The 132142-nt window shown below is 44.3% G+C and overlaps 1 protein-coding gene and 1 long non-coding RNA gene across 2 annotated transcripts; one reads left to right on the top strand and one right to left on the bottom strand.

The window, feature by feature from the left end:
* Positions 1 to 5484: 5484 nt before the first annotated feature.
* Positions 5485 to 104859, bottom strand: METTL24 (methyltransferase like 24). Its single transcript, XM_038395660.2, has 5 exons — positions 104118 to 104859; positions 58118 to 58216; positions 50431 to 50570; positions 44890 to 45118; positions 5485 to 6763 (listed from the first exon to the last, which is right to left on the bottom strand). Exons 1-5 carry the CDS (start codon positions 104421 to 104423, stop codon positions 6449 to 6451), a joined length of 1089 nt encoding a protein of 362 aa, XP_038251588.1. The 5' UTR covers positions 104424 to 104859; the 3' UTR covers positions 5485 to 6448.
* A 6488-nt stretch (positions 104860 to 111347) lies between these two features.
* LOC122459310 lies at positions 111348 to 114008 on the top strand. The gene is made up of 2 exons (XR_006279909.1): positions 111348 to 111502; positions 112847 to 114008. It is a non-coding gene; the product is annotated as an uncharacterized LOC122459310 (long non-coding RNA).
* The last annotated feature ends 18134 nt before the right edge of the window (positions 114009 to 132142 follow it).

Here is a 132142-nt window from a genome sequence, read left to right on the forward strand (position 1 = left end):
TTTGACTTAGGTACCTCAATCACTCAATCAATTACGTGCTTTGGAAATTTGACCATAAACCCTTTTATTACCTTGTTATAATATTAAAGGAACATTAAAGTGTTTGGTATTATTGCACATGTTCGAGGTGCACTGTTAACTTACTGTACAATAGGCCATTGAGAAAGTGCTAGATATATTTGACTTTAATGATCAGAATAAGAACTAGAACGTGAAGTTGTGATTCAAACCTAGTTGAGTATCTCTTAGTAAAAAGAGTGACAGCATTGATCAAGCTTGATTTTCCTCAGTGGCCTTATGGGAAAAAAAAACACCTAAAAAGAGAAGGGTAAAAGAACCATTCCCTGTAGTTCTCCAATGATGCAAAAATGGTGGTGAGCTTTTTTTCAAACCATTTTCTCCACAGCCAGGTCCTCTTCCCTCTCTCCTTTATCTCCTTGAAGAGGTAAGTGCTAGTGGTAAATCGTGCCCTTTTTCCTGAAGAATAAAATTCACAAGTGGTTCAGTTTTGATTGTGGATTAAGACTTTCTCAGAGCCACAAGTCTATTAGTCAGGCTTGGCTCACATGAAGCACTCATCATCATCTCCATAAAGAATGGTACATACCTATTCGTCTGAAGTCACAGCTTTCCTCCAAAGCGAACTTGGCTTTGGCTCCACTTCAAAAAGGTAAATAAGGTTGAAGTTAAAAGTATGGGTTGGGAGTGGGAAGTAAAATTGGGAATTGAAGAATTCCAGTTAATAGAGTTTATCTGTTTTTCTTTTTAAGAAAAAAGTAGTTTGGAGTTACCTGACTCCTAATGCTTTCCATTTCGCATTTCCATTTTTGCATATTGAGGCTCTTTAGAAGTGACTGTAGGGTCATCTCTCACTCGGAGGTGTCTCCTCTATTTTAGAAGGGTTTGTGGCTTTGCATCTGTTGTCCAGAAGGTAATTAATGGTCTGTTGGTTCTAATGTTCCAGATCTCACAGCAGACCCAAGGCACAACAGCCTCTCCTGTTAGCTCTGAAACAGCCTCTGGCAAGGTGGTAGAGAATGTGGAATACTAACCATTGCTGTTAGTTCACACTGTGCCCCTCAAAGGAGTTTATCTGTTAGTTTATTAGCAAGAGGTTGAGATTTATAGGGATGTCACGGCATTTTATCCTGTCATGCATTTTTTTCTACGTGATACGGTTTAGACTGTGGATTAAAGGGGATTTGATGTGAACACTTGGTCTCCTTATTATTCCCTTCAAAGACTGTATACTCTACCTCACTGAAATTACTCTTCCAAAGGAGGAGAATAATGAAGAAGGCCTACCCCTCCGGAAAAATATTCAAAAGAGAACTAACCCAGTTTGAGGCTTGTTAGATGCTATCATCATTTCCAGAGTGGTACAAAGCATAGCTATTCCAAACCCTATTTCTTAGACTGGGCTTTTGTCCCTTAAATGGACTTTCCATTAATATGCTATAGAAAAAGGCTTTAATCCTTTTGTTGTAGGGCTCTGAAAGCACCTTATGATCAAAAGATGGATACTCATGAGCTGAAACTTTTTTAAAGCTTTGCTATTGTATATGTAGCTTGTGCTTTCAGGCCTGTTGAAAATGGGGGTTTAATTTTAGAGCCTTTGGATTACATTGTCGTCCAGTTATTTTGATTCAAAAATGAATCTTAAATATACAAAGGAAGAGATCATCACTACAGGCACTTATTTTTTCCCCAACTGTTCCTGAAGGGTGAGTGTTCGTACATACTGACACACACCCTCCTTTCAGGAACAGTTGAAAATATAATTACTTAGGTTGGGTAATCTAGTCAAAATTGAAGAAACATTCCAGTTCTTATTCAGGCTTGAGAACTTATCTGTACATATAATGAAGTAGGCTTGTATTTTATCATTCTGTGGTTTGGCTATCAGATCAAGTGAAGTAGAGCAGATGATCTCTGCAAAGGCTATTCCAGAATCAGCTGAAATATCTTACAATGACATAACATAGTTATCTCTCAACAGGGACTTTCATTTAAGAAAATGCATTGTTCAAGTGGAAGTCTTATTTAGATATTGTCCATACAAGACTGTAGGTCCCAAGAGGAGAAAGAGATGCAAAAATGTGTCTGGACTTCAGTCAGTGTTTGTGACTTTATCCTTGGAAATTTCAGCAATAAAACTGCTCTAAATAAACTACAACTATTGTCATGTTATGTAACCAACGAGGAAGAGACCAGGAGTGATCTACTAAATAATTCCAGAAAGTTCTTTCTAGGGCAGAGACGCATCTAAAAATGCTAGCCAAAAAGCATGAGAAATAAAACCAACAATTTGGATAATAAAACAGCTCGGCTCAACTCTCAAATAATTCACCTGAGAGTATTTCCTTCCAGGTGCTTTATCCTTGGGATTCCTGCAACAGCCTTGTTTGCACCTGCCAAGAATCATTATTCTAAGGGATAGCACAAAGGATCGGCATGTTTTTCTTGCACGTCCTTTGATCCTTCAAGTACTGATGCCTGTCCTGCAAGCATAGACTCGTACATCATGATTCAGACTTGATCAAAGTCTGGCCCCAGAGGTGTAAACACAAATTACATTTGGAGGGGGCCAGGGCACCAGAGTTGCTACTGTCTTTCCTGATCAGGTTTAGAAACCTGTAAATAAAACAATTCTGTGTTCTAAAAATGGAACAGTTCAACATGCCTCAGCTGTTTGCTATAATGACCAGCTGTCCTGTGTCCAACATGCCCATAGCGAGGGAGCCTGAAAAGCGAGATTGTTTGGCATAGTGGTGACCAGTGTTATGCTCTACAGGGCACCAGCTGGATGTAGGATTGACCGCTTTTAAAACAACTGTAAATTAAAATATAGTCAGTCACTCAGGCTGGAATTAATCAATTATATCAGTACAGTTACTAATGCAAAGCAAATGTGCCGTTAAGTGGTATGATATTAATGATCTGACATTCTAGCTCTCCATTTCCAAAAGCAGCAAGCCTTGAATTACACTTTTGAATGAGTTCCTTTGCTATTGAAAGATTATCAGTGTGATCCACTTTATCTTTTTGTACATATAAAGCAGACAGATAATTCAGGTCCTCCTTTTTCAGTGAAGGAACAAGTAGGAAAGCAGGATGGATATTTTCTAGAAATAACAGGTTCTGCTCCATTGTACAGTCATCTTCTCAGATTCCAATGGCAGATTCAGGTGAAGAAGTGCCTTGTGCATCATATGTGGCATTACTTGTCCCATGTTACTGTTTGATATGTAATGGAGAAACATTTTTAAATTAAACTTTGTTAGCATTCATTAGCATACTGCAAAGATGGAAAGACAGTAAATTTCATCCCCTACTTCAACCTGAGATTTGGCCCTTTAAATGAGAAAAGACTAACAAACATGGGGGAACGGGACCAAAAGTAAGTCCCAAAATCGTGAGGACACCTACCTATTACAGCCAGACCCAAAGACTCTAAAGCTGAAGACCTGGATAGTGTGTAAGGAAAACTAGAATTGCTCCTTTTTTCCCAAAATAGTATAACGACCTGCACTACACTAAAGAGTGTCCTGTCTAATATAAGACAGCAACTTCTAAAGAACTCCTGTAGCTACTGCAATATTTTCCTGTAGGAGGTATAGAACCATAAACGTTTGTTCCCACCCTGCTCACTCCTGATTTTATTTGGGAATCTTGAGAAAAGTGATGAGCTCTGGATAATCTAAAGTTACAAGTCTGCTGTAACGTCAAGAGATGCATGATGGAACTTCAGTCCATTTCCATCATTACACTCCTACATTGTTTCAGAGCAATAAACTATAATAAATTTGTGTGTCTCCTTTAGAATCTTAATTTAATTTCTTGGGAAAAGTTTACATAATCCACGTTTGGAGCCTCTAACTTGTGCTTTCTTGCACTACTAATCTGTAGCTAGTTGTTATAGATTACCAGTTTAGTTATTATAAGACTGTCCCACGGGAAAAGATGATGTGGCACTATTTCTAAAACCAAGTTAATAATCACACCCAGATTTATACTATCCCAATCTGACTTCTGAAAAATGATGACTCAGACATTCTCGGGGTTGTTAGTGATCACTTTTAAGTCAGATCCATGTAACAGCTGAGGAAGTCTGACAACTTTAGGCATTTTTATACAAACTCTTGTGGCTCTGTGTCCCCTAAAGAATATTACTGTTCACTACATAAAAGTTTGCATCCAACGTGCTTGTAGTAAAGAAGGAATTCCCTCTCTACTTTCATTCAAAGATCATTCCATAGGATCATAGCTTCTTGAGCAGAACACTAATTTACTTCATTGGTGTAGATTGAAAAACCCCATGAAAAGCTCCCTCCAGGGAATCTCTAACTACAGGTAGATGTGAATCAGTCAGTGCAGTGCTTAGCTGCAGGGCTTCTTCAGTGTTGTAGTTCTTGGGAGCCAATCAATAATTACAGCGTTTATTCAGGGATTTGTTCAGCATGACATCAGAGTTCAGCAGCCTGGACCCAGGTTAGTACAGAAATGAAAATTGAATGCTTATCTATAAACTGGGTCCTCTGTACATTGATCTGTCTAGAAGCCCCAGACTCTTGTGGAGCTCTCTGCCACAGGATAACAATGAGGCCAAGAACTTACTAGGAGTCAAAAAAAAGAATTGGACATTAGCCACATAAATAGCAAGGACTTCTTTTACCTGTTTTAAATGTTTAGAAGTGAGAGGAAACCCACTGCATCAGGACATAAAGCAGCCTCTCACAGAAGGGAGTAGGAAGAAAATTTCTTGGTGGTGGAAGGGGCAGGTTATTCCATAATTGTCAATTTCAGGATACTTTGCCTCTTCCACTGAAGCATCTAGTACTGGCTTGTGCTAAAGAGTAGATGGATCACTAGTCTGCTCCACCATGGTAATTCCTATGTTCTACATGGATGGCTTGGAGGTTGCTGGGGGAGGAGCCAAGGGAGGCAGTACTAAGCAGCAGGGGAAGGAAAGAGCGAAGAGGAGGAGGAGGGCTGAGCAGGCTGCTGCTACCATCTTGCAGGGGGAAGACAGCTGACTGGAGAAGATGCTGCTTGTAGGAGGAGCTTGGAGGGATGGGGGAGGAGAAGAACTGACTGATGTATTTGTGTGGGACCAGTTAATGGATCTGGGGAAATTGTGTAGTGGGGCACCCATTTAGTATGGTACACAAGTGTTAGGAAAATGGTACATAACTTCCTCTGTTTGCCAGCCTCGGAAGGCAGGTCTATATAGCATGACAGTGTGTGCGGCGTAGCAGCGAGTTTGTGATGATAGGCGTGAACAAAGGAGTGAGGGGCTTAAAGGAGCAAAACAGGGAAAGAATGATTGAGGAAAGTCTTATTAAACATAGTAAAATGAATTGAGGATAAACTGAAAAATTGAGTGGGAGGGGAGAAACACCAAGGCTCAGAGCAGATGGGAAAGTAAAGGAAGTTAAAGAATGGAAAAGGAAAGGGAAGTACCAAAGCAAGGGAGACTGTGTTTCTTTTATTTAATACAAAGTTTAATGGCAATACATTACATAAAAATACTAAATTCTCTCTTAACCCCAGATGGGTAGTATTGGATGAGCTAGAGTTTTCATAATGTTCACATAAACCATGCCCTCCTTCACTATGTTTCTGGTAAAGTGAGAGGGAAATGACTTCTCTGGAAAGTTTAAAATATATTGCTTGGGCCTGCTGAGCTTGCCAGTTGTGCTTCTGAGGGAAACCTGGAGGGACGGGTTGAGTGATTTGAGCTTGTTATCCATTGGAAGTGGGACTGATTTGAGTGAAGAATGCATGTAGAGGAGGTGCTGGCATGCATATACATTCAGGGGCAGGTGTAGTATCTGAAAATTCATTACATCTTTTTAAAAATTGATTAGATTTCCCATTGACTGTCCCTTTTAAGTAATTGTTGGTTGGAAGAGAACAATCTGCCACAATTGTCATGGGAGTGTTTGTTTTTAAAGTAATAAAAGGTGCTAGTCTAAGCATAATCATTTAAGGAAAATGCATTACTTGGCCATCCCTGAGAAAGTAACTTATTTGGATCAGTGATTTTTTTCAGCAGCATCTCTTGGTGTTCACTGTACTAGAGCTGCTCCCAGTGAATTTTCAGGGCTCTGCTGACCTTTAGGAAGGCTGGGGTCAATCCACAGCCAAGTGTGGAGAACTGTTAGCCACTTCAGACAAACACTTAGAAAATGTCTCTCATTTGTTTCTAATAAAGTCTATCTACGTAACCTATGGAACATGCACTGTACAAAACAATTTCAATGCCAGATCTCTTTCTAGTACTCCGAAACAATGCATGATAACATTCAGCTTTTGTGATATTGCTTAAAAACATTTTGATAGCAGGGCCTCGGTTTGCAAGTTCAGTAACTTTCGTCAGCTGCTCCAATGTCCTTTTCTCTAATACTGTTGAGTGGGATGATTACATGTCATCAATTCCTTTATGCTATTTCCATCTTGTGTTCACCCAGCTTAGTGTGTAACAGCTACTTGCATTGAAGGCTTCCTTTTTCAGAAACATCTGTGGTTTCAATAAGTCTTTGTAAGTGTGAAAAAGCCTGAAATCCTTCAGTTCTAATTCTTTGAGAAGACTGTACCAGTATCGGACCACCGTGCTGTCATTGCCACTGACCTCAAATCCAGGCCAATGAATGTGGACTTCAAAGACCAATTGTCCTATCTGTTCAACAATGTCTTCCAGAATCAGGTTTTCCAAAATTTTCCACTCAGCACTTTCCATATCTGCCTTGAGAACATCAATCTGAAACAAAAAGCTAATTACTTTATGAAAAAGACGGACTTCGCAATTGCTGTTGATAACCATCTGAAGTGCCATGCTTTTCAATTTCATTCACTTTTACTTAATTACTCTTGAGTATGGCTGTTTTTGTTTAACAATCCCAGCACCTCCTGGGGATAATTGAACCAGTTTTTGAAGTTTCATAATTGCTTGTTCATAGCTTCCCCTCCCCACACTCTCAACTCCCTGTTTTAAATGCTTTGTAGTTTGAGGCTTCTAATGAGGGTGCTAATGTGGTCATTAAACTACTATATTTTATTATTCCTTTACAAATCCTCCAAGTGTCTCAAACTTAGAGGGGTGAGAAACACACATTGATATGCAAAGATACTTGGATCATACTTTTCTTTTAACTTTGGCTGTGCTTGGGTTGAAGGAAGTGCTATTTGTCCATTACTTTCTTTAGTATTACAAAATCCACTGAGCCCAACAAGTTATGTTTGTTTGTACAGCAATAACACTGAGGGTCCCAATCAGGACTATTAAGGTAGGAGACACACATTCTCTCTCTCTCTCTCTCTCTCTCTCTCTCTCTCTGCCTGCCCCAAAGACCTTCCAATCTAAGTATATGAGGACAAAACAACTACATACAACAGACAAGGGCAGCACAGAGTAACAGTGAAATTGTTGTTGGTCTTCCATCCGAGAGCATTCTGCACCAAAAAATTAAAAATTCTGTGCACAATATTTAAAGATTCTGCAAATTTTATTTGTCAAATAAATGTGTAGGCTCCAGCATGGCATTGGGGAGCACAGGCCGCTGGCTGAACAGAGGTGGGAGATCACACTGCAACTCCCTCCCCCAGGACACAAACTCAGCAGTGAGGCTGCACCCAACCCTGACACGGTGCAAGGTCTGGGCCTGCCCCAGAAACACGCAGGGCCCTGCCCCTCTGTGCCAGGTTCACCAGGTGTGGGCAGGCTGGCTCACCCTGGCAGGATCCAAGTGTGGACAGGCTTAGTGTGGGAGGATCCAGGTGTGGGTCGAGAGTGTTGTGTGTGGGGCAATCCAGATACATGGGGATTTGTTGGTGGGGTTCTGGGTGCAACGGTCACGGGACTCTGCAGGGGGATCCAGGTGAAGGTGGTTGGAACTCAGTAGGGTGGGTGTCTGGGTGTGGATAGAGCTCGGTGGGGGGGTCTGGGTGTTTTAGGGTATGGGGGTCCAGAGGCTGGGGGAGTGGGGCTCAGTGTCCTTTTACCTCCTGATATTGCAGCTTATGAGGCATGACAATGCTACTGCAATGCTTGTTATAGGGGAAAATGAGATGAGTGAAACATAGTGTTTCATATGCATATGCATTTTCTTGTTTGTGGGCCTAATGTCAGTCAGATATTGTCTCAATTTCTGTTACTTACACACACACACGGTTATGTCAGAACAGAAGTGTACAGACTGAAATGCACACAAGCTGACCATTTGGGGAATGCTTGTATGCAGCTCTTTGGCTGTGGTAGATGGAACCCTGTTTTGACTTGTGTTTTGCTGTGACCCATTCAGAACTCACAAGCCATGCCCAGTTGGTCAGAGTACTTGGAGGGGAGATCTCCCAGGAACACTGAAGTGCTGTAGAAAGCGGTGTTTGTATTCATTTGGTGGTGCTGTTTCCTTTTAATCAGTCCCAGCATGCTCTTGGAGGCGTGCCTTCTAGTGGATGAAGCTTAAAACCATGGCCTTGACCACTTGTGGCTATTAAGATCCCACAACCCGTTTTGTAAATGTAGGACTCCACATCAGCACTGAACTTAAATTGAGTAACAGGGCTTAATTTGTGCTGGGGCTTGCCAGGCCTGAGTCCCAGCACCTCTTTTGTTACAAATTAAGCACTTCCCCCACTCCCCTCTCTCTGAAATGGGCTGGGCTTGTTTTGAAAGGCAGTGCTGCTTTTTTCTACCTACCTGGGAATAGGACAGGGAGTTCAGAAAGGCATGACTAGAACTTGCTGGGTAAGCAAACTGGAGACAATTGAATGCTACTCTGAAGAACTGGATTCTACCCCTGCCTCTACCATGGAATTTCCTATGTGACTAGGCAGGCTACTTACACCAAATTTTCCACAGGTGGTCATTAATTGTATAATCCTCATTTTCAAGGTGCTTGAAAGGCACTGGCATCTGATTTGCAGCTGAAACTAAGGGGAGTGGGAACTGTACTTTGAATATAGGAAGTGCTATATAATGTTACTTATATATTAAAAAAAAAATAATCAGGTCCTAGGTGTACCAAATTCAGCACCCAAAATCAGTGGATACTTTTGACCTTTAATCGTTGTAGCTCAGTTTCCAATTTGCAAAATTGGGATATAATACTCCTTCACCTCACAGCGGTGTTGTGAAAATAAATTAATAAAACATTTGTGAAGCACTCAGATACTTTAATGCTAAGTACCGTAGAAAAGCCTATGAGGAAACTAATAATTATGTCTCCAGAGCAAGGTTTGAATAGTGTACAGTAAATAAAGCTTACAGCCACACACTGAACAATGAGGAGAAAATAAAATATTGAATAGCTGCTCATTGTCAGTATTGTCCATCCTGTGCTCTGAATGAAGCAGAGGGTCCTGTGGGAAAAAATAGTATGTAATCATGTAATTAAAGACTATATCATAAAGCATAAGAACAAGGGGGCCAAATTAAGGGTGCACAGGTATCCTCAACTCTGGCACTTTCTAACTTTCAGTGCTTGATTTTGCAACCTTTAATGTAGCTTTTTGTCTTTTAATAGTTTATGTATCAGTTTACTTGTGAAGCATTTTAGACTCCATTATGTTGACAAGCACTATAAATATAAATTGTATTTCCTTAACTCATTATGACATTTCAGTTGAAAAGTAGTTAAGGGATGAACACAGTAATTCCTCTTTATAAATTCAAATAGCTGCTGCTTTTCCAAAATACCTTTAAAAAATTGGATCTTGCTGTATTTTTGTAGCTAATTTACAGTCTAAACAAGTATGATCATTACAGGACTACATTGCAATGCCTTAGACACCCCTGGCTTTATCTTCATGGGACTGCTGTAATTTTCAAAAATGGAGACATTATCTATTTTTAAAACTTTTCAGCAAAATTGCTGCTTGGCTTCATTCTCTCATTTCCCCACTATTCTTGCCCCACAGTGCTATAGTTTGAGGTCATTCTGTCATAATCTATTTACAGTTGTTGTCTAAAAAATATGAATAGCCCTGTAGCTGCATTGGCTGAACAGCAGGCAGCCTGCACATTCTATTCCACTTTCATAAAACTGACTTGAAATGTGGCTATTAACTCATTTTATCCTGCAGAAAAGTTGGTTGCCAAGCCACAATAATGACTCCTATTAAACACATACTGGAAGGATCAGAAAAGAAATACGATGCTAACAGTAATGTGATATATACCCAAGCCAGATTTCTTAGTTTAACGTTCTACTAGCCAGTGCTCTTCATTGTTCAGGCAAAGACAGAAACATATACACGTATCTGTTCACTTACCACCTGCTCATGTGCCCTACTCCAATTGCCCTACTTGCTGTTATGTACCAAGGGCTAAATTCATGAAGGTACTTAGGCATTGTAACACTCAGCAATGCAACATCTAACCCCTAGGCATCCTGCCACCAAGTTTGGCATCCAGACTTCTCGTGCAATGCCTGGTGAGAGAGAGACAGCTAAGAAAGGGATTCTCGGAAGCCAGCAAGTTGAGCAGGGAGCTGCTTAAACTAGCCAGGAGTGAAATATAGAGGAAAGAGGCCACGTACCTTCTCCTGCAGTTTGGCACCTAAGCAGTCAGACTTGTGCTCTGGCAGACTAAATCTAGATGAGAAATCTCACCAAAAAACAAGCAAGCATGACCCCAGAATACCCAATAGTCTGGGGATTAGGGTATTCACGTAGAAGGGGGGGAGTCACAAATTCAAATCCCTGCTCTGCCTGATTTGGAGCAGGGACTCCCAGGTGGGAGGCTGAGCTTGGTAGACTCTTGGTCTAATTTTTTTTTTTGAAATTGTGTGAGCATGTGAGAGAGAGAGAGAGAGAGAGAGAGAGAAGTTTGAATGAAAGTACACAGATTACTAATGGAAATAAGCCTCTCTGTGGACCATCTCCTAGGATTAAGGATATATTTTGAAAAACCTACTGGAGGCCAAACACCTTCTGACAGATTTCTTCTCTGAAGATCTGGATGTCAATATACAATGATTCCAGCAGGGTGCCGCCTAGCAGAGAATTTCTGATTTTGAGATTTGAGTCCTTTGAGGGAGTTAACCCACAAAATAAGCTCTGAAAATGTTAGTATTTGCCCTGGGTGCCAGCTGTTAGAGCTCTGTTCATATGCCTTAGTTCTGTGTGGGAAATCTAGCCATCCACGCTATGGGAGATCATTTTGATCTGTATAACTGATAACTTCTGTGACTTTGTGGCTGGGTGGACTGTAGGGGCTTAGGGGCCAGATCTCTGTTTTCAAGCTATTTCCTTTCAGTACTGAATTATACAGACAATGTCAAAGCTGCCACATATTGACTTGCTGAAGAAAAACACTGACACTGGAAAAAATTATTCAATTTGTGCTGGATTACAAAAAAGCCACTTGAAAACAAAGTATGGGGAGCTGCAGAGGAAAGATTTTTAACTCCATCTCAGATTCTTAACGACATCAAAGAGTTGCCACTGTTGTTCACCGAGCACGCTATTTTACGCACAGAAGCCCCTGCTTAATGGTGGAAGTATAGCTCATTCACTTTCACGCTGTCAGGACTTGGCTATGTCAGTCTTTGGAGTTTCCCCCATACAATGTTGCTTTTGAGAGGGCGCTTTAGCTGCACTCAGGTTGTGATCTCTGACAAGATACTGTGTGGTCCCTGAAACCGCTAAGAGGCTTCCTTTTTTAAATGAAACCTGCCACAGCTGATTCAAGTATTAAAACATGATGCTAAGAAATTAAATAACAGGAAGTAAATAATAGCCTTGAACAAAATGGTCTCAGGGTTAGATTGTAAGCTTCTGTGGGCATGGAGTGCATCTCCTCTGTGCTCTAAAGCAGTTTTTCCTCAATATCCGGTCCATGGACCGGTGCCAGTCCCTGAGATCTCCCTGACACAGTTTAGGAAGGCAGCAAGCTAGTCCCTGGCATCAAAAAAGATGGAGAAACACTGCTCTAAACTACTGTGTTGTTTATAATACACCATAAATAATTAAAACCTTAAAGGGACACCAACTTAAACTTCATGCCACTGTCTAGATACAACTGTTTCAAGTAACACCAGAGATTAGACTGAGAAATTAAAGATGAATTGGATTCATCACATATGTAGATATTATAAATGCCAAGTTTGTATGTTTTCAAAATATTTTACCCTTCTGCAGATATACCACCCTCTTGTGTTCTCCTGCCCACAACCTTAAGAATATGTGGAAGTCGCACAGACACAGACAGTTGGGTTCCAAATAGCAGTGACTATTTAATGCTCAGCAGCTATGCTGCTCTGGCAAGATTCTGGTAGCTACAGCAAAAGGGGACAGGGAGTCCCACTAGAGGGCACCCAAAATATTTAAAGGGATACTACACAATTTCTATACAGTGCAAACAGTATTCTACCAGTCAGGGAAAAATGGGCCCTTTCCTCATACTCAATGCAGCATATGAACCAACTGAAGAAAGTATGTGAGGAGAGGATTTTAGGTGTCTAATGTTTCACACATGATACACTGGCTCAATTACTGTTTTAAAGCTAATGACTGGCTGTGACCTTGTGTCATTTCCCACTACACAAGCAAGAGTTCAGTTTGCCTTGATAATCTTAGAAATAGCAGAGTTATCGGGGATTGAGGATGTTTGGTACCCTCTGAGCACCATTTAGAGCTCCTTGGAGAGAAGAGTCAATTGAGAGTGGATTGCTGGGGGAAGCAATTACTCACCACGTGGGACCAGCAGCCCCAAAAGAAAGAAATGGCAAATTCATTGCAGGTTAGTCAGCCACCATCCCTTTGTTTCCAAAGGATCAGTTTTTCAATGTGGAATGAAGAGGGAAATAGGATATTTTATTGCTAGTTCAAAGCTATGTGGAAGTGCTCATGATCAAACGTCCCTGCAGCTTTACATTAAGAATTCATCCAGAAAGTAGATCATAAGACTGATCCGTGCCTGACCTCCAAAGCCATGATTAACAAATTGTAATTTTCATATCAACTGCATGATGAGACAAGCTCTGTTCTCTGTTGTATCTGTCTTTTGTTACCCCACCCTTAGTTTAAGATGTCCTCAGTAGATAAGAATTTAGATAGTGCTATATGAATGCAATCCACATTTTGGCAGTAGCTTTCTTGAGAAAAAGCTGTATTGTGTTTTTTAAATTCTTTCTTCACCATGCTTTTTTCTTTCTTCTATGACTTGCTGTCCTCTTTTCTACAGTCTTTCCATATGTTTTCCCTCTTTCCCCTTCCTTCTATTCCTCCCCTTTCAACTTGATTTCTGTCCTCTTCACCAACGGCCTATTGCTTAGCTCCCTATTATTTCCTTGCCCTGTGCCCTTCGCTCTCTCCTACCCTGGGTTGTAATTAATGGCAGATGGAAGAGTGGTCATCCTTGAGAGCAAAGTGCAGCTGCAGCGGTGCAGGATCTCCTTTCCTGCTCTCTCTTTAATTCAAAGAGAATGGATGTCATCTCTGAACAGTGAGAGGAGGAGGAGGCTCTGCTGTGCAGTTGCATGCATGCTCCTGGGGCTCTGACCAGGATGGTGAGGGCGCAGGGCTTGGGTGAAAAGATAGTGCCCCTACCCAGGCCTGTGTTTCTTACTCAACTTGGATCAGAACTAAAATTCCTTTTTGTCCTCCAGATGATGGCACTGTATAGATAGCTTCATGTCCAAATAATTAATTCTTGGTTCCCAGCTGCTGTTGGATAATCATACTGCTGCAGGGGCCAGAACAGTGTTTTTCCATCCACAGCTGAGCAGGAGGCTGTCACCCTTTCTGTCAATTGTAGGCTTCCCTACCATCAGCCATGCCTTTTTCGCCTCACAGTTAAAGTCCTGCAAAGTGTTCTGCATGGGATTACACCTTAAATCAACTTGGAAACTGCAGGTGGTGCAGAAAATGGCAGCTCGCTTGCTAAGCAGTGTATCGTCCTGTGAGCATAAAGTACCTGTGCTCTGGAATCAGTATTGGCTACTAGGGTGTGATCACTTCTCCCATGTGCCACATTACTACAGCTGGGATCAATGGAGGTGCTCCTGAGGGAGAACCTTTACTTACTGTCCTCTTGTTCTGTGTTTGTTCTAGCATGATGTGCTCCTGGTCCATGACAAGGCTCCTATGTGCTATGGTAATACAAATGATAAGTAATAATTATACAAAAGAAGTAGCTGCTGACACAGTGTTCTCCAGGAGACACCCCTGACTTTAGAATTCTCTCTTTCCTTTGGTCCAAAGTAGCCCAAATGTGGTGACATTTAGGGGATGTTGTAAAGCTGGTCTATCTGGGCAGGCATTTGGAAAAGGTGGAGAGGCAGAAGGTGCCTATTTATGTGGGGAAAGAGTATGGTTTTGTGGGGGCTGAGGTGGGAAATTACAGATTTATTGGCTTTATTTCTGCAGAGAAAGGCTGTGGGTTTGCTACTGCTGGCCGTGACTTGTACATTAGATGCTTTCTCAAGGGCCCAGGAGTAATGTTTTACGGTCAACATATTGGAATAAAAAAATACATAAAATGGCTTTGACTTAAAATTTTGAACATGATGTGTTGGGTCAAGACAGCTTCCAGAAAGCAGGGCTGAGACATAAAGATAAAACAAAGCCCTTGGGGTGTAATAAATCAGTCTGGTTAAATTGCATTAGTGTCTTTTCATTTGACAGGAAATGACTTGGTTAAAATTACTGGGATGTTCCCTACCCACCCAAAAATCTGCCCAAATCCTGCTAAACTGAATACGACCGATCCCATTGGCTTCTAAAGCTAAACTCAGTATACTCTTTTTTGGTTGGCAGGTAATGTATCACATCTCTTGCTCTGAGCACCTTCCTATTCACCATTGTTGATTCTATTAAACTCGCATTAAATCCTGTTCTCAGTTTAGCCTCTTTCTTTCAAGAAAAGTGTGGTAATTAAAGCTTTTGGCCCTGGTCACTGCTTTGGAGATTATTCTGAGCTAATGGACCATTCATTTATAACTAGAGTAATTCCTAAAATTAAGCTATTCCAGAGGAAGCAAGGTGTGAAAATGTTGGATTGGTTCAGTTGATGTTTTACATAATGTTCAACCAGTGACTTTTTTTACTTGCAGTCAGTGTCATTAACCAATACTAGCAAACCTCTGCTCTGAAACAGAAGACACCATTTGCACTGACTGCTGGTGTTGAGTGTTTTTTCCAACCTGCAAAGCTCGTCTATGTTAAATATGCTCGTCTATGTTAAAGAAAAGGATCAAAATATCATCACCTATTCGGGGCCTTGCTGGTCCTTCAAACTGTTGCTTAAGGGGGTAGAAGCATTCTCTTGAAAAAGAGTTTTAGAAGCCTAAATCCTACATTATGTACTGGAGAATGAAGGCAAGCCTCTGAGTAGCCTAGGGGTTAGGTATCTACCTAGACTATGGAAGAACCCTATGCAGCCAGATTTGAAGGGATTTGAACCTCTCTCTCCCACATCCCACCTGAGTGCCCTACCCAGCAGGCTATAGTATCAATCTCTTGGTTGGGCATGCTCTCTGGCCCAATGAATAGTTACCAAGTAGCACAGCTTCAACAAGAGAGGAGAAAGCCCCACCACACAGTACCCATTAGGCTGGTGGTTAGCACTCATCTGGAATGTGGGACACCTGGGTTAAAGTCCTTGCTTCAAATCAGGCAGGACCTGAAAACAGCTTTCCCGTATCCCAAGAGAGTATCCTAACCACTGGGCTATTGGCTATAATGGGGTCTCACACTGTATCTTCCTCCACTGAGAAAGCTTAGGTGCAAAAGGAGGGTTCACAGCTGAGAATCCCAAGCATGGGTGGCAGGTAAAGCAGCCCCAGGGGAGGCTAGCTCCTTCTCCTGCCCTTGGCCCTGCCCACACTCCATCCCTGCTTTCCCCCAGTCCCTGCCCCCTAGGCCACCCCGCTGCTGCTCTTCACGTCCCATCTCACCCCACCCCGCTTGCCTCCTCACCCCCTGCTCCCTGCAAGACACACACCCTGGCTCACCGCATCCCTCCGCACCCCTTGGCCCACTGCTTGTCTCCCCACCCCACCCTCTGGCCGGCCACCAGAACCCTGCTGGCACACCGCTCATCTCTTCACGCCCCCGCCAGAGCCCCCCCTCCCAATGCAAGACCCTCTCTGCCGGCCGCTGGCTTGCTGCTTGCCTCTTCACCCCTGGGGGGCAGCGCTGGAGCCAGGGATGAAGGATTTGAGGTAAGGAAGAGTGCTCTGGGGTGGGGCTGGGGATGAGGGGTTTGGGTGTAGGAAGGGGCTGAGGGGGTTGGGAGTGTGGACTCTGGGGTCGGGCTGGGGGCTTGGGGTGCACAAAGGAGCTCAGGGCTGGGGCAGAGGGTTGGGGTGTGGGTGGGGGGGTGCAGGCTCCGGGAGGGCATTTGGGTATGGGGGGGACACTGAGCTGGGACGGATGGGGGATTGGGTGCACAAGGGAGTTTGGGTGTAGGGTCCCGGTAGAACTTACCACAGCTCCCAGAAAGTGGCTGCCAGGTCCCTGCAGCCCCCTCCCCGCCAGCCACATGGGCAGCCAGGGAGACTGCGTGCTGCACTTGCGACTGCAGGCGCCATCCCCGCAGATCCCACTGATCATAGTTCCCAGCCAATAGGAGCTGCGAAGCTGGTACTCTGGGTGGGAGGGGCCATGCGCCTTGGTGGCCACTTCCAGGAGCCATGTGGAGCCAGGGCAAGCAGGGAGCCAGCCTTAGCCCTGGGCCCTGGCTGCACTGCTGCCACCTGGACTTTTAACAGCCCAGTCGGCAGTGCCGTCCAGAGCCTCCAGGGTCCCTTTTCAACTGGGCATTCTGGTCGAACACTGGGCGCCTGGCAACCCTATGCCCACTGCTCACCTCCTCACTTCCACACACACACACACACACCCCACTGCCTCGTCATGTCCCTCCTGACTCCTCCACCCCCGCAGGGGGTCGGGGAACAGGACGTGGCGAATGGCAGAGACCTTTGGGGAGGGGATTCAGTGGAGGAGAGGAAGAAGATGTATCAGGCAGTGGGGAGCCTTAGAGAAGGAGTAGAGCAGGAAGGGGAAGAGTCAGAGCCACCATGGCCCAGGGGTCTGGCAGGGTTTGCCAGCAGCTGCGCCAGGGGAGGCTTAGCCATCCCTAGGCTCTTATACCCATAGCTCATACTGAACAGAGAAAGGCAACTTCCTATGTCCTATCAGATCTGGACCCTCAACCCTGCCCCTTCCACAGCATTTTGCTCCTGGCTAGCTTCTGTGGGTTCTGTGAATTCCTTTCTCAGGCCCCTGACTCTTCCCATACCCTGCAACCTCAGGCCTGTGAATTCCAGTGGAGGGAGGGTACTAGGATTTAGGCATTGACTTTAGCCTTTACTCACTAACTTAATCTAATGAGAGAACATTCTATTGTCTGACCTCCGAGCAGGAAAAAAAACCCTCTCGTTTTTGCTCGTGATGTTATCTACCAGACACTGCTGGATGCATCTGGGAACGGATGTTTATTCAAGAAAATAAATGCTGTTCACTGGAGCTTCAGTTCTCTTCATTAAAGAGGAACAAACATTTGTATCTTGTTTATGCTGCTGCAGTATTATGCAAGGGTATAAAAGTGGGTTGTTAACAGAACTCACCTCACGCTCACAGACTGACCTCACACTTGGTAAGGCAACTCCCATCTTTTCATGTATTTATACCTGCTCCTGTATTTTCCACTCCATGCATCTGATGAAATGGGTTCTAGCCCATGAAAGCTTATGCCCAAATAAATTTGTTAGTCTCTAAAGTGCCACAAGGAATTCTCATTGTTTTTGCTGATACAGACTAACGTGGCTACCACTCTGAGAACTGAAGGGGATGAAGGTCATGTTCTCTCTTACTAGATATGGAAGTTAATGGCTGCCACTGCTTTAGAGAGACAAGGTGGTTGAGGTCTAACAAATGCTATTGCTTCACTGACCTTGTCCCTCTAATATCCTGAGACCAACACAGCTACAACACTTCAAAAAATCCATTAGAAAGTAATAAAACACCTTAGAGAAGAGCATTTGCGGTAGACTATTTTCAGAATAAAGCAAATGGTTTAAAAAAAAACAAAAAACATTTCACTGAAGAGTATTTAAAGTTCTTCTTGTGTTTGCTAAACCAACAGTAAACCATAGGAACCTGATGCTGAATGCAATGTAAATTATATTAAGGAAAATAGATCACTGCATACCTAGCGTCTCTCTATGCATCCTTTGGTATATTACCAAATTCAGTCAAATTCCCTCTCATCTTCAAAATGAGCTCTTTGCTAGTTGCTGAAATAGCCCCACGCCTTATATCTCCAGCACCTGGGAGGCTCCATCTCCCTGCAAGCCAGCTCTTCAAATGTTGTAATCTCTTTAAAAATGATTCAGTGAAAGTGAGAAGCTCCTAAAGGTATTAAATTAATCCAGTGAATGTGAAGTGTGTGTGGACATTAATGTAACAATTGCTATATATGCGAAAGAAAATCTGCAGCCTCTTGGACATCAGTTGTCATTCAATCATGCACCATACCAGGGCTGTGTGAACTTCACATTGCCTACAGAGAGAGAACTCTGATTCTCTTGTTCCTAAAACATAGGCCATCATCTCTTAAAGGGACTCTCCTTCAGTTATTAGCAGAATGGGGTCTATGATGTAGCTCAGCAGTTCTCATTTCATCCAATGGAGGATCTGGTGCACATACATGCTAGGCCACTCAATACAGTACTTTAAAAAAAAATTCCCTTTGTGAGACTGTTAATTTCATTCCACTTGCTATCTGACTTGCTTACGTACTTCCAGGTTGCCCATTCTACCTATGTGGTCCTAGTGTTCATTTGCAATGGCAGCAGAAGTATGGCAGCATGTACAATGCATATTTGAGGCACACAACAAAGACTCTCTTGAAGAATCTTTCCCTCTTCTGCTCTTCTCCCACGAAGACTGTAATATTGCATTGGGGGAGAGAAAGGCTGTTTGTGGGGCTGATCTGTACATTTTTAGACCCAGTTTTCCTTTGAGTAAAATGATTTGGATACTTTGAGGTGACATCAGAATCAAATGGTAACAGCAGAAAGAGCTCCAACTGCTATGATTTAAGTGTACAGACCAACAATAGTCAAACTCCAAATGGAAAGATTTCAAGCTATAGAAGGGGGATGTGCTGTAGACTCTTTGGCAACAATTTGGAAAACTTGGTAACGAAGAATTTTTTAAAAGGGGTACAGCCATGTTTGCAGAATCTCCCGTTCTTTCCCTCCCCATGCTGGATTCGGGAACCTTTATAAAGAATTTATCAGTCACTGGACAGAAGGAGAGCAACTGGGGTAGAGAGGTAGATTTATTTATTTGGAAATCTGTTTTAATTTTACTAATGTACTGAATAGAGAGATTCAACACCCTTTCCCCTTCAATTAAACTGGTGTTAAATGCCCACAACATACATCCCACTGGTTCTCCAGCAAAACTAGGGAAGACCAGACTTTATATTCCTGATATTTCTAAGATAAAAAACATGCACTAAAAACCATACAAAATAAGCATTATTTTAGTCCTTTTTTATACATCATACACTTTATATAACTACAGAAGCAAAAAAGGGCATAAACCAATTTAAAAAAAAATCTTCTACTAGTCACCTTTAAAACTGGTGCCCACATTTTCCCCATTGTAAAGACATTTCGCATTTTTGTGTTCTTGGGGAGAGCACAGGTTTTGGCTGCGAAACCTCTCACCTATATTACTATAGCTATTAACAAAGATGCTGACTGAATGCAAGATAGCTGCATACTAAACAATGCTTCCAGTTTGTTTCCTGGTAGGTGCACTATTGTTGATAGCACCATAAGCATCCAATCTGGCAAATAAACAGAATGGAGTTTAAAAAAAGCAGAGAAAGACAAAAGAGGCTGAGAGAAACTCCTTTAAAGAAACATTTGGAAGGGACAAGGGAGAGGGGTAAACATTGGTCAGTTCATGAGCCTTTCATTTCAAGGGCCATGAGCAGTAAAAGTGGGTTTGATGATATCACCTTAGAGCCAGGTATGCTCAAAACACTGTACAAAGCAGCACTCTCTGTTAAAGATGAGTTCAGGAGCAGGATTCTAGGGGTGCTGCCGGTCAGCATGGTGATGGCTTGGCAAAACTGTATTGGGGAAGCAGGGCTTGTACATCATCAATCTGACTCTAGCTGCTGCCTTGATTTCATGACTGCTAAATTCATTAATTCGTTAAAAAAAAGCATCAATACTTTGTAGTTTACTGATGGTAAAAGGCTGTATATGTTCAAACTGCAATTGGAAACATCTGCACCAATCTGATTTCCACTGAATTTGCAGTAACTGGAGTAATACCAGCTAGTTGATGCAAAAGCATATGGGAAGCTCACACATGGAAACAGTTAGTGATCAAAATACATCCTGGTGTAATTTACAAGAAGCCAGTGGAGTTACAGCAAGGATGAACTTGGCCCAATATGCACAAGAATAACCTCAGAGGAACTGAATGTGTGTCATGAGCAATAAGTCTTGCATGAATGCATAAATCAAATTATAGAGCTGGAGACAAATGCTTATTGTTGAACCACACACACTCTACTACTTTGGGATTATTGCTTTAATGTGATGACTTTAAAAAAACATTAGTTTTACATTTTCTAGTTGGCTTGCCATAATGTAGTTTTCACTGGTGATCTCCATTTCAGCAACAGCCAGCATGAAAATCAGACATGTGAGAAACAGGTCTGCAAGAACTGCAGTAGTTCACAATGCAGAATTTAGCTGGAGTACAGTTAGTGTCTCCAGAGAACATTCAGACAGGAACTGATAACTAAACATTCTTCTTTGAGTGATGGTCCCTATATGGATTCCAGATGTGGATGTGCATGCATACCATGCACCAGGAGGTTTTTAAAGCAGTGTCTGTTTACCTGCACGTGCATCCCCTCATGCTCACAGCCTAGGTATAGGTTTCAGAGTAGCAGCCGTGTTAGTCTGTATTCGCAAAAAGAAAAGGAGTACTTGTGGCACCTTAGAGACTATAAATTTGTTAGTCTCTAAGGTGCCACAAGCCTAGGTATAATAGACCATGTGGGTCAACACCTTTTGAGTTCCCTCTGACTGCCACATGGCTGGAATCGGAACCCCTGTTCCTTCATGCTCTTAATTCTGCTAAGAGAGTGATTTCCTGTCTGTTTTTTCTTGTTTATAGTTGTCATTCGTAGTGTTATATAGCTGTAGTTAACAGTAGATAGTTAGTGTCGTTTATTGCCACATTTGGGGGGACACCCCCCTCCTCCAGGGACTATGCCCTGCGTTCATGGCTTCGAGAACTGTGCCTCTTGCCCTGGCTCATTTTCGATGAGCGATGAGTATGAGCGCTGCCTGTATTGCCTCAGTGAGGCCCACATTGCCACCTGCTTCCCTATCTGTAAGTCATTCCCACCTCTGGAAGTTCTTGATGGAGGATGCCATGCATCCATGAAGGTATTCAGTGATAAGACTGACGAGTCCTAGCACTCTCTTAAAGACTCCCATGCCACGCTCAGGTCTCTCAGTTTCTATACCCCAACCCCATGATACAGACAGCAAAAGCAGTGATACTGGCCTTGACCGCAGGCCTCCATCTGGCTTACTATCAATGCCAGCAGGAGGCACCACGTCAACAGCAGCAATCCCAGAGACAACACTATCTCGCCTCTGCCATGACCACCTCCTTGCCCCCTCCCACCAACCATCAAAGCAACAGTTTTGGTATACATGTCGAGAACCCAGACCCCCCACCATCCCTCCCACAGTGCCACATACTGTCTTTGGGGGCCATCTTGCCTTATTTGCTTCCAAGATCACCACAGACAGTTGGGTACTGGAGATCTTCAACCAAGGATACTCCACAGAATTCCTGTTGTTTTTGCATCATTGCTTCCCCGCTCCCAACTGTCCCCCGGGGACTCCTCCCATCAGGGCCTCCTCCTCCAACAAGAAGCCGATGCTCTTCTCCTCAAGGGCACTATAGAGACAGTCCCATCTAGCTACAAGGGACTCCCCTTACTTCCTTATCCCAAAGAAGGGCAGAGGGCACTGCCCCATTTTAGACCTTTGATTGCTCACACCTTTAGCTGGAAATTCAAATTCCATAGGGTGACGCTCGCATTAATTATCCTCTCCCTCTCCCACAGAGCGGCTCTCAACATAAAAGATGCCTGTTTCCACATCTATATTCACCCAGCCCATTGAAAGTTTCTCTGATTGTGAGTGGGACACAACTACTACCAATTCCAAATCCTGCCTTTTGACGTAGCAACGTCTCCATGTGTATTTACCAGTCTTTGCCATCATAACAGTACAGATGCAAAGTCTCGGCTACTCTCTGTTCTCCTACCTGGATGACTGGCTCCTAGTTGTGCTCTCCTGCCAATGCCTCCTCTCCACCATCCTCACTGTCTGTGCTCTTCTCACCTCTCTTGGGGTCTGTATTAATGAGGACAAGTCAGTGCTCATACCTACCCAACAATCAACTTCACTGGGGCGTGACTGGACTCCCATGCAGCACGGACTTTCCTTCCAGCAGACCACTTCACCACCAGCACAAACCAAATTGCAAGTCTGTGCCGCAACCCTATATCACCATTCCGCTGCTGTCTCTCTCTTCGCAGACATATGACAGTGTGTACCTCAGTGACAGCTGCAGCGGCACAGGAGCTAGCAAACAGAGCTCTAAACAGGGGAGTTTGAGTGGGAGTTCTGTTGGAGGAGAAGGTAGTTGTACTTGGTTTTGTATTTTTAGTATTTGTATTTGTGTGTGTGTAGGGGTTTTGTGCTGGGAGAGCAGCTGAGCCTGATTAGGGGGTGGGGCTTTGTGCTGAGAGAGCAGCTGAGCCCTGCCTAGGGGGTGGGGCTTCTGACTAGGGGCCCTATAAAGGTAGCCAGCCAGTCAGGCAGTGGCACAGGAGCTAGCAAACAGAGCTCTAAACAGGGGAGTTTGTATTGTGCTTGTTTGGGGTTTGCTTTTGCTGGGGGGGTGGTCTTTTTGGTGTGGCTTGTGTTTCCCAGATTAACAGGACTTAGGTGGGAAGGAGATGACAGATACAGAGGCAGCTGTGGGAGTGACTCCTGCAGTGAAAGACACATTGAGGATGACTGGATGTGGAAGCTGTGGTATGTACATGATCCTGGAGGGGGGAACCGGTAAGAGTTTTGTCTGCATGAAATGCCGTCTGATAGAGCTGATGGAGGAAAAGATCCGAGGTTTGAAGATGCAGGTGGAAAGTCTGGTTGAGTTTAGGAAGGGGTTTGAGCAGATGATGGAGCAAAGATATGAGGTATCTGAAGGGAAAAGCTGAAGACTCACAGATGGAAGCAGGGCTGGGGAATTTTGAGGGGAGACTGGATGAGGAAAGTGGTCAGTGGAAACATGTGACTCAAAGAACCAGGCAGAGAAAAAGATGGGCTAGTGAAGGAGAAATAGAGCTTAGGAACAGGTTTGCAGAGTTGGAAAATGAAGAAGGGGCTCAGCAGGTAGTCGCTGAAGGTGGAAGGGTAAGGAAGAAGAGAAGAGAGGCTAGCCCTATAGAAAAAGGGGAAGAGTCAAGGGAGACTACACCAAATATGAGCCCCAGGAGGATACAGGATGGGTTGAAGAGGATTGGAAGGGAAAATAGGAATGGAAAGAACTTGCAGCCAGAGGGAACAGGGGAGAGACTGGAGAATAGCACTGTCACCAGGAAAAGGCAGGTCTATGTGATCGGGGACTCTTTATTGAGAAGAATAGACAGGCCTGTAACTAGAGCTGATCCTGAGAATAGAAGGGTGTGCTGTCTTCTGGGTGCTAAGATACGGGATGTAGACCTGAGGTTGAAAAGGATCCTCAAGGGAGCGGGAAAGAATCCCCTAATTATCCTTCATGTGGGAACAAATGATACAGCCAGATTCTCGCTGGAAAGTATCAAGGGAGACTATGCTAGGCTGGGGAACACGCTTAAGGAAATTGAGGCTCAGGTGATCTTTAGCGGGATCCTTCCTGTTCCTAGAGAAGGGCAACAGAGGTCTGACAAGATTATGACTGTCAACAGATGGCTTAGGCAGTGGTGCTATAAGGAGGGCTTTTGGATGTATGGCCACTGGGAGGCATTCACGGACAGAGGTCAGTTCTCTCGGGATGGACTTCATCTGAGAAGGGAAGGAAATCGACTTCTAGGATCGAGGCTGGCACAACTGATAAAGAGAGCTTTAAACTAGGAATTGGGGGGAGATGGATGGGAGATGTCCAGAAAATCTCCACGCCAGATTTTAGCATTGAGAGGGAAGAAGATGAAGTAAGAAAGGATACAGCCATGGGTAGGAGAATGTATATAAGGAGCGAGGGCGGTGTGGATACTAGTCTAATAGGTTATACTGGCTGTAGAATGACTGTGCCTAATAGGGTACAAAATGTGAGCGAGGCCAAACAGCAAAAATTAAGATGTTTGTACACCAATGCGAGGAGTCTAGGTAACAAAATGGAGGAACTAGAGCTACTGGTGCAGGAAGTGAAACCAGATATTATAGGGATAACAGAAACATGGTGGAATAGTAGTCATGACTGGACTACAGGTATTGAAGGGTATGTGCTGTATAGGAAAGACGGAAACAAAGGTAAAGGGGGTGGAGTAGCATTGTATATCAACGATGAGTTAGAATGTAAAGAAATAAGAAGCGATGCAATGGATAAGACCGAGTCCGTCTGGGCAAAAATTACATTGGGGAAGAAAACTAGTAAAGCCTCTCCTACGATAGTGCTTGGGGTGTGCTATAGACCTCCGGGATCTAATTTGGATATGGATAGAGCCCTTTTTAATGTCTTTAATCAAGTAAATACTAATGGAGACTGCGTGATCATGGGAGACTTTAACTTCCCAGATATAGACTGGAGGACTAGTGCTAGTAATAATAATAGGGCTCAGATTTTCCTAGATGCGATAGCTGATGGATTCCTTCATCAAGTAGTTGCTGAACCGACTAGAGGGGATGCCATTTTAGATTTAATTTTGGTGAGTAGCGAGGACCTCATAGAAGAAATGGTTGTAGGGGACAATCTTGGCTCAAGTGATCATGAGCTAATTCAGTTCAAACTAAATGGAAGGATTAACAAAAATAAATCTGCAACTAGGGTTTTTGATTTCAAAAGGGCTGACTTTCAAAAATTAAGGAAATTAGTTAGGGAAGTGGATTGGACTGAAGAACTTATGGATCTAAAGGTAGAGGAGGCCTGGGATTACTTTAAATCAAAACTGCAGAAGCTATCGGAAGCCTGTATCCCAAGAAAGGGGAAAAAATTCATAGGAAGGAGTTGTAGACCAAGCTGGATGAGCAAGCATCTTAGAGAGGTGATTTATGAAGAAGCAGAAAGCATACAGGGAGTGGAAGATGGGAGGGATCAGCAAGGAAAGCTACCTAATTGAAGTCAGAAGATGTAGGGATAAAGTGAGAGAGGCTAAAAGTCGAGTAGAGTTGGACCTTGCAAAGGGAATTAAAACCAATAGTAAAAGGTTCTATAGCCATATAAATAAGAAGAAAACTAAGAAGGAAGAAGTGGGGCCACTTAACACTGAGGATGGAGCGGAGGCTAAAGATAATCTAGGCATGGCCCAATATCTAAACAAATACTTTGCCTCAGTCTTTAATAAGGCTAAAGAGGATCTTGGGGATCATGGTAGCATGACAAATGGGAAGGAGGATAGAGGTAGATATTACCATATCTGAGGTAGAAGCGAAACTGAAACAGCTTAATGGGACTAAATCGGGGGGCCCAGATAATCTTCATCCAAGAATATTAAAGGAATTGGCACCTGAAATTGCAAGCCCATTAGCAAGAATTTTTAATGAATCTGTAAACTTAGGAATAGTACCGAATGATTGGAGAATTACTAATATAGTTCCTATTTTTAAGAAAGGAAAAAAAAGTGATCCGGGTAACTACAGGCCAGTTAGTTTGACATCTGTAATATGCAAGGTCCTGGAAAAAATTTTGAAGGAGAAATTAGTTAAGGACATTGAAGTCAATGGTAAATGGGACAAAATACAACATGGTTTTACAAAAGGTAGATCGTGCCAAACCAACCTAATCTCCTTTTTTGAAAAAGTAACACATTTTTTAGATAAAGGAAATGCAGTGGATCTAATTTACCTAGATTTCAGTAAGGCATTTGATACCGTGCCACATGGGGAATTATTAGTTAAATTGGAGAAGATGGGGATCAATATGAACATCAGAAGGTGGATAAGGAATTGGTTAAAGGGGAGACTGCAACGGGTCCTACTGAAAGGCGAACTGTCAGGTTGGAGGGAGGTTACCAGTGGAGTTCCTCAGGGATCGGTTTTGGGACCAATCTTATTTAATCTTTTTGTTACTGACCTTGGCACAAAAAGTGGGAGTGTGCTAATAAAGTTTGCAGATGATACAAAGCTGAGAGGTATTGCCAATTCGGAGAAGGATCGGGATATTATACAGGAGGATCTGGATGACCTTGTAAACTGGAGTAATAGTAATAGGATGAAATTTAATAGTGAGAAGTGTAAGGTTATGCATTTAGGGATTAATAACAAGAATTTTAGTTATAAGTTGGGGACGCATCATAGAATCATAGAATATCAGGGTTGGAAGGGACCCCAGAAGGTCATCTAGTCCAACCCCCTGCTCAAAGCAGGACCAAGTCCCAGTTAAATCATCCTAGCCAGGGCTTTGTCAAGCCTGACCTTAAAAACCTCTAAGGAAGGAGATTCTACCACCTCCCTAGGTAACGCATTCCAGTGTTTCACCACTGCATCAATTAGAAGTAACGGAAGAGGAAAAGGACCTTGGAGTACTGGTTGATCATAGGATGACTATGAGCTGCCAATGTGATATGGCTGTGAAAAAAGCTAATGCGGTTTTGGGATGCATCAGGAGAGGCATTTCCAGTAGGGATAAGGAGGTTTTAGTACCGTTATACAAGGCACTGGTGAGACCTCACCTAGAATACTGTGTGCAGTTCTGGTCTCCCATGTTTAAAAAGGATGAATTCAAACTGGAGCAGGTACAGAGAAGGGCTACTAGGATGATCCGAGGAATGGAAAACTTGTCTTATGTAAGGAGACTTAAGGAGCTTGGCTTGTTTAGCCTAACTAAAAGAAGGTTGAGGGGAGATATGATTGCTCTCTATAAATATATCAGAGGGATAAATATAGGAGAGGGAGAGGAATTATTTAAGCTCAGCACCAATGTGGACACAAGAACAAATGGGTATAAACTGGCCACCAGGAAGTTTAGACTTGAAATCAGACGAAGGCTTTTAACCATCAGAGGAGTGAAGTTTTGGAATAACCTTCCAAGGGAAGCAGTGGGGGCAAAAGATCTATCTGGTTTTAAGATTCTACTCGATAAGTTTATGGAGGAGATGGTATGATGGGATAATGGGATTTTGGTAAGTAATTGATCTTTAAATATTCAGGGTAAATAGGCCAAATCCCCTGAGATGGGATATTAGATGGATGGGATCTGATTTACTATAGAAAACTCTTTCCTGGGTATCTGGCTGGTGAATCTTGCCCATGTGCTCAGGGTTTGGCTGGTTGCCATGTTTGGGGTCAGGAGGGATTTTTCCTCCAGGGCAGATTGGAGAGGCCCTGGAGGTTTTTTTTGTCTACCTCTGTAGCATGGGGCATGGTTGACTGGAGGGAGGCTTCTCTGCTCCTTGAAGTTTTGAACCATGATTTGAGGACTTCAATAGCTCAGACATGGGTGAGGTTTTTCATAGGAGTGGTGGGTGACATTCTGTGGCCTGCGCTGTGCAGGAGGTCGGACTAGATGATCAGAGTGGTCCCTTCTGACCTTAGTATCTATGAATCTATGACACCACAGGCCTGTCTTCACAGGCATTGCCTCCAGCTCTGACTCCTCTCTGTCTACAGACCACATTGTGACTGCCTGCACAGCAAAGTCCTGATCCCCTGGCTAATACTGACATCCTTCACATCATCTTTCCCAGGTCCTGGTTGGTACTCCCTTCAAACCTCCTATGCCACAACCAATGCTGACAATGGATGCGTCCCTCGTGGCTTGGGGAGCTTACCTAGACTGCCATACTGCACAGGGCATCTGGATGCTTCAGGAAGCTAGGCTGCAAATAAATATCCTGGAACTGAGGGCAGTCCATTTCACCTGCCAGGCGTTTCTTCCCGTCAGACAGGCCAAGCAGATATAATTACTCTCCAACAACATTGCAGCAGTGCTTTACCTCAACAAACAGGGTGGTGCCAAGTCTCCCTACTTCTGTTCAGAGTCCATTCATCTTTGGAACTGGTGCATCAAACATCAAGTCACACTCCAGGCCATGTACCTCCCAGGCACCCAAAACTCCCTGGCAGACACACTCAGCAAGACACCGTACCTGAACTACAAATGGGAGCTGCACAACACCACACTTTGGTGCCTCTTCCACAAGTGGAGCACCCATGCAGGGACCTCTTCATCACTCACAAGAACCTCAAACTTCCATTTTATTGCTCCAGAGGAGCAGAGGGGGACGACTCTCGGGATGATACCCTTCTCCTCCACTATCCCTTGCTCCCCTTCCCCCTCCAATTTCAAGTACTGTGCAAGATTTGCCGGGATCAAGTGATGGTAATCCTCATACCCCCATTTTGGTCCTGTCAGTTTTGGTTCACGGATCTCCTAAACCTCTCCACCTGCACACCACTCCACCTCTGCACACTACCGGATTTCCTCAAGCAAGACCAAGGCCAACTTTGGCACACCAATCCCGGCCCTCTTCACCTCAGTTTCATTTTTGGATGGAGCTCAGGAATAGACAGAGCATGCTACACCCCGGTGTGACGTATCCATACCCAAAGCAGGGGAGCATCCACCAGAGCCTGCTACCAGATGAAATGGAGGCTCTTCACCTCCTGGACTCACTGCCACCAATACCCGCTGTCTATGATATCCATATCTATCATCCTCTATTCCCTTCTTGAACTTAAGACTTTGGGCCTATCCCTCAGATCCATATGGGTCCACCTAGCAGCACTCAGTGCCTTTCTCTCCCAGTGGATGGTCTTTTCATGTTCGCACACCCTACCACTGTACGCTTCCTAAAAGATTTGTTCAATATTTTCCTGCCTGTATGCAAACCCACATCCATGTGGGACCGTAATCTCATTCTCTCTGCTCTCACAAAACTGCCCTTCAAGCCCCTGGCCATGTCCTCACTTTCTCATCTTTCCATGAAAGTAATCTTCTTAGTAGCCATTAACTCAGCAATCATGATGGCTGACTCTCCCCTTACATCATCTTCCACAAAGATGAAGCTTCCTTATGTCTCCACCCTAAATTCCTTCTTAAGTTGGTTCTGGAGTTCCACCTAAATCAGTGTATCCACCTCCCAATTTTCTGCCCCAAACCCTACACCTCCCATGCAAACAGGGTCCTCCACTTTCTGGACATCCAACGTGCATTAGTGTTCTACCTCCACTAAACCCATGTTTTCCGTGCATCACCAAGACTCTTTGTATTGATTGCTAACTGTTGTAAGCACCAAGCCCTCTCCTCACAGTGCATTTCCAAATGGGTCTCCAGGTGCATTTGCGAATGCTACACACTCAACAACGTAACACCACCTGATGTCATCACGGCACACTCTACTTGAGCGCAAGTGCCCACATCGGGCTCCTTCACCGATGTCCCCATACACATCTTTACATCTCATTACGCCATCACCCACACGGCGACTGCGGATGAAGTTATGAACCATGCTGTACTACAGACAGCACTTCCGAGCACATCTTTACACCCACCTCCATTCTGGTCACTGCTCACTACTCACCTATGTTTGGAATCCATATAGGGACCATCACTTGAAGAAGAGGAGGTTACTTGCCTGTAACTGGCAGTTCTTTGAGATGTGCAGTTCTTATTTGGATTCCAACACCCACCCTTCATCCGCTCTGCTGCGGATTTGACTATTCAGTGGTAAAGGGGATGCTGAAGAGGCGTCAACCAACATGGCCAATTATACCCTAGGCTGCGAGCATGAAGGGACGCATGACGCACATGCGGGTCAACCTTCAGACTCTGCTGCCCGGCACACATGTGCACCCCACATTTGGAATCCAAATAGGGACCACACATCTCAAAGAATCCAAGTTACAGGCAAGTAACCTTCTTGTCTCTCTGTGATAAGACTGGTTGAGGGGAATCAGAGGCCCCACCAATGCTCTAGAGTTGGCTTGGAAGCATACAAAGGAAAAAGGCACTGAGTCAAATGATAGGCAGCCGGATGAACCATTAGTACTTTAGGTGCTATTTATCCATTAGTTTACTATTGGTTTAGTCTTGTAAAGGTATAAATATAGGCTCAAATACAGCCCAGATATAGTAACTCCATGGGGTTCAAGTTCCAGGGCCTCCTAGCTGATACTCTGGATCCCCAAACATCTTTCCCTCTGCAGTAACTTCAGCCCCTGTGGTTCTAAACACCCCAGAGACAGGTGCTCAAGCATACCTCCCAGCCACTATTACCCTTCCCCAACTCAAATCAGCCCCAGGTCCCCTTCCTATTCTCTCTGCATCAGCGCCAGCACTCTGACTGAATACTGCACCTAACCAGATTCTCCAGCACAAGTTACAATATTAAATATGCCCCGTTTCTTCACCCTTTTTTCATAGGTCAGGGTTTTTCTAAACGTTTTAGCATTTTGTTGCTCTTCTCTGGACTCTCTCCAATTTATCCACATCTTTCCTAAGTGTGGCACCCAGAACTGGACAGCGTACTTCAGCGAATGTCCCACTCTGCTTGGCACTGGTGAGGCAGTTACTGCTCATGTCTTATGTATAACACTCCTATTAATACACACCAGAATATTAGGCTTTTTTGCAACTGAATCACACTGTTGGCTCATATTCAATTTGTGATCCACTATAACCCTCTGATCCTTTTCAGCAATACTACCACTTAACCAGTTATTCCCCATTTTGTAATTGTGCATTTGATTTTTCCTTCCTAATGTAATACTTTACACTTGCCTTTATTGAATTTCATCTTGTGGATTCCAGACCATTTCTCTAATTTGTCAGAGTTGTTTTGAATTATAATCCTGTCCTCCAAAATGCTTGCAACCCCTCCCAATTTGGTGTTTGCAAATTGTATAAGCACACTTTCCACTATATTAGCCAAGTCATTAAATGAAAATATTGACTCAGGACTGACCCCCTGTGGAACCTCAGGGGATACACTCTCCCAGTGACAGCAAATCACTGAATACTCTTTGAGTATGGTGTTTCAACTAGTTGTGCACCACATTGTAGTAATTTAATGTAGACCACATTTCCCATGAGAATGTCATGTGGGACTGTGACAAAAGCTTTACTAAAATCAAGATTTATCACATGTACTGCTTCCTTCTATCCACTAGGCCAGTAACTTAGTCAATGAAGGAAATTAGGTTGGTTTGGCATGATTTGTTCTTGACAAATCTATGCTAGCTGTTCCCTGCAAGTCCTTACAAAGTGCTTATTTAGTAATTTATTCCGGTATCTTTCCAGGTGTTCATAGAATCATAGAATATCAGGGTTGGAAGGGACCCCAGAAGGTCATCTAGTTCAACCCCCTGCTCAAAGCAGGACCAAGTCCCAGTTAAATCATCCCAGCCAGGGCTTTGTCAAGCCTGACCTTAAAAACCTCTAAGGAAGGAGATTCTACCACCTCCCTAGGTAACGCATTCCAGTGTTTCACCACCCTCTTAGTGAAAAAGTTTTTCCTAATATCCAATCTAAACCTCCCCCATTGCAACTTGAGACCATTACTCCTCGTTCTGTCATCTGCTACCATTGAGAACAGTCTAGAGCCATCCTCTTTGAAACCCCCTTTCAGGTAGTTGAAAGCAGCTATCAAATCCCCCCTCATTTTTCTCTTCTGCAGACTAAACAATCCCAGCTCCCTCAGCCTCTCCTCATAAGTCATGTGCTCTAGACCCCTAATCATTTTCGTTGCCCTTCGTTGTACTCTTTCCAATTTATCCACATCCTTCCTGTAGTGTGGGGCCCAAAACTGGACACAGTACTCCAGATGAGGCCTCACCAGTGTCGAATAGAGGGGAACGATCACATCCCTCGATCTGCTCGCTATGCCCCTACTTATACATCCCAAAATGCCATTGGCCTTCTTGGCAACAAGGGCACACTGCTGACTCATATCCAGCTTCTCGTCCACTGTCACCCCTAGGTCCTTTTCCGCAGAACTGCTGCCGAGCCATTCGGTCCCTAGTCTGTAGCGGTGCATTGGATTCTTCCATCCTAAGTGCAGGACCCTGCACTTATCCTTATTGAACCTCATTAGATTTCTTTTGGCCCAATCCTCCAATTTGTCTAGGTCCTTCTGTATCCTATCCCTCCCCTCCAGCGTATCTACCACTCCTCCCAGTTTAGTATCATCCGCAAATTTGCTGAGAGTGCAATCCACACCATCCTCCAGATCATTTATGAAGATATTGAACAAAACGGGCCCCAGGACCGACCCCTGGGGCACTCCACTTGACACCGGCTGCCAACTACCTGTTGAAGGTAGACTGACTGGTTTAGTATTCCCAAGGTCCTCTTTGTTCACCTTTTTAAAGATAGGTACTATGTTTCCCTCTCTCCAGTCCTCTGGTACCTCACCTGTCCTCCACGAGTACTCAAACACAATTACTAATGGTTCCAAGATTGCTTCAGCTAGTTCCTTAAGTACCCTAGGATGAATCTAATCAGGCCCTGTTGACTTGAATACATCTAACTTGCCTAAATATTCTTTAATCTGTTCTTTCTCTATTTTGGCTTGTGTTCCTTTCTCCTTGTTGTTAATATTAATTGTGTTGCGTATCTAGTCACCATTAACCTTTTCAGTGATGACTGAAGTAAAATAGGCACTAAACACCTCAACCTTCTTGACGTCATCCATTGTTAGTTCTCCTTCCCTGCTAAGCAGCGGACCTACATTTTCCTTCATCTTTCTCTTGCTCCTAATGTATTTATAGTCCCTTTCTAGGTGTCATTTATTTTGTGCCTTAGTCTGTCTGATTTTGTCCCTACATGCTTGTGTTTTTCTTTTGTACTCCTGCTTAGCAATTCATCCATATTTCAACTTTTTTTAGGATTCATTTTTGACTTTCAGATCATTAAAGAGCTCCTGATAAAGCCATATTGGCCTCTTACTATTATTCCTATCTTTCCTTTGCATCAGGATAGTTTGCAGTTGTGCATTTAATACTGTCTCCTTCAGAAATTGCCAACTTTCCCACTTATCCCTTAGATTTTTCTCCTACCCATTCTCTGAGCTTGTTAATGTCTCTGATTTTAAAAAGTCCATTATCCTTATTCTGCTGCTCTCACTCTTTTCTTTCCTTTCCTTAGAACCATGAAATCTATCATTTCATGGTCACTTTTACCCAAATTGCCTTCCATCTTCAGATTCGCATGTGGTCAGAATAGAGTTTAAAATGGCCAGTTACTTCCTCCACTGTCTGAATCAAAAAGCTGTCCCCATTACATTCCAAGAAACTATTGGAAATAATATTAGAAAAGTAATATGGAAAAACACATTTGTCTGGATAAAGTCCCCCAAGTACAACCAAGTCTTATGTTTTGGATATTTCCGTTATTTGTTCTAGAAATGCCTCGTCCATCTCCTCTTTCTTATTTGGGGATCTATAATGGACTCCTACCATGACATCACCCCTTTTATCTTTACCCAGAGACTTTCAGTTGGTCTGCCTCTCACCTTCTGGACCTCAGAACAGGTGTATATATTCTTGATGTATAATGCAACACCTCCTCCCTTTTTTCCCTGCCTGTTCTTCCTGAACAAGCTTTAGCCTCTATACTAATATTCCAGTCATGAGTTATCCCACCAAGTCTCTGTAATGCCAAATAAGTCATAGTTTAGCTCATGTACTAACACTTCCAGTACTTCCTGTTTATATTCCCCACACTCCTTGCATCTGTGTACAGACATCTAAGATGTTGAGCAGATTCCCCCACTGATTTCACTCCTGTTGCTCCTATGAACCTATGGTAATTTTTCATGTCCTGGCCCCCAAAATTTAGCCCTCTGTTAAGGTCACCTTTTTTTACATTTATCTGTGGGCTTTTGTCACCTGCCCCCCATTGATCCTAGTTTAAAGCCCTCCTCACCAGGTTGGTGATTCGATGTGCAAAGATGTACTTCCCCTTCCTGGTCATGTGGACCCCATCTCTTCCCACCAGTCCTCCTTCCCAGAACAGTATCCAAGGGTCAAGAAAGCCAAAGCCCTCCAACTGACATCAACTGTGCAGCCATGCATTAATCTCCAGGAAACACTTGTCCCTATCCAGGCCCTTAACTTGAATTGAAAAAATGGACAAATACACAACCTGCCCCTCCAATTTCTTCACCTTTGCTCCCAGGGTATGTCAGCATTGCAATTAAACATCCATGGCTGGCCCATGACAGTTGACTTGGGCTTGTGGGGCTCAGACTGTGGGGCTGTTTAATTGCAGTGTAGAGTTCTGGGCTTGGACTGGAGTCCAGTGACTGGAACCCTCTTACCTCGTAGAGTCCTAGATCCTGGGCTCCAGCCTGAGCCCTGAAGTCTACACTGCAATTAAACAATCCCACAGTCCAAGTACCATGATCCTGCGTGAGCTGGCATGAGCCAGATGTGTTTTTTTTAATTCCACTGTAGACATACCCCCAGAGCCCTGTAGTCACTGCTGATCTATTCATGGTCATTAGTGACGATGTGGATTAGCAGCATGGGGTAGAGGTCAGAGGAATGGATGAGCCATGGCAACCTTTCTGTAATGTCTCAGATGTGGGTTTCAGGCAGGCAGGCAGCACACCTCCCGGGACATCAGGTCAAGTCAGCAGAGGGATGCCCACCATCCCTCTCAGAAGGGAGTCCCTGACTATCAGCACCCTATGCCTCCTCCTCTTGGGTCCAGTAGCCAGGAGCCTCCCAGTCTTGGGGGCAGGTGGCTTCTCCTCCTCAGCCATTTGGGTCTGCTCCTCACCTCCTGTTCCCACCACAAAGAGCCCCTGTGGTATCTATTAGTTCTATGAAGTACCTCACACATTTTTCAGTGTTGTTTAAACAGACGCAGTGTAAAGCTGAAATTATTGCTTTACCTCAAAGGGAAAAAGGAAAGTTACTTACCTTACATCAACTGGATATGCATGATGGGGCTTATTCCCCTCACACATTAAATCAGGGCTGGAACCCACAGTAGGGGAGGGACCCTGAGGAAGGAGCACTCAAGCCCAACAGAAGAAATATTGAGCCCAGTCGGGGCTGAGGACTGACCTCAAAGAACAGGTTGAGGAATAGCTCAAGAGGGGGTCTTTTGTGTTGGGACATTTTGTGAACTTTCACGTTGATCTTTTTTCTTACTCCAGAAAGGGACTAAACTTTATGTGACTTGACCAAAGGGCTGAGCCACGGAAGGTCTGTAGGAGGGACCAGAGACAAGGGGTCCTCGCAGCATCATCACCTGATACAAGGCGGTGGTGAATACACTACCTTAAAGTGTGGTCCCTATGATATTCATTGTGGGGTGTGCATGTGTTCTATGCACCCAGTGTGACATAGGCAGACTAAGTCAATCCACTGCCACAGGCCAATTTACTTGCTATTGGGACAGATCAAAGTAATTATTGAATTTAGAAGAGCATATTAGGTGTTTAAACTTCATGAAAACTAATGGGTCATTACTTGTATTGTTCTCACTTATCTGGTCCCGTATAATACAATAGCAAACATTTATGTTGTGTATACTCCTGTAAGTAAATAACTCATCAAACCTGAATGAAGCATTGGGGAATGCAAATGAAAGAGAGTGTTAGTTTCAAAGAAAGTGGTCATTGTGTATAATGATCGGAGGTCAAAGATTCAAAATGCATTCCTCGCTCTCTGACATCAAAGGAAAAGCCCACACGGTTAAAGACACTGTCATGTTGCTTTCTGTGTAAAGGAGCTATAAATATGGATTCAAGAAATGATCCATCCTCTGTTTGGACTCTTACAGAGAAGTGTACCAGATGCAAAGCTGAGATCCCTAGAGATCTCTGGGTACCCTGAAAAGACTTTTGGGAGACAGGCAGTTTATTACATCATTGCCACTGTTTGGAATTACAAACTATGACTCATCTGTACATATATTTTACTGGCTTTAATCTATCAGTAACTCTGGTTTTGAGGAATCACTGAATCACTGAACCAAGGGAAGCCTCCTCAGCTGAGGCTTGAATTGGGGCATAGCGCTTGGTAAATGTGTGAATGGAGCCTCAGGTTGCCACTCTACAGCTCTCCTAGAGTGAAATTCCTTGCAGGGAACCCACTGAGGTGCTTGATGTCTGGGAGAATGTGCCCTGACAGACTCAGGAGGAGGGGCTTCTGAAAGCTCTGGCAGAAGAGAATGCAGGTGATTTCAAGAGTCTCTGGAAAGATACTACCTCTCCTTCCATCCTCTTGGCAATTGAACCAAATAACCTCAGAGATCTCCTAAAGGAGTGTTTCTCAACCTTTTTGATACCAGAGTCCAGCTTGCTGCCTTCCTCAACTGTGTCAGGGAGATCTCAGGGACTGGCACCAGCCCATAGACTGGTTGTTGAGAAACACTGTTCCAAAGGGCTTTGTCCTGTCCAGGTAGACGGCCAGAGCTCTGTGCACGTAGGGAGTGGAGTTTCCTGTCCTCTATTACTGTGAAGTTTCAGGTAAAATACAGGCAGGTGAGCCGTCTGCATCAGGTGAAAGTCAGAAGGAACCTTGGGGATGAATTTGGGGTGCATTCTCAGGGATACTTTGTCTCTGTGAAAGATCATATAAGGCAGGTCTGCCCTAAGGGCCCTGAACTCACCCACCCACCTGGCTGAGGTGACTGCCGTGAGGAAGCCCACCTCCATCAATAAGTGTAATAGGAAGCAGGAGTCCAAGGGTACTAAGGATTCTGGGATACTGGGGTCATAAATGCCAATAGCACCATGTTCATATCCTGAGCAGGCGTAGATCTTGATACTGGCTGGAACATTCTGATAATGCCTGTTAAGAACTCTACTGCTGTGGGGTGAGTGAAAACTGATCAGTTTTCCACTGCAGGAAGAAAGGCATTAATAGCTGCTAAATAGCCACATCATGAACTGATGGATAGGCCTGGTGCCTTCAAGGACAGTAGATAATCCAGGATAAGAGGAATCCTGGACTCCTACAGAGGCAAAGGATGCTTGTGACACCACAGGGAGAACTGCTTCCATTTGGCAGCATAGCACTTTCTCGTAGAGGGTTTTCTGCTATTGTGAAGGATGGATCGAACTTCCTGTGAGCAAGATCTCTCTAAGTGCATTGCCCATCCAAAAAAAAAACAGGCTGCCAGATGGAGGGATGCCAGGTTGGGATGGTTGGTCATGCCTCCATTCCGTGACAGTAGATCTAGAAATGGCTGTAGGTGAATGCAAGGAGACATCTGCAGAGCTAAGATGAACCAGAACTGTTGCTGCCACCATGGTCCTATTAAGATCACTATTTCCTTGTCTAGCTTGATCTTCCAAAAGATACAAGGTAGCAGGGTGATGGGACAGAAGGTGTGCTTCAACAGGTTTGACCACTGGACTAGGAAGGCATCCCTTTGGAGTTGTATCCCTGAGCATCTTGTGAGCAATAGGACAGGCATTTCCTGTTTCCCTGGGTTGCAAAGAGGATCCAAGATGGGAATCCCCACAGATGAAAAATCTATTGGACCAGCACTCAAAGAAGAATGGTAGGAGAGCCACAAGCCAGGTATGAGGCCTATGTCTGTACAATGCACCAGCAAGTGAGAAGAACAACTCTGATACAGTTGCAGGCAAGAGCATCAGTTTGTGTGGTCTACATTTAAAAATGCTGGTTACCACTAATCTGGGCATGTGGCAAAAATTTACTGAGCTCCCACCCCTGGCAGCCAATGCTTGAATGAAATAATAATTCAATGGCTCTCATCACTCAGTGAGCATCTTTTCTCTATTTCCTTTTCCCAACATTGTTGATTAGAGGAGTAGTTGGGTTTAAACTGATGGTCTCATTGATGTTCAGTCTCCTACTGTTGCCAGAGTCTTTCCACAAAGCCAAAATCCACTGATGATCATCATACAAACATAGTAACATTCATAAATATTTGTAACAGCAGCTGGTAGCATCATGGCTAGAATCTGACAGAGCAATTCCTGGTAAACGAGAACATATGTTTACAGACTAATACCTCGATAATCAGCAGTGATGAGTGTATACAGAAAATTTACTTTACCAAAACCACATTTAAATGTTTTTTTAAATTCTGCCCAAGTGGTGGTGTGTCTCACTGCAAATTATCCTCACCCATTAAACATCCATAGTTTTGTGACCTTGTGGCTAACTCCTAACAGTAATACTTAACACTCGTATTATATTTTAAAAGCACTACAGACAGGGACCCAGATCCAAAAAGATACTTGGGTACTTAAACTCTGGAGTTTAGGGGCCTAAGTCTCTGGTTTTACGCTCCACAGCAATCCACAAAACCCCAGCTTGGCAGCCCCCTAACCCTCTAGCCACCTAAATTCACTTGCACCTAAATCTTCAGAGTAAAAGTTCCCTAGACACCTAAGTTTCTGCCTCTGGGCATGCACGCTGCCTCACTCTAGGTGTACTGGTGCGTAAGCCCTAGTGCAATCTACGAACTGGGGAAGAAAAACAGAAGAGCTCCTATCTTGCCTGTGGAGTCCATCCATGAGGTGTGTTCTAAGCCCATTTACTGGACTGAGCCCCATTCAAAATCAGCAGGAGGAGGCGGTGGAAGTAAAACCACCCACATTATAACTTTAGCCCAATGATTAGAGCACTCACCCAGGAGACCCAGGTTCAACTCCCCTCTCTGCCTCAGGGGAGAAAGGGAACAGGGCTTTCCCACATCTCTCAGGAGAATGTTCTAACCACTAGGCTATGGGATATTCTGATATGAGCTTCCTCACTCTTTCCTATTGATGCTATTCCACTTGGGCTAAATAATTAAACAGTCCTTGGAGCCAGGGGACGAGACCCTGGGTCTCCCATCTCCCAGGTGAGTGACCTAGCCTCACTAGACTATAGAATCATTCTCACTCTCTCGCTTTGCTCCAAAGACTAAGTATTTATACACAGTGGAACAACTTCTGCAGGACAGACTGAGGGAGCTCATATCAGAATATCCCACAGCTAGGGTGACCAGATTTTAGAGGGACAGTCCCGATATTTGGGGCTTTGTCTTATAGGTGCCTATTACCCCCTGCCCCCATCCTGATTTTTCATCCTTGCTATCTGGTCACCCTACCCACAGTCCAGTAGTTAGGGCACTCTCCCAAGACGTGGGTGACCCCGTTCACACCCTTTCAACCATCCTAGGAAGAGGGTGGGAAATGAACCACATCCTAGGTGAGTTCTCTAGCTACTGGACTAAAAGTTATAAGGTCATCACTGCTGCCACTTGCTACTCTAGTTGTTCTGTGAGCAGCAAGACATGCACCTAACTCATTCTCACAAGAAATGATTTAGGCACTTAAACTTCATGACTCCAGGGGAGGGGTTCCCAGCTGTGAATCACAAGCAGAGACAGGTGCCTCCCAGATGTAAGTGCCTAACTCGGTAAGACAGGTGGGACTTAGGACACATCCTTCTCCTCAGCATTTCCCATTAGGCTCCCTGCCTAGTGTACTGGCTTTTATAAATCCCATTCCTAGGTGCCTCTCTCTCCCCTCTCTCTTACAGGGAGCTTGGGTGCATAACTCAAGACTTTGTGGAGCTCATCGCTGTTCCAGTGGTTTCCTAGCTGACTAAAAGTTAGGCATTGCAATGCTCAGCATCACAATGCCTAAGGCCCTTTGGGGACCTGGAACACACTGACTAACTCCAAACATTTCTGTGCAGTAGATAAGTCAATCTTAATGGAGGATAATGAGATAGCAAGATTAAATGACTTGCCCAAGTCAGAGGCTATGCTAGAAATCCACAAGACCACATTGTCTCTCACTACATTAATAATAATAGCCCTCAGGAAGCAGGGAAATGTCATTTTATTGCTTTTAAAAATTGAAAGTAGTCTTTCACCAACATTTATGCATTATTTTTGAATTTCCTTAATCTGATCATCATATGCAACTAAGTCACTGTGCAATTTTTGCCTTGTATATTTGCTTTTATATTTATTTGTGCTGCTGCCAACACAAGTGGTACCAAAACAAAATGGGGAATTAATTTTCTGGCATCTTTGATCTTTCTTACCAGCTTTCTAAAAACTAGAAGTGCAGCATGAAACAGGCTTTACATTAATTGCTTTAGGAGATGAAGACAGGTGATAAATTACTTATCTAGGAGGCTATGAGGTTATTAATCAACATTACTGCAGGGTGTAATTTCTGAAGTTGTCAGGTATTAAATAATAAGTTAAGAGGACAATTTTGGGATTTCTATAAGCCTTAAATCTAAGCATGTTCTATAAAATGGAATTGACATCTGCTAGCCAGCTTGTCACACAAACAATTCCTAATGCAAAACCGAGCATAAATTAAAATATTAAAATTTTCATAATTTCTTTTAATAGTAAACTGTGGACCTGATGCAACTGAATATTACATAATTTCTTTTTTTTAAAAAAGCATTATTTTAATAGTAATACAGGTGAAAGCAACTCCTTATTGCGGTCTAAAAATTGTATTTGGAGGTGCTTTGCTGTTAAATGCATATTCAATTTGCTGTCTCAGTTTCTTATTTTTCTGACTTTCCGAGAGGTCATTGTTTACATGGTTCTGGGCTACTGACCTATCTTTCCTAGGAAGGCAACCCCTGGCTCATTGGACTGTACATAATAAGACACCCTGATAGATCAGAACTGCTGAGCTCCAGGGGAAGGAAAACTACTGCTGAATAAACAATTTGCATGTGTGAACATGCATGATTTTTCATGCATATACTTTCAAGCCAGGATGAATTAATTTGCTTCTGCTGCTAAGAGCCTTACTGTCAAAGATTCTTATTTTTGCTTTTTAGCACAATATAACACAAAAAATATGTAATGGTTTTGGGTTTGGGATTTCAGGAGTGGCATGGGAGCTTGGATTTCTCTTAAGATTTCCTCTGTTCCTTATATTGCATACTAAAGCCTGGGTTACAAGGAAAAAACATTTACCATTTGGAGAAGATGCAAAAGCTGTATATATGTGTGTATTAGCTTTGTATACTAGGACTGGATGAATGATTTGGTTGGAAATCTGAACCAGATATCTATTGAAATAAAGTCTGAATTTAGGATTAGTAGATAAGCCTTGAGTAACAGAATGAGCTGCTACTCTGTGACCAGTCTAAAAGAACACTGGAATTTACCAAGTTTGTGGTCAGTAACAGAAGTTCTGTGTTCATCTATCCCTAACACGCTGAGAGTCCCAGTCCTGCAATATTTGCGCTCAGATAACTCCTGCCAGAATCAGGTAAGAGTAGCATATACAAGAGAACTGCAGCACTGGAGTATATATGATTATTTCAAAAAGTTGAATTGGACTAATCAGAGATTTTTCTAATAACTTCCTTTCCTCTTGAAATGGGGGGAGTTGTCCAAGTAGCCACAAATTGTTGATACCTACTGTGGTAAATGAAGGAGGGGGGAGAACTACCGATTTTGGACACCCAGCCAACCAGTTAGCTTTACCTGTAAAGAGTTAAAAAATCCCATAGGTAAAAGAGAGTGGGCACCTGACCAAAAGAGCAAATAGGAAGGCTAGAACTTTTTAAATTTGGGAAAAAACTTTCCCTTTATCTGTCTGTCTGTTGTTCTCCGGAGACAGGAGACACAGAGCAGCAATGCTGTAAGAAGCTTAAAACCAGGTATGAAAAAAGTTAAATCATTAAATCAAACCTAGGAATTACTTATGTGAACCCCAGATATGTAAGTAGATCAGGGAATATCTAGGAAGACGCAATTAGGTTTCTCTCTCTTTATGGTTTGTGGACTCCTCTATGCTAACCCCCAAATGCTTTTGTTTTGCTTATAGCAATTAAGCTGGACCTCAAGAAAACCATTCTTGATGCTTTATTATATTTGCTCTTTTTAAGTCTAGCAATAGCCTAAGTTCAAAATGTATTTTCTTTTTTGTTTGTTTGTTTTTAATAAAATTTACTTTTTTTTTAAGAACAGGATTGGGTTTTTGTGTCCTAAGAGGTTTGTGCATATGTTGTTTAATTAGCTGGTGGCAATAGCTGACTTCCTTTGTCTTCTTTCTCAGCTCTTCCCCAGAGTGGAGGTGAAAGGGCTTGAGGGTACCCCAAAGGGAGGAATTCTCAAGTGCGACTTCCTGGGACTTCCGGATGTAGCCCGCAGGCCATAGTTTGCCCACCTCTGACACAGAGGAAATGAAACAATACACTAGGACACCAAAACTGCCCATGAAGGGACACACAGATGTTGTACACATTTCCTCTTATGTTTCCTAGTTTGTCCAATACTTACTCCAAAGTTTTTTCCCGTGGCCATGTCACATCTGTTCCTCATGTATAAATTGGTAAGACCTGATGGTCCAGCAGAGACCGAACATTACAGAGGAGGCACTCACATTATAATGGGAGGATTCCAGATGATTTTACAGCACCAGTGTGGTTAATGTGTGGACAAAACTTGACTTTAACTCAAATGGAGTTGCTTGAAATTCCTCACTAGAAGCAGGGGCAACAATAACTTCTAAGGAAAGAGGAGGGATTTTTAAAGTTAAAAGAATGGAAGGAGGAGAATATTTTAAATGGCTAATTGAAAAATGTTTTGGAAAGTATGTCATGAAAATGTTTTGCATAAGCTTATTTGTACAGTGAAGGAAAACATTCCACTCACATTCAGTAGGTAAATGAAAAACTGGAAGTCAGTATATTTACTTTGAGGTACTCTTAATGAACAGCAGCTTGTTTGAGTCTTTATGCAACATATATAATCCAGAGATGCAGGGCAGCATTAATTTTCTTAGACTGCCTTTCTAATACAGAGCTGTTGTAGCTGTGTTGGTCCAGGATGTTAGAGAGACAAGGCGAGTGAGATAATATCTTTTATTGGACCAACTTACTCATCTCTGTCACCAATAGAATTTGGTTCAATAAAAGATATTAACTCACACACCTTGTCTCTGTAATACAGAAAAAGTTATGTAAATTGAATTGGCTCATTCAAATATTCAGTAAATGGGAAATGGTAGAACACTGTAAAGCATATAATGGTTTTATTCTCACTGGACGAAATTCAATTCCCACCTTCAACAAACACAGTGGCTTTGTATGGGGAGTTACATAGAGGGCAGAGTGTGGAAAGTTGTACTTTGCTCACCATGTATGCAGAGACCCTCCACAACCAAATCCTATGTGATCTATATATGTGGCCAATGGATCCACATAACTACAGACTCAGTAGCCACGCTCCCATACTTCCTCTACATGCTGAGCTATGCTCCCTGGCTGCCCTCCACTGGCACAGAAGAACTGCTCTGGTTTTCCTGTGCTGGAGCCTTTTCAGGGACCCTCCATCCAAGGGTGACTTTCACCCAATATACACAGAAGTAACAGAGTCCAATCTACCGATTCATTCAGGGTCTTATTATACTAAATTACTACACTAACCAGATGATTATTCCCCAGTAGGTTTAGGGTCTAACAAGTTCCAAGGGCTTTTCTTTGATATATATATTTTAGAATGTATAATTCTTCACAGCACAAATATCAAAGAAAAGTCATCTCTCTGTTCAGATACTCTTTCACTAAAGCATAAGTCTAAAATAGGAACAATATAACTATGTGATAGAAAAAACAGTCCGCTTTTTATTTCAAAATGGTTCTGTCAGGATAGCTGAGCCAAAATAAAATACGAAAGGAAAAAAAAGTAATTAAAAGAGTGCCTCATACTTTACAATGACATGTTACGTTACTGCTTGCTCTGAAAGTCCTGCAGGAGACCACCTCCGCAGCTAGGTCTGTCCATTTCTTAAACAAAGACAAGCAGAACTAGCTGCGGGCATCAAAGCATATTAACATTTTAATTCATGCCAGTACATTCTTTGAGGGCAATATTCATTTGAAAGTATGCAGCGTCTGCACGTCAGGAACTTCGTGTAATATACTTTGGCAAAAGTCACTGAAGACCAGAAGAACTCTAGTATCTTTAAAATTCCCTATAAGGAGATCAGGCAAGCCCAAGAAAACAGATTACTGGCAATTTGAAACCAGGATGTTTTTGTTACTGATGTCTCTAATAAAAACAAATGGCCTTGTGAACATAAACAATCCTTTTAAAATTTCTTCTGTTCTAATTATAGTTGTAAATGTTTCTGTGATCTTATAGGTTTCAGAGTAGCAGCCGTGTTAGTCTGTATTCGCAAAAAAGAAAAGGAGTACTTGTGGCACCTTAGAGACTAACAAATTTATTTGAGCATAAGCTTTCGTGAACTGAGCTGTAGCTCATGAAAGCTTATGCTCAAATAAATTTGTTAGTCTCTAAGGTGCCACAAGTACTCCTTTTCTTTTTTGTGATCTTATAAACGGTGTTGTATTAAGGATTCATCATTCAAACTCAGATTATGGACAGGGCTGAGAAAACAAGTAGCCAAAGTCATCAGATAGCCTCTTTTAAGAGGGTCTAAAAGGAGAGAGAGGGACAGAATATTAAATGCCTGGCTAGTGATTTAAAATCAAGGTGTTTGTTGCCAGTGAACTGAAAAAGCACCATAGAAAAGCACCTTCACGACAGAATGTAACACAATTTTTTAGAAAGAGGAGATATCTACTGGAAGAGGATTTTGGAAATAAGAGAGAGTGCCTCAAGCCCCTCGGGCTAACAGGAAGGAAACTTTTGGAATTCTCTTGGCTCATTATCCTTGTGTTATAATTGCAGCACTTTAATTCTCACCTTCTGGTGTCCAAACTCATTCAAGATGGTGCCAAGCTTTTTCGTATGGCTGCGTAGTTTATGAGGAGCAATTGCTGGATTGGGATCTCTCCAGTCAATGGACAGGCGATGGTTCCAGAGGTGTTGTCCCGCCTGAATATGAGCTGATTTGATACTAGGATCAAATCGATGCACCTCACATCCACTGTTGGCCATGCTGATCTCAAACTGGTTATCATCACTGCTCAGTCTACAAAAACAAATGAGATATTATTATTACTGCAAAAAGAAATTGTACCCAACCGTAGAATTATCCCAGACTTTCATGGATACTCAAGAAGAGAGGATATTCCTACATATTGGCTTTTGAAGCAAAGCAGAGGAACTATTTTTTAGATTGTAAACTTGCTGTTACAGCGCAATGGGGACCTGATTCTGACTGGATCACTAAAAATAAAAAATAAAAAAAATAAACAAATGGAACACTATATCTCCTGTTGAAGATTAGAAATCAACACCAATAACTTAACAGCAAAAGGAAATTAAAAAAAAAACTAAGTGATCTTTAGGGTATTTTTAGAGATTTGTTTTCTTTTAATTGCTATAACCCTATTTACACATCAAAAATATTTCAGGAGGATTGCATGAACTAAATTAATCAGAATAACTGAGTATAAAACAACATGTTGCGCATGACTAGAGAAAAGAGCACCCTCGGAGTCAAGAAGCAAATGATTTTTTACCCAGGTGCACAACTTTAATAACATTCCCAGAGAGCTGATCTCCTTAGAACCTGCCTCCTTTTTTTCTTACGGAGCAATACAGAACATGACTTTGCATTTCAAGACAGTAAATTAAGTATTAAGACATCAGATCTGTCATCGATGAAAACATTTGTGAATATACACATATTCCTCCATTTTCAATCTGCCTTTTCCTGACAAGATCACAATACATTCATTTAGCCCCCAGTGCACACGCTCTTATAGTCCACTCTGATAACTACGGTGTTAATAGAATGACTAAGTTTTAAAATGTGTGTAAAATTATTTTGTAAATTAGGCACATTGCCCACTGTTTCTAGAGTCTGCTGTTAGCTTCATGGATCCTTAATGGTGTTAATTTAATTAATCCTTAAAGGGGCTGCAAACACTAGCCACCGTGGCCATCAGTAGGGATAGGACTCAAGGACCTTCAACTCCAACATAACCAAAAAAAACAAAACACAACCTCATTACTGGTGCTGTAGGGCTCTTGTTCCCTGTGGGCTAGTCACTAGAGGGTGACATATGCACACAACCTTAGAGACTGACTGTTGCTAGCACCGCGAGATGCAGAAGAAAGGGAAAGAGGTGTACCCCCAGTCCCTCTATCACACAGAGAGCAGCCACAGTCTCAGTCCTTGCCCATAAGGAGTAAGAGGTCGGAGGGATGAGGTGGGGTGGAGGATACCACAGTGCTGCCATGCCATTAAAGGAGCCTGAGCTATACCTCAACCACATTCCACATCCAGTCACCCCAGGGCCAGTACTAGGTATACCTCAGCCAAAATTATGCATGGCAGTGGAGCACTTCCATATCCCACGCCCTCCACTGCAGGCTGATGTAAAAGTCACATTAGGCGCCTTATGTCAAATACTTCTTATACCATCTTTTCCAAACTAGACAAAGCTTGTCCCAGCATTTGAGTTTCACAGCGGTTCAAATCCAGCAGAGTACAGTAAGACACCAATTTGTAATGAAACCATAAGGTGTAACCAGAACACCCCTGGAACTCGAACTAGAATCTGGGAGCTTTCGTTCCAGAAACTAGAGATTCTGACATTTGAACCAACAGAGAATTTCCATTAGCTGTTAGTAGTAGTAGGGCTTTTGTCCTTTGTGGATCAACTACTACATGACAACATGTTCACATATACATTTAGATACATACTCATTCATATAATGTAAATCTGGGATCATTCCCTTGACTTCAGTGACTATCCAATTGTAAAATGTTGGCTGTTACCAGTACATTATAATACAGTATTAAACCAATACTACATCAGGGATGCTACTATATTTGATAATGTGAAATGAGACCAATGTCTTCTGTCAATAGGTTTGGACGAAAGACCAACTATTATAATGGAATTCCTATAAAACACTCTTCTCCTTTCAGAAAGTGCAAAGGTCAAAGAGAAGAAACACGGGTTATAAAATTACTTCTGCTTATTTGTAAGGAGGATTCAGTTTTATGGGATTCCACTTCTGCATAATTGTGTGGGAAGATTAAAACAGAGGATTCCTTTCAAAATGTTTAATGCAGTATTCTGAGGTTAGCAGAGTCAATGGGAAATACCTAGCTAAGGTTCACGTATGGTGTTGTTTAGCGGGATCATGGATGAAGGAAGCCAATGCAGTCACTTAGGAATAAGAAGTTAGATAATAGATGTGAAGATGACAATAAGCAAAATTTAAATTATTCATAATTAGGGACTAATACTAGAGCCAATGAGCATGTAAGAGGCTCAGTGATTGAGGAAGACATTTACCTCTGACAGTCTTTCAGTACTTTCAAATTGTACGTTTCAGAGAGTAAGATGCACTACACCAGATGCAGGCAATACTTGCATCGCCTTCAAAAGGATTTTTGCCTGTATAAGGACTGCAGGATGAGACCGAGAGAGTGGAAAACAGAAAAAGTATATGTGGAAGACAGGAAGTTGAAATGTCTTAGGCCATTGGGACATCAACAACAAACACAAACTGAAAAAAATAAGGTGAGATTCAAAAAACAGATCTGCTTATCCTTCTGCAACATTCAAACGTGTCTGTGTTGAGGGTAAGGGTAAGTGATAATGCAGTAGGGGAAACAAAGTAAACAAAAGATGTTTCAGAAGACAGATCTTCTGTATAAGTAGCTTGAGTTAGAAAAGGAAAGGAGACCCCTTCATCCAACCATGGATAGAAAATAGTTTCTGTCTCTAGTGTCAGTAAAATGAAACATGCTATTGTCATTGAACTGTCTTTTATTTTACACTAAGTAAAGGTGAAGACACAATACTGCTGTAATCAATAGTAACACTGAAACTTCATGTACAGTGTACAGGCAGTGGAAGAGGCGGGTTTCAAAGTGGGGAGAAATCACACCTTGAGAATACCTTTTTGTAGGGGCCTCTACAGCTTTTGTAAAAGTGGAATAAAGGCTCAACATTGGCCCTGCTCCCAGCCCTCTCTGGAGGGGACAGACCAGGATGTACTGGAGCATATTTGGCATAGCGAGAGTGCAGTGCACTATAACTAGTCTCTACTTCTTGGAGTTCATAGAGGACCATGAGAAACAGAACAGAAATTACAGCTGATGGGTTGTTTCTGACTTGCACTGGGAGCCAGGCAGGCCCCTGCACAGCCACAGAATACACCTTTGCACACACCCCATTTCCAAGTGCACATTCCTGGCCTGCTCATGTATTACAGGTCTCAAGGGGACAATGACAGAGAGGAGCAGCTGTGAAAAACTTGCAGTTTTAAGGTCCTATCTTCCCCTTCTGTGGGATTTTCCATAGAAGGAGATAACCTAGGCCTACAGATGGGGGATGGGCAAGAGGGCAATTTCCAGGCCTGGCTTGTGTCTGAGACATATTTTGCATTGATTTTTAGTTAGTTTTTACATTATCTAATTCTTATACTATGTACGGTTTAACACAGTGTTTCAAAGAGATACTTAAAACCTCAACTGATAAGTTTTTGAAATCCCATATTATCCCAGTTTGAATGTCTGAGTATTGTGTTTGTAACAGAGTTAGTTTAATATAAACAGATTTAGCACTGATAATGCTTCAGCTCACTAATACATATTACAATTCCATATCATTCTGGGAAATCCTGTCCCCAAAGCAAAAAAAGGCAGCATGCATGCTAGTACTCGAAATAGTTAAAATTAATATCAAAGGGCCTCCAGAAGTTTTAGGCATGGCTCACTCACACTGACATATAACATTTCTCCCTTTTGGCATAGCCCACACATATGCAGAATATTTTCTTCAATTATTAAAGATTACAGTTTTAAAGCAGGGTTGTCCCTTTTACATTCAAATTGAACTTCTGCATTTGTGTGACATTCTCCCCCACTGTGGAAGATGCTGTTAATTCGAAGCAGCTGTTTTTCATTTGCTCTTTATAAAATGAATTAGAGGAGAGGAACATTTAAAGAAGATTTTTGTCTTACTCAGAACAAAATTACTTTTCTGCCAGTCATAAACCAAAGAACCAAAGAACAGAAGAATTAAGTGGCAATGAGTCTGAAAGACTATAAATAGAGTGTGAGGGAATTAAAGACTGCTTTTTCGTAACACAAAGTACTTTCTTTTTTTAAAAAAACTGCTTTATGGGATGTATTTTGCTTGGATGTATGAATATATATACATACATACATACAAACACACACACACACACATGCATCTTATGAGGCTAGCCTAGCAAAAAATCTTCATGGTGAAGGTAAAAAACTTGTGAAAAACTCAGACATACCTAAATTTTGTTTTGGTATTAAAATTACATATTTGTTTGAAATATGCTGTGTAAATACTTCAGAAAAGAAGAAGAAAACAGTAGGGAGGAGGAGCTCTCTCTAGGTGAGAACTCGGAACTCACCTGTAATTTTCCCCAATGAGAAAACTTTCTCACCCAACTGTTTTTGGTCACATACTCTTACTTCCTCAGATCCAAAGCCTACTTAAGTCAATAGAAAGACTCCCTTGACTTTGATAGCCCTTTTACTCTCGACCCTGTCATAATCACTGATAAACACATTTCTCAGTTATTCCAATCTTGAAGGGAATGGATTCATTTCTTTTTGCTCATTATTAAATCCACACTATCAAAATCATAGAAATAAATTGTGCTGGCTCAGGGCAATGGGAGATGGATTCTCTCACTACGTTACTGTTTTGAAACTGGTCTAGGACAGTGTAAACAAAGTTTAATTAAATGACAGTTTGGTGAACTACGTGAATTTCAATCTCAACATTTTGTGAACACTAAACTGGCTAAAACATTTTACACGAAGGCCACAATCTGTTTATTATTTATCACCTCAGCACAAGTGCTCTGTCACTCCTGACCACATAGCGTGCTTTCTCACCCTGGAAAATCTGATTCTTGGCTGGGGAGTGGAGAAAGATGTTTTACAAATAATTCCTTTGAAGTAACTGGTAATTATACAAGAAATTCCTGCTTAGAGAAGGAAGTGTTTGCTTCTCAGTTCATCTCATTAACTTCCATCTTCCTTTAATGGAACCATCACTCTTAAATTATCAGTTCTTTACTTTCCATCATGTGCATCATTGTCATGTTGAATATGAGAAAGAAAAGGGAAGGACTTCACAGAAAGAAAGGTTTTTTCTTAAATCACATTCCACAACAGGGACCAACACTTGTCAACAAGTACTAAAGGCAACTGAATAAAACCCAAATATTTGTTAGATAATACTGTTACACTTTGCTTTAAGAAAGGGCCTTTTCATGCTAAAATGCATTCATGTTAAAATGCTTTTCTGTTCCTCCAAAAGGAGTACTTACCCAAGTGAATAGAGACGGCATTGCTTGCTTTTGATTCGATGAACTAAACTGAACCTGTCATCAAGACAGACTGACCATGGCTTCTTTATGGTTTCAGAGTTATCTGTCAGGCTGTTCATATTCATATGTTCACATGAAATCTGTTGAAATCAGAAGAGGTTTTGTTTTAACGTGCAGAACACCAATCTTTTAAATTTACTCTTGGTTTACTTTGTGGGGGAAAGGCGGAGGGTAGGAAAATTAAAAATTGTTTAATTATAATCTGAGTTACAATCAGGTCCATGGCTATAAAGACTGGTTGTTTTTCCCTTGTTTGTTTCTTTTGTTGGGTGAAGAATGTCATGGATCAGAAAAATCCCTCCTAAGACCAATATAAATATTAAAGGCAAATAACTGAGCTTCAGTATTATATACTGAATCCATTTCCCTAAAAACAATTCACTTGAGCATAAAAGTCCATTTATTTTTCCTTTCAAACATTGGACTGAATTCTGCATTTTGTATCATTTTGGAAAAAAATCTCGTAACACTTGATTATCTGGACCAGAGGTTCTCAACCTTTTTCTTTCTGAGCCCCCCCTCCCCAACATGCTATAAAAGCTCCATGGTCCATCTGTGCCACAAACAACTGGTTTTCTGCATATAAAAGCCAGGGTCGGCATTAGGAGGTAGCACGCCTGGCAATTGCCTGGAGCCCCATGCCACAGGGGCCCCTGCAAAGCTACATTGCTCAGGCTTCAGCTTCAGCCCGGGGTGGTGGGGCTCAGAGCCCTGGGCTTCAGCCCCATGCAGTGGGGCTTCAGCTTTCTAACCGGGCCCCAGCAAGTCTAATGCTGGCCCTGTTTGGAGGCCCCCCTGAAACTTGCTCAGAGCCTCACAGTGGGCCCCGGACCCCTGGCTGAGAACCACTGATCTACAGGCCTGTGATTCACTATTATTATTTATATAGTGCCATAGGTTTGCTATGCAATTTACAGGCAAACAAAAAGTTGATGTCTTCTGTTTTGTCAGGTAGAGCCTCAGACAGCTAGCTCTCATCCAATTCCCAATCTCAACCAACACTAGGAAAGCACAGACACTGACCTCTCTGGAACTGATGAGACAGAACAACTATATAACAGAGCTAGAATGGAAGTTACAATTCAGGCTGAGCTCTAGCAGTCACTATCCATATCCTCTGTTTACAAATAAACAAAACACTCACTTTTAATGAGGCTTCATCTTTAAAATAAGAGGATCTGAGCATCATCATTGCCAGGAGGCGTTGGAGATGGATCGGTGATGTGCTTCGGATGGAAACTGATTCCATCACAAGAGTAGCAACAAGATGGACACCTGAAGGCAAGCGAAAACTAGGCCACCCGAAAACATGTCAAAGAGCTGTGGAAGCCGAGCTGAAAAACCTGGGGCACAGCTGGGAAGCTACTGAAAGACTTGCCAGAAACAGACAGGAGCGGAGGAGCTTTGTCACTGCCCTAAACACCAGAGACCTAATAGGAACATGATGATGATGATGCTGATGATGAATCTTTAAAATACCATTATCTTGAAAATTACCATTTGGAGGGCTGCATGCTGCATTTTTTCCCTCTTTAGCTCATAATACCTATGGTAAATTCATGAAAACTTAAACAGTTTTTCTTCATGCTGTCCCCAAGATTCACTAAGCCGTAAACAAGAATGTAGGCTTCTCTTCTCTCCCCGGCCCCTTCCATTCAGCCCTGGTATACACTAGGAGTTGAGGTCGAATTTAGCACTGTTGAATCAATTTAACCCTGCACCCATCCACAGGGTGAAGCCCTTTCTTTTGACTTAAAGGGCTCTTAAAATCGATTTCCTTACTCCACCCCCAACAAGGGGATTAGCGCTGAAATCGACACAATTAGATGGTATTGGCCTCCGGGAGCTATCCCAGAGTGCTCCATTGTGACCGCTCTGGACAGCACTCTCAACTCAGATGCACTGGCCAGGTAGTCAGGAAAAGGACCGCAAACTTTTGAATTTCAATTTCCTGTTTGGCCAGTGTGGCAAGCTGCAAGTGACCATGCAGAGCTCATCAGCAGAGGTGGCCATGATGGAGTCCCAGAATTGCAAAAGAGCTCCAGCATGGACCGAACGGGAGGTACGGGATCTGATCGCTGTATGGGGAGAGGAATCCGTGCTATCAGAACTACGTTCCAGTTTTCGAAATGCCAAAACATTTGTCAAAATCTCCCAGGGCATGAAGGACAGAGGCCATAACAGAGACCTGAAGCAGTGCCACGTGAAACTTAAGGAGCTGAGGCAAGCCTTCTAGAAAACCAGAGAGGCAAACGGCCGCTCTGGGTCAGAGCCCAAAACATGCTGCTTCTATGATGAGCTGCATGCCATTTTAGGCGGTTCAGCCACCACTACCCCAGCCGTGTTGTCTGACTCCTTCAATGGAGGCAACACGGAAGCAGGTTTTGGGGATGAGGAAGATAGCTCACAGCAAGCAAGTGGAGAAACCGGTTTTACCAGCAGCCAGGAACTGTTTCTCACCCTAGACCTGGAGCCAGTACCCCCTGAACCCACCCAAGGCTACCTCCCGGACCCGCCAGGTGGAGAAGGGACCTCTGGTTCTTTATCTCTCTGTGTTATCCTCAGGAGAGTGATATCATTCATGGTCACCTGGTTGAAATAGGGTGCTTTTTTTAAGGGGACATTCAGAGGTACCTGTTCCTGGTGGGCTGTTTGCCTGTGGCTGAACAGAAATGTTCCCCGCTGTTAGTCACAGGGAGGGGTGAGGGGCTAGCCATGTGCTGGGGGGAGGCAAAATGCGACCTTGGAACGAAAGCACATGTGCTATGTATGTAATGTTAACAGCAAGGTTTACCGTGAAAGAGTGTACCCATTGTTCTATAAAATGTGTCTTTTTAAATACCACTGTCCCTTTTTTTTCTCCACCAGCTGCATGTGTTTCAAGGATCACTGGATCTTCTCCTTCCCAGTGGCTAGCGAAGATCAGAAGGCGAAAAAAACGTACTCACGATGAAATGTTCTCTGAGCTCATGCTGTCCTCCCACACTGACAGAGCACAGACAAATGCGTGGAGGCAGACAATGTCAGAATGCAGGAAAGCACAAAATGACCGGGAGGAGAGGTGGCGGGCTGAAGAGAGGGCTGAAGCTGAAAGGTGGCGGCAGTATGATGAGAGGAGGCAGGACTCAATGCTGAGGCTGCTGGAGGATCAAACTAATATGCTCCAGCGTATGGTTGAGCTGCAGGAAAGGCAACAGGAGCACAGACTGCTGCTACAGCCCCTGTGTAACCAACCGCCCTCCTCCCCAAGTTCCATAGCCTCCCCCACAGATGCCCAAGAACGTGGTGGTGGTGCCTCTGGCCACCCAGCTACTCCACCCCAGAGGATTGCCCAAGCAACAGAAGGCTGGCATTCAATAAGTTTTAAAGTTTTAAACTTTTAAAGTGATGTGTGGCCTTGTCCTTCCCTCCTCCACCACCCCTCCTGGTGCTTCTCTCCTCCACCACCCCTCCTGGGCTACCTTTGTAGTTATCCCCCTTTTTGTGTGATGAATTAATAAAGAATGCATCAATGTGAAGCAACAATGACTTTATTGCCCATGCAAGCGGTGATCAAAGGGAGGAGAGGTGGGTGGTTAGCTTACAAGGAAGTAGAGTGAACCAAGGGGCCGGGAGTTTCATCAAGGAGAAACAAACAGAACTTTCACACCGTAGCCTGGCCAGTCATGAAACTGGTTTTCTCTGATGCGCATCGCGCCCTCCTGTGCTCTTCTAACCGCCGTGGTGTCTGGCTGTGTGTAACCAGCAGCCAGGCGATTTGCCTCAACCTCCCACCCCGCCATAAACATCTCCCCATTGCTCTCACAGATATTGTGGAGCACACAGCAAGCAGTAATAACAATGGGAATATTGGTTTTGCTGAAGTCTAACCGAGTAAGTAAATTGCGCCAGCACGCTTTTAAACGTCCAAATGCACATTCTACCACCATTCTGCACTTGCTCAGCCTGTAGTTGAACAGCTCCTGACTACTGTCCAGGCTGCCTGTGTATGGCTTCATGAGCCATGGCATTAAGGGGTAAGCTGGGTCCCCAAGAATAACTATAGGCATTTCAACATCCCCAACAGTTATTTTCTGGTCTGGGAATAAACTCCCTTTCTGCAGCTTTTGAAACAGACCTGAGTTCCTGAAGATGCGAGCGTCATGTACCTTTGTTCATGTATCTTTGTAGCCGGCCATCCCATGTTGATGTTGGTGAAACGTCCCTTGTGATCCACCAGTGCTTGCAGCACTATTGAAAAGTACCCCTTGCGGTTTATGTACTCGCTGGCTTGGCGCTCTGGTGCCAAGATAGGGATATGGGTTCCATCTATGGCCCCACCACAGTTAGGGAATCCCATTGCAGCAAAGCCATCCACTATGACCTGCACATTTCCCAGGGTCACTACCCTTGATATCGGCAGATCTTTGATTGCATTGGCTACTTCCGTCACAGCAGCCCCCACAGCAGATTTGCCCACTCCAAATTGATTCCTGTCTGCACAGAAAAAAGGTGCAGAATGATTGTCTGCTGTTGCCCTGACGGAGGGAGGGGCGACTGACGACATGGCTTACAGGGTTGGCTTACAGGGAATTAAAATCAACAAAGGGGGTGGCTTTGCAAGAAACTGAATGGCTCCCTCAAGAATAGAACTCAAAACCTCAAGGATAGAACTCAAAACTGGGTTTAGCAGGCCGTTGATTACATGGAGGGAGGGAGGAGAAAATGAATACAAAACAAAACTGGTCTATTTCTTGTTTTGAGCCACTTCATCTATCTTTATACATCTTGCTGGCAGCAGACTGTGCAGTATGACTACTGGCCATCGTCTTCTGCTGGCTGCTGATTAAAAGACAGTGCACTGCCGGTAGGACTCAATCGCCATGAGATGAAACTTAAAAGGGAAATGACCTGGCTGAATCACTCCCATGTTTGCCCAGGCGCCCCGACCTCATCGAAGTCGGTTAAAAGAGCACCCAGGACTACGCTGACGATGGCTACCAGTCATACTGCACTGTCTACTGCCAAAAGCAATAAACTGCTGCTGTGTAGCAATGCAGTACCACGTCTGCCAGCACCCAGGAGACATATGGTGACGGTTAGCTGAGGGGGCTCCATGCTAGCCGTGGTATGGCGTCTGCACAGGTAACACAAGAAAAAAGTTGAAAAATTATTATCTGCCCTTACTTTCACGGAAGGAGGGAGGGAAGGGGGGCCCAATGATATGTACCCAGAACCATCCGCGACAATGTTTTAGCCCCATCAAGCACTGGGATTTCTACCCAGAATTCAAATGGGCGGCGGAGACTGTGGGAACTGTGGGATAGATACCCACAGTGCAACACTCCGGAAGTCAACGGTTGCCTCAGTACTGTGGACACACTCCGCCGACTACATGCACTTAGAGCATTTGTGTGGGGGGACACACAATCGACTGTATAAAAACGCTTTCTACAAAACCGACTTCTATACATTCGACCTAATTTCATAGTGTAGACATACCCTCAGTCATATAAAAATCAGCAAATAAATGGCATTGCAATAACAAGCACATAATATATTGGTGCTCATTTTAAAATGCAAAAATATCTGTACTCCACGGGAAATCGATTCTCAGCAAAATAAATAAACTTCAGAATGCTATGAGTTAATTGATTCATGATATTCAAGCAATTACAATGCTCAGAATTTGGAAAGCTTTTAATAGCTCTTGGCAGCATGGGCAAGAGGAGAGGACACCAGACAGGGAGCCAGGAGCCCTGGGTTGCATTCCCAGTTCAGCCACTGGCCTGTTGTATAACCTTGAGCAACTCACTTCACCTCTCTGGGCCTGTTTCCCCTCTCCTCCACCACCTTTGTCTGTATTATCTAATTAGATTGTAAGCTCTTCAGGTAGGGACTGTCTCTTACTATGTGTTTATACAGAGCCTAGCACAATGAGCTCCAATCTTGGTTGAGGCCTGTAGGTGTTACTTTAATACAAATAATAATGAATGAAACATATTAAGATTTTCATGATAATCTAATCTTAGTATTTAAAGTGCCTTTCCAGGTCCACACCTTGCTCAGGCAAGGGATTATGATATCTTCTCAATTTGGCGGCACTGGTCTTTCATTTCATTGAAACTTGCTCAGTCCACGAGAAAAACAAGACCTGATGCCCAATTCTGTAAATATTTTTCATTTCTTGTGGCATTCACTCCTTTTATGGGGCTATCACTGTCAGTTATTAATTCAGTAGCATCTGTTAGATCAGCAGTGAGGTTTCTTTCATTTCTTTATTTCACTTATGCCTGCCCCAGAGGTCAGTCATCATTCTGGGAACTGAACCTCTTGATTGCTATGTCAAAAACTATAAACTCTTTACTAATTGATGCTCTTGTAGGTTTTGACCCAACTAGCAGAGTCTGCCACAATGTATTAAGTCACTGAATATGGACTGTTTTCTATGCTCTAAGCCTGCTTCAGGCTAAGCATCTCTACTTGACAACAAGAAGTATAATTAATTTGGTTCCATTTATATCTTACTGTCTTCATTTGAATCATCTTCATTCCTGCTTTCTCAGTATACTTCATTCTAGTGAGTGTTTGGGGCACAGATGTCATTGTAAAAATGATTCAGGTACTTCTAATCATACAGCTACGGCACCCATAGGTCTGCAGATAAGCAGGGATAGTGTTACCCTCACAATTACCAACAGACAGGGACTGTGGTATATTTCTAGGTATCATCCTCAGAAACACTGTATAAAGAAAGAATTTATTATGGGAGTGACACAAACACCAATCTTATAAAGTTCTTTGTTATTCCTAGGTGCAAGACACAGAATAGACAAGTTGCAAGTCAGATGTTCAGGGACTACCTGTTGGTAGATAAGGATAATAAAATACCCACCCTGTTCTAAACTATGGGCATCTAGCGGCCCTTCCCGTTCTTTCTTGGGTGAAATACACATATAAATGTCATTGTACAAAGTTACATCTTTAGCAAGACATCCAGGCCCGATTTTCAGATGTGCTGAGCACCTGCAGCTCCCTTTGACTGCAACTGGAGGTCTAAGTGTTCAGCATCTCAGAAATTAACCTCTCTCCCTCTACTCCCGGCATATTTTTGGGTGAATAAAAGAATATTTTGCTACAGAGAGATTGTATCGCTATTGACATTACTGGGGAAACCTGTTTAATATATAGGGGGACCTGCCACTTTTCCTAAACTGGTTGAGTACCTAGAATGCATATTTTTCAAGAAAATGTGCCTGGCTACCAAATGATTATTTAAAGGTCCTCCAGTGCCTGCCACAATACTTTTGGGACCCCCCCCACCCCCAGCCCTTGTGTGTCTATTTCTGAAATTTCAGATGTACTGTACTCGAGAAGAGGCACAAGTAGCAATGATGGATTTTATAAATAAATGTTCAAAGGAAAGGAGTCTCTTTCTAGCCTCTCTTTTAACAATCATATTTAAATTGATCATCATTGTTAAGTTGCACAGCTTCAGAAACAATATATATAATCTAAACAAGATGCAACCTTCAGCTCCATGGGAAGTGGAAATCATTGTAACTCTTGTTGAAGAATCTTTTTTGGGGGAATAATTGATTGTGTTTTGCAAATTATTTTCAAACTGGATATCAAAATGGAAACCAACCTGAGGTGTGGTGATATATTTCAGGAACCTCAAGGCCTCATAATTCAGGGAAGGAGTTGGACTTGCCCAAGGCTGCAGGTCTACGTGCCATCGTATAGTCTGTAAATACAGAAAAAACATTTAAAGGAATGGCATCTCTCAGTAAAAGCATAAAATGCAGGGGCACAATATATTAAATGAGATATAAGTTTAAATATAAAAAAGTTTTCTAAAATTTGTTACTGACATGTAGAAAATCAGAATGTGAATGGCTAAAATCCTACAATAGTTCACTATAAAATTTAATGTAGTTGAACATACCATTCTGCTTCAGTTTCTGGTAATATATGGGGATCTTACACTGCAAACAGTGATTATAAGCAATAAACCTAGACAATCAGTAGCTTTTCTTTTTTTAAAGTCTAGCTTTATAATTCAATATGGTAATCTGCATTTTTAAAAGAAAAGGTCCTTTATTCTTTCATGTTCGCCTAAAAAGAGTTATCAGAATTCTTTATTTTCCTGAAAAATGGCAGCATTGTTGCCCATAGTATTATAACTCTTCATTTTCATCTCCACAGGGAACTAGTTTCAGTGGATGCTTTTCATACTCTGTGAGGGGCCCATCAGCTCAAAACCTTGGAGATCCTGTCAGCTTTTCAAACAACACTTCCCACAGAAAGTAGGACAGGAAAGGTCTTTCTTAAATGTGTTTCCATACCAACAGGGTATTGTACTCCCAGCAGCAATACCTTCCCTAAATGCAACATGCTTTTGTCATTTTAGAAATTGCTCTTTCCCTCAAACGCACACACAAAAGTATATGGAGAAATCTTATATTAAAATTAAGACAAATTCCCTATCACCGAGCCCCACCAAAAAGATTCTTCTTTGGATTGTGACAGTCCATTAGTCTTACAATAAGTTAGGTGGTGTCTAGCTTCCCTTGGTCATTTGTGATTAACTGAAAATTCCAGGAAGACAACCATGGTTTTTTCATAACACTGTTTTGCATCAAGTAAACAAACAAAACAAAAACAAAAGCAAAAGCTGTCTGTGATCCCAGCAGGGTCTCATTTCAATAAGAAAATCTCAAAACAATAAAGTTAAAGGAAGTAAAACTAATTGGACTAGACTGAACACTGTCAGAGCTGAAATCATAGGAGGAAGAAAGAGCTTTCCATCAAGCTGACTGACACAGCAACATTGACAGGCTATAGAGGAAGTTGCCGCCATCTCTCCTCAGGTACAGGAACCATTGTAGTGATATGGGGGACATAGCAGATGGGCAAGAACTAGGGTTGCCTACGCTCCTGGTTTCGTTGGGAGTCTCCTGGAATCAGGCCCTATCTTCCAGAGGCTACTGAAGACAACCCAGGAGCTTTTAGGCAGCTAGAAGTCTGGCGACACAGCGGGACTAAGGTAGGCTCCCTGCCTACCCTGGCCCCACGCTGCTCCCAGAAGCAGCCAGCACATCCCTGTGGCTGCTAAGGGCGGGGGTCTCAGCATGCTGCCCCTGCCCCCAGCACCAACTCCGCAGCTCCCATTGGCTGGGAATTGTGGCCAATGGGAGCTGTGGGGGCGGCACCTGCGGGCAGCACGTGGCGCCCCCTGCACCTCCACAGGGGCCGCAGGGATGTGCAGGCCATTTCCAGAATGGCGCACCAAGGGGGCAGCACATGGAGCCCCTTGGTCCCACTTACCTCAGACAGCAGCGCAGCGGGGCTCAGGCAGGCTCCGCCCCCCACAGCTCCTATTGACCACAGTTCCTGGCCAATGGGAGCTGCAGCATCGGGAGACCCCTGCCCACCCCCCATGGGGCCACAGCGACGTGTCAGCCCCTTCTGGGAGCGACATGAGACCCGGGCAAACAGGGAGCCTGCCTTATCCCCGCTGCGCTGCTGACTAAGAGCCACCTAAGGTAAACGCCTCCCCGCCGAAGCCCACACCCCTCACCCTTACTGCACCCCTGCTCCAGCCCTGAGTCCCCACCTGCACCCAAACTCCCTCTCAGAGCCTGCACCCCCTCCTGTGCCCCTGCCGCAGCCCTCAGCCCCTCCCACTCTCTCCCAGAGCCTGCACTGCACACCCCCTCCTGCACCCAAACTCCCAGAGTCCATACCCCTAAATCCCTCCAGCATCCCAAGCCCCAGACCTGAGCCCCCTCCTGCACCCAAACTCCCTCCCAGAGCCCTGCACCCGAGCTCCATCCAGCACCCCAAGCCCCTGAGCCAGGCTCAGCCCAGAGCCCCCTCTCACCTCCGAACCCCTTCACCCCAGCCCATAGCCCGCACTTCCTCCCACATCCCAACCCCAACCCCCTGCCACAGTCCGGTGAAAGTGAGTAAAGGGGAATAGAGGGGATGGAGTGAGCAGGGTGTGGCCCCAGGGAAGGGAAGGGAAGGGGCGGGGCCTTGGGGCAGGGCAAGGGAGTTTGGGTTTGTGAGATTAGACAGTTGGCAACCCTAGCAAGAATAGACGGAAAGAAAGATGAAGCTCAAAACACAAAGATTATTAAACAGGAACTCCAGACCAGATGGAATTTTTGCCTTGAACTCCTATCACAAGTTCATATTTTTGCTTTCTAAGTAAACACAGTCTGTGAGTGAATATGAGCCAAGTAATCTGTAGGAGAGTTTTGGTCTTGGTTTTTCATTTTGTTTTTTTTATTGTAACAGTGAAAAGATGCTGAACATTTTAGAAACTTTTGCAGCAACAGCCAAACAGTAACCTTACATTTCCCCCCCTCTATGTTTTTTTGGCTTTCTTTCACTTTTTGCTATTAAACAAGAATTCGTATCCCACACTGCACATCACAGAAGCCAGAATATCAAGAAACCCACTTGTGGCACAGACCATTGATACTCTGATTTCAAAGTGTGATGTTGAAACTGCTGATGTCAGAAAGTTAAGTGGACACTTTGGGAGGGAAAAGTGTAGAATCTTTCAAAATGATTCAAACATTTCATGTGGCTACACAACATTTGTGATGACAGGAAAGCTGTAGATCTGACACGTTTGAAAGCTGAAATGAGAATGAAGTCTGGCAATAGTTTTCAGGCAAAACCAGGGGCACCCAAACAGCTGAGTCAGTTATTCTGAAATGTAGAACACTGCAGGTACTCCACAGAGTAGTAGAATTACAGGGCACCCATTGTTCCATTAACCCCAAAAATTATCTTTACTGCTAGTTGACCGAGAAAATAAAACTCTGGCATTAACTGTCTGAAATGAGATTCTCTTTCATATGGTGGGATGTTAAAGAATCTCTGTGGCATTCTCTCTTGAGGTTTTCTGATTTTTTTTCCTCATAGTGGACTAGATTGCAACATTACATTCTGCTCTGAGTAAGCTGCATTGCATCAGGAGCTGATAAAAATTGATCCAATAGGTCTATACCAATAGCAGACTACTTTCCCCTCCAACTCAGCTTGGCTGTGCTGGCTGGCACCCTGGGATGGAAGATGGTGAAGCAAAGGCCCAGTCTGTACTCCTGCAAGGGAGGGAGTAACAGCCCCGGTGGGTATGTCTACACTGAAATGTAAGCCCAGGGTTAGTGGGACTTGAGTCAGCTGACCAGTGTTAGGGAACCCTGGGCTTGAGCATCTACATTGTATTTTAACCCTACATTAAGACTTTCCTAACACGTGCTCGAACCTAGAGTTCTGGCATCCACACTGCAGTGTGTAGATCCAAGTCAAAGTAATCATATCCCAGAGTCCCAAAAGCCTCCCTCCCCACAAAATGTGGCCACTCAAGCCCTAGGACTGTGGTACAATGTGGGAAAATTTTCCTGCCAGCCCCGCATGTTATAGGAAGTCTGAACAGCCTGCCAAGCAGTCATTTTGGTCTGGGCACTCCCAGCTCTCAGAGCCAGCAACCTGGACGAGGTGCCTTTTGATGAACTTCTTTTGCTTGCGCTTTCACTACTGTGTCAGAAAACTGGCACAGCATCTGAGGCGCTTGTGGACATATTGGCGGTGTTTTCTGTCCCCCCCCCAAAGGTACCTGATGGATTTCCCGATGGAGCTGCAAGGAGAGGAGGCAGCAGAGAAGGAGGAGTACCCTGGAATACCATTTCAGACTCGCACTGGCAGATGCTGCTCAATATAACTGCATAGCCGCTGATGCCCCCTACATAGCACCACTTCTGGAGCAATGCCACAAGCACAGACTAGTGGAATCACATCGTCATGCAGACCTGAGATGACCAGGAGTAGGTCCAGAACTTTCACATGAAGAAAGCTACATTTCTGGAGCGTTGTGAGCAGCTTGTCCCCAGCATAAAGAGACACATCTGAGGTCATCCTTGCCAGTCCAGAAGTAGGTTGCTATAATGGTCTGGAAGCTGGCTACCCTTGGCTGCTACAAGTTTGTTGCCAGCCAGTTTGGGGTTGGAAAGTTGACTGTGGGTAAAGTGGTAGTTAACTGAGGCAATCAGGAGTGTGGGTTACCCCAAGGTGGGAGGCATTAAAGATATTCTGGAGGCAATTACTGGCTTTGAAAGAATGGGGTTTCCTAACTGTGCCAGCAGCCACCGATGGGAGTCATATGCCCATAGTTTGCCCTCCTCAAGGAGCACATGAGTACACAAACCACAAAGGGTACTACTCCATGGTTATGCAAGCCCTTGTGGACCACAGAGGCAGATTTATGAATGTTTACAAGGGCTGTACTTGAAAAGTTCACAATGCTAGAGTTTTTTGCTGCTCATGAGTCTACATTCATAGATAGGCTGGGACACTATTCCCACCAAATGACATTTACTTAAACAGCGTTACTGTCCCCACTGTTATCGTGGGGGAGCCCATGCATCCCTTTTGCTTTGACTTACAAAACCGCACCCTAATTTCAGAGGACCTGGCAAAAGAAAGATTAATTACATTCTTAGCAGGTATAGAATGGTGGCTAAATGTGCTTTTGGCAGATTAAAATCCCATTGGAGGTATCTGTTTGGATTCCAGTGTCATCAGTGCTGATTGCAGTACTGTGGCTTGCTGTGCTCTTCACAAGCTTTGTGAAGCCAGAGTTGAGCCATTTCCCCCTGAATAGACCTATGACAATGAGGGGTCACTGGATTGGTACCCCCAGCCAGAAACTGCAGTTCCATTGTGGGAGCTGGTTGCACCCGGGCAACAGAAGTCAGTGTTGTTTGGTGTTCTCACATTATGGACTTGCATGGCCCAATGGAAGAGGGGGAATAGTACCCATAGGAATGTGCTTGTGGGGGGAAAGTGGCTTATTAATTTTTTGACGGGGGTCAGTGCTTGGGAGAGATGTAGGCTTGACTGACATGCAAAGTAAGTCTGAATGACATGATAAATAATGAATTTGGTTATGTGTTGGGGGAGAAGGTAGAATGGGTGTACAGATGTAATGTATTTAAAATGTGAATTGCTGTATGTAGCTAAATAGAGGAATATGGTTTTCTTACTGGTGCTTAATTGCTCCTAAACATATTTTTAGCTCTATCATCTCAAATCATGATTGTATGATGTGATGCAGAGATAGCAACATACTTTCGTGAAAATATAACATCCTTTATTTGTAAACATGTCCTAAAATAGTAAAACATACACAGCATTTGGCAGGCCAGCTATCATTACAAACCCCACCACCCCACACACAAAAAAAGAACAGGAAATAGTTAATACACGATACAATCCCCCTACTGCTACATCACCGCTGACCTACATTCTTCTTTCCCTTCTTTACACATTTTCCCCTCACGTAGCAGCGGAAGAGGGGAGGGGAGGTTTCCACCGGACAGGGGTTGATGAAGGAAGGCTACACAGGGTTTAGTTGCCCTGCCCAGCCACTCATGAGTCCTGAATGCATGGGCCATCCTGACACAGAGTTGTGCAAGCTACAGATGGATTGAGGGTACATTGCACGTACTCATACCATGGAGTTGGGGAGGCAGCAAGAGATGTGTCTCTTGCAGCCATTACGGAGATGAGTTGCTGAAACAATTCTGTCTGTTGAGCACTGTCCTCCTCCCTTAGCCTCCATTCCTGTTCCAGAAACTGCTTTGGAAGTCTCTGCTCCCTTGCTGAAACCCTGTCCTCCACCTGTGCGGCGAGCCTCAACCTTTCTTCCTGCCTATAAACATGCTGTCCCTCTTCTTCTGGTACTGGACCTGCTGGTCTGCCTTTGCAAGAACTTCGACCATCATTTCATCACAGAAATGCTTCCTTTTGGAACAGTCTGTGGAGGTATGCCGAGCCACAGATTGAGTTCCTGAAGAAGAAGTAGGCAGTATAGTTTGAGGGTCCTGAAATAGGACAAGAAACAGAGAGTTATTGTCTACATCAGCTCAGTGGAGGAGCACTGAATTAATTTTGGTGGCATCTCAAGGACATAAAATGTAACATTTCTAAAGTGAACTAAAACATATTGTAAAGGAGATGCCTCAGTCCTCATACTGTCTCTGGACAGCCTTGTTAATTGCAGTTACAGAAGTGCAGAAACAATGGTAAGTATAAAATTATAACCTTTTAGTGTTTCATAAAAATTTCTTAACTAATTGCCATATGGAGCGGGGGGCAGGTTGTTTCATGCCCTTATTGCAAAAGGCTTTTTCTGTCTTGTCTGGCCTTTCATATTTTGGAAGACATAACTGTTCGTGTGGTGCCTAATGGCAAAGGGAGATGTTATTCCTAGCTGCTGGAGGGAAACCTGCAGTGTATGCAGCTGAAGTATTGAAAGGTACAGCACATTTGCGAGTGGAGTGGACTAGTCAGCTCTATGGGGGACCTGGAAAATACACCCTTCCCCGCAATGTGACTAACTGTCTAGAGGTCCTGCTTCAGGAATAGTTTGCAGCTATCAACAGCCAGGATTGAGTCAGAATCCATGAGAGAATTAACATGATGCTGCACTAGCTCACACATGGCTTACCTTGTTATTGCTGCACGCAAACGCTTTGAAATCTGCACCAGTGGGGACAAAACTGACACTCCACCTGTACTTGGGAGAAATGATCTGGTGGCCTGCAAACTGCATGGATTACCTCTAACTGAAATGGACTAGATTTGGGAATAGAATACCGAGTCATCAACTCAGCTCACTGTTTACAGGTGGCTCCATAGACCCTGGAGGAGTGATTACAGAGTGGCAAGTTTCTTATTACTGAAAGGAAAACATGACTGACCCTGACAAACATCTGTGACTTAACAGTTAAAATAACCTTTACAGCTGTTTATGAATGTTTGAAATTCCAAGTCGCCATTTTGAATGCCACATGGGAGGTGGGTGGGGGAGGGAAAGAGGGGACACCCAAGTGCTGTGATACAATCTTGTCATTAGTGGCCACACGCTGGTAGCCAGGGCTTATCAATGCTTCTTACAGCAGAAATCCCCTCACCACCCCCATTATTGTAATAATAAACTGTACATTTGAGTCATACACTTACTGGGCTCTGGGACACCTTCTATCTCCACCGGGTTTTCTACAAGCTCGGCAGTGGGCTGTTCCTCAGGGTGGGGATCAAACAATTCTTCTGAGTAGGGACCAAAAAGTTGCTGTTGTTCCTGATTCACAGCCAACTCTGGGACTGGTTTCATTAAAAGAGTCACTTCATACTCCTCACTGGGAGCCTGCTGCTGACTTCCATCAGTCCCCAGGCTGGGTTTAACAGCCAGCAGGGCACCATCCCAGCTGACCAGGTCGTCATAAAGCACGGTTGGCTCTGTGCGAGGTGCAGTGCCCAGAATCCAGTCAAAGTCATTATAAAATGAGCATGTTGCTGGTAAATTGGCCGAAGTGCAGTTCTTGTCCCTGGTCTTCCAGTACTCGCTCTTCAGCCTCTTAATATGGTCCCTGCACTGATCACGCATCTGGAAAATCTGCAGAGCTGCCATTTTTGTAGCTATCTGCTGGTACATGTGGTCATTCCTGGTGCTTTTGCTGAAGTCCCCGGTTTTACTTGCCTCTCACCAGAGAGTCACCAAAATTTGGCTGTGTTTCCCTGACCAGGAAACAGCTTGCTTTGCAAAAAGCTTGATTGGTTCACTCTCCATTCTTCAAAAATGAAGAAGGCTCTCTGATACCATGCTTGGAGATGGGTTAATGCTGACCTGAGCTGCTGCCGTTCGCCAAGGGCAATGGCTTCCATTTTCAGTAAAGTCGATTGCAGATTATTGAGATAGCGAGGACTAAGGAAGTTATTTCATGGGATTGTGGGATACTTCTGGCTGATTCCTGGGACCCACATCAAGAAGGGATGCATCTACACTGCAAAGCAATAGGGCTCAAACCCAGGGTCCCGGCTTGACTGGAGCTCAGACCTTCCAGCCCTGCAGGATCGTGGAACCCTGGGTTCAAGACCTGTTTCAGCGCAATTGAAGTGTAGACATGATCTTAAGCTCAAGCATGGGCTTACGCTGCATTACATATCCAGAGGCTATATTCCATGCACTATGATTTGCAATGCATGAGATGTGACCTACCATCTGTTGTAAGGGCAGGCAACAACCCTGTTGTCTAGAACAGGTGATCTGTAAACATTAACATTGTCCCAATATTTCCCTTTCCACTCTTTAAACAGGATTTTGCTTCCCTTCCAAATGTTCAAACATCTTTACTTTTCTTATTAAAGCTGATCAATATTTTACTCATGTTTGAGGAAAAGCACGTGGGAGGGAGGAGTCCTTCCAAATTGTGCAACACCTCTCCACAGAGGCTCCCTGCATACCACTGTGCAGCGGGAATTGGGAGCTGAGGATTCACTGCTCTGTGGATGCACTGGTCATTCCTCCTGTGGTGGGAGAGGGATGGGCAAAGGCAACACAGAGAAAATTCCATCCCTGAGGCTGGAGTTGCATCTGTAGAGCAGTTTCATGGGCTGGTAAGGAGGATTCATGCCCTTCTGGTCCCAAGAACATCTCCAATACAGTCTAGTTGCTTCAGTTGTCCGCCAAGAAGAGTAATTGATGTCATTATTGTAATAATTGTTTGTGGTAGCCTTACAAGGCACCAACTGAAACTGGTGTCCCATTGTGCTAGTCCAGGGGTTGGCAACCTTTTAGAAATGGTGTGCTGAGTCTTCATTTATTCACTTTAATTTAAGGTTTCACGTGCCAATACTACATTTTAACGTTTTTTAGAAGGTCTCTCGCTGTAAGTCTATATATTATATAACTAAACTATTGTTGTATGTAAACAAGGTTTCCAAAATGTTTAAGAAGCTTCATTTAAAATTAAATTAAAATGCTGATCTTACACCGCCGGCTGCTCAGCCCGCTGCCAGCCTGGGGTTCTGTTCACCTAGGCCAGCGGTGGGCTGAGAGGGGCTATGGCCGGGACCCCAGCTGGCAAGGGGTTGGCAGCCAGAACCCCAGACCGGCAGCAGGCTGAGCAGGGCCAGTGGCCAAGACCCCAGACCAGCAGTGGGCGGAGCGGCTCAGCCCACTGCCAGTCTGGGGTTCCGTCTGCCAGCTCCTGCCAGCCAGGGTCCTGGCTGCCGGCCCCACTCAGCCCACTGCGGGTCTAGGGTCCCAGCCCTGTCCACATAGAGTAGGTACCTACTTTCTCCCTGGTTCTGGCCCATTCTCTTCCTCTCTCTGCACTGAGATGAGGGTGGGAGTGCACTGAGAACAGGGCTGGGGGTGAAGGAGCAGGCTGGAGGTTGGGGTGCAGGGTCTGGCCAGGAGCTAGAATGAGGGAGGGGGCTCAGGATTGGGGCAGGAGGTTTGGGTGTGGAGCGCTTACCTGGGCAGCTTCCATTTGGTGCGAGGGGTGCAGGTGGGAATGTGTGTGTGTGTGTGTGTGCGCAGGAGTGGGGGGTGGGGATGGGGATGTGGGGGTGCAAGAGTCCCGGCATGGTGTGTGGGGGGGCTGGGTATGTGTGGGGGGTGCAGGAGTCAGGGCTGGGGTTGTGGTGGGGGGTGCAGGGGTCAGGGCACAGGGCTGGGGTGTGTGCAGGTGCAGGGGTGAGGGCAGAGGGCTGGGTGTGTGTGAAGGAGGTGCAGGGGTCAGGGCAGAGGGCTGGGGGCGTGTGAGGGGGGTGCAGGGGTCAGGGCAGAGGGCTGGGGGGTGTGGGCTGGGGTCTTGGGGGTGCTCCCAGCCCCCTGCCCTGAGCGGCTCATGGCAGGGGGCTGGAGGGGATATGCCGATTCCATTCCCTTCCCCAACGTCCTGGCTGAGCGCTGCGGCTCTGCTTTTCCCTCTCCTGCTCTGGAGATGGGCCGTCAGCTGATCGGCCACAAGGCGGGAGAGAAGGAGGGGCAGGAACCCAGCACGCTGGGGGAAGAGGCGGGGAGAGGGGGAAGCTTGCCTGCCCTGCAAGAAGAGAACAGTGGGCGGGGGTGGAGAAGAGTGGGCCGGGCCGGGCAGGATTTTTAATTGCGTGCTGCTGTCCCCGGCAGACAGCAGTGTGCCATTAAAAATTGGCACGCATGCCATAGGTTGCCAACCCCTGTGCTAGTCACTGCACAAACACATACTGAGAGACAGTCCCTGCCCCACAGAGGATACAAACCAAATAGACAAGACAGACAAAGGAAGTATTATTATCTACATTATACAGATAATGAACCGAAGCAAACAAAAAGGCTTCCCCAATGTAATCTAGGAAGTTTGCAGAGCCAGGAAATGAATCCAGATCTCCTGAGTTCCAGTCCAACTCCTTAACCACAAGACCATCCTCTCTCTTCATATTAAGGATAGATCCATGGAGGTGCCATGTTTATGTTTCTATAGCATAGGTATTATCTGCACAAAGAGATATTCTACAGGTGATAGCACGTGAAAAATTTAAATGGCATCCTGAGATGTCTATGCTTTTACATTTACCCCCTTCACTTACATCCACAAGACAACTACTGCCTTGAAATTACCATAATAAAAATAACCCTTTGGATACATTTTACTATGGTCCCTTTACAAGTTGACTCTTGAAACCCAGAATTGTAATGGACAGCAAGAAAAATGTTATCCTGAAGATATTTTCTAAATAAGACTCACTGCAATAGGACCCAGGATACACTGTAGAGATTCAATAAATAGAGTAACCTTAAAACAAAGAAAGTCTTATAACATCGGTCACGGTTACTTGAAATAACATGACAGTTCATTTGAAGGTCTGGGGGTGAAGTGGGCTTTCACACATTTCAGACATATGGCCAACTTCTCTTTGGTACTAATCTGACCTATGATGATTTTCCCCTGGAGACCATTTACTTCCACATTTTCTCCATCAACGGCCATCTGTGACAATCATCTGATAATCTATTAATAAGCTGCAGCGTACACATGGTGTCATTTTTCCTGCTAAAATTCTGAAGCTATAATATAAAGTTTAACTCAGTATATGCAAAGACCAGGTTAAAGGGCAGGTGCAGGTTTTCCTAGCCTATGCTTAAAAACACAAATTGTAAATCATGGACCTCTTCGTGGAGCAACAAATTCAGGTTGTAGTGAGGTAATTCAAACTGCCAGGCAGCCAAAATCACCAAGGAACCATCTTTTCCCATGCTAGAATAAGAGGGCAAAACTTGAATCAGGTATACAATGTTTAATGAAGCATAAACGTGTGTATATTCCTTCAGACCTGAACTTTCTTTTTAGCAATTTTCTCAATTACAGAGTAAAGGACTGCCCGAAGCCCAGGAACTTTCAATAAAATTTTAGTCTAAAGTATGAGACATACTCATGATCTGTTTCCTGGCTACATTTCAAAAAATGTTTGGTTTTGCTATTTGAATTTTAAAAGGGAGTTAGTTAGGAAGTTTTCCATGATCCCATGTGTTTGATCTTTGTAAGTGCTTTTTTCCCCGCTTTTAAATAATTTTTTTGTTTGACAGTCTCATGATGTAATGCTTAATTACGATTTTAAATAATTTTTTTGTTTAGCAGTCTCATGACGTAATGCTTAATTATCAGCAATGTTTATGAGCAAAACCTTTCAAAAATCACAATTTGCTGCCAAAATGTCTACTGCTTCCAAGAAAGAAATGGAAGACTCCATCAGTTTATGCACAGGCATCTTAATTGAGAGAAAATATATAATCCTCTCACTATGTAATAAGAATTTTTTACATTTGAGCCAGGAGCAAAGAATGCAACACTTGTGTGTTAAGAAATACCATCAATATCTATAAATATTTGAAAGCCATGGAAACAAATGATTCCCCTATCCTCACCCTGCCACTCTGATTTATTCAGAATATTTCTAGTTTCATCCTGTCTGATATGAAAGACCCTTGCTTGTAATCAGCTGTCATTCAGGTGCAGTTTTAATGAGTTCTATCAGTTTAATGATACTGTATCTACCACATACATACACCATGCTGCTACTAAAATTGCTGTGCTCACTTGACATGATTATGAGATGCAATTAACGTTTAATTGGATTTTATAGAAGGAAGGTGGTACAAAAGATTAAAAAAATCTTCAACAGGGATAAATAATACTTAACGCTTTAGATCCAGGAGGGGAATACCTGGATTAAGCAACACAAATCCCTCCCCTCTCCCCCCGCCCCAAATGGAGCTGTCTATAGAAGACATAAGAGAATACAATAGAAGAATAAACATATCTCAGTCTTGACAAAGTATTCCTGGAGTTGATTCATAGATTCCAAGGCCAGAAGGGACCACTGTGACCATCTCATATGATCTCCTGTATAACACAGGCCATAGAACTTCCCCAAAATAATTCCTACAGCAGATCTTTTAGAAAAACATCTAATCTTGATTTAAAAATTTTCAGTGACCTCTGGTAAATTGTCCCAATGGTTAATTACTTTCACTGTTAAAACTTACACCTTATTTCCAGGCTGAATTTGTCTAGCTTCGACTTCCAGCCATTGGATTCTATTATACCTTTCTCTACTAGATTTAAGAGCCCATTGTTAAATATTTGTTCCCTACGTAGATACTTACAGACTGTAATCAGGTCACGACTTAACTTTCTCTTGATTAAACTACATAGAGCTCCTTGAGTAAATCACTATAAGGCATGTTTTCTAATTCTTTAATCATTCTCATGGCTCTTCTCTGAACCCTCTCCAATTTATCAGCATCCTTCTTGAATTGTGGGCACCGGAACTGGACATAGTATTCCAGCTGCAGTCGCACCAGGGCTATGTTAGTAACAAGAAAAAGGTCGAGGAAAGTATGGGACACTTACTGAATGAGGGAGGCAACCTAGTGACAGATGATGTGGAAAAAGCTGGAGTACTCAATGCTTTTTTTGCCTCGGTCTTCACAGACATAGTCAGTTCCCAGACTGCTGCACTGGGCAGCACAGTATGAGGAGGAGGTGAGCAGCCCTCAGTGGCGAAAGAACAGGTTAAGGACTATTTAGAAAAGCTGGACACGCATAAGTCCATGGGGCTGGATGCAATGCATCCAAGGGTGCTGAGAGAGTTGGCTAATGTGATTGAAGAGCCATTGGCCATTATCTTTGAAAACTTGTGGTGATTGGGGGAGGCCCAGGATGATTGGAAAAAGGCAAAGAGTGCCCATCTTTAAAAAAGGGAAGAAGGAGAATCCAGGGAACTACAGATAGGTCAGCCTCACCTCAGTCCCCAGAAAAATCTTGAATCAGGTCCTCAAGTAATCTATTTTGAAGCACTTCGAGGACAGGAAGGTGACCAGGAACAGTCAACATGGATTCACCAAGGGCAAGTCATGCCTGACCAATCTGATTGCCTTCTATGATGAGATAACTGGCTCTGTGGATACGGGGAAAGCAGTGGATGTGATATACTTTGACTTTAGCAAAGCTTCTTTTGATATGGTCTCCCACAGTATTATTTCCAGCAAGTTAAAGAAGTATTGATTGTATGAATGAACTATAAGGTGGATAGAAAGCTGGCTAGATCATGGGGCTCAATGGGTATAAACTGATAAATGGGCTAGATGTCTAGTTAGCAGCTGGTAGCAAGCGTAGTGCCCCAGGGGTTGGTCCTAGGGCAGGTTTTGTACAACATCTTCATTAATGATCTGGATGATGGGATGGATTGCACCCTCAGCAAGTTCACGGATGACACAAAGATCGGGGGAGAGGTAGATATGCTGGAGGGTAGGGATAGGGTCCACAGTGACCTAGACAAATTGGAGGATTGGGCCAAAAGAAATCTGATGAGGTTCAACAAGGACAAGTGCAGAGTCCTGTCTTAGGACAGAAGAATCCCAGGCACTGCTACAGGCTGGGGACCAACTGGCTAAGCGGCAGTTCTGCAGAAAAGGACCTGGGGATTACAGTGGACAAGAAGGTAGGTATGAGCTAACGGCGTGCCCTTGTTGCCAAGAAGGCTAATGACATATTGGGCTGCATTAGTAGGAGCATTGCCAGCAGATTGAGGGAAGTGATTATTCCCCTCTATTCGGCACTGGTGAGGCCACAACAGGAGGAGTACTCGGTCCAGTTTTGGGCCCCCCACTACAGAAAGAATGTGGACAAATTGGAGAGAGTCCAGAGGAGGCCAATGAAAATGATTAGGGGGCTGGGGAACATGTCTTTTGAGGAGAGGCTGAAGGAACTGGATTTATTTAGTCTGCAGCGGAGAAGAGTGAGGGGGGATTTGACAGCAGCCTTCAACTACCTGAAGGGGGGTTCCAAAGGGGATGGAGCTCGGCTGTTCTCAGTGGTGGTAGATGATAGAACAAGGAGCAATGGTCTCAAGTTGCAGTGGGGGAGGTCTAGGTTGGATATTAGGAAATAGTATTTCACTAGGAGGGTGGTGAAGCACTGGAATGGGTTACCTAGGGAGGTGATGGAATCTCCATCCTTAGAGGTTTTTAAGGCCTGGTTTGACAAAGCCCTGGCTGGGATGATTTAGTTGGGGTTGGCCCTGCTTTGAGCAGAGGGTTGGACTAGAGGACCTCCTGAGGTCTCTTCCAACCCTGATATTCTATGATTCTATGATAAATGCAGAGGTAAAATAAACCTCCCTATTCCTACTCAAGATCCCACTGTTTATTTATCCAAGGATCACATTAGCCCTCTCAACCACAGTGTCACACTGGGAACTCATATTCAGCTGATTATCAACCACGACCTCCAAAAAATTTTTCAGAGTCATAGCTTCCCAGGATACTGTCCCCCATCTTGTAAGTATGGCCTACATTGTTTGTTCCTAGATGTAACATTTCCATTTACCACAGTAAAACACGTAAAGTTTGCTTCCAGTCAATCCAGATCTCTCTGTATCAGTGACCTGTCCTCGTCATTATTTACCACTCCCCCAATTTTTGGGTCATCTGCAAACTTTAACAGTGATGATTTTGTGTCTTCTCCCAGATCAATAATAAAAATGTTAAATAGCATCAGGCCAAGAACCAATCCCTCTAGAAACACACCCATTTGATGATGATTCCCCGTTTACATTTTGAGATCTGTCAGATAGGCAGCTTTTAATCCATTTAAGGTGCACCCAGTTAGTTCTCCCCATACTAAGCATCATCAGTATTACAAGTTTGCATTAGGTATATCCATAAAGACTTACCCACTACTTGCGTAGAAGTAGCATCATTATAGAGCTGGGACATCTACATCTTCAGTGAGCTTTCATTTAAACAGATCCTTCAAAAGCAAATAGCATTGATTTTTACAGCTCCATATATGTTTTGAGTAAACTACTAAAATAGCGAAGTCTTTCTAAAGTGCCTGGTTTTACACATATCACATCTTTATATGGCTGAACTGTTTGCTCTTTAGGCTTGACTTCTTTACATATAAAGTATTTTATCCATGTAGAGCATTGCACAATTGGTTAGGGGCATCATCAGAAGATGGGGAAGGAAGGGGTTACCATGGTCTGAAACATCAGGCATTGGTTAAGATAAGATTTAGATTTACAGACTTTCAGAGACCTCCGTGACCTTTTCTTCAGCTTCAATCCTGAGATTGCAGGACCGGTGCGATCAGCCCCCAGGGGCAGGGGCCTGGGAGCTCTCAACCACTGCGGGCGGCAGGGTCCCTGGAGCCCTGAGTGGGCTCCGAGCTGCTGCAGGCAGTGGGGGCTCTGAGCCGCTGGCCCTGGGGCTCTGAGCCACCGGCCCCAGGACTCTGAGCCATCCTGGGCAGCAGGGGCCTCAGGGCTCCAAGTTGCAGCGGGGGCCCCAGAGCTGTCAGCCACTGGCCTCAGAGCTCTGAGCTGCCGCAGGCGGTGGGGGCCCTGGGACTCTGAGCCACCGGCCCCAGGGCTCCGAGCCATCCGGGGCAGAGGGGGCCCCAGGGCTCCGAGCCATGGGGGGGGAGGGCCTGGAGCTGTCAGCTGCCGCTGTCAGCCGCCACTGTGATTGGCGGGGGCTGGAGCTGTCATTTCCCCTACCCACCCACCCCAGTCAGCCCCCCTGTTATTTTTAGTAAAAGTCACAGACAGGTCACCAACTTCTGTGAATTTCTGTTTATTGCCCGTGACCTGTTTGTGACTCTTACTAAAATAACCGTGGCAAAATCTTATCCTTAGGCATTGGCCACTGTAAGACCCAGGATAACACACTTGGGGCCCAATTCTACAAGGCCTCTGAGCACAGCATTCCTATTGATTGCTTGCCGCATCAGGCCCATAATGAATCATTTTACCTAATAATGAAAATCCTGTTTCACCATTTTTAGCCTTCTAAGAGTTAATCTGAGACAGGATGTTTCTAAAGCCTTTGATGGCAGTGTGCACACGCACACTGTCTTCTTTGTATCAAAACCTTGAATAATAGCTTCATTCTCTAGAGGTATTAGTTTCATGCAGTAGAGAGTGGAAAGACCACGTACAGAATCCATCCCACAGGAGGTCTACAGTCTTACAAAAACTAGTATGTTAGCATAAAACTTTATCATGAAACTTCAGGCTGAAGAACAAAGCCTTGTGCCAAAGTCAGCTAGTGATAAAATATGTACACAATCAAGTTCTCTTGTGTAATATGTCTATTTGCCATATTCAAGATTGCATACTGAAAGAGGTGCAGGGATTAAAGTTCCCCTGGCATTAATAATTTGTTGTATATTTAAATAAAATTTTTTGACATGTGTTGTGTAAGAGAAAAAATTTAATAACCAAAGTAGTTTACATATCTGTGTGTCTTGATTTGTTTGAGAGCGAACTTCATCAAACTCCCTCCTATTAATACTCCTTGTTCTCCAGACAGCCACCTCCTCCAAAGTTCTGCATTGCCTCAAACCTCCTTCTGGCTGGAGAGGGCAGGATGTGACTGCTTCCAGAGCCAATTAATATAGCTCTGAGCATCACCCAGAGCCAGAGGGGCTTTCTTGACAGCCCTTAAGAGGCACTTTCTCCCCCAGACAGTCTTGTACTCTAAGTGAACTGATTTTGTTTAAAAAAAAAAAAGTAACACTTTCTGAAAATGGAGGCATACATCAAATTGAAAAAAATAATTTGTGGTTTAATTCTAATTAGAAGCGCTGCAGGCTACAACATAGCAACTGAAATTGAAAGAGATTGTATCTTGATCAATATACACAACAAAATGGTGAGTCTGTACATACACAATAATTGCTGAAAGATTACAAATGATGAGAGTTCCACTTCCACTCTCTTTTTGTTAATGGCTTATTTTCTGCCCCTCCTTCATTTCTGACTACCCCAGCTGAGTGTCCAGAAGACAACATGTAATGAAATGCATCTGCATGCAAACAGGCTACTGCAGTCATCAAATCTGGAACTTTCAACATCCAAAGCCTCTACCATATGAGAAAGAAAGTAATGTGTTGATACTGAATTAATGGCACCAGAATTTCATACATAATCACAGAAACCAGTCACTAGAAGGAGACATGATCAAACACACTAAGCTGGTGTATCATACATAGGTGAAATTCAAGTCTGGTCTCTCTAAATTTTTCAGTTTTTTCTACCAGTCAAGCACTTAACATAAAGAGCATGCTGGAAGTCAGAGATGCTTAAAATCAAATAGTCTATATTTCAATGACAAACTTAAAAGAGTTTTGAGAGCCTCCAAGAAAGCCTTCCCAAAACGAAGAAGACAGCTGTTAACGAATAAAAATCCAGGGTTTGCGTTTATGCCTCCAGATCACAAAGCATGTATTCCATGTACAGTTGCCAGATTTTTAATTTTATTTTGTAGTCTTTGATGAGTTTGGAGAGCACTGCAACTAATTTATTATTATTTACACAGTGCCACAAATGTATATCACTGAGTATGAAGAGTTTGAAAATAAAATCACCACAATTAAAAACCCCGAGAATCAACTGGGATGCTAGAAAAGCTAAAGTGTGGCAATATGGAAACTTCTGCAGACTTCTGAAATTGAAGACCTTTCTAAGTATATCCAGCTGTCTCTGGAAGACAGTGGTTTGGGGTTTTTTTTAAATCAAGTAAATAAGTTTTAGTTGTATTATTTAAATTATAATAAGCTTTCGGTTTTAAAAATAAATCTGTTTAAAATGAAATCTGAATTTAATACAAAATATATTAAAGCCTAAACTTATTATGATCTCTTAAAATATTTAAATAAAAAATAAATATGCTGAACCCTTGAGCCTCTATCAAAAACTTTTAATTAAAGGCAGCTTGTTTATATAAAGAAAGAATCAGGGGAAAACATCTAACTTTTGAGGTCAAGCTTTATAAATATGGAACAAAAGGTCTTGTATTAAGGGTTTAGTCCTGTAGATAGCTGTGCTACTGAGCACATAGTGACTTGGCCTCTTACTCCAAGAGACACCATCATGTATCTCATCAGGATCATCCACTGAGCCCACATACATGGTCTCATTCTATTTTATAGATTTCACTCTACCTGATCTCTGATAGGCTCAGTTCTCAAATTATGAATATTGATGACTCTAGACACCATAGAAACAATGGTTATATCAACCAATGAGAATGCACCTTTCTTTAGAAAATAATTGAAGTTATCTGTTAGCAGAATAAAAACAATCTCCCCCATTAAATAGATATGTTTTCATGAGATTTGTAACTCTGCTTCAAGAAATCCCAACAATCAGGGTGGATTGATTAAAATCAACAATTTAAATTGAGGTTTTCCACCTGGTGATTTAAATCCACCCTGCTGGAAGATTGTTGGGGTCATGAAAACATATATAGCTAATGAGAGAGATTGTTTGTACTCTAAAAGGGCATAAAGGTACAGGGAAGGTGGGTTAGGTTTTCTTTGCTATTGTAAAAGATTGAGGAGCAGGTATTTCAGAAGCATAAGTTTGAAAAAACAAACTATAATTAATGTTTCAGTGGACTTTAAACAGGAATGGAAGGGAAAAATAAGCAATGACCAAGATTTTCAAAAAGTGCTTAAAGCAGGAGTAAAACTACATTAGGTTAGTTATTCCAAACCTCTGCATGTCTTTGTCTAGATGTAGGAGTCAGCATCAAAACAGCTGCACTGATGGCTAGCCACTGTTTGCCAAATCTGAGCTGTATCTGTGCAGAAACGAGATCAATCTGCAACCTTAATTGTTGATTTGTTTATTTTTAAATGAAGTTATTTGGTTGGGAATATATATGTGATATTATATTAATCTGTTTAACCACCATTTGATAGAAAAACATTGGAGATTTCCTTAGGTGGACTTCATTGTGCTATTCAAACCATACTGCACACCAAATACTGTTAATCAACAAATAGTTAGATTTTGCATAAAAACCAGACACTCTACTAATGAAAAACAAATATAGTGCCTGATCGAAAGCCCACTGAAATCAGTGGGAGTCGTTTCACTGACTTCTATGGGGTTTGGATCAAGCTTACAGTGTACAGAACGTTAAGAATACTTGAAAACAAATCTTAAAATATTATTTGTATTTGAACAACAGTATTTAACACCTCTATTGAGCTTTAGGTCTTCAAAGCAATGTACAAATGTTATGGAGCAAATCCTCTCATCAGCAAACCCTGACTAACTGGGTGGTATGCAATGGAAGCCCACAAGAGTCAGGACTAAACCCTTCCCTTTAGCTCATACAATTGTGTTAACCCACACAGCTGCTACTCATATGCCCCTTCGCAGTGGAGGAATGGTTAGTAGATACATGTAGTTGTGGACCAATGAGCCCACCCCTAAATTTCTTGCAGTCAGTATAGAAGGAACCCTCATGAAGTAATGTCCAGTGGCACACAGAAAATTCTGGCCCTCTGTGCAGACTCCCTGCAGCCTTGCCCTCCTCCTCGACAAACAAAATGTAACTGCATGGCAGTATTGCCAAGCCCAAGCATTAAAAAAAAAAATCATGAGTCACATCCTCTCTCACCCCTCCCAAAGCATGAGATTTAAAAAAAAAAAATACATTTTGGGTGCTTTTAATTTGCCTTCTGTTTTTGAACCTTTAGAGTGTATTTTAGTCATATGTTCAAGCTTCTCTCCATAGCCATGAGGTCTAGAAACTTATTTTTAAAAAATGAAATAAATACAGGATCTTTGGCTTCAATAAAAACACCAAACATAGTAAGACTCCTGATAAAAATCAGAAGAGTGGACAACATTGACACTGGCACTGCTCCATTAAGAGTCTGCACACCTGGAAGAGGGGGAAGTATTTCCCCCAATTATATAAGCCTCACAATACCTTTGTGAGATAGGTAAGTAAATATTATCTACATTACAGATGGGGAAACAGGGATTGAGTGATTTACTCAGACGCCATAGTGATGAGCACAGTATAAAAACCTAGAAAAATCAGATAAAGGGAGGCTCACAATGCATCACAATTTGAACCCATGAGGCCCTGCTGTCTCTCAGAACCATAGTCAGTTCACTTGATCAGCACATACCAAGCTGAGTCTCAACTTTTCTTAAGCTCACTGCTATTTTGAATAGGTAAAAGTTAGCTAATAAAGAAATCAATGGGGAACCTAACTTGGCAGGATGAAACCTGTGCCATCTCTATCTCAAAACAAACATACTTTCCTCTTTTGTTTTTTACTAAAGAATGGAATAGCATTCCTTGGGCAAGAGCAGAAAGCTCAGTCTTTCAAAATAAAGAAATTAGCCGTGCCAGGCAATGATAAACTCTTCAGAGACTCTAAGGCCGGGGGGACCATTGTGACCAACTTCTCTGACCTCTTGTGTAACACAGGCCACAGGACTTTCCAAAATAAATTCCTGTTTGAACTAGAACATATCTTTTAGAAAAACTATGTTTTTTTCAAAAAGTTTCTTCAGTGTGCTGAAAAATAGTTACAGGAAGGTTAAAAGTTATTAGTTTTTGGGGGGTTTTCAAGTATGAGATTTTTTACAAATTAGTAAAGAATGAACTCAAGCTTGCTCCAAAGCATGCAATTTGGTATTGATATAAACAACACAACTGCATGTTAGTAACATCCTCTTTGACTAAAGGCAATTACCAGTGTTTTATTGTTAATTATACAAGACATAGCACCCAAAATTCCCATGGATTTCAGAATGAATAAAAACTGCACAATCAGGTCATTAGTCATTACATCTAATTAAAATGAAGAGCATAAACTCTGGCAGCATCCAATCAAAACCTAATTGTTTCTTGTTTAATTTTCCACAAAGATGTAGGAAAAAGGAGGAGGATGACATTGCTATTAAAGATGAAACAAAGTTTACTTGCTTTGAAAATGTAAGAGACACAAGGAAATGATGAGGGAAAGGTAAAAAGTTACAACACACTATCACTTAGATTAACAAATTTTACTGTGTTCACTATCAGTTTATTCATTCATTACCCATTACTTTCTATGCTGTATTGTATGTCTCAGGAGTACATCCCATAGCTTCATCAACTCTGTAGGGGGAAGCCAAGATGTCAAACTAATTCTTAGGATATGTCTTAGGATATGTAATTTCCAGCTCAGATAGACATATCTGCACTAGCTGTGATAAGACTAGCCATGTGGAGGGAAACCCATTGTTTCAAACAAAACCCTCAACACAGCTAGTGGAAAATCACAGGTGACAAGATAGTGCTTGGAGTCATATGGACGAGTCACATGTCCATGCATGACTCCACTTAGACATAGTAGGAAATCATTACCTATACCCCAGACAGAACATTCACAGGACAGTCCATTCAGTGTAGATGGGCATCTTCCATTGTGTGCCAGGTGTTCTTTTGATGGGCCACTTAACTTGAATAGTCCATTCAAGATGTGCAGGCTAAATACCTTGTGGGTGTTACCCCACAAGCAAACATTTGATATCCAGATATAGAGCCAATAGTCATAACTTTAAATACAAAAATGATGCATGCATACAAATAGCATTATTATATTCAGCAAATCATAACCTCTCCATAGACACCTTACTTGACAACCTTTGTACAAGATTTCTTTCAAGTATATAACAGTGGTTGCAACAATGATCTATATAGTCATATTTTAATTAGATAATGTCACGGCTTGTAAGTGGCAAGTAATTTTTTTAATTACATATAGGCTATTCCCATTTCTTCCCCCAACATTTCAAACCCTACATCTCATGGTATAGTAGAGAAGATGCCAGGTAACCAGGAAGGAGAGCACTGAATTTAAATTCCTAGTTAACTTATCAACTTTGCCAGGTTATTAGGAAAAGGAAGGTTATGGCACTACTGCGTATCTTTAATAGTTTCAATCTCCATTGGTTCTAATACCAAAGATTTTTCTAAATAACATGTATTTCCCTAACAATTTTATCCCTTTCTGTTTAGTCAATCTTTGTTTTTCATCCCATTTCTACCCACTTTCTTTTTTTCTGGAGCAACAGGTATCATGATTTTCCCCTTGTTGACTTCTTTGTCATAAAAATAACTGATAATCTTTCCAAAACTGACAACAAAGCACAGAGCATCTGCTACTGTAGAAATAACTGTGGAAAGGAGCCTAAAGAGTGGAAAATTACATCAGTGACTCCTTTCAGAGTGTGATGGGGTTCCTGGAGTGCAACCTGGACTGTAGGACTGCTGAGCTCTCTGTTCCACCAACCTGGGGTATCCCTTTCACCCTGTAATGCTGCTGGCAAGATACAAATCTCTGGCAGATACTGCACTTACACAGACATCCAAAGGCAGGGACACACCCAACTGAGTGCTTTGCCAACCACTGATGAACCAACAATAGAGAGGCTCCAGCCAATTCCCCCCCAGCTGCCCAGCCTTGCGCCCCAGAACTTTACAGTCTTGCCCTGGTCAAAAGCCTGCCCAGTGTAAGTTCATTACCCAGTCCTGCTCTCCCTCAATGTGGAGAGGAGACACACTAGCCTTTGTTACTCCTGAGGGAATTCTGCACCACTGTGCATGCACAGAATTGATGTTCCCCACAGATTTCTTTGCTTCCCCGCAGAAAATGACTCTCTGATGGGGAAGCAAAGGGAGTCACAAGAGCGGTCATGTAAACTTCCCCAGCAGTATGTTTCAGGTGCCCAGGGAGCCGGCAGAGAGGTCTATCACTGTGGGGCAGGAGGTGGGACTGGGGGAAGACCTGGCTGGTGGCTCCTACCCTGCACCAAGCTCAGCTGCTAGTCCCAGCTGAGCTAGTGAGGATGGGACCTCCTCTTCCCCTGCATGGCATCCGGGTCTGGGTCAGACCCACCCTCAGATTTCTCCCCCAGCTGCAGGAAACTGCAAATTATTCCCCCCACCCGCTTCCTGTGCCCACAGCTCCTTAGCTGCAGGAGGACAGATCCCTGTTTAGGAGCTGCTCTCCCATCTGCCCAGCTCCCATACATCCAGACCCCCTCATACCCAGACTTTTCTGCCAAGCCTCACCCCCCTGGACTCAGAACCCACCCTGATGAGTCCCACTCCCCCTGCACCTGGACCACCCTGACAAGCCACCTGCACCCGAATCCCCACCCCACCAACCCCCAACCAGTTGCACCTGGATCCCCACCCCACTGAGCCCCATTCTCCCAGCATCTGGATCCCGCACTGAGTCTCCCACACCCAGACCCCCCCACCCCGAGCCCAAACCACCTTCACCTGGACCCTCTGCAGAGTCCCATTACCATTGCACTGAGAACCCCACAACAACCCCTGTGCATCCAGATCCTCCCCACATCTGAATCCCCCACTGAGCTACTCACACGGATTGCCCCACCCAGAACCCTCTCAAACCACACCTGGATCTCCCCACACTAAGCCCCTCCACACATGAATCCTGCCTTGTTGAGCCTACCTGCCCACATGGAGGGGCAGGGCCCTGGGGTGTTTCTGGGGCAGGCTAGTCCTTGCACTGTGTTAGGATTGGGTGCAGCTTCATTGCTGAGTCCATGTCCCGGGGGTGGAGCTGCACAGTGATCTCCCACCTCTGTGCAGCCAGTGGCCTGAGCTCCCCAGTGCCATGCTGGAGCCTCCATATTTATTTGACAAATAAAATTTGCAGAATTTTTAAATACTGTGCAAAGAATTTTAAAATATTGTGTGCATATTTTTTTTATTTTTTTGGTGCATAATTTTTAATTTTTCGGTGCAGAATGTCCTCAGCAGTAAAACTTTGTAAACTGAGGTGAGATTTCCCAAGCACTTCAACCAAAACATACTGTCTTAAGTAAAACACTGTCTTCTGTTATTAATTACAGAAAGATAGATTTTAAGTGATTATAGGTGGTAGGCACAAAAGGTCAGAGATAGTTACCAAAGAAAATAAAAGGTAAGCACGTAGTCTAAGGGCCATCCATACCTTTGTTATCTCCAGAAGAACTACAGCAATTTCCTTTTCATGAGGCTACATCTTAAATCTATCAGTAAATGAAAACCGGTGCATATCATTTGTTATGGGGCCAATCTTTCCAGGAATACATGACACCAGTGCTTTTGGATCTGAAGTACAAGCTAGAATTTAAGATGTTGGATTTGACCTAAAAGTCCTAAATGGCCCAAGACCTAGTTATCTGGAAGATCACCTCTCTCCCCATGCCCTACTGTTACAGTTAAGATCAGCACAACTCATATTAGAAAGAGGGTTCACCCGGCAGGGCATTGTCAATTTGGAACTCAGATTTTGAACTCACTGCACCCCAGTCCAAAACAGTTCTATTCTATCAACCTTCAAAGCATGCTGCAAGAAGGAGCAGCACTAGCCATTTTGCCAGCCAGAGCAGAAAGTGTTTTTGGTGCTGCCGCCCATACTCCCCACTTGCGATGCAAAGGGGGAAGGGGGAAAGGCGGCCAACCAATCATCAGTGGAGCATAAATGGCCAACCAATCAATCAGAGCAGAGAAGAAGAAAAAAAAAAGACAAGTGGCACAGTAGTCTGGCACCACCTGGCTGTCAGCACCCAGGTCAAGACCTGCTCACTCACCCTAGAACTGGCCCTGGCAGCAATGACAATTTCCCCTGGCCATGAGGAACTGCGGGGACTCCAGTGGAACACAGTAAATTTGCATATAGGTTAACAGCTGCTCGGTTATGTGTTAATTATTTAACAGATTCTAAGACGATCTATAACACTGTCTCAAAATTATAAATCAAACCTTGTTCTTTTTCAATTGTTCAACTAAACTTCATTATCTGTTTTACTTCAGATTTTAACTCATTGGGAGGATTCTAGATGATGTTTTTATAATAAGTGGATGCAACATGATGCATATCTACTCAAGTATTTTACTGCTAGTTGATTATATGATTCACTGTCACCATCACTGGTGTGGAAAATTGAATGACTATCCAGTATGAATGGAATTCCAAGTAGCATGTAGTCTAAGTTATAAGTAAGAGACCATAGTATGTGGCCTGAAAAATAGGTAATGGGACATAGAGACTCTCACCCATATGTCAACACCTGAAATCCAAACAAAGCCATTACAGACAGGTAGTCATTACCACGTGATAGGTGTTGGACAGTGTTTGTGAAAAGGAGTTGTTGTCCGATGTCCACGTCACAACTTCAACTTTTTGCGGCAGACTCAACAGACAGAGGATTTGGGGGCTGATTCAACTTCCAAGGAGGATGTTGGATTTCAGTGGGTGTTGGAACGTGCCCTGAATAAGCATGAGGCCTGGACTATCCCAACTCATAAAGGTGACCACTCTGTAAGCAAGGTTGAGGTGAAGTGGCGTAGGGAAGCTTGGCCTGCCATTGACAAAGCTATATCCATTTTGTGGAAATCTCTCACTTCTCAAACTCGGCATTCATTTTATGTTAAATGTTCATAATTTCTTCAGGACAAATCCTGCCCCCTCCGCCACCTGTATGCATACAATGTCCATGGAACAGAGCCAGTGTGGTTCCATTGTGCAGGGAGGTTAGAATGCAAAGAGACCACATGCCCCACATGCCACAGGGCACAGCTCCATGTAGCAGAAAAGGGCATTTTGGAGCTAAGATGCAGTTGGTGGATTAGTAACTACAACAGATCCATTAGCCAGACCCTGCTGAATTCAGGGGAAGTTTTGCATGCTGAGGCTAAATAACCTTAGCTGCAGTAACTTCTGTGGAGATGCCTGTGAAGATTCTGTCCACCACCACCACCACCAGATCCCAGTAGAGCACTCCTGTGCACAGGTCACTTAATCTGGCTTTCCAGCTTTCAAGATTTGAACATAACCTCTGGAAAATGACATTTGTCAGACTCCATCGATTGCCAAGGGTTTCATAAAAAAGAAAAGGAGTACTTGTGGCACCTTAGAGACTAACAAATTTAAATTTATTAAGTGCCACAAGTACTCCTTTTCTTTTTTGTGAATAAAGACTAACACGGCTGCTACTCTGAAACATGGGTTTCATGTTATTTTAAATATATACATAAATGCTGACAAGTAAATGGTTGGGGTGAGTAAATGTTAATGGTGAAAAACTGATCAAGCTTCAATGAAAGCCTTAGCAGCTGGAAAGTTAAATCCTGCTCTGCATGTGACAAGATGCTAAGAAAGAGCAAGCACTCCAGAGCGCTGCAGAGGTAAAGGATGAGACCAAAAACTCTCCAAGAGAGCTTTAAGCCCCTGGAGTGTCATGCAGGCTATGTCCACACTAAGGATATGTCTACACTGCGCATGTTACAGCACGGCAATGGCAACGCTGTAACATGGGCAGTGTAAACACGCTTTATCGCTGGGGGAGAGCTCTCCCCCTAACGAGGGATGGTAGCCCACCCCTGAACGAGGGGTGGTAGCTTTATCGCTGGGAGTGCGGCTCCCGGAGATAAAGCGCTGTCTATACTGGCACTTTTCAGCGCTAAAACTTTTGTCACTCGGGGTGGGGTGTTTCCACACCCTTGAACGAATAAAATTTTAGCGCTGAAAGTGGCAGTGTAAACACAGCCTTATAAGATGCTTTGCCAGTACAGCTATACTGGTATACTACCCCAGTAAAGCACTTCTAGTATGGACACAGCTTATACTGGCAAAATTGGGCTTTTGCTGGTGATGGTTATTCCAGCCCCTCTGAGTGAAATAAGCTATACAGACAAAAGCACAGTTTTGCAGGTATAATTGCCTTTATGCTTAGGGCTTTTAGTGGCACAGTTCTGTCAGTCAGGGATGACACCTCTGACCAACAGAGCTATGCTGGCACAAGCCTGCAGTGTCAGCATGGCCAAAATCTGCTTTTCCTCCTACTCCCCTCTAGCAAGTTATACAAAGGGTGTTTTTGAGTAGGACTGTAAAATTCAGGAGAGGTGGGATTCTGATCTCAGTGAAGTTGTTTGCAAGCTACTAATGCAGTCTGCTGGTGGTGTGCGGTCACTAGAGACAGTGGATGCTGACTTCTGCAATCTGTCAGAAGTATAACTTGTAAATATGGGCCATGTGACTGGGCCCAAAAAATAAAGACCAGTCTTTTACCACATTCGTGTGTCACTTTTATTACAGAGTAGGTCAGTGGCAATTGAAAACTAATACAGGTCACTATTCATAAGAGGAAAATCCTGCCTCTGTGGCCACAGAGGATCCCGAAGTGGTGCAGGTCTGCTGTGCAGGGAATCCACCTGTAGAGCCCTGCTCTCCATAGAGCCCTTGCATAGAGACCTACTCTACAGGGGCTTTTGGAACAGCAAAAAAGAGGTGAGAGCAAAGAATCCACTGCAGCAGGAATCCTCTGGTCCTCCCCAAAGTGTGAATGCCTAGAGGGCACACAGGACTAGTTCAGCTACTGGCTGTGCAACCATTCTGCAGATGGGAGAAAGGGAGCATTGTTCTCTCCCCACCCCCATGGATCTGCCCAGCTCAGCTTCTTGGGTTATGTGCTGAAAAGAGAAATGGGTTGTTCCGTATTTCTCTCCTAACACAGACATATTAGAACTGCATTTTGGATCAAACTAGTGATCCATTTAGCCCACTTTCCTGTCTCTGACAGTGCCCAGAACTAGACACTTCATTAGGAAGGTGAAACAATCCCCATAATGAAAGATTATGAAATAACTAAACTTACCCATCTATAATTCAATGTTTGGCTTATGCCTTTAAGCATGATGGCTTATATCCTTTATAAAAATATTTTCATCATCATGGCTATCTAGGACAGTTTATTCCACAACCTGTGCATGTTGAAAAGAAATCTGGAGTATGTATTTGGAATAAATCTATATATTATATTGTTGGATATAATTAAATCACATAAAGCCTTAGTGACTTTCTGAAAGATAATACTCCCCAAATTATAATTTGGGATAATATTCTTCCCAAAAATGTACAAAGGAAGAATCTTTTTCAGTAATAAAAAACATGTAAGAATCAAGGTTACTGGGAGATCATTTACCTCGTAATTTAACAAGTGACATCACTGTCAGAAACAATGTTACATTCATTCTTTATGGTCTATTAAACAAATGTTATTTGCCATTAAAATACAGAGAAAGGCCAGTATTTTTTTTGCCTAGTTACTCTGAAAAGAATTCATGTGCTTCTGTATATTTTACTGACACAGCTGCATCAATTTTGTACCAGATTTGGCTGGTGCTCTTGGGATTTGATTGTTTGCTGTTGAAACAACTATTAATAAAAGTACCTTCTTTTATTCCAAACACAATAATCTCCCTCAGCCTGCTCTTTTAGTTTGATAATATCTGAACAAAAACCAAGGCACTCATAGTTACCTCCCACATACCAATGGCCTGAAACCATACTAGCTTGCTATGTAATCCTTGTGCATATCTTATATACTAAGCAAGTTTGGGTTAGATCAGTACTTGGATGGGAGACCTGTTGTGACTATTAAACCTATAAAATTTACCCTAACTGTAAACTCAAAAGTGAAAGTTAATAAAATGTTACAATAACCTGTACTTTGAGTACTTAAAAATTAACCATAAAAAATAAGTTGAGTTGTTTTCAACAAATCAATATTATAAACAAGTGCAAAAGAACCATACAAAGAAGCTGGATTAGTCCAAATAATTAATTAACCAAAATTGGTGTGACAAATCTCAGGCCTAATTGGTAGACAAAATAATGAGGGGAAAAACTATGTCACCTATTTTTCCCCTTTTGGGGTTTCTTAAAAAGAGACTTTAAAAATAAATTAATCTAGCTCTCTTTCTCTCATCTCACTTTCCATCCCAGCTCATCTCATCTTGTCTCATAGACTTGAAGGTCAGAAGGGACTATCACGATCATTTAGTCTAACCTGCACATTGCAGGTCACAGAATCTTGCCCACCCCCTCCTGTAATAGGCCCATAACCTCTGGCTGTGGATATGTCTACACAGCAGACGTTAAAGCGGTGCCACGGCAGCACTTTAACGTGGCTGTGTAGTTGCAGTTCCAGCACTGGGAGAGAGCTCTCCCAGCGCTGTAATAAAACCACCTCCACAAGGGGAATAGCTCCCAGTGCTGTAGCTCTATCTACGCTGCCACTTTACAATGGTGAAAGTTGCAGCACTGTAAGTGGCAGTGTAGACAAGGCCTGAGTTACTGAAGTGTTCAAACCATGGTTTAAAGACTTCAAGTTACAGAGAATCCACTAATTACACTAGTTTAAATCTGCAAGTGATCATTGCCCCATGCTCCAGAAGAAGGTGAAAAACCCCCAGGGTCTCTGCCAATCTAGGGGAAGAGTCCCTCCTGAAAGCAAGATAAAAGGAAAAGACCAAACAGAAAGACTTTCTTCCAGGAAGAAGGCCAGCTGGCTTTGCTCTTGTTCAAAGAGCTTTGTTTTTCAATCGTAAGTTCTGAAAATCATCATGACATCTTGTCCTCAGCCCATCAGAAAACTAATTGCCTGTACCACAGAGACACATAACATTCAGTTTTGCCTCTCCTTCTTTATTGTGTTCCTTTCTGCCCCACTATTTGCTTCCTCCTATATTCTCTCTCTCAGCTTTTCATCAAACCCTGAAATCAAATGCACTGCATTAGCACATTGATATGAGATGGCCACAACCCTGCCCTGTCTAAGGAGTAGAAGACCCAACCAGATGATGTTCTGACCAGAAAGCGAACCAGGGTCCAAGCAACAGTTGACCAACCAGCCAAAGAATCCATTTGTGGCTAACCAGCCATCCACTGTCCCAAAGATATCAACAAAAGCCATATTTTTCCCACCCTGTCTATCTTCTCTTTCCTCCACCTTGTGTCTATTTGTTAGAAACAGGAGACATGAATACCCTTTACACATCAAGACTGAAAGTAAAATTAATCCTTTCCTTTTAATCAAAGAAAGGTTGTTCAAAAGCTGCAGGAAGGGACTTTCTTCCCAGACCAGAAAATAACCGTTGGGGATGTTGAAATGCCTATAGTTATCCTTGGGGACCCAGCCTACCCCTTAATGCCATGGCTCATGAAGCCATACATAGGCAGCCTGGACAGTAGTCAGGAGCTGTTCAACTACAGGCTGAGCAAGTGCAGAATGGTGGTAGAATGTGCATTTGGACATTTGAAAGCACGCTGGCGCAGTTTACTGACTCAGTTAGACCTCAACGAAACCAATATTCCCACTGTTATTATTGATTGCTGTGCGCTCCACAATATCTGTGAGAGTAAGGGGGAGACGTTTATGGCAGGGTGGGAGGTTGAGGCAAATCGCCTGGCTGCTGGTTATGCACAGCCAGACACCAGGGCAGATAGAAGAGCACAGGAGGGTGCGGTGCGCATCAGAGAAGCTTTGAAAACCAGTTTCATGACTGGCCAGGCTACGGTGTGAAAGTTCTGTTTGTTTCTCCTTGATGAAATCCCCCGCCCCTTGGTTCACTCTACCTCCCTGTAAGCTATCCACCCTCCCCACCTCCCTTAGATCACCGCTTGCAGAGGCAATAAAGTCATTGTTGCTTCACATTCATGCATTCTTTATTAATTCATCACACAAATAGGGGGATAATTACCAAGGTAGCCCAGGAGGGGTGGTGGAGGAGGGAAAGACAAGGCTGCACAGCACTTTATAACTTATTGAATGCCAGCCTTCTGTTACTTGGGTAATCCTCTGGGGTGGAGTGGCTGGGTGGCCGGAGGCCCTCCCACCGCGTTCTTGGATGTCTGGGTGAGGAGGCTATGGAACTTGGGGAGGAGGGCGGTTGGTTACACAGGGGCTGTAGCGGTCTGCGCTCCTGCTGCCTTTCCTGAAGCTCAACCATATGCTGGAACTTATTAGTTTGATCCTCCAGCAGCCTCAGCATCGAATCCTGCCTCCTCTCATCACGCTGCCGCCACCTTTCAGCTTCAACCCTCTCTTCAGCCCACCACTTACTCTCTTCAGCCCGCCACCTCTCCTCCTGGTCATTTTGTGCTTTCCTGCACTCTAACATTGTCTGCCTCCATGCATTCGTCTGTACTCCGTCAGTGTGGGAGGACAGCATGAGCTCAGAGCACTTTCTTCGCGAGTGCATTTTTTTCGCCTTCTAATCTTCGCTAGCCTCGGGGAAGGAGAAGATCCTGTGATCCTTGAAACACATGCAGCTGGTGGAGAAAAAAAAAAGGGACAGTGGTATTTGAAAAGACACATTTTATAGAACAATGGGTACACTCTTTCACAGTAAACCTTGCTGTTAACATGACATACATGGCACATGTGCTTTCGTTACAAGGTTGCATTTTGCCTCCCCGCACCGCATGGCTAACAGCAGGGAACATTTCTGTTCAGCCATAGGCAAACAGCCCAGCAGGAACAGGCACCTCTGAATGTCCCCTTAAGAAAAGCACCCTATTTCAACCAGGTGACCATGAATGGTATCACTCTCCTGAGGATAACACAGAGAGATAAAGAACGGATATTGTTTGAATGCCAGCAAACATACACTGCAATGCTTTGTTCTACAATGAATCCCAAGTACGTGCTACTGGCCTGGAGTGGTAAAATGTCCTACCATGGTGGACGGAATAAGGCTGCCCTCCCCAGAAACCTTTTGCAAAGGCTTTGGGAGTATATCCAGGAGAGCCACGAATGCCAGGGCAAATTAATCATTAAACATGCTGGCTTTTAAACCTTTTATAATATTTTAAAAGGTACACTCACCAGAAGTCCCTTCTCCGCCTGGCGGGTCCGGGAGGCAGCCTTGCGTGGGTTCAGGGGGTACTGGGTCCAGGTCCAGGGTGAGAAACAGTTCCTGGCTGTCGGGAAAACCGGTTTCTCCGCTTGTTTGCTGTGAGCTATCTTCCTCGTCCCCAAAACCTGCGTGTTGCCTCCATCTTCACTGAAGGAGTCAAACAACACGGCTGGGGTAGTGGTGGCTGAACGCCCTAAAATGGCATGCAGCTCATCATAGAAGCGGCATGTTTGGGGCTCTGACCCGGAGCAGCCGTTCACCTCTCTGGTTTTCTGGTAAGCTTGCCTCAGCTCCTTAAGTTTCACGCGGCACTGCTTCGGGTCCCTGTTATGGCCTCTGTCCTACATGCCCTGGGAGATTTTCACAAATGTTTTGGCATTTCAAAAACTGGAACGTAGTTCTGATAGCACAGATTCCTCTCCCCATACAGCGATCAGATCCCGTACCTCCCGTTCGGTCCATGCTGGAGCTCTTTTGCGATTTTGGGACTCCATCATGGTCATCTCTGCTGATGAGCTCTGCATGGTCACCTGCAGCTTGCCACACTGGCCGAACAGGAAATTGAAATTCAAAAGTTCGCGGGCCTTTTCCTGTCTACGTGGTCAGTACATCTAAGTTGAGAGTGCTATCCAGAGCGGTCACAATGGAGCACTCTGGGATAGCTCCCGGAGGCCAATACCGTCTAATTGCATCCACAATACCCAAAATTCGACCCAGCAAAACCAATTTCTGCGCTAATCCCCTTGTCAGGGGTGGAGAAAGGAAATTGATTTTAAGAGCCCTTTAAGTCAAAAAAAAGGGCTTCGTCATGTGGACGGGTGCAGGGTTACATCGATTTAACGCTGCTAAATTTGACCTCAACACCTAGTGTAGACTAGGGCTGAGAGACTAATATTTTGCCTCCAAAAGGAGAGAGATTTAAACATTTTAATTGTCTGTTTTGCATAATTACTCAATTTCAGTTTCTTTCTTGTGTTTAATCAATAATCTTTCAAGTTTAAAATCGCTTACAAGTGTTTGCCAAAAAATCAAGTAAACTAATGCCTCTGTTACAAAACAACAACACAATTGACCTCTTTGTATCACTGTTTTTATGTTGGACAGTGAAAGTGTCTAATATTAACTCTTTTGACCCTTGTAATTAATACAACAGACCCCCAAGTGATGAAGGAAATGGTGTCAGTGATGTTCTTCCCACTGACGTGTTAAACTGAAGTCATGACCATTTGTGGTTGTGACGTTTCACTCCATATTCTTTATGAAAATATGATTATGTTATGAATATGACATAACTGAGATGTACTTTATGCAAGATGGGTCTTGTACGATATCATTGGAAAGGTTATAATTTATTGAATGTGATTATCCAATTTGTATGCTGTATCATTTCTATATCTGAAGTTAGGAATATTGACTATGTATCTGTATTTCAGCTATGCTACTTTGGGTGACACCCAGTGCTAACACTTCAGTACAACAATGGAAAAGCCAGACAGGGCGGATGGTCCATCAGCGAGGACAATGGACTGTGAAAAGGCTTGGCCTTCCTGTGGACACTCCATACTGCCACTGACTCATGGATGCTGTGATACTACAGTCAGGTGGTTTTGTCACCAGATACTAAACGTTACCTGAGACTTCTTCTAACTTTCCACTGTAAGGGAACGGGTGGGGGGAGTGTCAAATGTGGGAAACAAAGGATTCCCGCCTTATGTTAATCTTATTTAAGGGTGGGGAGGAAGGCAAACGGGATTACTCCCCTCCATGGCCTGTCTGCCCAAGAAGAAAGACTATAGCTACCTGAAGGGAGGGCAAGTGGGGAGTCCAGACTAAGATAAGAGTCCAGTCTGAAAAAAAATATAACTGGAACTCTAAACCAAAGAAACTTTACAACCTGCCTAAAATAACATTTAGGGTAAAAAAGTACATTTTGTAACCTGTTTCTTAAGTATATTGAGCTTAGCTGGCGTACTTTGTTTATTTGCTCAATAATCTGCTTTGTTCTGTCTGTTATCTCTTATATTCACTTAAAATCCACCTTAGGTAGTTAATAAACTTAAATCTTTTTTATAATATAATCCAGTTTATGTAATTTCTAACTGGGGGGGGGGAAGAAGTGTGCACACCTCTCTTCACATTGAGGGAGGGGGAGAATTTCATAAAACCTTTGGGTTTGTACCTCTTAAAGGGAGTGGGCATCAGAGTGTTGGAGCAAGCCCCTAAGGCTGAATCTTTCCTGAGCGGATCTCTGTCTCTCTGTGTGCTTGGCTGGAAGAGGCTTATGAGCCTAACCCAGCAAGGCCAGGTAGAATAGACTGACTCAGTGGCATCCCAGCACATGAGGTGACACCCCAAAGGGCCTCAAACCCATCACAGTGGTAATTAAAAGACACCATAGCACTTTTCACAACAGTATGGATTTTAACTCAGTGTCCTAGCCAAATTCCAATTTGGGTAATTATATTCTAACTTTACCAAGACTGTGCCTCTACTTTTAAGGTTAAGGTATATTCTACACTTCCTCTCCTAGGCCAGGTCTACACTAAGAAGTTAGGTCTACCCTGCTAAGCTGACCTAAACACTGGGGTTGCCAGCATTAGCTTGACAGAAGGAGAATCCTTCCGGTCTCTGTAGCAATCGGCTATACTGAAGCACAGCAGCAGCATTTCTCGTGAAACATAGCCCCAAATAGTTGTGTAACAATTCTGAGAACTGTTGAACTTTGATGTCTGATACCCATAAAGTAGTTGGAATAAACTCTGTGTCTGACTTGTGTTTCAGTTTATAAAGTGTTTGGGGATTCTTCCAAACTTAAAAAAAAACAAAAAATCTATAGAACTGTAAACTCTTCAGATCATCCTTTTCAACTCTCAAATCTCAACAGCTTTCACATTACAATGTATGGAACTGGGAGAAAACAATAATAAATCAGTATAAAAAGTTAGGGCCCAATCCTAAAGTGTTCAGCTATTACAGTATTGAGTGTAGTATAAATGGCTAGACAGAGAGATTAGGCTGATTTCAAGAGGACCAAGATTCCTATGAGAGTGTTAGCACTGGCTTGAACAGAAGGAGGAGCAGCCCAATAATATGTAATAAATAATAATACCACCCAGCACTTGTATAGTGCTTTTCCAGCAGTAGATCCAAAGTGTTTTACAAAGGAGGTCAGTACAGTAACTCCTTGCTTAACATTGTAGTTATGTTCCTGAAAAATGCAACATTAAGCGAAATGATGTTAAGCAAATCCAATTTCCCCATAAGAATTAATGTAAATAGAGGGGGTTAGGTTCCAGGGAAATTTTTTTCACCAGACAAAAGACTATATTATATATATGTATTCACAGTATAAGTTTTAAACAAACAATTTAATACTGTACACAGCAATGATGATTGTGAAGCTTGGTTGTGGTGGTGAAGTCAAAGGGTGGAAGAGGGAGGGATATTTCCCAGGGAATGCCTTACTGCTAAATGATGAACTAGAACTCAGCTGAGCCCCCAAGGGTTAAACATTGTTGTTAATGTAGCCTCATACTCTACAAGGCAGCATGAATGGAGGGAGGGGGGACAGCATGGCAGACAGAGACAGAGAAACACACCCTGTGTGTGTGTGTGAGTGAGAGAGAGAGAGATGTGTATTTTCCCTTTAAGTACGCTGACCCAACTCTAAGTACACTGCCTTTTTAGATCAGGAAGTTGAGACAGCAGTTGCTACCTGCAAGCTCCCTCCATCCTGAGCCCTGTCGTGTCCCCCCACTGCTCTTTGGAGATAGGGTAAGCGGGTGGCAGGAGTAGGGTGGAGGGGACACCGTGATATTAGCCCCCCTCTTTGCCACCCACCCCTCACAGCAAGCAGGAGGCTCCCAGGAGCAGCTCCAAGGCAGAGAGCAGGAGCAGCACATGGCAGTGGCGGGAGGGACAACTGAACTGTCGGCAATTGATAGGCTGCTGGGCGGCTGCCCCACAGGGAACTTAGGGGAGCAGGGAGTTGATAGGGTGGCTGCCAGTGCACTCTGGTTCCAAGCCCCCACCAGCTAGCTGCAAAGGGCTGCTCTTTCTGCAAGCAGTGGACAAAACAGGCAGCTGACAAACGACATTATAAGGTAGGATTGCACAACTTTAAACGAGCATGTTCCCTAATTGATCAGCAACATAACAAAACAACATTAATCGGGATGACTTTAAGTGAGGAGTTACTGTATCATTATCCCCAGTTTGGAGATGGGGAGACTGAGGCACAGAAAGAAGTGACTTGTACAACTAATATCAGAGATTTAAAAAACTGAAAGCAATTTAAAAACAATATACACATAAATCAACTATGAAAAATTTTAACATCAAAAACTTATGTTTAGCAGATTTACAGAATACTAAAAACGATGCCTACCCATATACTTTAAACCAGGGGTGGGCAAACTACAGCCCGAGGGCCGCATCTGGCCTTCAGATGTTTTAATCCGACCCTTGAGCTTCTGCCGGGTAGCGGGATCAGGGGCTTGCCCCACTCTGTGCACGCCATGGCTCTGCGCAGCTCCCGGAAGCAGCAGCATGTCCCCCCCTCCGGCTCCTACATGTAGGGGCAGCCAGGGGGCTCCATGTGCTGCCCCTGCCCCAAGCACCGCCCCCGCTGCTCACACTGACTGGGAACTAAGGCCAACGGGAGCTGTGGGGGCGGCGCCTATGGATGGGGCAGCGCGCAGAGCCACCTGGCCGTGCCTCCGTGTAGAAGCCAGACGGGGGACATGCCGCTGCTTCCAGGAGCTGCTTGAGGTAAGCACCGCCTGGAGCCTGGACTCCTGACCCCCTCCCATACCCCAACCCTCTGCCCCAGCCCTAATCCCCTCCGAACCTGTCGGTCCCAACCGGGAGAACCCTCCTACACCCCCAACCCCTCATACCCAGCCACACCTCAGAGCCCGCACCCCCAGCCGGAGCCCTCACCCCCTCCCACACCCCAACCCCCAATTTTGTGAGCATTCATGGCCTGCCACACAATTTCCATACCCAGATGTGGCCCTTGGGTCAAAAAGTTTGCCCACCTCTGCTCTAGACACCCTGGACATAAAGTCTATAAAAACAAATCCAAAGGCTGGGAACATCTTTTTTAAACAGAAACTTTTAGTTGTGTAATACAATTAAAAAGAATGAGGAAAGTCGTTTTAAACTTAGTCTGGCACATCATTGCCAGCCCTCATAGTTGAGAAGCGAGTAGCAATAGCCCTGTGGAAGCTTGCAACACCAGACAGCTACCTGTCAGTCAGGAATCAATTTGGAGTGGGCAAATCTACTGTGGGGGCTGCTGTGACGGAAGTAGCCAATGCAATCAAAGATCTGCTGATATCAAGGGTAGTGACCCTGGGAAATGTGCAGGTCATTGTGGATGGCTTTGCTGCAATGGGATTCCTTAACTGTGGTGGGGCCATAGACGGAACCCATATCCCTATCTTGGCACCAGAGCACCAAGCCAGCGAGTACATAAACTGCAAGGGGTACTTTTCAATAGTGCTGCAAGCACTGGTGGATCACAAGGGATGTTTCACCAACATCAGGTACATGACGCTCGCATCTTCAGGAACTCTGGTCTATTTCAAAAGCTGCAGGAAGGAAGTTTATTCCCAGACCAGAAAATAACCGTTGGGGATGTTGAAATGCCTATAGTTATCCTTGGGGACCCAGCCTACCCCTTAATGCCATGGCTCATGAAGCCATACACAGGCAGCCTGGACAGTAGTCAGGAGCTGTTCAACTACAGGCTGAGCAAGTGCAGAATGGTAGTAGAATGTGCATTTGGACATTTAAAAGCACGCTGGCGCAGTTTACTGACTCGGTTAGATCTCAGCTAAACCAATATTCCCACTGTTATTATTGCTTGCTGTGCACTCCACAATACCTGTGAGAGTAAGGGGGAGACGTTTATGGTGGGGTGGGAGGTTGAGGCAAATCGCCTGGCTGCTTGTTACGCGCAGCCAGACACCAGGGTGGTTAGAAGAGCACAGGAGGGCGCGGTGCACATCAGAGAAGCTTTGAAAAACAGTTTCATGACTGGCCAGGCTACGGTGTGAAAGTTCTGTTTGTTTCTCCTTGATGAACCCCCCCGCCCTTTGGTTCACTCTACTTCCCTGTAAGCTAACCACCATCCCCTCCTCCCTTCGATCACCGCTTGCAGAGGCAATAAAGTCATTGTTGCTTCACATTCCTGCATTCTTTATTAATTCATTATTCATCACACAAATAGGGGTATAACTGCCAATGTAGCCCGGGAGGGGTGGTGGAGGAGAGAAGCACCGGGAGAGGTGGTGGAGGAGGGAAGGACAAGGCCACACATCACTTTAAAAGTTTAAAACTTTAAAACTTATTGAATGCCAGCCTTCTGTTGCTTGGGCAATCCTCTGGGGTGGAGTGGCTGGGTGGCCAGAGGCCCACCTACCGCTTTCTTGGGCGTCTGGGTAAGGAGGCTATGGAACTTGGGGAGGAGGGCGGTTGGTTACACAGGGTTTGTAGCAGCAGTCTTTGCTCCAACTGCCCTTCCTGCAGCTCAACCATATGCTGGAACATATTAGTTTGATCCTCCAGCAGCCTCAGCGTTGAATCCTGCCTCCTCTCATCACGCTGCCGCCACTTTTCAGCTTCAGCCCTCTCTTCAGCCCACCACTTACTCTCTTCAGCCCGCCACCTCTCCTCCCGGTCATTTTGTGCTTTCCTGCACTCTAACATTGTCTGCCTCCATGCATTCGTCTGTGCTCTGTCAGTGTGGGAGGACAGCATCAGCTCAGAGAACATTTCATCGCGAGTTCGTTTTTTTCGCCTTCTAATCTTTGCTTGCCTCTGGGAAGGAGAAGATCCTGTGATCCTTGAAACACATGCAGCTGGTGGAGGGGAAAAAAAAGGGACAGTGGTATTTAAAAATACACATTTTATAGAACACTGTGTACACTCTTCCACAGTAAACCTTGCTGTTAACATTACATATATAGCACATGTGCTTTCATTCCAAGGTCGCATTTTGCCTCCCCCCAGCGCGTGGCTAGGCCCTCACCCCTTCCCGTGACTAACAGCGGGGAACATTTCTGTTCAGCCACAGGCAAACAGCCCACCAAGATCAGGCACCTTTGAATGTCCCCTTAAGAAAAGCACCCTATTTCAACCAGGTGACCATGAATGATATCACTCTCCTGAGGATAACACAGAGAGATAAAGAACAGATGTTGTTTGAACGGCAGCAAACATACACTGCAATGCTTTGTTCTACAATGAATCCCGAGTACGTGCTACTGGCCTGGAGTGGTAAAGTGTCCTACCATGGTGGACGGAATAAGGCTGCCCTCCCCAGAAACCTTTTGCAAAGGCTTTGGGAGTATATCCAGGAGATCTGCGAATGCCAGGGCAAATTAATCATTAAACATGCTTGCTTTTAAACCATGTACACTATTTTAAAAGGTAGAGGTCCCTTCTCCCTCACCAGAGGTCCCTTCTCACCTGGCAGGTCCGGGAGGCAGCCTTGGGTGGGTTCAGGGGGTACTGGCTCCAGGTCCAGGGTGAGAAACAGTTCCTGGCTGTTGGTAAAACCGGTTTCTCCACTTGCTTGCTGTGAGCTATCTTCCTCATCCCCAAAACCTGCTTCCATGTTGCCTCCATCTCCATTGAAGGAGTCAAACAACACTGCTGGGGCAGTGGTGGCTGAACTGCCTAAAATGGCATGCAGCTCATCATAGAAGCAGCATGTTCTGCGCTCTGACCCGGAGAGACCGTTTGCCTCTCTGGTTTTCTGGTAGGCTTGCCTCAGTTCCTTAAGTTTCACGCGGCACTGCTTCGGGTCCCTGTTATGGCCTCTGTCCTTCATGCCCTGGGAGATTTTCACTAATGTTTTGGCATTTCGAAAACTGAAACGTAGTTCTGATAGCACGGATTCCTCTCCCCATACAGCGATCAGATCCCGTACCTCCCGTTCGGTCCATGCTGGAGCTCTTTTGCAATTCTGGGACTCCATCATGGTCACCTCTGCTGATGAGCTCTGCATGGTCACCTGCACCTTGCCACGCTGGCCAAACAGGAAATTGAAATTCAAAAGTTCGCGGATCTTTTCTTTTCTACCTGGCCAGTGCATCTGAGTTGAGAGAGCTGTCCAGAGCGGTCACAATGGAGCACTCTGGGATAGCTCCCGGAGGCCAATACCATCTAATTGCGTCCACAGTACCCCAAATTCAACCCGGCAAGGCCGATTTCAGCGCTAATCCCCTTCTTGGGGGTGGAGTAAGGAAATTGATTTTAAGAGCCCTTTAAGTCAAAAGAAAGGGCTTTGTTATATGGACGGGCGCAGGGTTAAATCAATTTAACACTGCTAAATTCGACCTCAACTCCTAGTGTAGACCAGGGCTGAGGAATGTACTTACACTTGTCCTCTTTTATGATTAGACTTGGCAGAATTTAGTTTTAATTTTTGTATCATTTTGATGTTAAGCTTTTTTATTTTTATCTATTTACATTTCTACATTTGCAGGATATTATGGAGGGGTCAGACAATAATTAGTTAATGATAGTAGACATTAAGATTCAAAAAGTTAAAGCTTTATAACTGCTAAAACACAAACTATCAAAATACACAAAGTAAATATTCTTTATTTAAACTCTAATAAGTTCTCAAACAGCATTTTTCTTCTTTAGCCTATCTGTACATTTCAATTATCATAGATGGAAATATTTTTTCATTGGTTTGCATATGTACAGTGAAACTAATATTTACAGATGAAAATCTAATTCTTCCAAATTTATTTAGGGTATAAACTTTCACGCTGTCTTTAGTAAAAAGAAAAGCAGTACTTGTGGCACCTTAGAGACTAACAAATTTATTAGAGCATAAGCTTTCGTGAGCTACAGCTCACTTCATCGGATGCATTGAAGTGAGCTGTAGCTCACGAAAGCTTATGCTCTAATAAATTTGTTAGTCTCTAAGGTGCCACAAGTACTGCTTTTCTTTTTGCGAATACAGACTAACACGGCTGCTACTCTGAAAGCTGTCTTTAGTGTCATTCTCCCCAATCTTACGTTGTGCCATTGATAACAAAAAGTGTGCAATCACACAATCAATTTCCTGGAATTGAAAGGATAGGTGTCATGGATGGATGAATGGATCTTAGACCGTCTCATCTTCTTTTGGAATTTTTGTTAATTTGTTTCTAGGTAAAATCCCAGACAAATGAGTTTGTTCACAAACAAAACTACATTATCATCAAGCACAAAAATATGAAGACAACTGTTTGTGAACATGACCGTTAAAAGTACTGATCATGTAAATTATTCTGCAGTGCTTTATTCTGTAGTGTTTCTGCCTACGGCAACAAAAATGATAAGGGGGCTATGGCACATGGCTTATGATGAGAGGCTGAGGGAACTGGACTTATTAAGTCTACAAAAGAGAAGAGAGAAGGAGGATCTAATAGCAGCTTTTTACTACCTGAAGGGGGGGTTCCAAAGAGGATGGAGCTCGGCTGTTCTCAGTGGTGGCAGATGACAGAACAAGAAGCAATGGTCTCAAGTTGCAGTGGGAGAGGTCTAGGCTGGATATTAGGAAAAACTATTTCACTAGGAGGGTGATGAATCACTGGAATGGGTTACCTAGGGAAATGGTGGAATCTCCATCCTTAGAGGTTTTTAAGGCCTGGCTTGACAAAGCCCTGGCTCGGATGATTTAGTTGGGGTTGGTCCTGCTTTAAGGAGTGGGTTGGACTAGATGACTTCCTGAGGTCTCTTCCAACCCTTATCTTCTATGATTCTGTATAATTTGTTTAATAGGCAGCAGAGTAGACTATCCCCCAACATCTATGGAAAAATTATATTCAGTAATCTTTCGTTGCACTGCTTGTAGATCATATATTGTAATCCCCTCCAAAAGAAATATCTGTGCAGTACACTATACAGTTAAAGGTCTTAACCTTGCCATGGATAAGAAGGGGGTTGTAGACATGCAGAGGACACATGGCATGATGGCTTTCAAGATCCACAGTGAAATACATTCATCCTGATGGATCCTTGGAGATCTGTATTGAGATCCAGTCCCTCTGCACTGTTCCCTTGCCCTGCCCTGCCCTCCCCTCACCTCCCCAGAGCACTATGGATGCTCATGAGCCTGCCTGCCAGTGCTAGTCTAGCTACTTTCTTTCTCCAAAGGAGCAGATAGAAGCATAAAGTATGAATTAAGAAACCATTTCTTCTCTTAAAACAGTCTGAAAAGTCTTTAAATGAAATAAAATGTAACATGGTGAAAAATGAAAAGGAGTACTTGTGGCACCTTAGAGACTAACAAATTTATTTCAGCATAAGCTTTCATGAGCTACAGCTCACTTCATCGGATGCAATTCGTGGAAAATACAGAGGGGAGATTTATATACACACACAGAGAACATGAAACAATGGGTTTTATCATACACCCTGTAAGGAGAGTGATCACTTAAGATGAGCCATCACCAGCAGCGGGGGGGGGGGGGGGGGGGCAGGAAAACCTTTCATGGTGACAAGCAAGATAGGCTATTTCCAGCAGTTAACAAGAACATCTGAGGAACAGTGGGGGGTGGGGGGGAGAAATAACATGGGGAAATAGTTTTACTTTGTGTAATGACTCGTCCATTCCCAGTCTCTATTCAAGCCTAAGTTAATTGTATCCAGTTTGCAAATGGAAATAGCCTACCTTGCTTGTCACCATGAAAGGTTTTCCTCCCTCCCCCCCTGCTGCTGGTGATGGCTCATCTTAAGTGATCACTCTCCTTACAGGGTGTATGATAAAACCCATTGTTTCATGTTCTCTGTGTGTGTGTGTATATAAATCTCCCCTCTGTATTTTCCACCAAATGCATCCGATGAAGTGAGCTGTAGCTCACGAAAGCGTATGCTCAAATAAATTTGTTAGTCTCTAAGGTGCCACAAGTACTCCTTTTCTTTTTGCGAATACAGACTAACATGGCTGCTACTGTGAAACCTGTCATGGTGAAAAATAAAAATGATTCACTCCATTTCTACTTTATTTTTTCTTATTAAAATGACTAGCATTTCAGAGCTATTTAACATCTGTCTAAGTACTCCTTAATCAATAGGCAATGGCTACGTGTCCCATTAAGGCCTAGTTTACATATAAATTTCGTACATGTAACTATAATATGTATAATTATTTCTGTTAACCAAAATAGTTATACCTATACATATCCCTAGGCCTTGCCTTCACTAGGTACTAAAGATGTGTTCTTTATTTGAACTAACTATCTGAAGTTAACTAACTCAATGTAAAATCCTAATGAATACAATGTAATTTCAACATATGTTAGCAGATCAAGTTAAAGACTAAGCTCCCCTATAGTCTTTAAATCAACCTATAACTCATGTAAAGACTACAAATTGCCTTGTCTTCACTAGGATTTTACATTCCTAGTGAAGACATAGCTTATGTATTATACCAATACAAAGATGCCTTATCCCAATCGTGCTTATTCCCCTTCCCATATCGGAATAAACTATGCCAGTATGTGAGAAACAAGGTGAGTGAAGTAATATCTTTTATTGGATCACTTCACTTGGTGGAAGGGACAAGCGTTTGAGATTCACAGAGCTCTTTCTTAGGTCACCAGCACAGGACCAACACAGCTACAACACCACTCCAAAAATGCTTATAATGGAATATCTGTATCCACACAGCGGTGATTGTACCATCCCAATTTTGACAGCATAGATAAAGTAGTACAAATTGTGTGTATGTGGACCAACCCTATGTGATTTTTTGGTTACTATTTTCCCTGACAGAGCCTCAGTCTTTACCATTCTCTTTCATTAGGTTAACTTGATTTCCTGGGATAGTCTCAGTAGAGGGAGTAGCATGATGAAGAGCATCCCAATAAATGAAGCATACTGTACTTTAGGTAAAAAGAAAAGGAGTACTTGTGGCACCTTAGAGACTAACAAATTTATTAGAGCATAAGCTTTCGTGAGCTACAGCTCACTTCATCGGATGAGGTGCCACAAGTACTCCTTTTCTTTTTGCGAATACAGACTAACACGGCTGCTACTCTGAAACCTGTACTTTAGGTAGATGATCATGAGGTCATTTCAGTGGCTCAGTGACAGTGTGGACAAGTACCACAAACGTAACAGCACAAACAGTTCAAATAGTCCTCACACTACTATGCCACAATGAACCAGAAACCTTTAAAAAACTTCCAGAATATACTACATCAAGGAGACATGCCAGAAATTGTTAGCTCAGAGAGCAGTGCAATTGTAATGGTTTAGAACAGCACTAGTGTTGATACATGGGGAAACTGCTAAATTTTAAAGTATGCATCCATATTCCTCAAGTGAACATATAAAACTATTTATGCTTAAACCAATTCTATTGCACCAATTCAACTGGAAACAGTTCAGTTCCTTAATGCAGACATGGACCATGAATTTCAGTCACTTTACTTTCAAATGAATTTACAGCAACACAAAATAACAGCACTGTATCCCAAAATGCTTGTGGTATGAAGTGTCATCGCAACTCAACGCCAACACATACAGTGCCAACCCCAAGTACTCAAAAGTCATGAGTCAGGCCTCCCAAAAATAATTAGACTGACTTAAAAATTCTAATTGGAGCTCTTTTTATTTGTCTACTAACTTTTGAGCCTTTAAAGGTACACTTAGGATTTAAAGTTTTTACCTGCAACTACTAAGGCTAAAAATATAAAAGTTTCTTTTTGAAAAAAAGAGAAAAAAAGCTATGGATCTCCCCTAATCAGGAGCTGGGGATTTAAGACAACACACCAAATATTACAACACTTGACAACAAAATTGCAAGAGCTGGCAACATTGCAAACTGATGTAACATGATTCCATCACCACACCACATGAGAAAATCTCAAAGTCACTATGTTGTGGCAAAATGTGCTTCTTTTACTTCCTTCATTCCTGGATGTGGGTGGGCACAAGGGAAGAGGGAATTATCCAATTTCTCCATCCTCTTCCCTGGCCTGCTGGACTATCAAGAAAAGATCCTGCTAGTTCTACACTTCCCTCAAAGGGTACCTCTGTCTATACAGCAAACAACAAACAAAACCCCAAAGCAAGTCTCAGAGCCCAGGTGTAAAGATTCGAGCTCACTACTGCATTAAAAGTTGCTGTGTAGATGCATTCAGGCTCAGGCTCTGAAACCCACTCCACTCGGAGCCTGGGCCGGAAGGTCTGCACGGCTCTTTTAGCATCATAGCCACAGAGGTCAGATATGGAGCCAAACTTATCATAGGCTAGCAGGGTTGGAAGGGAGCTACTCAAAGCAGGACCAATCCCCAATTTTTGCCCCGACCCCTAAATGGCCCCCTCAAGGATTGAACTCGCAACCCTGGGTTTAGCAGGCCAACGTGCAAACCACTGAGCTATCCCTCCCCCAACTTCCCCTCCAAAGCCCAGGACGGGCGGCTGGGGCCAGCTCCATATGGTGTCCCCTTTTCCCTTCGGGAACTACGGTCATCCTACTTAGCGCCCCCTGGGCTCAGCACCAGCAGCGAGATGGGGAAGTGGTCAGAGGTAGGAGCCAAGCCCCGCGGGTCCCGACCTCCCGTGCGGGCAGAGCCATTTGCAGGCGCCGGCCTTAGAGTAGCTAGATTTTACAGCCCTTCGGCATGGGGAGGGGGTGTCACGTCGTGATACGGCGATGCCCGTGTCATGTCCCCCCCCCCCCCGCCTCCCAGGGCCCTACCTTCCTGCGGCTGCTGCCCAGGGACTGCAGGGGGCAGCAGGTGGGCTCCGAGCTCCTCCTGCGGCTGCTTCTCAGGTAGGTCACCCGCCTCCTGCTGGCGCTCGCCGCCTCCGGCCGCCCCGCCCCCGGCCCCAGGCGCTGCTCGGTGCCCCGGACCGGCAGAGCCCTGGCCGCAGCGGCTCCCGCCTTCTCGGCCGGAGCCCAGGAGCGCCTCAGCCCCAGCTGCAGGCAGAGGAGGAGCCCGGCCGAGAGCAGGCAGAGGCGGAAGGCGAAGCCCTTCCACAGCGGCTTCTCCTTGAGCATCATCGTCCCGCTGCCGCCGCCGCCGCCGCCGCGCCGGGGCTCATGGCCCGCTGCCTGGGCGGGCGAGCCCCTGGGAGCGGGAGCCCGCTGCCGCCGCCGGCACGCTGGGAAAGGCAGGCGGCCGAGCCGCTCCTTGACAAGGTGCGGCGCTCTCCCGGGGCAGAGCCGGAGCCCCGCGGCAGTCAGCACGGGCGGCGCGGCCCGCAACCACACCCCGCCCGACGCTGCCCCGGGATGGGGGTGTGACCTGGCCGAAGGGGCGCTCGGCTGCGCTAAGACGAGCCGCGCCGCGGTGGCCCGGCGGGTCGGCTCCGCTGGCTGCGCGCTTCTCCCTGCAGAGCGCCGAAAACGTGCTGCGGTCAGCGCCCGAAGAGTGCGGTGACCCCGGTGGCGGGGGCAAGCCTCGCTCTCGGCTCGCCGGGCGGAGGAGCCCTGGCCAGTTTGTCCCCTGCCCCGTTATTTGGTCGTTACACCATCACTGTGGTTCCCGGACCTGAGGAATGGGGACATAGAAAAGCCGGTGGGAGAACACTCCAGTCTCCCTGGACGCTCTGCAACACATTTGAAAGTAGCCATGCTGCAGCACACGGAAACAGACTTCAAAGAGAAACGGCAGAACTAAAGTTCCTTTGCAAATGTAACACCCTTCATTTGGGCTTGAATAGGGACCGGGAGGGGCTGGCTCACTACAAAAGCCGCTTTGCCTCTCCTGGGATTGACACCTCCTCATCTATTATTGGGAGCGGACTATATCCACCCTGATCCCATTGGCCCTGTCAGCCCCGGTTGCTCCACTCGTGAGCTAACCCCCTTCTCTTCATGTGTCAGTATATAATGCCTGCATCTGTAATTTTCACCCCAGGCCTCTGAAGAAGTGGGTTTTTTTTACCCACGAAAGCTTATGCTCAAATAAATCTGTTAGTCTTTAAGGTGCCCCCGGACTCCTTGTTGGTTTTGTGGTTATTTTGTCAACAGCAATTGTCCTTAATGTTTAAAGCGAAAGTAGAATATGTTTTGTCAGGGGCATGGGGAAGAAAGATTGTTTTGGTGGAGACTTGCACTAAACCAAGACGGTGTTAAGATGGGAAGAACATTTGCAAAACTGTTGTGTTGCCGTTGATTTTGAAAATGCAAAATTCAAAGCTGCATCATCCAGCCTCAGTCATTTCAGAGACGGCTGGCAAGCAGCCAACAGTGTTTGCTGAAATGAAGGAGTGCTTACCAGAGATATTAACTTACACTTATTGCCACCAAAGCTAGCTGAGCAAAACACTTGCTACTGAAATTCAACAAAATCCCTTTTGTCTTGGGGAAAGGGCAAAGCCCAGCTAGATGGGAAAGAATGGTATTGTGTAAACGAAGGGTAAGGAACAAATGAAAAATATGTACATTTTTTATTAAGTCTGTCTCAGAAAGTAAAATTCTGAGGAACAAATTTAACAGCCTCATTTCTATTCCATTTTACAGACATTTGAGAATAGCTTGGATGTTGTATACATCTGTGGCTGAGATATAGCAGGGGGTTTCAACTTGGGGGAGACCCAAATAGCTGGCAGAAGGTTCAAGTTGTTTGCTAACCATTTTGCTTAATGGGAGAGGGGTCCTGGCTAGATGGCTAGTTGGGGAGAGAGTCCAGGGATGTTCCTGGTATGGAAAAAGCTGACAATTACTATCCTACAGTGTAATGTGGAAGTAGCACAGAAATTTTAAATCTGAAGAGACTTTGTTCTTTTTACTCATTAATAATGTGCCAGTTTGAACTCATGACAATTTTTTGAAACTTCAGATGTTACCAAAAGAGAATTGCTATAGAAGAGACCTTCCTTATTTTCAAACAAGCTAGGAGTTAACTGCTTGCTTACACCAGTGGTTTTCAAACTTTTTTTCTGGCAACCCAGTTGAAGAAAATTGTTGATGCCCGCAACCAATGGAGCTGGGGATGAGGGGCTCAGCAATGAGGGGTTCAGGGTGTGGGAGGGGGCTCTGGGCTGGGGCAGGGGGTTGGGAGGGGGTTAGGGCTCTGGGCTGGAGGTGCAGGCTCTGGGGTGGGGCCAGGAATGAGGAGTTTGGGTGCAGGAGGGGGCTCCAGGTTTGGAGGGAGCTCAGGGCTTGGGCTGGGGCAGGGGATTGGGGTGTGGATTTACGTCTGGCAGCTCCCAGTCAGTGGTGCAGTGGGGCTGCTAAGCAGCCAGCAGGCTGTCCGGCTTGTAGGCGGAGATGCGCAAGCAGCTCCATGCAGCTCTCGCCTGCAAGCACCCCTCCCCCCAGTTCCCATTGGCTGGAAACTGGCCAATGGTAGTGCGGAGCTGGTGTTCGGGGTGGGGGCAGCACACAGAGCCCTGTGACCCCCCCCCCGCCTAGAATTGGATCTGCTGCTGGCCACTTCTAGGGTGCAACGCAGCGTCAGAACATGTAGGAGCTAGCCTGCCTTAGCTGGGCAGCAGCGCCGATGGGACTTTTAATGGCCTGGTCGGCAGTGCTGACGAGAGCCACCGCAACCCAGTGTCTTACATTCTGCGACCCACCCGCAATTTGAAAACCACTGGTTTACACCATACGCAGGTGAACAGGGCTTATGTGACAAGGCTGGGGACTGATGACCCATCAGGATCTTAAAGGGAACACAGGAAACTATACATCTACATTGCAATAAAAAAACACAGCATTGCATCTCAGAGCCCAGGTCAATTCACTTGAGCTCCCGGAGCTTGGACTGTGGAGCTAACAACCGAAGTGTAGATGTGCGGGCTTGGGCTGGTGCCCAAGCTTTGAGATCCACTCCCCTTGCAAGTTTTTCTTGTGTGTGTGTTTTTTTTTTTAAATCCATGATCTTCTACAAGCTAGAACAGAGGTAGTCAATTGGTAGACCACCAGCCAAATCTGGACCGCCAGACACTTTTGAACAGACTGTGAAATCTTTCTATTTACTTATTATTTTTACCCTCTCATTCTCTCACAGTACGATCTCCAATACATTGTACTGTGAATTAATGGTTGAGTTGTTCTCCTTAATTCCTTATTTCCTTAATTTGAGCTGTCATCAGTTTCTACCAATAAAAAATGGAGAGTACGTTCCTGTTTAAAAAAATTACATTTTTCACTGTATGCTCATAGGCTCATTTACACTGTCCTGCCTCTTGTCCTTTCAACGTTTAACATCGCTGCTATTAAACATGGCAGCCGTGAGTGGCAGGTATAATAGGCCATGGGAGGCTAAGCCTCTCCAAGTAGCCAGGCTGTGGCCCCATCCACACTCCTCCCCAAGGCCCCATTCCTGCATTCGGCTTTTCCCCCGTGGCCTTGCTGCTCCTCTTCTCATCCTCACTCTGTCTCTTCCCTGAAGCCAGCGGGGGCTTAAGCAGAGTGGCTTGGGCGGGCAGGCTGTGGCCCAGGACGACTTGGGCCAGGGCAGCGGCCCAGGACTAGGGGTGGTTCACCAGGCCAGCGAGAGGTCCTCCAGCCGCAGTGCAGGGTTCGGGGCTCCTTGGGCTCTAGCAGGCAAAGTGGGTGCATGAGGGGTGGGGTAGGGCCTCGGGCGGAGGGGGTAGGGCAGGGAGCTATCCTCCCCGATGTGGGGGTTCACATGCTGGCCATGATGGCAACAAAGAAAAGAAAGGAAAGTTGACACCAAAAACTGTCATTTAAAGAAGCATGGACCGAAGCTTACTGTTTTATTTTGCCATTGTATCCAAATTCTTGACCAGTATGTGTAATTGTACAAAGATTGTGGCCTTTGTTAAAAGTGGAAACATCAAACAGCACATGAAGTGAAGCACATGGATTCTGACCAGAAATATCCACTGGGCTCCCATTTAAGATCAGACAAGATCCCTTCAATAAAAGATGGATATTTTCAGAGCACAAATTTTATTTCAAAGGCTACTTGCACTTAAGAAAAGGCAACTGAAGCTTCATGATATGTGTGTGTGTGTGTGTGTGTGTGTGTGTGTGTGTGTGTGTGTGTGTGTGTGTGTGTGTGTGTGTGTGTGTGTAATGGCAAAACGCAGGAAATCTTTTCCATACCGACAAGGACATTCCTAAGCAGTGTATTGTTACTAAAGCTGAAACTCTTTTTGCAGAGAAGACATTGACATGCTCACACAACTGTCACTCCCAGACACAACAGCTATTAGGTGCGCTGAGATGATGGCGCAAGACATTTTCAAGCAGTTGTGTGAGAAACTGAAAATGGGAAGATTTTCCATGGCAGTGGACAAATCCTGTGATATCAGAGACATGGCTCAGCTAGCTCTGTATGTCCGTTTTTTTGATAGAGAAAAATTTGTGAATAATTGTTGTTCCTTATAATACTGCATAACAATCGCATGACAGGTGAGGATTTGTTCAATTCTGTTCAAACTTTTTTGTCTAATGAAGATTTTGATGTGATTCAGATTGCGTCAATTACAACAGAAGGCACTCTTGCTATGGTCAGTACTCCCCAAGAGCTTGTGAAACATCTGCAAGACCTGAACCCTAATTTGATTTCCTATCTGTATGTAATCCATTAAATTAAACTTTGTGCAAAGCATAATGATGAATATGCTAATGTAATATCAATCGTGATTAAACTTGTCAACTTCCTTTGGTCCAAGTGAGCACTGCAACACAGACAGTTCAAAAGCTTTCTTTCGGAAGTATCTGCTGATTGAGATGACCTGTTGGTTCATAATGGCATCCACTGGCTGAGCAGAGGGCAAATACTAAGGCTATGGGAAATTTGAGTTCATGTGGAACAGAGATTCCCAAACTTGGTTTGCGGCTTGTTCAGGGTAAGAGGTAAAAATGGTAAACCATGGCCACTGAGAGCTGTGAGTGACCGTACCTGCGGACGCTGAGGTAAACAAAGTGTCTCGTGGCCCACCAGGGGCTTACCCTGAACAAGCCGCGAACCAAGTTTGGGAACCCCTGATGGAAGAATATCTACAAGAAATTCCAGGGAAAAAGACAGAAGAGCTACGTGCATTTTTGAGGGATGCTGCAAGCCTGAGCACCCTGGCCTTTCTTACTGATTTGATATGTTACTTCAGAGCTGGGCAAACTCCGGCTCGCAGGCCACATCCAGCCCACAGGACTGTCCTGCCCGGCTCCTGAACTCCTGGCCTGGGAGGCTAGCCTCCAGCCCCTCCCCTGCTGTCCCCCTCACCCGCAGCCATGCCGCTGCATGGGCAGCACTCTGGGCGGCAGGGCTGCCTGCTCATGCAGGGCAGCGCAGCAGCGTTTCTGGATCTGGCTGGGCAGCGCGGTGGCCGGACATGCTGCTGTGAGCAGCATGATAAGGGGGCTGGGGGGTTGGATGAGGGACAGGGGATCCTGGGGGGCAGTCAGGGGACAGGGGGCGGTTGCATGGGGCAGAGGTTCAGGGGGGCGGTCAGGGAATGGGGAACAGGGGGCAGTTGGATAGGGCAGAAGTTCTGGGGGGTTCTCAGGGGATGGGGAGCGGGGTGGGTTAGATAGGGGGTCATGTCCCAGGGGGGAAGGTTGGGGCAGGGGCCCCATGAGGGGGTGGTCAGGGAGCAAGGAGCGGGAGGGGTTGGATGGGTCAGGGGTTTTGACGGGGGCAGGCAGTGGGAGGGGGTGGAGAGGGGGCAGGGGCCAGGCTGTTTGGGGAGGCACAGCCTTCCCTACCCAGCCCTCCATACAGTTTCACACACCGATGTGGCCCTTTAGCCAAAAAGTTTGCCCACCCCGGGTTACTTAAATTATTTCAACTTAAAGCTACAGGGTGAAATCGCAATGTAGGGGATATCCACAGCACTGTTGTTTCATTTCAAAACAGAGTCTCTTCATAAGTGATTTGGAAACTGGGGAGATGCTGTATTTCCTGACACTGCTAAGCTGCTGGGACACTGTAGACATGAATCAGATGGCAACATTTCTGGAAAGGCTTCCTCAAAACTTCCAGCAGAGGTTCCAAAAATGTAAAAGTGTGAAAGGCATCTTTCTGTTTGTAAGGAGCCCATTAGTGGCACAACCAAATGGCACTTGGTGGAATTGAGCAGAAGCATCCTTTCCAGATGTTGAAAAAGCAAAACTACAACTGGAGCTTACTGATTTATAGGGCCCTACCAAATTCACGGCCATGAAAAACACGTCACAGACCATAAAATCTGGTCTTTTGTGTGCTTTTACCCTGCACGATACAGATTTCACAGAAGAGACCAGCGTTTCTAAAATTGGGGTCCTGACCCAAAAGGGAGTGGTGGGGCTGGGGTGGGTGGGTCACCAAGTTATTTTATGGAGGTCACAGTATTGCCACCTTTACTTCTGTGCAGCCTTCAGAGCTGGGCGGCTGGAGAGCGGCGGCTGTTGGCGCCCCTGCCAGCAGCAACAGAGAAGTAAGGTTGGCAATACCGTGCCATACCACCCTTACTTCTGCACTGCTGCCTTCAGAGCTGGGTGGCCAGATAGTGGCAGCTGCTGACTGAGGGCCCAGCTCTGCAAGCAGCAGCTCAGAAGTAAGGGTGGCAATACCGTACCATGCTCTGTTTACATCTGCGCTGCTACTGGAGGTGGCTCCTGGCCAGCAGCCACAGCTCTCCAGCTGCCCTTCTTTGAAGGCAGCACTGCTGCCAGCAGCAACTCTGAAGTAAGGGTAGCAGTACTGCAACCCCCACTTGCAATCCCACCACAAACTCCTTTTTGGGTCAAGACCCTACAATTACACCACCACGAAATTTCAGATTTAAATAGCTGAAATCATGAAATTTATGATTTTTAAAATCCTATGACCGTGAAATTAACCAAAATGAACTGTGAATTTGGTAGGGCCCTACTGATTTACAAGTAGATGACATGCTTAAGGTGCAGCACACTGAAACTACATGTGAAACTTTCTGGACAGGCGTTGTGCTGGACTCCAAGTATCCACACTTGAAGGTAACATTTAACATCTTGACTATGTTTGGCTCGACATACATGTATGAGTCAGCATTCTCAACAGTGAACAACATTAAATTGCAAAATCACTCCGCTTTGACTGATAATCATCTGAACAACTGCGTCCATCTTGCCTTGACTGAAGTCACTCCAAACTTCAAGGCCCTTGTCCAGTGGAGGACCTGTCATTTCTCCTACTGATGGTGAGTATTGTAATTATTCACATTTTATTTTACATCTGAATTGCTATATAAAATTACATTTTCAGTAGTGATGCTACAGTTTTATCATGAATAATTAGTGTTAAATACCTGTTACTTTTGGTTAATACGTGTGTGTATGGGGGGGTATTTGTTATTGAAAAGACTATAATCATAAAGCTAAGAGAGTTTGTGTGTACTAAGTATTTTCTTTCAAATTCTGATACTAATATTAAATAAGCCACAAAAGGCTTGAAAGTTTCAAATATGTCTATCTAGCTACATATATGCCTACAATAATTTTATTTGACAAAACTAAAGTTAATACTCTTTGTAAATTCAAAACTTAAAACCGTTGTCTGGAAGTATTTTAATGCTAATATTTGCATCTATTTGACATTTTATCTATGTACTTTCTCAAAGTCTCAGAAGTAATTTATTACATCTTTCTTTTTAGGTTATACAGTGATTTGATTTGATTTTTCATTTGATGCACTAAAAATATAAATATGAAGTATGTTACTAATGCACAGCATAGTATGAATTTGTTTCACACTTGCAGGGTGAAAAATGTTTCTCTGGAATCTAAACCTTGACCAAGAAATTTGGACCTTGACAAAAAATAATTGATTACCCCTGGGCTTGAGTGTCACATGATCATAGGACTATCGGGTACTGGAACAATTGTTATGGTAGGGGTGCTGAGAGCCATTGAACCAAACTGTAAACTTTCTATATGATGGAAATAATTTCAAGCCAGGAGGGTGTGGCAGCACCCCTCGTTTCAGCACCTGTGAGGACTATGTTGTACCCTAAACTGGGAAGTTTCTGGTTCTATTAAACCAGTTTGTTTTCTTGTTCATGTGACTGTCTCATAGCTGTAGCGTTCCAGCAATCATGGACTATATGGCTATAGGAGGTAACTTTTCTAAACGGAGCTATTTCTCTCCTTGGTGCTCTTCCTAGGCTCCTTTGCCTCTCTCAGCAGCAGCAACCATAGGATCCAACTCCATGGGTGCTCTGGGGCTGGAGCACCCACGGAGAAAAAAAGGGGGGCTGCAAGTGGCTGCTCAGCACTCACCAATCATTTTCCCCCACCCCTCCAGTGCCTCCTGCCCACTGCGATCAACTGTTTTGCAGTGTGCAGGCAGGAGGCTCTGGGGGCGAGGACACAGCAAGTTTGGGAGAGGGGGCAGAACTGGGTGGGAAGAAGCAGGGTGGGAGCGAAGTGTGGGCAGGAAGAGGTGGGGTGGGGCCAGGGGTCAAGCACCCCTTGGCACTTTGGAAAGTCGTTGCCTGTGGCAGCAAGTGCTTTGGTCTCTTCAGCTATGTCTCTTTTGTTCACAGCAAAGAGCAGAACTGGAGCTGACCTCTGCTGAAAGAGATGATTGGGAGCTGCTGCCAGAAGAGGAGCGTGTACAAGGCAAAGAGTTCAACCCCTGTCAGGAGCAGGAGGGGAGTGGAAGCAGCTGGATGAAAGAAGGTAAGGGGGAAGAAGAGATGGAGCAGCCTGACTTATTTGGAAAACTATTTGTTGTGAATATTTCCATATGTTAGTAATTATGGGCCTCTATGTCTCGAGAATAAAACCTCAGGGAGGAACATTTAATGGTCCTGTGGGTTCGCTCTGCCAATTTACAATTGCCAACTTTTTTTTTTTTAAGTCAGATGTTAGTTTTAAATCACTGACTACATGCATCTGATAGGATTCTTGTCAGAAGGGCCCAGATTTTCAAAATATTGATCATATTCACCAGGACAGAGACACTTGCTTCAAGGAGCACAGCTTTTTGCTAGACGTTCTCCTCTCATTTTGACTATATAAATAAGGCATCTGCATGGAGAAACAAGGTTTAAAAAACTAGATTGAATACAGTATGAAATAGGAATGGTTCACTGGTCTTGCAGTGTTGCTGATTCTCATGATTTTATCACAAGTCTTGCAATGTTGGTATTTTTCTTCAAAATCCCAGTTGCTAGAGTCATGAATGTGAGAATCTCTGCTTTCAGTGAAATAAAACATTTGTGGCCCTCGTGATGGTGGAGAAAAATCTTAAAAACATGAGCCCTAAAGCACAAGAACCAGAAGGCAAATAAAACCACAAATCTATTATTTTTATAATCTTGTGATGCTTAAGCCATTAGAAATGGAAGGTTCCCTAAAATACCAAAAATTGGATACTGAAATAAGTTAGGGAGGTGTGACGGAGTAGATGTTGTTAAAAACAATGGAGCTGCTGACTTTATCACTTCAGATTTATTTGTTATTTCTCTATCAGTACACAAGTAAAATAGGAAGCTCAGGTTCTCAAATGCAGCTATTCTTTCTCATCACTCAGCCATAAATATAAACATTGACCTTGTACTACAATAACAATACCAATCAGGTCATCTTCAGTGGGACTTGAGTTAACTTCAATTTAAAAGTAGATCATGTGTTAGCCAGAAAAGAAAAAAGTAAAAACTAACGCTCAACTATTGTTTTTTCTAATAAAATAATTTTATTTCTCATACACCATAACTCATGTCTCCTGTTTTCTTTGGATATAAATCTCCTTCCCTCACAAAGGGAGACTAGGAGGAGAGAGAGAGAGAGACTCAGAATAAGGGTAGAAATATTAAACAAGGATAGTGAGAAAACTTGTCTAGACCAAAGTGTAATACAATGGGAAATCATGCACAATCCTTAAACACTCTGCTCTCTCCCTTCTCTTCCTTGTTGGCCCTCTCTTCACTTTAACAAGAAAACGGTGCTTAATTTATGCCGGGGCTTGCTAGGACTGAGCCCAGCACCTCTAGGCTTGGCAGTTCAAAGCCCTAACACCTCTGGTCTCCCGGCCAGCAGCTGCCACTCTTTGGTCACCCAGCTCTCAAGGCAGCGCTGTCTCCAGGAGCATCGCAGAAGTGAGGGTGGCAATATACCATGCCATTCCACCCTTACATCTGTGCTGCTGCGGCTGTGGTGCTGCCTTCAGAGCTGGGCGCCTGGCCAACCACCACTGCTCTCCAGCCAGCCAGCTTGAAACTGGGTTCCTTTTTCATTATAAATTAAGCACTGCAAGGAAATTATATAGTAACTGCCTCATCAAGGATCCCTCTGCAAGGAAGCCTGTGTGTGAGAAATGAGGGTTAAAAAGAAACAAGAATCTAGAACTTCTAAGGCACTGTGTCAAAGCAGGGAGGAAGAATGACCAGAGCACTATGCACTCTGGGTATCCCCAGCTGGTGGATGGTATTGTGGAGACCACTGCCAGAAGGTGCAGGCTGGAGGAGCTTCCAGGCTGCTCTAACCTTCACGCATGGTGGGCAGAGAATAAGGCCTCCCCTTTCTGCTGCGCTTAGAAGCAGCTATATATAGCAGAGAATCTGGCCCATAACAGTGAGCTCAGTGTTACCCCTGAATGTGTGTGAGAGACCTCCACTGGCACCAATGAGCCGATGTAGGAGGAATAATTTCTTTAACTATATAAGTCTCCCAGAAGATTTTTAAAAAGTAAACCCCATCCATACCTGCAAATATTTGTAAACTCTCTGTGGTTATGATCAATCAAGTTCTAAATCCACCCACTAATAATTGAAAGGGTGTTCACGGCTTCAAAATGTTTTGTATAATATATAAATTGGATACCATATAGTATTATGTTGTATAACAGAATCTCTCCTCAAACTAGTGAGCTTTTCTGTTATAAACATGCCAAACTTTAACTAACCACATCCTAATCCAAGGAGTAGTCTGGGAGAGCTAATCTGATGCAATCATAAATGATGCTGACAACAGTAACATTGATACCAATTTACTGGTTATCTTTTGGCTAATGCCAAACAAAATGAAGAGGCAGAGAGCTCTATCCAGTCTAAGGTATTCATGGCTTCCCAAGCCAGGCAGGCTGAAGCAGAATAGACACTGCTCTGCAGTTAGCTGACCTGCTCAGGAGAAAGGTTGGAACTGTGTGGAAAACCAATACTTAAAAAAACAAGCAAGCTATTGTACTGGGGATTTCTGGAGATTACCAAGGGAAAAATAGGGCAAAGGAAACTCCCTACAAATGAAAAGGAGTACTTGTGGCACCTTAGAGACTAACAAATTTATTAGAGCATAAGCTTTCGTGAGCTACAGCTCACTTCATCGGATGCATCCGATGAAGTGAGCTGTAGCTCACGAAAGCTTATGCTCTAATAAATTTGTTAGTCTCTAAGGTCCCTACAAATGAGCTCCCTGCCAATATTACCATGAAGCCTACAGGGTTCTTACAGTCATATACCCAAGAAATGAGATAACTAGAACTCATCTAGCCTCTTTGTGGCTTTTAAGATAATAACCTGGTGTTATTAGAGCTGGAGGGAGGCTTCTAACCCTAACTGCTGATGGCAGCTGTGCTCCCAGGGGTTCCAGCAGTGTCACTTTCTTCCCCAGGTGTTATTTCTTTGAAGGATGTGAGGAGTGGTTCATCTTCTAGCTTGCCTGAAAGGGGGTTGTATAAAAATGGGCCAGAGGTGATTCTGGGGTTGCTGAGAGCTATTGAACCAAACTGTAAACCTGTATATGATGGAAACCACTTCAAGCCATGAGGGTACAGCAGCATTCCCAGTGCCCCTAGTTCCAGTACCTATGGACCTCTCTTCTTGGAACTCCCTGTAAAGTGTTGCTCTCAAGAAGACCAACAAAAATGGTTAAGACAGGAAAACAAGTTTATATATAACTTTGCTAAGCCATAAGGAAAGGGTTTGTAGAGTATGATAACAGTCTACATATTTAAAGGGTGTAAACATAGAGGTCTGAGAAAAAAAATCAAGAAAAAAATTGTAGGCTAAATATCAGGAAAAATTAATACAGCTCACAGTCAGGAAGTTTGACAGTTGAATAGCCACCAAAGAAGTGTGTGTGTGTAGTCCATCAATTCGATGATGATGTTTTCATGCTCTCTCTTGTTGTGGATTCTGGAGTGACTGAAGTCCAAAGCATGTCATGCATGCTCGTGAGCAGATCGGGCAGACAAAGACATTGGTGAGTGTCTTGGTAGCTATAGCATTAGTATGACGCTTTTCCCTTGCAGCTAATAATCGGTTATTTCTGTCCTCTTCAAAGGCTTGGAAAGCTCTGCATGCTATGTATTGCCAGGCTGATCTATTTAACGCAGCCTTCTCGAGATCATCCGGTTTTATTGCACCAAAGTGTGTGCTGTTCTTGGTGCTGTCCTTGTAGCGCTTTCTGGGGCAGCCTTGATTCCAGTGTCCTTGTGCCGATTCTCCATAGAAACTTTTTCTAGGGAATTGATATTCAGGCATCCCAATGATGTGTCCAACCCAGCGTAGTTGGGCTTTAATCAGCATGGCCTGATGCTTATGGCATTTTACTTTTGGAGAACCTCCAGGTTGGTAATTTTGTCCTGCCAGCAGATCCCCATAATGGTGCACAGAGACCGCATATGGAAAGCCTCTAGCTGTTTGATGTCATTTGTATGGTGTTAGGTCACACAGCAGTAGAGGAGAGATGTGAGCACAAAAGCATTATAAAGTTTTATTTTTGTTGAGAGGGTTATGTTATGGGATTTCAGGACTTTGCTATGTAGCTTTCCTAATGACTGAGAAGCTTTCTGTATCCTGTTTATGATCTCTTTGTCAAGAGATCCATCACTGGAGATGTTGCTGCCAAGGTAGGTAAAACTGTCAACTTGCTTTAGTTGGATTCCACTAATGGATATGCTAGGGCAGGGGTCTCCAAACTACGGCCTGCGGGCCGGATCCAGCCCAGGGCTTCCATTTGTCCGGTCCTCCAACCAACAGGGGAGAAGCAAACAGCTGAGTAGCCACACCAAGCAGGCAGTGGGAGGGGCCGCTGGCAGCAGCTCACAGGAGGCAGCAGCACAGCTGAGCTGTGCAGAGGAGTGAGTGCCTCTGGGAGCCAGCGTCCCCCCAAAAGGGGAGCCAACTTAGGGGAGAGTTGCTGCTGCAGCCGAGCAGGCATGGACCCCTGCCTTAGAGTAATACAAGCCAGATGCTTAATTACGTCTCCAATAAATGGAGTAAAGAAGAGGGAAATTAACAATTTCATAATGGTTAAATTTTAACTACAGAACTGATAGAACCAAACAGTCCCAACCAACAATGGGAACCTGGAGCTTCTCTTACCAAAGTACAGCCAAACTTTCAATCCTTTGTCATTTTCTTCAGCAGAGCAGGCCCAGGGAGAAGGGAGCAGGCACGGGGCAGAGCAGACCCAAAAAGGGGAGCCAACTTACTGTACCTGCATCGATGAACTTTTATACCTGATTTAGAATTTAATACAACACTGACACAGTACAGTAGTGTTGATTTTTAAATGATTTTGCATATATTTAATTTCTTTCACAGTCACTTCGGCCCACAAAGCCCCTTCAAAAATCTAATATGGCCCTCGTCTCATAAAGTTTGGAGACCCCTGTGCTATGGGATATGGCACGGAGCGGTGAAGGTGATTGGTGCAACACCACAGTTTTCTCCAGGCTGATTGTGAGCCAAACAATTGTGATGCTTCAGCGAAGTGATCTATGATGCCCTGGAGATCTCCCTCTGCGTGTGCTAGGAGGGCACAATCATCCGCAAATAGTGCCTCTCTTAGTAGTAGTTCTGTTACTTTTGTGTTTGCTTTAAGCCTTGTAAGATTGAAGACTGAGCCATCGTGTCTGTATCTGATGTGTATGCCTCTGTTGAGCCCATTTGTAGCATGGTTGAGAACTCAGGTAAAGAAGAGGTTGAACAGAACAAGGGTAAGGACACAGCCTTGTTTAACTCCATTTGAAATGGGAAAGGAGTCAGTGAGATCTCCATTAAAAAGTACCTGACGATGCATCCCCTCATGCGGAGGATCATCCATAATCCTTCTCTATTGACTGATCTGACAAAAGCATTTGATACAATGAAAACACTACACAGATTCATGTTTTGTTCAATAAATTTTTCTTGTATTTGCCTGATACTGTGCAGCAGAAACCCTCTCCCTGCACCATTTCCTTTTTTTTTTTTTTTTTGGTCTGCTCCACCACCACCCACTACAACTGGGGCAGCTTGCAGCCGGTGTAGGACATTCTGGGACTTGTAGTGCAGATGGTGGCACAGGTCCAAGGGGCCAGGCATGCGAACTACAACTCCCAGCACACCTCGCAACACATTGCCAGGCTGTGGCTAGGGCTGGATTAATCCTTTATGGGGCCACATGTAGGCGTTGTGGGCCCCTTCCAAGTGTGGGCCATGGTGCCATTGTAAACCCAGAACTGCACCGCACAGCTGTCCTGCTCTGCAGATTCAGCTACCCAGTCTTCCCTCTGAACCTGAGGTTGTTTTTGGTGGTGATACAAGGACTGTAATGTTAAGGAGACTGCTTTTCTGACTTCTTGTTAGGCAGTGTGGTGAGATAGAAGTTTACTTTTGTTGCTGGTTTGGTATATCTTATGGGAGAATAACCATCAATTTTGGGGTGGTGTCTGCCCTATTTCTCAGCAGTTTGTCCTGAATTTGGTATTCTCAGTTGTGATCTATGAAGACAGGGTAATGCACGGCTCCTGACCATAGAGTCATGTTTCCTGAGGGTAGGGCTGCCTGCTCTAGGGTTAGGGTTTCTATGGGTTGGGCACTTGGAGCTAAGGTTAGGGTTGCTATGGGTATGGCTCTCCGCGCTATGGTTAGGATTTGTGTTCGTGTCGGTAGGGTACCTGGAGCTAGGTTTAGGGTTCCTATGTGCAGGGCCGGCTCCAGGCACCAGCGTTTCAAGCAGGTGCTTGGGGTGGCAGTTAGCAAGGAGCGGCAATGTTTCTGCAGCGGCGGCAATTTGCCAGCAGCTCTTTTGTCCCTCCGGCTGCAGCGGTAAATCGGCAGCAGCTTCTCCCTTTTGCCGTCCACGGCGGCAGTTTTTTTCACTGCTTGGGGCGGCCAAAACTGTAGCGCTGACTCTGCCTATGTGTAGCGCACTTTGAGCTAGGTTCTGGTTCCTAGGGGTAGGGCTCCCCATCCTAGGGTTTGTCTTCCTATGGGCAGAGCATTTGGAGCTACAGTTAGGATTCCTATAGGTAGGGAACTTGGAGCCATGACAAGGGTTCCTATGGGCAGGGCTCCCGGCCTTAGCATGGTCGGTTCTACAGTTTTTGCCGTCCCAAGCAGTGAAAAAAAACTGCCACCACGGATGGCAAAAGAGAGAAGCTGCTGCCAATTTGCTGCCACGGCCGGAGGGACAGAGAAGCTGCCACCGAATTGCCGCCAGCAGGACAGAGGAGCTGCCGCCAAATTGCCACCGCAGCGGAAACACTGCCGCCCCTTTCTAACTGCCGTCCCAAGCACCTGCTTGGAACGCTGGTGCCTGGAGCTGGCCCTGGGCCTTAGAGTCATGTTTCCTGAGGGTAGGGCTCCCCGCTGTAGGGTTAGGGTTCCTACGGGTTGGGCACTTGAAGCTAGCAACCCTAACAGGACCCTAAGCCTCATCTCCATAGGAACCCTACCCTATACCAAGTCCCCTAACCATGGGAATACTAAACGTATTCCTGGGACCCGTACCTATAAGGCCCCAACCCTAAATCAAAGTCCCCTAAGTATAGGAACCCTAACAATACCCATAAGTCCCATTCCCCTAGAACCCTAAATCTAGGTCGGAGACCCCCTACCCACAGGATCCCTAACCCTAGGGCAGGGACTCCTACCCATAGGAACCCTAATCCTAGCCTGAAATCACCTACACATAGGAACCCTAATCCTAGGGCAGGGACCCCTACCTATAGTAATTCTAACCCTAGTGCTGGGACTGCTACCCACAGGAGCCCTAACCATTTGGCGGGGACCCCTACCCATAGGAGCCCTAACCGCAGCCCCAAGTCTCCTACCCATAAACAACCTTATCCTAGGGAGGACCCCTACCCATTGGAACTGTAACCCTAGACCCAAATCCCCTACCCATAGGAATTCCTACCCATAGGACCCCTAACCTGAAACTGAAGTCCCCTAAGCATAGGAATCCTAACAATAGTCCAGAGTCAAAACCCCCATGAATCCTAAATCTAGAGCGGGGACCCCTACCCATAGGAATCCTAACTCGAGCCCAAACACCTCTACCTACAGGTACCCTAAACCTAGACCCAAGTCTCCTACCCATAGGAGTCCTAGTGCAGGGCCCCTACCATAGGAACCCTATACCTAGTGCAGGGACCCCTAGCCATAGGAACTCTAACCCTAGGGCTGGGACCATTACCCATAGGAGCCTTAACCATTCGGCAGGGACCCCTACCCATAGGAACCCTATCCCTAATCCCATACCCATAAAAACCCTAATCCTGGGGCAGGGACCCCAACCCATAGGAACCCAAACCCTAGCCCCCAAGTCCCGTACCATAGGAAACCTTACCCTAACTCATAGGAATCCTAACTTTAGGGCTGGGACCCCTAACCCTAATTCCAAGTCCCATAAGTACAGGAACCCTAACAACAGCCTGAAGTCCTCTACCCATAAAAACTTTAAATCTAGACCGGGAACCCCTACCCTAGAACAGGGGCCTCAACATAGATGAGCCCTAACTCTAGTCCCAAGTCTCCTACCCATAGGAACCCTAACCCTAGCTCCAAGTGCCCTACTCTTAGGAACCCTAACCCCACAGTGGGGACTGTGCTGGGCAACACAAAATGGGGAAGAGATGGCCAGCCCTCTGTAGAGATAGAGGTGGTTAGGGACTATTTAGAAAAGCTGGACGTGCACAAGTCCATGGGGCCGGACGAATTGCATCCGAGAGTGCTGAAGGAATTGGCGGCTGTGATTGCAGAGCCCTTGGCCATTATCTTTGAAAACTCGTGGCGAACGGGGGAAGTCCCGGATGACTGGAAAAAGGCTAATGTAGTGCCCATCTTTAAAAAAGGGAAGAAGGAGGATCCTGGGAACTACAGGCCGGTCAGCCTAACCTCAGTCCCTGGAAAAATCATGGAGCAGGTCCTCAAAGAATCAATCCTGAAGCACTTAGAGGAGAGGAAAGTGATCAGGAACAGTCAGCATGGATTCACCAAGGGAAGGTCATGCCTGACTAATCTAATCGCCTTTTATGATGAGATTACTGGTTCTGTGGATGAAGGGAAAGCAGTGGATGTATTGTTTCTTGACTTTAGCAAAGCTTTTGACACGGTCTCCCACAGCATTCTTGTCAGCAAGTTAAGGAAGTATGGGCTGGATGAATGCACTATAAGGTGGGTAGAAAGCTGGCTAGATTGTCGGGCTCAACGGGTAGTGATCAATGGCTCCATGTCTAGTTGGCAGCCGGTGTCAAGTGGAGTGCCCCAGGGGTCGGTCCTGGGGCCCGTTTTGTTCAATATCTTCATAAATGATCTGGAGGATGGTGTGGATTGCACTCTCAGCAAATTTGCGGATGATACTAAACTGGGAGGAGTGGTAGATACGCTGGAGGGGAGGGATAGGATACAGAAGGACCTAGACAAATTGGAGGATTGGGCCAAAAGAAATCTAATGAGGTTCAATAAGGATAAATGCAGGGTCCTGCACTTAGGATGGAAGAATCCAATGCACCGCTACAGACTAGGGACCGAATGGCTCGGCAGCAGTTCTGCGGAAAAGGACCTAGGGGTGACAGTGGACGAGAAGCTGGATATGAGTCAGCAGTGTGCCCTTGTTGCCAAGAAGGCCAATGGCATTTTGGGTTGTATAAGTAGGGGCATAGCGAGCAGATCGAGGGACGTGATCGTTCCCCTCTATTCGACACTGGTGAGGCCTCATCTGGAGTACTGTGTCCAGTTTTGGGCCCCACACTACAGGAAGGATGTGGATAAATTGGAAAGAGTACAACGAAGGGCAACAAAAATGATTAGGGGTCTAGAGCACATGACTTATGAGGAGAGGCTGAGGGAGCTGGGATTGTTTAGTCTGCAGAAGAGAAGAATGAGGGGGGATTTGATAGCTGCTTTCAACTACCTGAAAGGGGGTTTCAAAGAGGATGGCTCTAGACTGTTCTCAATGGTAGCAGATGACAGAACGAGGAGTAATGGTCTCAAGTTGCAATGGGGGAGGTTTAGATTGGATATTAGGAAAAACTTTTTCACTAAGAGGGTGGTGAAACACTGGAATGCGTTACCTAGGGAGGTGGTAGAATCTCCTTCCTTAGAGGTTTTTAAGGTCAGGCTTGACAAAGCCCTAGCTGGGATGATTTAACTGGGACTTGGTCCTGCTTTGAGCAGGGGGTTGGACTAGATGACCTTCTGGGGTCCCTTCCAACCCTGATATTCTATGATTCTATGATTCTATGACCCCTTCCCATAGGAACCCTAACCGTATGGCAGGGACCTAAGACTAGTGGGCTTGCTTTGTGGATTGCAGTCAAAGGGGGCCTATCTCTCCCCTTTCAATGTATCGAGACACCTATCTCAGGCTTTGTGGATCGCAGTGTTGTCTCATGATTTTCTAGGTGCCTAAAAGTTAATTGTTGTGATTCTCAGCATTGCAACTTGTAACCCTTCTGCCTGGGGGTGTGAGAAGCAGCCCAGTTCAGGTACAATAAGAGTTGCCTCTAAACAATACAAAACAGAACCATCTCAAGTCCCCACCCACTAATCTGGGAAAATTAACAACCAGTTGGGGCGCCTCTCAGAGGCAATATTTTCCTACCCTCAAATATTGAGTTTGTGTTTAACAAAGGAAACTTTTATTAAAAGGAAAAGAGAACCCAGCATTAATTTGGGAAAACACCACAACCACAAGTCAAAAGTAAATAACCATTAGCAAACACCCCCCCCCCAGTACATTTGGTAATATCCTTTGCCTCAGTTTTGCAGTTTGTGGTGTGAAAGTCCCATGAACAAAAGTTCCTTTAACATGCCCCCTCCTTTCCCTCCACTGCACCCCACGCACAGTTGGTTGTCTTTGGTTAGTGAAGACCTAAAGTTCAGAGATGAGTTTGTGGGTTCACATCCCATTCCTGAAAAAGAGGGACAGTCAAGCAATGCCTCTGCTGTTACTTATACCATCTCCGCAACTGGCTCGCTACTATTACTACTACTATTATCTCTGTTCTTGTTTGTTGCTGCCTCTGCCCTCTACAATTGCCACTGTTACCTCTGCCACCATTGGTTACTACCTGCCACTTCACTCCTATCACTCAGCTAGCACTGTTACCTCTGCTGCTGTAATTAATGCTGCTACTTGCTACCACTTCTGCAATGCTGTGTTCTGCAATTCTACCCTTTAACCCTGCTCTTAATAATGAAGTTAACTCAATTTTAACTTTAAATCCTGGAGAAAGAAAAGTCAAATTCCCTCCAGGACTCTCAAAGTGGAATCCATACTACTAACTAGGGTAGATAAGTCTCTCCTAACTTTTACTAGGATTCGGCATCTCTACCCCCTGCTTACCAATTGAGGTAAAGTTTAGAGTGACCCCCCCTCAATCAAGGCAGGCTAAGTACAGTTCTGCTGGCCTTTACTCATACAAGAAGGATACCAACATTTCATTATCCCTGCATTCAAATTTAATAATTTTATTAAGATAACGTTGAAGTAAAAAGAAAACGGTACAGAGTTTAGGCATAGAAATTTCTGGTTATCAGGGAATAAGGTACAGATTATCAAGGGGTGCAAAGTTCAGTTTAGGAGCGGGTGGCATAAGGAATACATAATCTGCAATCTCCCCGATTGGGGGTAAAAGTTTAATGGGTCAAAGTACAGACATTGAGATATGGGGGTATGTTGTCCATATAATGGCAATGTTCAGGTGTGGAGTATAATGAGCAGATACGATGATGAGGATGGATCTACCCTCATTTGGTGGGATTTAATGCTCAGTGAGTTTATGGTTCCAGTTCATATGGTCTACTGAAAAAAAAAAAAAGTCTCTCAGTCCCTTTCCCCTGGTTGATGCACAGTTGTACCGGCTCACACCTCCTGGTACTGTCGGTGGCTGGTGATGTGTTCGATGTAGATGTCCCTGGATCATCAGATTGTGTCCGAGACCATGAGACACCGCATGAGCCATGCGTACCATCGACCAATCCCGCAGGTCCACAGCACACGCTCGTTGCAGGGGTCCCAAGCGCCCAGGGCTCTGACAATCAGGACATCCATCTGCACCTTGTAGCCCTTCGCTCTCAGGGTGTCGGCCAGGGGGGCGTATTTTTCCAGCTTACGAGTTCGGGATTCGCGGAAGGCCGGGTTCCTGTTCTCAAAGGAGACCGTGATGTCAATGAGGATGATCTTTTTCTGGTCCTCGTCAATGACTACCACGTCAGGTCGCAACTGGCTGTCCATCCCGGGGATGGTGGAGTTCATGGCGACCTCCCCCAGACACGGTGCGATGGCTTTCACCAGGCGATTCTGGATGGCGTTGTGGCGTAGCTGCCAGGCTCTGGAGTGGGGCTTGCAGCTGCACAGGACGTGGGGCAGGGTCTCGTTGGAGTAGCCGCACTTCCTGCAATGCTTGTCTCGGTTCTCGTGGCGGACGGCTCCATTGAGCGGGACGCAGTTGAGCCGGGCGCTGTGGATGAACCACCAGTCGGCGAAACGGGTGAAGCTGCCCCCGGCAAGGAAGTGGTTGCTGGCGTCCCACTTGCTCGTAAGTTCGAAGACTTTACCCTGGTCTGGTTTACGCTTCACGGTTTCCATGTACAATGATTGGATGGCTGCCTTCAGGGTCCTCTCCAGCATGCCCCTGGCACTCGGGGTGACAATGGTGTTGTCGTCAGATCTGATCTGCGGCACCAGGATCTCCCAGCTCCTGGCGCTCCTTGCACCACTCCCAGCAGCAGCTGATGCGCTTCCCCAGGCAACGCATGGCATTGCGAGCACGGGACCACAGCGAAGCGATGTCGCCGCCATCCCGTCCAAATTCGCCATCCAGAGAACTGCTCAGGAATCTGGCGGTGTCTTGGTTGGAGTGGGCTCTGCTGATCCGCTTCTTTGTTGCATCATGGAGGGTGTTTGTTGCGATGTTCCTTACCAGGGTGTCAGGACACGTCAGCAGGTGGAAGGCGTGGGTGATCACCGCCATGTCACACAGGTTACCCACATGGGGGACATTGGCACCGCCATGCCTGTGGGCGATATAGACCAGCTCGTTGCTGGCTCTCTGGGGAAGGAACAGCCACTTCTTCACCAGCTGCCGGACGATCTTGTCTGCCTTGTTGAGGGGTACCTTTGCCATGGCGGATCCCCTTAGGACAAAAGAGATGCGGGGGATCAGGAAGGTGTTCAGGGCATTTGTCTTCTGCCACAGTGCTAGCAGGGAGGCGTCAATCTTGGCGGCATCCTGTAAGATCTCCTGGATGGTGTCCTCGGGTGTCTGCCAGACACGGAAACCCGTCGGTGTGCCGAGGTGCCAGTACGCCTGCTCCTCTGTCAGGGGGATGATGGGCTCGCCCTGGATCTGGAACCCTGTCACCTGCACCGAGTCCCTTTTGCTGTCGTCGATGTGGAGAGATGCGCACTTAATTGTAACCCAAAACCTGACAAAATTGATCACTTTGGCAAAGCAGCTGTTTGCTGAACACCTAGGCAGAAAAGGTGTGTCTATGTAAATACGGTCTGCTCCTGAAGTCTTTTCCCCCAGTTCATCACTAGAAGTCTGGGGTAATCTCATTCAGACTCTGCTTACAAATGCCTAAGTCCCTACTGCAGCTGACAATCCTCTGCATTATCTTTCATAGAAGGCCCAGTTTCCTCATAGCCTGGATTCTACTCACCACGAGTCCTGGATCCCACAAGCAGAAGCCAGTCAAATTCATGCTTTTTAAATGCTCCAGTAAGTAAGCTTTTCTGATTGAATTACACCTGATGAAGATCAGGCTGTGGTGTGGGGAAAATGGTGCTTTACAGATATTGACAATAGTTAACAAAATATATAAATAAGAACCATATGTCCTAATATTTGTTATTGCTTCTAAAATTCTTTCCTACTGTGCAAGCTGCTGGTTTAGTGAGTGATTATTGTTCTAGAGTTCTTCCAGTCTAATCAGAAATCTGTTGTGTCCCTGCTGTGAAAAGATGGCAAAGAAAGATCTGTGTTATAAATAAAATTGTCTAATGGAGAAATCCTTCAGCAATCTCTTGGGAAGCAGAGTAATCAGGGGCTCAGCCCTGAACCCAGCTGTATACTCATGTAGAGGAGGAAGGGGAGAAAAGAGCGTCTGATTTTCCTGCACAGGCTACCCACATTGAAGCAGTCACTGCCAGGCTGCTGCTACCTTTCCTGTATAGGTGGGTGGGATAGGAAATGAGCAGCATCTTTGCTCCCCTCCCTGCAAGATGCCAACCAGTGCAGCTGAGCTGGCGCAGAAGGTTGAGTAAGCTGCACCAGGGAAAGGGCTGGTGTAGTTTACTTCTCCCTTGGAGCAATGGGGAAGCAGTGACCCTTAGAATCACAGTGTGGTCCTTCTTTTGTAGTCCAATTGCAAGGTGCTAATCCAGGCTGATGAGGCTCGGTGCTCATGGGTGAGGGGCTGAATCCTTTCAGTGCAAGATGTTTTCTGGAACAGGCAATATTTGCTATATATAATTTCTCATTCATCTCTCAGACTTAATATGGGTGAAAAGGAAAAAAATAACTGCTAAATTCCAAAGGCCTTTAAAAAGTGAGGACTTTGCTCTCTCTCTCTTTTACTTCATATAATACACCCTGCAACAAGCTATTAAAACAGACGGGAACATTTTAGTATATAATTATGTAATATATGCAGGAGTGGGGGGGAAAAACATCTGTTCACATACTTTTTATTGCTTTTCACTTGAGAAGTCCATTAAATGCTAGAAAAAGCTATATCCTTCTGTTTGAGGGAATTACCGTATTCCAAATCTCCATGGAAATTCATTCTATGATTATTACTGGAACGCCAACAATGCTCGGACAGGTGCAGAACATGAAGAAAGATGTGCCCCTGAATCACTAATAGATTTTGAAAATTCTTTCCTAAACTCTGTAGGGCAGGGGCCACAAGTCCCTTTGAGTTTCATTTGGATGTGTGCTCCTACTGAAAAGACACTTCTAAAAAGTCCACATGTACAGTGAAGAGGAACTTGGAAATCTGAGGTTGTACTCATAGCAGTCAGTATAGAAATGCTATACTGACTTTTGGAAATACTGTGCGTACTATATCATTTGAGTAAAGCAAAAGCGCCTTTCTCCTCTTTCCTATCTAAATGGAAGTCTTCCCTGCCAGTCCATTTGCTTAAATTGAAACTATCTAATTCAAAGAGTCACCTCTTATCACAGAGGGAAATATAATGATGTGAGTCAAAATCCCTTCTTTGTATCCCATTATCACTGATGTACTCCCTTTTTTTCTTTTGTGCTCCAGGAACATTAACATCTGGCAGTACAACTTTGTGAAAAGAGTGTATTACTTATCTTGGGCTTCCTAGTATGCTTGTACAGTAGCAGACCACAAAAAATGCAGGGTCCTTCAGAAAGTGAGAGGCTATTTAGTTATTTAATTTTTCTATGGCAAAGACGACTTTTAAATATATCCCCCTAAAACTTTCATAAATTAAGGAAGTTTCAAATTTAAGCCTTGGATTTCTGCCAATTAATCAATAGTTTGCTGTAGTTAAAAGCAGAATAGCAAAAATGTGACAATGACAGAAGCATGGAGTGTGATGCATGTTACAGGTTCAGGAAACATATTCCCCCAACAACATATAGTTAATGGACAACAGTGTAGTGGACACAAATTAATGTGTGTAAAAGGCTTGATCCTATGTTCATTGAAGCCAATTGCAAAGCTCTCATTGATCTTAATGTTGCAGGATCAAGGCCTAAAGAATGAAGTGACACTGGAAAATACAAACGCTGGTCAACATTTTTCTGTTGATATTTTTATTGTTTAATGGAAAATGCCTTTTCAAACAAAATGATAATTTTCATGGCAAAATGTATGTTTAATTCAAAACTATTAGTTTTGTTCCCTTTCTCTCTCTTTTTGTACCTCCCTTCAGTGGCAAAATTTAGACCAAAAGTTTTTAGTTTTGTTTTTGATGAAAAAAACAAACATTTTTGGAAATTTCTTACCAAAGAAAGGGTTAAAAAAAAGCGACCCTTTTTAGCCAGCCCTAAAAATATTGATCATGATTAACTAAGCCTCTGAAGGCTTGTCTAGACTATCGATGCTACAGTGGCACAGCTATGGCTCTGCAGCTGTGCTATTGTCGCACCCTAGTGCAGACAATTCCTACAGTGATGGAAAAAGTTTTTCCATTGCTGTAGTTAATCTACCTCCATGAGAGGCAGTAACTAGGTATAGGTAAACTAAAGAATTCTTTCATTGACCAAGCAGTGTCTACACCGGCGTTTAGATCAGCTTTACTATGTCACTCAAGAGTGTGAATTTTTTCACACCCTTGAGTGACATAGTAACTCAGCCAAAGTTACAGGTGTAGACCAGGCTTAGGTTCAGTATGTACAAGCCACTTGGCAACCAGTCCGGGGAATTAGGGTCATAAAACCCCACACCATCGGTAGGCTACATGGGAGCGAGAATAGGGTCTTTGGGGTCGTTATGCCCCACTGTAAGCAAACGGGTGGGGTAGATGTGGAGCCCTTCAATCAGGAGAGTTAACTGGGCACTAGTGGGAGCGCAGGTATAGTATGCTGTACCCTGTAAAGAGCTGTAGCAAAGTACTTTCCCCACAACAGGAACAAGTGGGGAAGCAAGGGAGGAATATGTCTCTCCAAGACACAATTTCTTCCCAGTCTCTTCCTAGGACAGTGCAGCTATGAGTGACCCTATAATCCTATTTTTGTATGTCTCTTCTCTCGCAAGCCCCATTTTCTCAGAAAGTTTGAAAGAGGTTTCCAGAACTTGGTACAGTAGTAACTAAATGCTGTCATTTCTTAACTACAGCACTCAAACCTGCCAAACCATCTGTGCTTTTTAGATATGTAGGAGCCCTGTGGCATGGGAAACTGCTCACGTTTCCATGGATGCTCACCACTCAGCTCTACCTATATTTTTAATTGTGCTGGAGTTCTTGGTTTTCAGTACCGGATTGATCCAACTGCTCCCTCTGGTGGAACATGAGAAATGTGCCGGTGCAAAAGAAATAATTAGCCTTTCAGTGTTTAATTGAGATATCACTGTAGAAAAATGTTATATCCTCTGTGAAATCATCCCAAAACATTTAGGCCATGCTAGTCTCTTTAATTATGATATTAATTCTATTTCTTAGACTTCTGATTATTCCATATTCAATAGTGTTCAACTAAGATATATTGCATGGTTGAACGCTAATTTCCACATACTTGTCAGAAATTTGACAAATTTACTAAACTGCAGGCAGGAGATTACAGTGGGACAATATATCTTTATTGCTTTTCTTTTTGTAAATAAAAAAGCCCAGTTGATTACTTTTTGCCCAGGTTATAAAATCAAACATACAGGCCATCTGCTGCTTGTAATTATAAAGATTGATACAAATATCTCAAATATAATTGTACCTTTTTTATTCCATAATTATGCCTTTGAAGAACATTATGAGTGTGACAGATTGGGCACCTTCTACCAAGAATTTATATTTGATATAGATTACAAAGTATGGATAAGATGGACATATTCAAGACTAATACTTAGTCCTGCCTCAGGGCAGGGGACTGGGATAGATGGCCTGCTGAGGTCCTTTCTAGTCCTACATTTCTGTGATACTATGGTCTCTTTAACTTGTGTCCAGAGAGACATAATGATAAATTCCTTCAGGTAATATGCTGAAGCCAGGTCTGTGCTGAAGCCTAATTAGCATTCACAAGGATTTCAGACAGGCAAGAGAAAGACATGGGAGAAAGGATCCTATTTTAGGCAGAGACTAGAAAAGTTAACAAATGAACTGTATTCGTAAACAGGCATAGGCAAGATGAAAGGGGAGAAGCAAATAGCAGGTTGGAAAGCCATTCTGAAGACAAGTGGATAGGAGGTGAACTATGGGCAGTGGGTATACTAAGCTAGGGGAGGCTCAGCCTCCCCTGGTGCAGCCGCTGCCACCGGACGCCAATTTCAGGTTTGGCAGGGGAAATTCTTGCTTATTATTATGCCCCATGCAGATTCTGGGGTGGCTGAGGTGAACATGAATCTCCTTCCTCAGGGAAACAACATCCCATACGACAATGAATGAAACTGGAAACATTCTCTGGCTATCTGTGGCATAGAAACAACACAGAAATGCCTCCACTTCCTAAAACAGGAGAGCTGGAGATGAATTATGTCTTTGTAAATTGTCACATACTTGGTCATGCTCCCTCTCCTGGATGCTCATGAGGTGGCTGTGCTTGAATCCAAACACTGTTCTCTGTGCGTTTTTCAGCTCCTTTGGGTCTGGGTAGGCTCAAAGGCACCCTCTCTTTCTTTGGCCTCTAGGCACATTTCCTGGGCATAGACTCACTGTCTAGCATCCCTTCTCAGAAGTAGGACCAGGGCCATCCCCAGCTATTCTGGGCCCCTATGCAACACCCCCCCCCCCCGCTGCGTGGGGGGGGTGTGGAGCCCCAGGCCTCCAGGGAGGGGCTGGCTTGGGGGTCAGGGGGGAACCACCCCCCAGCACTTACCAGCGGCGTGGCTGGGGCCATGCCACTGCACTTCCTGCCGCTGGTGAGTGCAGGCCCAGCCCTGCTGCACTCCTCAGGGGAATGGGAGTGGGGGTGGGGCTGGGGCTGGGGCAGAGCAGGGGCTAGAGCAGCACACAGCTGCTCAGGGCACCAGAAAATGTGGTGCCCCAAATTTTCTGGTGCCCTACATAGCTGCGTACTTTGTGTATGGGTAAGGACGGCCCTGAGTAGGCCCCATAGTCCAGCTGCCATAGGCCCCAAGATCAGTGCTGAACCCCCACAAGACAACTTAATTGCTTAAGCACACCCTCCCCAAAATCTCCACATCTCTGGTTTAGAATTTATCCCATCAGAGACACATGACAGTTGAAGCAAATAGCTACAAACTTTCCAGAGGGATTTCTAAATCAATCATTCTTTGCTTTAGACAGCACAAGAAAAATACAGATCCAAGCAAAACAATGAATACCTGTGGCACTCTGTCCCTGAAAGCAGCACCCTGGAATCCCAATATTCACCACTGTCATATAATTATGACATGTTTTGTACAAAGTTTGCCTTGTGAGGTTTCATTTTAAAAGTCTTGCTCTGTTGATCATTAATATCCTGATGGATTGTATGTGCTATCACTGTATGTTGAGTTATGAAGTTTTGTTATGTATGTGTTACTGAAATATGTTGTGAGGTTGGGAACACGCAATCTTTCAGATGCAACTGTGGAGGAGCCAGACATGCTAATGGCCCATTAAAGGGAATACACACTCACAAGGACTATCCCAGGAACTGTATACAATGGAAACTCCTCAGAGATAGCGTGTAGACAATGGAGACTGCTTGAGCCATGTCATAGAAAAGAATCTTTCAAGCAAGCTGTAAGAGGCTATAAAAGAGGAGAAGTGACATCATCACTTGGCCTCGCTCCACAACTCAACACCTGGAAACATGTCTGGAGGACAAAGACTTTGAACTGGGGAGGTGGTCCCAGACTGGAAAGGAGAATCCCAGCCTATGTATTAAGGAAGGATACCATGATGGTCAGATGCTGCTTGATTCAAATCCTGTCTAGGTAACCAACTTTGATCTGTATGCTTATTACTTATAATCACTTAAAATC

Source organism: Dermochelys coriacea, chromosome 3 (assembly GCF_009764565.3).
Source record: "Dermochelys coriacea isolate rDerCor1 chromosome 3, rDerCor1.pri.v4, whole genome shotgun sequence".
NCBI lineage: Eukaryota > Metazoa > Chordata > Testudines > Dermochelyidae > Dermochelys > Dermochelys coriacea.

Excerpts from the sequence above, each read along its gene's own strand:
- METTL24 (XM_038395660.2), bottom strand. The coding sequence starts at position 104,423 with ATGATGCTCAAGGAGAAGCCGCTGTGGAAGGGCTTCGCCTTCCGCCTC. Across the intron at positions 50,571-58,117 it reads AATATATCACCACACCTCAG|ATTTCATGTGAACATATGAA; the intron begins GTTGGTTTCCAT and ends TGATTTCAACAG. Across the intron at positions 6,764-44,889 it reads ATGAGTTTGGACACCAGAAG|ATTGATGTTCTCAAGGCAGA; the intron begins GTGAGAATTAAA and ends TTTTTGTTTCAG.